The 144,179-nt window shown below is 37.7% G+C and overlaps 8 protein-coding genes, 1 long non-coding RNA gene, 3 other non-coding genes and 1 pseudogene across 26 annotated transcripts; 11 read left to right on the forward strand and 2 right to left on the reverse strand.

Annotated features, from left to right (window-relative positions):
- Positions 1–12,468: 12,468 nt before the first annotated feature.
- LOC107802924 (uncharacterized) lies at positions 12,469–14,688 on the reverse strand. Its single transcript, XR_001651921.2, has 2 exons — positions 14,246–14,688; positions 12,469–12,845 (listed from the first exon to the last, which is right to left on the reverse strand). It is a non-coding gene; the product is annotated as an uncharacterized LOC107802924 (long non-coding RNA).
- Positions 14,689–26,337: 11,649 nt separating this feature from the next.
- LOC107772958 (transcription initiation factor TFIID subunit 12b-like) lies at positions 26,338–34,420 on the forward strand. 6 transcript variants are annotated; one of them, XR_012708441.1, is made up of 9 exons: positions 26,338–27,298; positions 27,561–27,779; positions 29,871–30,353; positions 30,691–30,765; positions 31,854–31,932; positions 33,040–33,104; positions 33,374–33,409; positions 33,490–33,714; positions 34,048–34,420. XR_012708441.1 is itself a non-coding variant. In XM_075251245.1 (8 exons), exons 1-8 carry the CDS (start codon positions 26,543–26,545, stop codon positions 33,661–33,663), a joined length of 1,953 nt encoding a protein of 650 aa, XP_075107346.1. In that variant the 5' UTR covers positions 26,343–26,542; the 3' UTR covers positions 33,664–33,720. The 6 variants fall into 6 exon arrangements, 2 of the variants coding, with proteins under 2 accessions (XP_075107346.1, XP_075107347.1); XR_012708440.1 differs by having other exon boundaries at positions 26,343–27,298; positions 29,805–30,353; XR_012708442.1 differs by having other exon boundaries at positions 26,372–27,298; positions 29,895–30,353.
- Positions 34,421–36,873: 2,453 nt separating this feature from the next.
- Positions 36,874–36,946, forward strand: TRNAA-UGC (transfer RNA alanine (anticodon UGC)). The gene has a single exon. It is a non-coding gene; the product is annotated as a tRNA-Ala (tRNA).
- A 1,428-nt stretch (positions 36,947–38,374) lies between these two features.
- LOC107768462 (trihelix transcription factor ASIL2) lies at positions 38,375–40,072 on the forward strand. The gene has a single exon (XM_016587590.2). The coding sequence runs from the start codon at positions 38,752–38,754 to the stop codon at positions 39,886–39,888; it is 1,137 nt and encodes a 378-aa protein (XP_016443076.1). The 5' UTR covers positions 38,375–38,751; the 3' UTR covers positions 39,889–40,072.
- A 6,102-nt stretch (positions 40,073–46,174) lies between these two features.
- Positions 46,175–48,320, forward strand: LOC107768453 (uncharacterized). The gene is made up of 3 exons (XM_075252613.1): positions 46,175–46,428; positions 46,477–47,429; positions 47,665–48,320. Exons 1-3 carry the CDS (start codon positions 46,175–46,177, stop codon positions 48,318–48,320), a joined length of 1,863 nt encoding a protein of 620 aa, XP_075108714.1.
- A 1,427-nt stretch (positions 48,321–49,747) lies between these two features.
- Positions 49,748–56,584, forward strand: LOC142180250 (transcription initiation factor TFIID subunit 12b-like). 5 transcript variants are annotated; one of them, XR_012708444.1, is made up of 8 exons: positions 49,748–49,960; positions 51,969–52,517; positions 52,855–52,929; positions 54,018–54,096; positions 55,204–55,268; positions 55,538–55,573; positions 55,654–55,878; positions 56,212–56,584. XR_012708444.1 is itself a non-coding variant. In XM_075251247.1 (7 exons), exons 1-7 carry the CDS (start codon positions 49,763–49,765, stop codon positions 55,825–55,827), a joined length of 1,176 nt encoding a protein of 391 aa, XP_075107348.1. In that variant the 5' UTR covers positions 49,748–49,762; the 3' UTR covers positions 55,828–55,884. The 5 variants fall into 5 exon arrangements, 2 of the variants coding, with proteins under 2 accessions (XP_075107348.1, XP_075107349.1); XR_012708445.1 differs by having other exon boundaries at positions 52,035–52,517; XR_012708446.1 differs by having other exon boundaries at positions 52,059–52,517.
- A 2,455-nt stretch (positions 56,585–59,039) lies between these two features.
- TRNAA-UGC (transfer RNA alanine (anticodon UGC)) lies at positions 59,040–59,112 on the forward strand. Its single transcript has one exon. It is a non-coding gene; the product is annotated as a tRNA-Ala (tRNA).
- A 1,418-nt stretch (positions 59,113–60,530) lies between these two features.
- LOC107794636 (trihelix transcription factor ASIL2-like) lies at positions 60,531–65,206 on the forward strand (annotated as a pseudogene).
- Positions 65,207–66,089: 883 nt separating this feature from the next.
- On the forward strand, positions 66,090–67,646 carry LOC142180396 (uncharacterized). Its single transcript, XM_075252614.1, has 3 exons — positions 66,090–66,240; positions 66,358–66,613; positions 66,662–67,646. The coding sequence occupies exons 1-3, from the start codon at positions 66,090–66,092 to the stop codon at positions 67,644–67,646; spliced, it is 1,392 nt and encodes a 463-aa protein (XP_075108715.1).
- On the reverse strand, positions 66,471–66,577 carry LOC142180453 (small nucleolar RNA R71). Its single transcript, XR_012709077.1, has one exon. It is a non-coding gene; the product is annotated as a small nucleolar RNA R71 (small nucleolar RNA).
- Positions 67,647–68,088: 442 nt separating the features above from the next.
- Positions 68,089–70,827, forward strand: LOC142180397 (uncharacterized). The gene is made up of 5 exons (XM_075252615.1): positions 68,089–68,840; positions 69,131–69,262; positions 69,371–69,516; positions 69,845–70,323; positions 70,483–70,827. The coding sequence occupies exons 1-5, from the start codon at positions 68,089–68,091 to the stop codon at positions 70,825–70,827; spliced, it is 1,854 nt and encodes a 617-aa protein (XP_075108716.1).
- Positions 70,828–100,598: 29,771 nt separating this feature from the next.
- Positions 100,599–112,406, forward strand: LOC107830501 (uncharacterized). Of its 6 annotated transcripts, XM_075251254.1 has the most exons (13): positions 100,607–100,811; positions 100,928–101,019; positions 101,796–101,920; positions 102,007–102,189; positions 102,264–102,363; positions 102,454–102,481; positions 104,316–104,358; positions 104,470–104,622; positions 106,768–108,802; positions 108,944–110,354; positions 110,924–111,007; positions 111,432–111,521; positions 111,997–112,406. In XM_075251254.1, exons 3-12 carry the CDS (start codon positions 101,862–101,864, stop codon positions 111,476–111,478), a joined length of 4,143 nt encoding a protein of 1,380 aa, XP_075107355.1. In that variant the 5' UTR covers positions 100,607–100,811; positions 100,928–101,019; positions 101,796–101,861; the 3' UTR covers positions 111,479–111,521; positions 111,997–112,406. The 6 variants fall into 6 exon arrangements, with proteins under 6 accessions (XP_075107353.1, XP_075107355.1, XP_075107352.1 ...); XM_075251251.1 differs by lacking the exon at positions 111,432–111,521; XM_075251250.1 differs by lacking the exon at positions 111,432–111,521 and having other exon boundaries at positions 100,695–100,829.
- A 2,160-nt stretch (positions 112,407–114,566) lies between these two features.
- Positions 114,567–122,057, forward strand: LOC107830506 (ABC transporter B family member 19-like). Its single transcript, XM_016658097.2, has 11 exons — positions 114,567–115,002; positions 115,146–115,601; positions 116,044–116,491; positions 117,211–117,265; positions 117,361–117,536; positions 117,714–117,878; positions 118,209–118,504; positions 118,791–119,107; positions 119,198–119,421; positions 119,528–121,444; positions 121,529–122,057. The coding sequence occupies exons 1-11, from the start codon at positions 114,833–114,835 to the stop codon at positions 121,874–121,876; spliced, it is 4,572 nt and encodes a 1,523-aa protein (XP_016513583.2). The 5' UTR covers positions 114,567–114,832; the 3' UTR covers positions 121,877–122,057.
- Positions 122,058–144,179: the final 22,122 nt, after the last annotated feature.

Raw genomic sequence — 144,179 nt, forward strand, 5'->3', positions numbered from 1 at the left:
TCGCTTGAGTGAGTACCTGTTTAAAGAAGGGTACAAGAATGAATCAATTTGTCCTTGTGTCTTTATAAAAAGATCTGGATCTAAATTTGTTATAATCACCATGTATGTTGATGATTTAAATATCATTGGAACTCCTAGGGAGCTTCCTAAAGCAGTAGACTATTTAAAGAAAGGATTTGAAATGAAAGATCTTGGAAAGACAGAATTTTGTCTTGGTCTACAAATTGAGTATATGAAAGATGAAATTTTTGTCCATCAACCAGCATACACTAAAATGATTTTAAAGCGATTATATATGGATAAAGCACATCCATTCCGACATCATGAAAATAATGAAGAGCTTCTTAGTCCCGAAGTACCATATCTTAGTGCAATTGGTGCACTAATATATCTTTCTAACATTATAAGGTCTGACATAATTTTTCCAGTTAATGTCTTAACAAGATATAGCTCTGCTCCTACAAGGAGATATTAGAATGGAATCAAACACATATTGCGGTATCTAAAAGGGACTACCGATATGGGATTATTTTATGACAATGATTTCAGTCCCGATCTTGTTGGTTATGCCGATGCTGGGTATTTATATGACCCACACAAGGCTCAATCTCAAACATGCTATGTGTTTACATATGGAGACACTGCTATATCTTGGCGATCGACTAAGCAATCAATCGTGGCTACTTCATTTAATCATGCTGAGATAATTGCTATTCATGAAGCAAGTCGAGAATGTGTATGGTTGAGGTATATAATACATCTTATTCGAGACAAATGTGGTTTGAAGTGTGACAAACTACCCACAATTTTGTATGAAGACAATGCAGCATGCATAGCCCAATTGAAGGGAGGATTCATAAAGGGGATAGGACAAAGCAAATTTTACCAAAGTTATTTTTCACACATGATCTTCAAAAGAATGGTGATATCAATGTGCGACAGATCCGTTCAAGTGATAATATGGCTGATATGTTCATCAAATCTCTACCGACGTCAACCTTCAAGAAACTCGTGTACAAGATTGGGATGCGAAGGCTCAAGGATGTAAATTGATGCTCTCATCAGGGGGAGTTAATATGCGTTGTACTCTTTTTCCCTTAAAAGGTTTTGTTCCACTGGGTTTTCCTTGCAAGGTTTTTAACGAGGCAACCAAAAGGCGTATTTCTAAACATGTGTACTCTTTTTCCTTCACTAGAATTTTTTTCCCATAGGGTTTTTTCCTAATAACGTTTTAACGAAGCACATTATCTATGGACATCCAAGGGGGAGTGTTATAAGAAAAATCAAATTATGGTGGATGTCTACTCTTTCTCCATGATCTTCTCAAATGCTTAATGACATATTCAATGACATATTTCTATGCTTAATGGCATATTCAATGACATATTTTTCTTCACTTTTCATGCCTATATAAAGGCCTTGTAATAGATAAGAAAATACACACAATTTGAAGAAGAAAATCTCTTCCTTCTCTCTATCTCTATTTCTTGTTCATGTTTTACTAAATTGCTTTTATTTCATAACAACATGTCTTGTTCATGTTTTACTAAATTGCTTTTGTTTTATAACAGTAAGTATAATGTATGTCATGTTTTATTCTTCTTTTTCTTCTACGAGTTTCAATCTGAAATTCAGTCAAAATCAGGTCTAATCTTCACCAAAACACCCTCAAAATTGAGATATAAACTCCAAATAATATTCCCAATTGTTTGCAACAATACCCGGTCCAAATAAATAATGGTTTTTAAAAACCCAAATTCGAATTCAAAGCTTCAAAACTTTTTAATTGTTGTCAGTGGTGGAGAGTCAAACATCTCCAACATTTATTAATTGACAATTTCAATTTGAACACCAATTGTGCAGCATTAATGGAATTTGAACACCAATTGTGTAACACCTTCAGCTCTACATTACTGGAATTTCAATAAGTATGGAATTGCTGCTCTCGTTTCCTTTGCTCTTCAATGTGCTTGTGTATTCTTTCATAGTCAAAAATATTATAGGGTAGTGTCACGTCCTTAGTCGTTAACTAAGTACACGTGCAGCACTTGACAATTTGCTCACGTTCTTGCTATGCCAAGTCAACCTTACTACACTCAAGATCGCTAAGAGAATGGTAGAAAGAACACAAGAGAATTGTTAAAGGAAGCTTTGTATTAGAGAGAACTTGAATTGTTTGCTTGATGAATTACAAATAAATGGCCTCCTTTATATACTAGTCTCTTAGGGGCTAGTGTGTAAATAATAATTGTTACACAAGTCCTTAATATTTACAAGATAAGGGCTTTCTCTAGAATTCTCTACAAGCCTAGAAGATTCCAAGGACTTTCCTAGCAAATCCATAAACATCTAGGATCTTCCAAAGGAAATGTCCATACTTCTCTAGAATCTTCTCACAAATGCAAGCATTCCTCCTATGTAAGCTCCCACATGGCATTAATATATGCCAAATGGCGCTTATGTGGCATGATGACACGGCGAGTCATCACACTCTCCCCCACCTAATATTGCGACGACCGCGGCCCAATGTTGCTGCATAAACTCTCGGATCTTATCTTTGAATTGCCATAAATCTTCATAACATTCCTATGTGGCCTCCTCCGGTGATTTCCCCTTCCAATGGATGAGGAACATTGCGGTGGCTTTTTGCCCTTGTTTTCGCCTGGCCTGGTAATCAATAATAGACTCAATCTCCCGGTCGTGCGAGACGGTGATAGTAATAGGTGCTCGACTTGATTGGCCCCTACTTGGATCATCCTTGTCTTCATGATATAGCTTAAGCATGCTGGCATGGAAGACAGGTAGATCTTAAGATATGATGGCATGTCAAACTTGTATGAGATCTTGCCTACCTTGGCGACTATCTTAAATGGCCCCTCATACTTGCGAATCAGATTCTGATGCATGCCCCATAGTGCCTTAAAATGTCTTGGATTAAACTTCACCATGACCATGTCCCTAACTCTATAGTCCGTGGGATGCCGCTTACGATCTGCAAACTTCTTCATCTTCTTAGCTGCCTTATCTAAGTAGGACTTAGCAGTGTCAAGCTGCTCCTCCCATCCTTTGGCCATATGATAAGCCCCCAAACTCTTTCCCTCGAACGCGGTTGGTAATGAATGTGGAGTTTGTGGTTGTTGGCCTGTGGCTAGCTCAAATGGTGTCCGCCCCGTGGACTCAATCCGCTGCAAGTTATAAGAGAATTGGGCGATGTCTAGGAGCCTTGACCAATCTTTCTGATGTGCGCTTACATAATGCCTCAAGTAGCATTCTAGTAAGGCATTGACCCGTTCTGTTTGTCCATTTGTCTGTGGGTGGAAACTAGTGGAAAAGTTCAGTTCCGTGCCAAGTATGTCGAATAATTCTCTCCAAAAGTTTCCAGTAAAACGGGGGTCTCGATCACTGATAATATGCCTTGGTAAGCCCCAATACTTCACCACATTCTTAAAGAATAGCTTGGCGGCTTCCTTGGCAGTGCAACCTAGTGTGGCGGGCATGAAGGTGACATATTTGGAAAGTTTATCAACGACCACCATAATAGTACCATAACCATCAGACTTCGGTAGGCAAGTGATAAAGTCCATAGTCACGCTCTCCCATGGATGCTCTGTAACTCGTAGTGGCTCCAAAAGTCCTCCGGGTTTTTGTTGCTCAACCTTGTCCTGTTGACAGACAAGACAAGTCTACACATAACACTCTATGTCATCTCGCATGCGTGGCCAATAGTAGACTCACTCAACCAAGGCCCTAGTGCGACGTTGGCCTGGATGACCAACCCACATTCTGTCATGACTCTCCCTTATAATCCATCGTCTAATGTCTCCAAACTTAGGCACGCAGACCCGCCGACCTGTGGTAAGTAGTAGGCCGTCTTCGACCCAAAAATGTCTCGTATTGCCCTGGTTGGTTAACTCGATAAGTTGTTTGGTTGTTGGATCCTGTTGCATGCCTTCTTTTATAGCTTCACGAATGTCCCATCTTGTTTAAGTGATTACAACAAGCTCGGCTTTCCGGCTCAAGGCATCGGCTACAACATTACCTTTGCCCGGCTTATACTCCAGTACATAACCAAATTCGGCCAAGAAATCCTGCCACCGAGCCTGTTTTGGGGTGAGCTTCTTCTGCGTCTGAAAGTAGCTAGTAGCTACATTGTCGGTCTTGACCACGAACCTCTACCCAAGTAAATAGTGTCGCCATGTACGAAGGCAGTGCACAATAACAGTCATTTCCTTCTCTTGCACTGTGTAACGCCGCTCCGTCTCATTTAACTTGCGACTCTCAAATGCCATGGGATGCTTATCCTGCATCAAGACACCCCCAATGGCAAAATCTGAGGCATCTGTATGCACCTCAAATGTCTTGGCAAAGTCAGATAATGCCAAGACTGGCTCCTCTGTTACAACTTCCTTGAGGTTTTCAAATGCCCTTTGACAATGCTCTATCCAAACCCATGGCTTGTTCTTCTTTAGCAACTCAGTCAATGGTGCGGCCTTTGCTGAGTAGCCACAGATGAACCGACAATAGTAGTTAACAAGGCCAAGGAAGGATCTCAACTCAGTTACCTTTATAGGTGCCTCCCACTCCTGGATAGCACGTACCTTAGCCTCGTCCATGCGTAGCTCGCCATTGCTAATAACATGGCCTAAGAAGTGCACCTTTGATTGTGCAAACTCGCATTTCTCCCTCTTGATGTATAGCCCGTTCTCCCGCAAGACTTGGAAAACCTTCCTTAAGTGCTTCATGTGCTCTTCCAAGGTGTTGTTGTAGATGACTATGTCGTCTAGGTAGACTACCACGAACTGATCAAGGTAGGGATGGAAAATCTTATTCATAAGGGTGCAAAATGTGGTAGGTGCATTGGTTAAGCCGAAAGGCATCACCAACCACTCAAAGGCTCCATATCTCGTCACACATGTTGTCTTTGGCTCATCCCCCTCTGCAATGCGAACTTGGTAGTAGCCCTTGCGAAGATCCACCTTGGTAAAATACTTGGCTTGCCCAAGTCTATCGAATAAGTCAGCAATGAGCAGGATCGGGTACTTATTCTTCACCATGACCTTATTAAGTGCTCGGTAGTCTATGCACAAGCGTAGTGATCCATCTTTCTTCTTCTGGAACAATACGGGTGTGCCGAAAGGTGCATTTGATGGGCGAATATGACCAACATCTAGCAGCTCTTTCAATTGTTTCCTAAGCTCCTCTAGCTCGGGTGGTGCCGTACTATATGGGGCAAATGCGGGTGGCTTAGCCCCTGGCTCCAGCTCAATCTTGTGATCCACCTCTCGCCTAGGCGGCAAGTGGTTAGGCAACTCATCGGCCATGACATCTTTGTTTTCCTCAAGCAACTTCTCTTGAAAACTCTTGTCTTCCTCCAGACTTGTGATGGTTGCCACGAACGTCGGCTCCCCCTTCTTGATCCCCTTGACAACCTACATAGCTGAGAGTTGTGCTTGGCTCTGTCCGTGTGGCATAGACACTATAGGTACCATGAAAGCTCCTTCCCGCTCCATAACCAAGAGATGTTGGAGGTAGGGATCGATCAAAGTATGACAACGTCTAAAGAACTCTTATCCCAATATGATGTCAAAGATATCCATAGCGGTTACGGTAAAGTTTGGCATATCTTTCTAAGTTCCCAATTTGACAACAACTCCATTAGCTACCCCACGAGCATTTTTTACCTCGGCATTCACGGTCTTGACGCGGGAGTTGGTTGGAGCAAGCTTCAATTCTAGTCTTTTTGCGGCAGCCTCCGTCACGAAATTATGAGTTGCTCTAGTATCCACCATTGCACGAGCAGGCTTGTTGTTGATGGTAAGATCCACGTACTAGTTTCCATTCTCGGTAGGTTGGATAGATTACTTTGTGACAGCACTGCATAATCCGATCATACCTAACTGTGCGGTTCCCGAACTCTCTCCTTGCGGCTGCTCCTTCCGTTCACGGACCATGGCGCTAAGGCTCTTTAGGTCAGGACAATTCCTAAAGCTGTGCGGCCCTCCGCATATGTAACATCCCTTCTTCTCGGCCTGCGCCTTTTCTCGGCGTAGCCCTGACAGCCACTCAGTTTTTTGGAATCTTGAGTCTTGTAGTACTGTTGTTGTATCTCCTTGCCTTTGCCACGGTCTCCCCCACCTTTGACATTGTTAAACTTTGATTCTTTGACTTTCCCTTTGTCGTGCTTGTCATGCCTGAAATCCATCAATGATCCGGCCTCCACTATGGCTTGGTCTATATTTACGACTTGCCGGCGTTGTAACTCCTGCTTAGCCCAATTTTGCAACCCGCCCATGAAGTGGAACAACAAGTCATCATTGGTCAGGTTGGGGATTTGAAGCATAAGGGTAGTGAACTCCTTGACATAAACACGTATGCTCCATGTTTGCTTCAACTCCCTGAGTTTGCGCCTTGCCTCGTACAAGACATTGTTTGGAAAGAACTGTCGCTTGAACTCAGTTTTGAACTGATTTCACGTGCTAATAGTACATATACCTTTATCCACGTTAGCCATCTTCCTTCTCCACCATAGCATGGCAGTCTCTGAGAGGTACAACACCGCCGTGTTGATCATGGCCTTGTCGTCCTTCACTTTGCCGTGCTTGAAGTAGTTCTCCAAAGTGCCAAAGGAAATTTTCCACTTCTTGCGCATCACAAACACCTTTGAACACCGGGGGTTTGGGAGCCTCGATCTTGGCCTCCCTCATCACCACAACATTGTTAGCTGCCTCGGTCACGCCAGCACTAACATGCTCCTCGAGTGACTCTATCTTTGCCTTCATAGCATCGATAGTACTTATAGCCTCTATGAGTCTGCACTCTAAGGCAGTGATAGTTTGCCTTAGTTCCATCTCGGTCTGTGTACGTCCCTCCAAGTCATTTCGGATGCTCTCAATCTCTTCAAGAGCGTGCCCCTCAAGAACGCTAAGGGTGCCTTCCACCTTCCCCAAGCGTTGGCCAAAGATCTCCACGGCATCCATCCCTCCGTTCATCTTCATCACCCACTCTTTACCGAGCGAGACGTCCTCAAGCAGGACCTCCACTTCATCCTCGTTTGCCTCAGTGGCAGATGGTTCTTGGGATGTAAGCCCTTCGTTTGACACAACCTCGAGTGGTACCTCCTGGCCCTTATTGGTGGCATTTCTCTTTTTGTTACGGCCTTTCTTGCCAGAAACATCCTGGATGACGTTGGCTTGGGTGTTGGCAGCGTTAATTTCTCCGTCGTTTGCCATTCCCTTAGTCGCAACCTTTGCTCTGATACCACATTGTCACGTCCTTAGTCGTTAACTAAGTACACGTGCGACACTTGACAATTTGCTCACGTTCTTGCTATGCCAAGGCAGCCTTACTACACTCAAGATCACTAAGAGAATGGTAGAAAGAACACAAGAGAATTGTTAAAGGAAGCTTTGTATTAGAGAGAACTTGAATTGTTTGCTTGATGAATTACAAATGAATGGCCTATTTTATATACTAGTCTCTTGGGGGCTAGTGTGTAAATATTAGTTATTACACAAGTCCTTAATATTTACAAGATAAGGACTTTCTCTAGAATTCTCTACAAGCCTAGAATATTCCAAGGACTTTCCTAGCAAATCCATAAACATCTAGGATCTTCCAAAGGAAATGTCCATACTTCTCTAGAATCTTCTCACAAATGCAAGCATTCCTCCTATGTAAACTCCCACATGGCATTAATATATGCCAAATGGCGCTTATGTGGCATGATGACATGGCGAGTCATCATAGTAGAGTACAGAAGGGACTCACTATACTACAAGGAAAGACAATAGAATAAAGAAAGGACGAATCAAACCCAGTTCCATCAAGGCAACAACCCATAAGTTTCAACACGGGTCCCTTTTTGCAGAACTAAATTAAAATAATTGGTAAATTTGTATATAGGAGGGAGACAGAATAAGGATGCGAAATAATTGATTCATAATATAAAGGGGTACTCATTTAATTCCTAAAGTGTATATAACTTGTAAATTTGTATATAGAATGTAATTAAATTGAAACTTGAATAGGGAAGGTAATAAAGTTTCAAATAGTGTATAGGAATGTAAAAATTCCTATTTTTTACGTTTTGACAAAATTACTAAAGTTGCTATTTTCACTCTACAGGTTAAAAGCTTATGGAGTAATAATATTCTCATCTCACAAACTCACTCCAAAAACATATTACTAGTTGAAGTAGTGACTCATGGCGATAATTAAACAATATATTTAACTGAAGTTATTTTACTACATTATGTGGGATTATATTGGGTTTGTTAGAATTTTGACACAAATTATATATATGTATGTAACAATTGAACCTATTATTTTAAAGTGCAAGGAGTTTAATATTAGATCCTTACAAGTTGAAATATTCAAATTTAAATACTGAACACATCTTTGAGGCAGATAAAAATATCCAAAAAGGAGTGGAAATAGAAAAATGTAGTTAATTTTTTTTAACTAGGGTGCATCTAGTGGTTACGGAATTGAAAAGTTTGAAATTTGAAGGGGAAGAGTGGCCGTGTTTTTGGGCTAGCCCTTGTGATTGATTTTGGGCTGTTAATTGTATGATTTATTTTGTGGCTACCGATTGTCATTAGTTTTTCCCGGATGGCTATAAGTGATAGTTGCTCCATGATTAATGGATTATTTCACCGGGTCGAGTTTGGACTAAGGGGTTGTTTGGTACAATGAAGAGTATATTCCATGGGATTAGTTATCCCACCTTCAATACGAGATAGTTAATCTCGCCGTTTTAGTGTAAAAGTTATTCCGATATTAGCTAATACCCAAAATCAAATATGAAATAAAGTTAATCTCAAACTATATCCCAAGATTATTATCTTTATCCCATGTACCAAATGACCCCTAAGATATTCGGGTACTTGGCATTTGTCAAAGCTGATGTGGCGCTATCTATCAATACCTCGCATAACTTTCGAGGTACCTTAATTTAGAGTAGAAAATGTTATTACAATGTAATATGATTTAATATCGGATGCACCCTATGTATTTAAAATTAAAAATTCTACACTTACACTCCTACAAGAAAAGTCTTGACGTAATTGGTAAAGTTGCTCACATGTGACTAGAGGGTCATAGGTTCGAGCCATGTAAACAACCTCTTGCAGAATTGCATGGTAAGGTTGCGTACGATAGACCCTTATGGTCCGGCCATTCCCTGGACCCCGCGTATAGCAGGAGCTTAGTGTATCGGGCTTACCTTACACTTAGGGGTCGTTTGGTAGGGTGTATAAGAATAGTATTGAATAAGGTGTATTAGTAATGCAAGTATTAGTTATGCGAAGATTCTTTTTTATCCACTGTTTGGTATGGTGTATTAAAAATTAAAATGCATTGTATAATTTTTAAGAAAATTAGTTGTTTATAAAAATGCGCTCCATATTCTTTAGTTTGTTTGGTATGGTGTATTAAAAATTAAAATGTATTGCATAATTTTTAAGAAAATTAGTTGTTTACAAAAATGCCCTCCATATTCTTTAGTTAAGAGATTTTAAGGATAATTTTGTCTTTAACCATGCTAGTGCATTAATAGCCTTAGTACTGCTAATACCATGGTTTGCTGTATATTAGTCATACATAAGATAATACCAAATAAATTGTATAACTAATGAGTATTTGCATTAATAATACGTAGGTTGAAAAAGTATACCAAACAAGGGATTAGTAATACCAAAAGCTAATGTATCCTACCAAACGACTCTTTACTCTCCTGTAAGGTATATCTATAGCTAAATATATTAAAATTCATTTAACTTAAATTAATTTTAAAAAATAATATCCTATTTTCATTTTTCTTTGTTTATCTATATAATTCCTATAGTATATCTATAATTATAATTAACCCTATAAAATAATCAATCCTTGTTTGATAATTGACAAGAGGCATGAAATTTTTTGACAAAATAACCAGCTCACATATGCTCTTTCCAAAGAATTTAGCTCACTAAGCATCTCGTGAGTCGTGACAAAGGTTGTGAAGGATCATGTAAAGCAACGAGTCATATTTTCTTGTTTTAATTCAACTAAGGGTGGCAAGTGGGTAGGTCCGGGTCCGGGACCGGCCCGGACTTACAGACTAAGTGGGTCGGCATAGATAGGACCGCAAAAGGTGAGCTTGGGCCAGTCTCGTGAGCTGGTTTTTTCCTAAAAATCGTTAGGACCGGGCCCGTTTGGCCCATCAAGGGACCAGATCGGTCCCTTGACGGGCTAAACGGATTTTTTTTTTTAAAAAAAACTAGTCGTTTGGCTATTTAAAAAAAGAGCTGTTGTCTATTTTAAAAATAGTCATTTAACTCTCCCAACTTAGTTTTAACCCCAAACTTTTTATACTTACACATTTTCTCTATTTTCAACTATAAATTCCCCCCTCAATCTTTCATTTTCTTACAAAATCAATATCAATCTATCACAATCTCTCTCTAATTTTCTTCTATACTTGCTACTATTGCTTACTTTATTTCAAAAAATATTGAGGTTGTTACAATTTGTGAAAAAATTATGAAGTTCGTGAATTGAAGTCTTCAAATTTTCAACGATAATTAATTTTCAACAAGTTGTTCGTCAATTCGGTAACTCGTTCCAACTCTTAAGTCTTAATATTATAGTTATGTTTGTTTTATTTATTTGCAATTACTTGATTAGTTAAGATGTCTTCTTTAACAAAAAATTTGGGTAAAAATAAGAATAAGGGAAATTCCAAGATTTGCGAATCTAGTGGTACTGTTGTACCTCCTCCCCTGCCCCCGGCTCCCCGAACCAAACCCCATACCCGTACTACACATGCTATTCTTGATACCAATAATAGTTTATTATAATTTATCGAGACTGAATTTTGCCATAATATTGCACCGATGAACATTTAAACCATGAATTAATGAATGCTCTCTATTCTAATAATTATAATACTATTGATGAAAATGATGATGGAGAAATTGATCTTGATTAAACTCAACCGGATGATGATACACCCACTAGTAATATTTCTAATGTTAACCCAACTAGTGATAACGTTGCTAATCCAAATGATGACCCATCTAATACTCCCGTTACTGCCCCTACTTTTTTTAGACAACCTACCAAACGACAGGAAACATCTCATGTTTGGCCATGTTTTATTTAACTAGTTCCACAAATAAGGCTAAGTATAAAAATTGTGGTATGGAGTTAGTTTTAAAATATTTTGGATCGCGAGGCGGGACGGGATCTTTGGCTAGACACATAAAAAAATACTCTAATGATAACGTCAGATATCAACGTCTGAAAGCTTTGACCGATGGGAAAAGTGTACCTAGTCTTAGTCATGCTGTCCCTAGTACCGGTTCAAATCACTTTCAACCAGGAATTAACGCTGTTACCGATGGTATTTTATATTATGATCCAAAAAAAGATCGGGAAAAATTGGCAAAAATGGTAACTATTATGTGCTTACCCTATAATTTTTCTTCTAACCGTGCGTTTGCACATTATATTATATATTTTTTTAATTATACTTATAAAGATTTTCCTCGCACAACCGTAAATAGCGATATTTATAAATATAAGTATGAATATGAACAATATTTGCGTTATTAATATTCATATAAATTGTCATATTGCTATTACAACTGATATTGATGGAAGTAATTGTGATTACCTTACTGTTTGTTACATGTCATTGAATTGATGTAGATTGGATAATGCAAAAACACATAATTGTTTATAGAATAATTGCTTCACGTTACACATGGCAGTTTATTGCTAGCACAGTTACAGATATTTTTGCAATAGTGATAAAATAATGTCGGTTTCAATTGATAATGATACTAATAACACAAATATTTTAGAAAATATTTTAAAAGATGTAATGAATATTACATGTATGAAAGTTCGTTTGTTGCATATGAATAGGGATGTCAAGTGGGCCGGTCTCGTGAGCCGCGGTCCCGATACTTAAATAAACGGGCTTAGCGCTCCAGATCTAAACGGTCTTTTTGTAGGAATAGGTCAGAACTGGGCCCACAAACTCAAGGCCCCGGGCTAAATGGATCAGGCCCACATGCTAAGTGAGCCCGCATTGCTTTAAATATCTTTTTACAATATTTTTGTCTTTAAATTTGAATTAAAAAATTAGATCACAATTCGGGCCCACTGACCATGAGTACATGGGCCAAGTGCCGGGCAAGTTCCTACAAATTAACCATTTAGACCGGGACCGCTAAGCCTGTTTATTTAAGGGCTGGGACCGTGCCCATGAGACTAGCCCACTTGGCCAGCTTAGGACCCGACCCACTTGCCACCCCTAAATTCAACACAAGATAAAATACTACCTCACTTTAAATTTATATGAACCTATTAACTTTTTAGTCCGTGTTAAAAAATGACCAATTTACCTATTTGGAAACAATTTAGCTTTATACAATAACTTATAGCCACACAATATATATGCAACTCATTTCACACCACTGGTTCAAAATTATTCTCTCTTTTCTTAAATTACATGACCAGTCAAATAGGTTCATATAAATTGAAACGGAGGGAGTACTTAATTTCAGCACCACTAATATCACCAGGAGAATAGGAAAACGTTCTGAATCCATGTTTCCTATTTGCACTGTTCACTCTAATAAATGTAAAAACATAATTACAGAATAACCTTATACAGAAAGTATAGATGTAATGTACTACGCAATGGAGGTCTTGTGGAACACACTACACTTCCCAGCGTGAGTTGGTGCCATAAAGAATCTTCTATTCTACTATCCATAAATCATAGACATTTCTTGCTTCTAATGCAATCTACTCAGCGCCTGCCTTCGGATAGTGAATCATAATACAGAGTCAAGCTGAGACAGAGATAGAAACTCAATAACAGCCAGATCAAACAACAAACAAGCAAATATAGAAAGCAACAGATTATAACTAGCTCATTAGAGTGAACTAAGTTGAGCAACTACTGCATGTTACAACCAAACAGCTCAAAAGAATGACCAATACATTTTTCCTTCAAAATAAAATATTTCTATTTCTGTGGCAGTGAATCAAATGATAATAGGGAATTGATGCAAGTCACAGGGTCATTGTGGATACTTTGTAGGAGAAATTTTGAAAACCCCAAGCCGTAAAACAATTCAAGGGGCCAACCATTCTCAGAACTTCCATATATGCGTTGATTAGAGGCCTCTATACAACCATAGAGATGGGAAGAGCAAAAGAACAATCAATGCTGACCTATCACTACCAACAAGCATCGGCCACAATACAACTTATGCATAATAAGAAAGCGGATCCATCATTGTTTTTTATTAAAAGTGGTATTCAGAAAAGAATATAAAAGATTTCAGTTTAGAGAAAACATTTGTACATTTTGGTTTAGCAACATTACAGTTCATGATCATCTTATAAACTAGCGGATTAAAGTTGGCAAGTCAATAGAAGAAAAAAAGAATGTTATCTACTACTATAGCCTAAAAGGAAGTCAATTAGAGCCAAAAAGAAAAACATATATTTCATTGTCAGACACAACCATATACTAGTCTTTAACTAAGTCCTTCACTCACAAAAATATGCTCTTCTAATTTTCAAGATCCAAGTATCCCTTATAAGATTTCCCCAAAATACAGTCACATTTCAGTTTAATTTCTCATCAACCGAACAGCTTCAGCTCGATTGTCTACTACAAATACTCAGGTATATAAAAAAATGCTCACAGTTCCTGACATAATGATATATATGTAGGAGTATTTTCCAAACTCCTCTATCATAAAAAGTTTTCAAAGGAGCCTGACAAGCTTCAAATTTAATGTAAGCATCGATGAGTATCCTCTTCCATCCATATGTATAGGATGGAAAGAAATAAGCAATGCTAGAGTCATACCATTTCATATTAGCACTGCCGAGGTACAGCACTCACAAATGAAATGCAATGGAGTAAGTAGATTGCTAACTCTAGGGCATTTACGTAAGCTCGCTAAAATAAAAGGAATTGTGGCAATTGGAGCTTGATTACAATGGCCTCGTAAAGCTGCCTCGTAATGGATGGTTTGTAGGAGAAATTTTGAAAACCCCAACGGCATAAACAAATTCGAGGGGCCAACCATTCTCCAAACTTTCATATAAGCATTGATTAGAGACTTCTTTACACCCATAGTAATGGTGAAGAGGAATAGAACAATCAATGCTAACACAAGCCATGTTATGCATACATAAGAATGAACAAAATCACAATAAGGATATAATAGTTTACCAGTTCTGTTGGAGACATATGACGGCGCCGTATCCGTCCGATTCCGTGAGCTTCGTTGTAAACCAAACACATTATACAGAGACTCGAAGCTCCTCTATACCCCGCGCTAAACAACTAAGTTGGATTTAGTATTAGAGGATTCATCAGTTAGTATTTAGACAGTGATGAATCCTCTAAATATTGAATCCGCATAGAGGAAGATCTTCAAATGTAGGTTCAATTGAGAAAGAGATAAAGGAGTTTTCGCTCCTTACTCGTAACGCCTGCCATTGTCGAAAAAGGTAAGGAGGCTCCGCCAGAGCTGTAATACAGCTCATAGATGTACATGCGGCTGACTAGGGTTTTACGGGCAGAGCCGCCACTGATTAGGGTTTTGCACACCCAGTGCAGTAGTAATGCCTCTATTTATAGGAGTAGAAAAAAAGAATGAGCTCCCACTTTTACCAAACTATATGACGGTCCTTTGTGTTTGATGTATGTTCATATTAGTCCTTTAAATAAACTTTTGAGCAATTTTGATCATTTTTCCATTAAGTATTTATATCTATCTATCTATACTTATACTATATTAAAAGCACGAAGTTCTTTAGCGGAATATGGTTCGTCTTTTTTACCCTTTAAAAATAGTGGTAATACTGAATTAAATAGTAATTTAAATATTTTCCTAATATGTAAGAATTGTCATTTAATTATTTTTCTAATATCTGGGATATTGAAATCAACTATAATTTTGATTATTAAAATTTTCATAACTGAATTATGTAGAGAATCTTATATTTAGGATTCCAAAAGAAATTAAATTTTATTTTATATATTTTTCTTATTTCAATCCTATTAATATTAAAGTTGTTATAAACTATAATATTTTTTTATTATTCAAAACTTAGAAATTAAGTACTCATATTTGTACTATCTTTTTCCGTAGATTAGCACTATTTTAAACCTACTAAAAATAGGTAAACATAAGTAGAATACTCATTGTATTTGGCAAAATTAAAATTGAGTTTGAAATGTTTACTTTAGTTTCTTACAAGTTTTTTGGGGCAAGTTTTCGGGGCTAGTTTACTTGATACAGTTAATAGCCACTTGAAGTGTTTAAATGATAAAAGGGTCAATTGAGGTGTCTGGATGATCGTTGAGGACAACTTAAATGGACGGTTTATGTATTTCGCCTTTACAATATGACATATTTCAATGATTTAAATTCTTAATATATATTAGCACAGTAAAATCAGGGGTTTAAATTTTTATCATATATTCATAATTTTATAATATTAATAAATAGATTGAAAGATATAATTGAATAGAAAGAAAATTAACGTATCTCATTTCTAAAGACCAATATTCAGTTCAGGTAAATAAATATGCAACATAAAATATAGAATAGGTTAAATTCGAGCTTGAGATGAAAGAGTTCCAATCCCATCTATATCATTTTGGAAGTACAAATACTTTTATTTTATACTAATATAAAGAATTTTGTATTACTAAATTTAGTGTTTAATATCTAATGCCATTGAAGGACAATTTGGAATATTACATAGATGTTATTAGATTTTATCATGTGAAATTTATTTTATTATAAGAAATAAAAATAAGAGATATGAGTGTAATTCTCAAACCGTAATGGAAGTTTGTGTTATAAAGAGAATTTAAGAGGAAAGTTTTAGAATTTATCCCAAGTTGTAATTATAGCTAAATATTAAAATTTGGGATGAGTTAATATTAAGTTTTAAATTAATAAAAAAAAAATTAATGTGTAAAATAAATAATTAAATTGGTTAAGTAGCAAAAGAATGTGATTCAATTCCCCCCCCCCCCAAATTATCATATAAGTAAAAGTATTTTTCAAATGAAAAAAATCTTCTAGCATTCATATATTTGTTCCATAAGAAGTGCATTAACGGTGAAAGAATAAAAAATAAAGTAAGATCGGTTATTGTGAAATATTAAGAGTCAAATCGATAAAAATACAAACTTGAAACAATAAAGATGAAACAGTAGAAGAAAATTATAATGTCTGTGTCAATTATTATTATTATTATTATTATTATTATTATTATTATTATTATTATTATTTTGTAAATATTCTTACAAATTGAACTCCCTATATATTTTTAATATATTTAGTTATTTGTTGTAAAATATTAATTTAATATTAATCATTCTTAGACTTTATTCTAACGTACCTTTTTTCTAAGAGCTATAGGGCAAATCTATCACTCCCAAATCTCAAAAAGACCAAGAGATTATATTTTAAATTCGTGCTATTTGCCAAATCTTTGATCGGTTGTGGTAAGTAAGTTTTGTGTTACTTTTTTGTTTTTGATATTAGATACAGAATAATAATAATAATTTTTACAAGATATCTCACATAATTTTAAGGACTTCTATGATGCATATTTTCTTTTTTAATTGAATTAGTTAAAGTGAAATTAACATTCTATCAAGTTTAGGAACTCATTTTTTTTGTATCTCAAACACTTTGTTTAATGCTACTTATTTTAATTCTTTAAGACGGTATATTTATTGATATAGGAAACACGCACAAAGCGCGTACCCTAAGACTAGTTTAACAAAAAGTATGAAAGAAAAATTTAATGAGATCTTACAGGAAATCCCGTTAAACCGAAAAATTTTAGTGGTCTCGTTGGTTGGTTACAAACCTTTTACTTTGTTGGTGAGGGTTTGATCCCCATCTTATAGTCTCCATCAAATCTGAAAAATTGCACCACACTCCATGAGTAAATCAAAGTATGAGAAATTGCACTGACGCCAAAAATAAATCAAGAATAGCACAAAATTACAAATGCTACACCTCCAAGTCCGAGATGCCCGTAAATATTTTTCCTTTTATAATTTTCGTTAAAAATTAACATCCATAGTTTGCTACAAATTGACGCGGATCAAAAATATTGACTTTTACCAAATTTAAGGGACTAAAACTGCTCAAACGTATATTTAAAAAATTATTTTAAACCTACTTCCATACATGAAAGGACCATTTTTGGTTATTTGCTCCAAGCTATAGTCATGTTCTACTCTCTTTTTACTTCTTATTTTGGCTTCCCCTTATATAACAGTGAGTTTGTTTTAGAGGATTGAAATACAACTGCTAAAGATTTTTAAAAAAACAATCTAATTTGTAGACTTTTATTGGGCTAAAATTCATTTTACGTAGTACATATATTTTTTTACTACCTTAATGCAGTTAGGTAAGGTAAAGAAACGAAGAAAATTTTGCGTCAAACAATAACCAATTAGTTGAACTTATAGAACAAACCAAACAAATTGTATAAAATTTTATGTACTTTAGTACAGTGGACTAAGGTACACCTGTTGCATAATGCATATCTTTTCCCACTATATATTCACGTTTTTATGCAATAACTTCAGCCAGGTAATTTATATTTACTAATTGTGATTATGCAATTTTAAGAGAGTAAAAATCAAACGATGAAATGTACAAGATATGGGCAAGAACGAAATACATGTCAAACAATAGCTCATGAGCTGAACTTATAGAATATAGCGAACAACCTGTATAAAAATTTATGAACAAATTATTAGTAATGCATATGTTTTCTTACTGTATATTCGCATTTTAATGTAACTCTATACAAATTTTATGAACATATATATTTTAGCTCAATGGGCTAAAGTTTGTCTTTATAAATAGTTTGTCGGTTGATTTGTACAAATAGGATACTTTGGGTGTTTTTCTTGATTTTTTACTTTAAAAATTTGCACATGGGGCAAGCGTATATCAAAAAATTAAAACAATTCATTTTCAAGGTCATTGAGTATAATTTATTGCAGTTTGTCTCTAAATATTTCTGTTTCTCTTGCTTAGAGATGGCAAACGATGCGGGGTGGTGTAGGGCGTGTTGTCTTAACCCACAAAATTTCAATCTGCCCGCCCTTCATAGCATTTTCACCCGCATTCACCCGACCCTCATCCACACACATCTCGCCTGCCTCAGCACCGCAAAAGTTTCCTTTTTTTAATCAATTTGTCTTATTTAAATTTTTTTATTTTTGCTTTTTTAATTATATTTATATATATCATTGACAATCTATAAGTTTCCATTTGAATTTAATGGCAAACCAAGGAAGTTAAAGTTTATATACCATAACTAACGAATAACTATAAATCCTACCGAATACTATCAGTTTCAACAATGTTCGGTTTTAAGTTATTTACTTATTTCTGATCTCTACATGCATCAATATTAGAATTTAATTCGAAACATTAGTATGTCATTATAATGATTCAGATTTGTAAAGCCCGGGAAAAAAAAGCTTTGCTAAGAATTATGTTCTCGCTCAAGCTCCAAGTAGGATACAAAGATGCGTGGAAAGTTATGAAGGTATAAAATACATAAATCTTATGTTTAGAAGGTTGAATGTATGGCTATAAGAGGAGAGGAGTAAATCGGAATCCACCAAGAGTTATTTAAGGGATAAAAATGACCTTAATTAGCCGCACATGACCTAAGTTTCAATGAGCATATCTATCAACATATAATGAGTTGAGATTTGAACTATATACCAAAAGAAAGCCCTTGAAGTCTAGTTTCTAACACTTCAACCCGTTCATAATTTCAATATTCCTATAAAAAGTTATAGATGTTTTACTAAAGACTATCCTGTCAGAAAAATGGGCCGCACTTTGGGCGCCCAGGGGGGGCGCCAGGCACGAATCAAAATGCCAAAACCAGAAGTAAAAATTTTGGGGCATTTTGGGTGGTGCTGGGCACAAACCGTGACGTCGAAGGCGTGAAATTGAAATAAAAGGGACGGGGAGAGAGAGAATAGCCTCATTCTTTAAAGATTAAACCTCCCATCTCATCATCAAGTCATTCAAGGGTTCTCATACTACCTAAGGTGAGTTTTCAATGCGATTAACATTAGAATACTACTTCCAAACATCAATTCTAACAGTATCCAATCTCAAGATCGCTAGATTCTCAACAAGAACTCAAGAACAAGGTCTCTCCACTAACCTAAGGTTTCATAATTCAAGGTAAGTTTCATAACCTCTTTCAACCATGATTGTTAGAGAGGTTTATGGTTGATAATTGTTCCCATAAACTACTACAAGAACTTAGATTAACGATGAACCATAGAAGGAGAGAAGAATCAAACTTAGGGTTTCTATATTTTATAAATCTTGGAACTTCCGGTATTTGTTTTTTAAATTAACTAAGTATAGATTAATTTGGTAAGTTGATCCCATTGGATTTGAGCAAACGAAGGTATTCAAAAGCAAGGAATCAAGATGAGTAAAGACAATGCTTTTACTAAAGTTAATCTCACTAAGATCATGCCATAAGTTATTGTTAGACTGTATAGGAAGTCAGTATGGGCTCTGAATGTAACGAGCGGACTCATATTATCCATTAGAATTGTAGAAAAGAACTTAGATGATTATCGTGGTTAAAACTCGAGAATATTCTGTTATTTCATAAATCATATCTCGTGCATTCATGACTTGCATAAATTTCTTTAATGTATAGACTATAAAAATTTCTTTTACATGATTTTATGAAGTTGTTTTGATGAGAAATGTGAAGATATATCATTGTTTTAAATTTGGTGATGCAAGAATTACTCAAAAGAATATTTCGAGAGTTTCTGAAAAGGGTTCATAGCCTCTAGTAGTTTATGTTACCCCGAAACTACTCGTGCCAGAGTAGGAGATTAGTATACCATTGGTTCAGGCACTATGATGGAAGTGCTATGGTAAGGCACAAGAACGTGAGCATGCTAGAACCTTGAACTATGAGGCACCACAGGAATGAGGTCCAGGCGATCGGGCTGGGATCGTCCACCATACCGACTATATGGTGACATTTTTAGAATCAGAATCAGAAAGAACGTCAGAATCAATGGAACTCCCCATAAAAGAAAAGAAAAGAAAATACTTTGAAAAATTTACAAGGATTGTTTCAAGAAAGTTTATATATCTAGCTACTTGAATTTTCTTTTTTCTTTTTATTTTTTAAGAAAAGAAGAGATTTTTTATGAATGACATCAAGAAGAACTTTATACTAGATATATGAGTTGTTTGTTTCAACTCTTCATCAAAAGCTTTTAGAATTTTCTTATATTATGCATACATACTTCTTTTAGAGTCCCGTTCCAGCTTTAGTGGGAGGATTGATTTACTTACTGATTACCGTTGTGGTGTACTAACGTTCTCTTCATGGGAACCTACATTGACTTATGTCAATGTAGGCACATATTTTGCAGGTAAACAGGCTACGGGCTAGGATATTCTCCTCCCATTACCAGATGATTTGGTAAGATTCATTTTAGTTCGTGGAGTTCGTTGATTCCAGAATTTTGTCTTATTATTTCAGTATTTCTTAGAGGTTTCATAGACAGAATCAGAACAAAGTTATGGGTGTCCACTTTGTATTACATTTATCTTTAAATATGTTTAAGATAACAGAATGGAATTCTTTTCATAATATTATTCCATTTGAAGATCCATAAAAGTATTTACTTTGAATCATATCGAGTTGTGTTGAGATGCATTGCATAAAAGAAATAGAACTGAATAAAAAGGCCAAGATGGTTTGCTCGGTCAAATTAAAGCACCGAGTATCAGTTACGACTTGATTAGAAATCGGGTCGTGATAAGATCGTACAATGTAATAAGACCATATACATGGACTTTAAAACCAATAATTATTTACTTGACTCAAAACAAATTAACTATATAGTTAAAAAAAGAAACTTTGGAACAATAAATAAAATATAAAATAATATTTTCTTCCCATTAATACAATTAGCAAAAGTATTTGTATTTATAATCAACTGAATATACGTCCAATATGAATCAATTTAAAAAATATATATAAATCTATCTGAGACTATAATGATCGAATTCAAAGGAGAAAAGAATTACAAGTTCAAAATTGGAAAGCAAATATTTCTTGGTTGAATATTAGCGGTTCATAGCTGAAAAATTATAATTGTTTAAAAATTTTAAACCTTAACTCGCGCCCGCAAAGAATTAATTTTTGTTTTTGACCGGCCTCGCACATGCATATGTTTAATCCCACACCGTCCAATATCTGTATCGCCCCAGTACCATCCCTACTCATGCTCTTCAACAAACTATATTCTATGCAATTATTAAGAGTTCCCTACAATAACTATTTTTTTTTCATTTTTCTTCTAATCGTGTAGTTTTTTTTTCATTTTTATTACCCTGCTATGATTCATCATTTACATTTAAACTATCCCCACGTCCAAAATCCTCACTGACATGTGATGATACATTCGTCTAATTAGTCTAGAGGAGAGAGAGAAGAAATTGAGTTAAAGCGAAAGGCTACACTTATTAAATTTTTTTATTTAAAAAGAGAAGCAACATTTAAAGTGTGTTTCAAAAAAGAGTATTTTTGCAATTCAGCCCAAGTAGCCCGTTTGTGATTAGCTTATTTTAAGTGTTTTTAAACCAAAATAACTTTTAAGCCATTTTATAGTATTTGAGTAGAACAAAAAGGCACTTTTAAACATTTGTTTTTAAGCTAAAATGACAGAAACGAGCCAAAAGCCAAAAGCCAAAAGTTAGAATTCATAACTTATGGCTTAAAAGCTATTTTGTCTTAAAAATCACTTGAAATAAGCCCGTCCAAACGGGCTAATAATCAATGTATTACTCGAATATCCTTTTTTAACCCACTTCACCAACTGTTCTTACCAAACCACACATGGTCATTTGTTGGACCCGCAGAATTGCGAATTACTTGTGTGTTTTGCCTTTATTTGTTCGTCGACAAAGTCTCCGGCAGTCCCCAAATCCCCAAATGTGGAAATTCAGAGAAAATTCAAAGTTGCCGCAAAAATATTTATACATAAATAAATATTTTTATATAATTTAAATTTAATAAGAATAAATTTTAACCACTCGGATAAATGACAAATGGATTACTATGCGAATGAATATACATAAAGTATAACTCCCCCTCCCCCCCCTCCTCTCTCTATCTATCGATATATCTATCTATCTATATATATACCTTTCAAGTCATGCGCTTACATTTAAATTTAAACAATTTATAGAGATGATAGATAACAGTTTTAAAAAAAATCACTTGGTACTTTTAGGACAAAATCTAAAAATATTTAGACAAAATCTAATAAGAAGTAAGTCAAATCAGATTTGATCAAATTTAATTTAAAGATATAAATCAATTAATATTGACTCTTATTTTCATATTAAATAGATTCCAAAACTTTTCAAAATAAAAATTTCTATTTTAGTAATTATTTACTAACAACATGATCAGTTTTCTTCCATTTCATAATATATAATTTTTTTAGAAAAATTATGTAGAAAAAAAATGATAGAAAAATTATGTTCCCACAATCGTCTCCCAACAAAACGCTACCTTCATCACATTGGTATGAATATAGACACCATCTGCTCAATTTGTAAAGGGGCGGAGGAAATCATTACTCACATCTTCTTTGAGTGCCCTATAGCACAAATATTTTGGAATAAGGTTCACCGCGACATTCTCCTATTAAATTTTAACGCCGCTCACTAGCTCACTACTCTTTAAAAAACTAACATCACCACTGATCATATGGGTATATCATGGCTAGAGTTCTTTCCATTTGTTATTTGGCACCTGTGGCTAAATAGAAATCATAACTCCTTCGACAATCTTTGGAACAAACTTTTCGTTAATACTGTTTTGACGCATTTTATGGAATATAAGTACTGTACCAAATCTACACGTCAAAATCCTCTAACTTCCGCTATCATAGTCAAGTGGTACCCCCTCACACCACTTCCTTGAAACTCAACATTTATGGAATTTTTAAAGAAAAATACAAAAAAGGTGGTATTGGTGGTATTTTTCGAAACCATTAGGGAGACTAGAAACTAGGATACTATGGCGCAACTTTTGGTCTCACACAAACTTATATGGAATTACTTGCTCTCAAATCTGGTTTACAACTTGCGTGTGACACAAATCTCCCAAGTTTGAAAATCGAAACGGATGCCACTGATATACTTTACCTAATTGATCAAAATAATTGTTCCATTTATGCTAACATTATTAATGAGTGTAGGTCATTATTGAAAAGACTGGGGAATCCGATGATCCGGCATAACTTCCGTGAAGGTAACAAAGGGGCTCATTTTTTGGCGATTGAAGGATCAAAGCAAGCAAGCATCAACTCCTTGATAATCTTGCACCAACCACCTACAAAGTTTTTGAAGCTACTCCGTGATGACATAATCGGCCCAACTACTACTAGACTTGTTTCCACAAATATACTAAATAGACAAGCAGAACTTGGGAATCCTAATGTTAGTTGTTCTACTAGTACAAGTAGCTATGATAGCCATAATATTGGCAACCCCCGGGGAATATCTTTTTTTTTAAACCCACGTTGCCAACTGTTCTTACCAAGCTACAAGTGGGCATTTGTCGGACTTGCAGAACTGCGAATTACTTGTGTGTTTTGCCTTTCTTTGTTCGTCAACGGAGTCTCCCGCAGTCCCCAAATTTGGAATTCAGAGACAATTCAAAGTTGTCGCAAAAATATTTATACATAAATAAATATATTCATATAATTAACAAGAATTAATTTTTGGGGTAAGAACAAATCTTAACCACTCGGAAAAATGGCAAATGGATTACTATGCGAAAGAATATACATAAAGTATAACTAATTCCGCTTCTTATATATATGCTTAAATTTAAATTTAAATAGTGAGAGAATATAGATATCTATATCTATATTATATTAAAAAGAGGGTAGTCAATATTAAGCTAAGTGGCTTACTGAAAACAAATGACTTGGTACTTTTAGGACAAAATCTAAAAATATTTAGATAACAGTTTAAAAAAAAGTCACTTGGTACTTTTAGGACAAAATCTAAAAATATTTAGAAAAAATCTAATAAGAAGTAAGTCGAATCAGATTTGACCAAATTTAATTTAAAGATATAAATCAATTAAGATAACTCTTATTTTCACTGTAAATAGATTCCAAAACGTTTCAAAATAAAATTTTCTATTTTAGTAATTATTTACTAATAACATGATCAGTTTTCTTCCATTTCATTTTTATTTTATTTTTAGAAACATTATGTAGAAAAAAATGATAGTGAACCATTGTTGAAAAAAATTGAGATAAGATTTTTTTAATAAAAAAATACGACAAGAAAAATCATACTTTGAAATATGAGCAATAGAGTCAAAGTTACTATTGCAATATTTATTTATTTATTTGTATTGTATTAGAATGAGTACGGTAAAAATGGATACTAAATTTAAACAAGCTAATGAAAAGCCACAAGACAGTGTAATAATTTTAAGTATTGAATAATATAATAGCAAAACTAAGGAATAAATAGAGAAAAAAATCAAAAAAATTCATCATACAAAAGAAGTAGGGTAAAACTTATTTAAATTTGAGATGGAAAATTTCGTTTAAGTATGATAAGAAATGACATGCATGTGGATAAGGCCACATAACTAAAGTCTAATAGATAAAAGAAACAATTAAAAATATTGAATAATAAAAATAAATCAGAGATAATGTGAGGTTATTTATACTAAGAATTGCTTTAGAAAATAAAATGCAGTAAATATACAATACTTAAAAATATTATTCATAAATTTAAACAATTTAAGAATTTCAATCAATAGTTAAAAAATAAAAAAATTATTTAATTCAATATAAAAAAATGACATATCTATTTATATTATATTAAACATAAGAGTGGATAAAAATATTAAATAAAATGAAATTTAATAAAAATCACATGAAAACGTTCTAGCAAAAGTAAGTAAAACAATTAAAATTCAAAAATCTATATTGAAAATAAAAGAAAAAGACTATTTGAACATGAGATTAGAAAGTTCTTAAGGTTATGATGAGACTCAAAATACGGATATGACCATAAAATTGAAGTCTTTCTATAAAAAGAAAAAGTAAATTTGTATACTAAATTGAAAATTTAAACATACTAAATAAATATCTCATGTAGGTAATTTCACTAATGATAATTAAAAGCCAAATCTGTATCTTGAAACTAAAAGAGAAAATAAAATAAATGTACGTAATACAAAAAATAGTTATAAGAAAATCAATAGATTTGAAACAATATAAAAGAATTTATGTATTAATTTTTAGACTGATTCAAAGTTATATTTTAAAATAAAATGTGATATTATTTTGAGTGTAGGTAAAATATTTATGTAAAAAGTTAATTAAAATTTCTTAGTAGGGAAGAGAATGTATAAAGAGGAAAACAGAGATTGTGCAAGGATACTTATATTTTTAAATTTATTTAAAAATAAATAAACTAAATTATTAAATAATACTAAAAAAATATTATTAATAGATTCAAATGATGAAAGAGATCCGAGTAAGAGGATAATAATGTAAAAATATATTAAATTTCAAGAATAAAAAAATTACATTTATTGATGATTATTATAAGGGTAATAAGCAAGACATTAAGTCAATTTATAAGCTAATAAAAGATCACATTATATTATAACAACATTAAGTAATAAATAATGCAAAACCTATAAGCAAAGAACAAAAAAGAGAAAAAAATCTGTCGTAAAATATAGAAGGATAAGACTTATTTGAATTTGAGATAAAAAATAAAGTGTTAGTAAAACTTTTCTTAAAATAACGTTACATGTTTAGTATTATTTTATATTGACCGTAAAATATAACACTTAGTGTCAAATTCAAGGGGTTAGATTATTACGGATATGGAAAAAGAAAACAGGTCATTCACTATGAGATTTGAAAAATTGATTTCATGTTCTGCTTCTCATAATATCAAATAATTATTTATAATTTCTATATAGAAGGTTCAATTTTAAGGTTATTTGTACTTAATCCAAATAACACAAATACCAATACTAATTTTTATTTAAAAAGAGAAAAAAATTTAAAGTGTGTTTCAAAAAAGGCTATTTTTTCTAATTCAACCCCAGTAATTATCAATGTATTACTCGAATATCTGTGGGGAAAAAAAAAGTATTACTCGAATATCTTCTTTTTCTTTTACCCACTTGCCAACTGTTCTTACCAGGCTACACGTGGGCAATTGTGAGACCCGCAGAACTGCGAATTTCTTGTGTGTTTTGCCTTTCTTTGTTCGTCGACGGAGTCTCCCGCAGTCCCCAAATCCCCAAATGTGGAAATTCAGAGAAAATTCAAAGTGCCGATGACTATGTTCACCTGAATTTGAATTCCCCTCAATTGATACAAATTCACAATTCAAACCAATAAACAATGGCGGAAATTCCATCTTCTTCCCCCAAAACAATCGAATTACCTATGAACCGTATAATCAACCCTGCAAACCTAGTCGCCGCAGCAGCATCGTCGACGGCGTCGTCCGATCCCGGAATCACCATGACTTCTCCTTCTAACAACAACAATTCTATCTCACAATCTCCTTCGATTGAGATGCAGTCTCAACAAATGCAGCAACAGCAAATTCAGATGCAGCCTCAACAAATGCAGCAACAGCAATTGACACAATCTCAACAACAACAGCAGCAGCAACAGCAACAGCAACAAATGCAGCTTCAGCAGCAGAATAATAATAATTCTACTAGTCTTAACGGCAGTAATAATAACAACTTAATGGCCGCCGCCTCTAATTTTCAGATGCAGAGATCACCTTCCATGTCGAGGTTAAGTCAATTCCAAATGCAACAGCAGCAACAGCAATATGGTTTGATGAGGCAGCAATCAGGAGGAGGAGGGCTTTATGGTCAAATGAATTTTGGTTCCGGTGGTACTGCCCTCCAGCAACAGCAATTACAGCAACAACAATTGCAGCAGCAACAGCAGCAACAGCAACAGCAACAGCAACAACAGAATCAACAACAGCAGCAGCAAATAGGAGGCCAAATGGGTAGCGGAAATTTAACTAGGGCAGCCTTAATGGGACAGACTGGCCATCTTCCCATGTTGCCCGGACAGGCTGCTGCAGCTGCTGCTGTCGCTCAGTTCAATTTGCAATCTCAATTTTTGAATCCGGTACCACTTCAGCACTTATAGCTTTCAAATTTCAGTTTTATGTTTTGCTAATTCTATTCTTGAGCCATTAAATGCATGAATTTGGTTTGACCATGTACTTGTTGAAGACACAATTAAGTAAATAAAAGTGTGCTATCTCTAAAAGCTTAAGCTTTTAGATGAGATAGTCCATTCCAACATGGTGGTGTTATTTTCAAGACACAACTGCTATTTGTCATTGTTGCTTTATGTGTTTCTGAAAAGAGTTCTATTGTGGGTGCAGCCACGGCAGAAGGCAGGTCTAATGCAGGGGAATCAGTTTCACACAGGGAATTCCCATGGCCAGTCCTTGCAGGGTATACAGGCAATGGGAATGATGGGATCTCTCAACATGAGCTCTCAGTTAAGGGCAAATGGTGCCCTTGCATATGCACACCAAAGGGTCAATCAAAATCAGTTGAGGCAGCAGTTGTCCCAGCAAAATCCTCTCACCACTACTCAGGTGCCAATCTTCGAACATGCTAGTAACATGTCTTTAATGCTAAAAACTAACCCTCTCATCTATTCTGATGAGTTTTCCACTTGACACCGTGGTAAAAATTGGAGACGACTCTTTCAGAAATCTAGTTGCAAATTTTTCTCCAGGTTGTGTAACCCAAAAAAGTTGTCCACAGCATTTGTTCTTCAAATCATTCAGGTCATGAATTTGGTCATTAGTCATAGCAGCAAATCAAAGAGAATCTTTTGTGTTTTCATTCTCCTAGACATTTCCTATCACATGAGAGTTTGTTTCGAGATATTTCTGTAAAAGATTGCTCTGGGTAATTTCTAATGTATTTTGTTGACTAAAAGGTCTAAACTAGGATATGACTCTTGTTTATGAAATCTGATAGCCGGATACTTGGATTATGCAATCACAACAATGACACATATGCATAAGCGTGTAACGTCATTCAAAGTAACTTGGCATATAGTAAATAAATGCTGATTTTTGGCACAAGGTTCATGTTTAACTTAATTTTATCCAAAGGAAAAAAATGCTCATGTTTAACTTTGTGCTGGCATTTCATAGTATCAGGAGACAAAGAACATGAGGGCTATTGCAAGTTTTAACACATTGAGATTTATGGGATGCCCATGAATATTTTTAGTACTACTTTCTAGAGAGCCTTTAGCCTATGGTACTGTATTTTTCACTGTGCCTACCGCTTCACAAACTCTCACCCTGAGGTGGCACAAAACTTCAATGCGCGTTAAAGCTTTAGGTGGTATATGAGAATAACCTTGTAAAGACAAAAATTCCTTGTGGAAAGTTTGAATTTGATTCAAAGAAACATAGGTTTGCTGCTCTTACAGTTCTTTTGTACTACATTTCGAGCATGTGGTTCTTATCTGAACGAACAGTTTCTCATTGAGTATGCAGCTATTTCTCGGTTAGGTTTATACGCTGTAATAGCTATGTCTGGAGGTGCCAATTATGATCATTTAGTACTAGAGGAAGTATCATTAACACAGTTTGTCCCATTTTGCTTTCTGTAAAATACTTTGGGATTTGATGCATTTACATTTTATAACTTAAAAGCTCAATCTTTTTCTAATATTACGTTTTTAGTAGCAGCTTTTACGTTCGTTCTGTTATTCAAGTTCGACGAGTTTTTCTTTCCTAAAGTACATTCTAATACATGTGATTTGTTAGGTAATCCTATGTTTTCAACCCCTATACTAGTTGGATTAAATTTTGGGTAAAACAATCTTTGAGTTACTTGCTTCAATCACTTTATTCTCTACATAACAAATAACAATATCCATTAAGGTGGAAGATCTAACCTGTAGGCACCGAACTTGCGAGTTATAGTTATGTTCTGAGGCGCGGAAGAGAAGCTTGGTGTCTGTTTGAGAGGAATTGATGGTTCATAGATAAGCGATGCAAACAATCATATTGGGGTTTTTGCTTCTATACATTAATAATAATAAATTCATTACCTTATAAGAAAAAACGAACATTAGGCTTTTATATACCTCTTGTATCTACTTCAATAAAATCTTTATCTAATTTAAAAAAATAAATTGAAACTTTGCAGAGAACAGCAAGTGATATTTTTTTTCTGGAAAGAATGATCTTAGCCAATGGATATTGTTATCGACATTTTAGTTAGGTGCACGTGAGCTCCTTTTACTCGTCTTGTTAATTTTCAACTTGATATTAAGATAATGAAAATGTACCTCTGGCACAAAAATATCCTTGTCTAATTACAAGTTAATTGATTGCCAAGATGAAGTCTTGTTTATAAAGTGCTTTAGAGTTGTGGATGTCGTCATTTGCTAGTGATTTGAAGCTGATGGTCATTTAAGGCTGTCATAATTACATAATTATCTTCACTTCTTTAATTTTGGTTTCTCCTTTTGGTAAATCACATGTAATCCTCTTGTGGAATTTAATGTACATCTGATAGTCTCTTGTCAGATTCCTTATTACGTAGCAACGATTTGTTTTTAGTGCTCACTTTGATGTTACAATTTACTGTAGAAAATATCGGTTCAGAACCTTCCAAGGACGTCATTTATTAACCCTCAGTTACCTGGATTGACTCAGAATGGACAATCTACAATAATGCAGAACAATTCATCACAGCAGCAGTGGTTGAAGCAAATGCCTGCTATTTCTTCTCCTAATTCCCCCTCCTATCGTCTTCAATCGCAGAGGCAGCAGCAACCAATGCTTATGCAGCAACAATTAACTTCATCTCAACAGTTGCATCAAAATTTAATTGGTTTGAACCCACAGCAACTATCCCAAATTGTACAACAGCAACAACAGATTGGCCACCCTCAGATGCATCAGCAGCAGCAGCAGCAGCAGCAACAACAACAACAACAGCCACAGCAGCTTTTGCATCAGCAGCAGTCTTCTCCAAGGGTGGCTGCCCCAGCTGGCCAAAAATCTCTGAGTTTAACTGGGTCACAACCAGATGCTACTGGATCTGGTACAACTACTCCTGGGGGAAGTTCAAGTCAGGGGACTGAAGCAAGCAATCAGCTTCTTGGAAAGAGAAAGATACAGGATTTGGTTTCACAGGTCCTTCCTCCACTTCACTTTATTAATCTCTAAAATCCTGTTGTCGATGTTGGTTACTCCAAATAGAATTATGGATATCTTCTTTAGTTTTGAAGTGCCCAAAATCAACTTCTGAAATTTTGTGAAAAATTACATATACTGATAGTGATAACATTCCTGTCCTCCCTCCCAACTTCAAAAGACTCACTTTAAATTTCAATCACATCATATAGAATTTTTCTGAAGAGAGTGAGTCCGACTAACCTAATAGTATGGTCAACACTGTTACTATTGTAAAGTTTTCCACCAGTTGATTTTGCTCACTGATGTTTGAGCAATCACTATTGTAATTTTTCAGGTGGATTCACATGGAAAGCTTGATCCTGAAGTTGAAGATCTTCTTCTAGAGATTGCTGATGACTTCATTGATTCGGTAGGCTTGAATATGCTTTATTCATTGTTGTTGTCTTTCTTTTCTGGGTAGGGCAGTTACTGGGTTGGTTGTGGTTTGCTGTGTGTATCACATTTGGCTATCACTGATTTGGGTACCTTTCGGGTGAAATAATTGATGTGCTCGCTTGTTAGACTGTATAGTTGTTGAATAATATGCACTTAAAGGGATATTGCCATCCTGCTGATTTTGGTTTCCCTCCTCAGTCCTCTCTTTTTCCTTCTCTTTTTCTTGTTTGTTGTAAAATCTCTTGTTCATTACTTTTTCCTTATTCCATTCAATTTGGACTTCTAAACACAGTCAAAGGATGATAATGAATCTTCTTCGCGAGGTTCTGGTATAAGATCATCAAGTGAATCGACCTTGGATTGTAAATCAAGGACGTTGTTGTTTTCCTGCCTTGGCAGTTGTCTAAGAATATGTCTTTCATCAGAAAGTGGTTGACATTTTTATTTTAGTGCTTGGTTATTAAATGATATCAAAAGCTTATTTCTCTAATACCCTACATGTCCTGTATATTCCTAATGAAATGGTGATATGCTACAAGATGTGAGTCATACTTTTATTTGGTCAAAGGATGGAAAGATAACACAACCATATCCAATTGAATGTTCCCTGGTGTCCAATCTATCACCTTGCACACGGTAGCTTTCTAGCAATGTCTGCGCCTCAGAGCCATAAACATGATATCACCGTTAGGGTCATTTCCAGTCTGCAATAAACTGCTGCAGTCCTCAATTTAACTAGAGTTACATACTCCTATGACTTCAGGGTGTTGCTCCCCAGGTGCCCTTTTTCTTTTCTGGCTAATACTGAAATTTTTGGCTTGTAAATTATGTATTATGCAACCACGTCAGGTGATTGTTGCAATACTTTTATTTTTTTGTAAACTAAAATTTATTACTCTGGCACTTGTACCAGTTTGTTCTACCACCCTTTTGTATTTCACCAGCGTCATCTAAAATTCTTTGTGCAGATAATTGTTCATGAAAAACTGACATACATGAATTTGTTTTACATTGATTATTTATCATGCTTTTTACGTACTTATGTTCAACGCCTCATTGTAGGTTACTACATTTGCTTGCAATTTGGCGAAGCATCGAAAATCTTCGACTTTGGAGTCCAAGGATGTACTGTTACATCTAGGTTTGTGCCTGCAACTGGAAATAAAGGATCTATTCTTTATTTTGTTTCCATTATTTAGAAAGACCGTTTTTATCACTTGGTACAGTTTTTAATTGTAAAGATTGCATTATTAGGTACAAAGGTTGCATTTATATGGTGTATATTTGTTTTAGTATATTTCTATTTTCTTTTTGTTGATTAGTATGCTCTTTACAGGCTTATGTAGTGAGATAATCCTCGTTTAGGAAGAAAACAGCTATCCTGTGGACATAAAATGGGTAAAAGGGTATTATGGCCGTAGACAAATAGAATGCCTTCGGTTTAAGGCTCTCCCAGTAGTCCCCCCCCCCCAAATGTTCATTAGCTTCCAGGATACTAGGAAAGATCGTGGTCATGTTCAGAATTTATGGAGCTATATGCTGTACTGGATAATGGCAGTTTTATCTAGCATTTTCACTTTGATACCAACTTTTATCATATCATCTCCTTCACTTTCTTATGCATCTTAAGCTTTTCATCTGCTTATGGCACACACATGTCACCACTTTCATATTTATGAGTAGCTAGCAAAATTTTCAATGGACAGGTTATAGTTGAATACCAAGCTCTCTATTATCATTAGGAGTAGTTGAAGCTTAAGCTCCTGAACGTGAGTTCCAGGAACTTAAATATCATATGTCCCTAATGGTATAGCAATATGACCATGCATCTGAGAGATACAAATTGTAGCTGTTGTATATATATAGAGAGAGATCAAGTGGTTTTAAAAGTTTCCACACATTTCATGTTTTAACTACAGCAGGTAACATTTCTTGTTAAGGTACTAACTATCTCAGATATTTGGAATATGTAAACATCAATATCAGTAAGGACCAGCTTTTTTTGCCTAATGCACTCTATTTTATCGCGCATAGAGAGCTACTTTAGGATGTCTTCAAGTATTAGCGAGAATGTTAGAATGTTTGCAGTGGGCGCACTTGCATGTGCAAACACCCCCAGACATATTTAGGATAAGTTGTAATTGGTATATTAGGGAGATGTTTTATATCATCTAATGATGTTTTATATCATTTTCAAAGAAATATAGGAAACTGAGGTATTTTTCTAATCTAATTGTGATTTCTACAGAGAAAAACTGGCATTTGACTATTCCAGGCTTTTCAAGTGAGGAGAGGAAACACTATCCAGAACATGTATGTATCTCTGCCTCTCTTTCTTAGTTTTTACGTGGTGGTATAGTCCCTTTTTCTATCTGCACTAATGTAGAATAATGAGATAACATGAATTATGACTACTAGATGTACTCTGACAAAATATCTTTACCTCATCCTTGTTCATTGGTTTGGTTTCTGGTTGTAGTCCACCAGTTGCTGGTAATCTACTTATTTGTCATTGGTTGGAGTTATTAAAGCTGGGTGAAAATTAATGTTTTCTTTGACAATGTGTTTCTAACTCTGTGCAGTCACCAAGTGATCTCCACAAAAAGCGTTTGGATGTGGTGAGTGCAATTCTATATGATAATACAACCTGCCTCAATCTTGGTGGATAACTTTTAGAATCGTTGTTAATTTGACTTAGATACGTACGTTGATGGAGGCCTCACAAGCAGAAACAAGTACACATACTAGTGCTAAGGAGACCGTGAGACCAGGGGTGGGTGACTCAAATCACATGATCAGACCTCCAAGTTCAGAGAAATTGGTCTCACAGTCTAATGCTTCACAAATGCTGCATGAGATGACAAAGTTTTGATGTCCCAGGAGTTCTTGGTTATCTCCCGTGTTAACTGTACAGACCTGAATGGTAAATGTCACTTCTTCTAGGATGAATTCTGCTGTAATTTGGTTTACTGGAGAATCCAGCCTTTAGTGGCTCTTAATTTTCATGCCCCATCACTAGTTTGTATAAGCGATTGTTCTCTAGACCAACACCAGTTGCACATTGGATAAATGTGCTGTATGTAGTGTGGTGTTTTAAGTTATGTCTTAGCTGCTGCAATAATGCTGTTACTTTTTGGGCTTTCACTGCAAATCAGTAGTTACAAGTCATTTTGTCATGGTCATCTTTTACCTGTCATGCACTTGGATTATCATGTTTACACATACGAACGAGCTAATCATATTCTCCATGTTGCAGATCAATAATGATGGGAGGCATGAGTTATATAGGTGTAGTTTAATGGAAGTTTTTGAGACTTGAGGCGTGCGAAGAAAAAGTGCAGAATGAACCACCAATAGTTGAATGGTCTTAAAGGCCTGTAAAGTATGCAGTTTAGTTGACAGTAGCTAATTCAGCCTGTGACGATGAACTTGCTCAGATTTGGCTTCTCCACAGTAGTCCGCTGGATGACATGTTCACTAATATCCTGTAAATTATTCTGTTAGCCACCTCTTCGTTCTATATACCAACGAACGAGGTTAAATCTTTGGTTTACCCTTTATCACAGTTGAAACATTGTATCAAACAGGTTTTATGCCGTTAGAAATCACAAACAGATTTTTCTTTTCAAGGGTACCTTTCAGATTTCACTATGGCAGAGACATAATTTTTTTTAATAGAAAATCCTCTTGACATATTCATTGCAAGAGGTTCAGCTCAGAGGCGTATCCAGGATTTAAACTCTATGGTTTCAACTTTTAACATATTTAGCATTGAACTCATTATATTTTAAAGCTATGGGTTCTTTGTTGCAATTTTAGTAGATTTTTACACATAATTTTTTACTCCGTATCGAAAGTTATGGGTCCAATTGAACCTGCTTATTACTACCGGAATTTACCAATTACTCTGCTCCTATTTCATGTCAAAGTGCTCTGCGCAATTCAGGAGTACTTATAGCATAGGCTTTACGTCGAAAAGATTTCAAGAGTCCTAAACATTTCATAATTGCCTCCATCAACATAATTAGCAGAACTTTGGCCTGCAAATTATCATCAGATGCAAATATTGACAAATTAGGATGAATACCCTGCAATTCATTCTCTGGAAATGGTTGATTTATATATTCTGCCTCCATTAACATGCTTATGCAAGTGCCTACGATCCATACACGCTGTATTAAATATTTCTATCTTCTTTAAGGAAATTAGTAACTTAAAAGACACAAACAACACATTGAAATACACAAATGGCTGTTTAAAGTAGTGATCTAAACAAAATATTGAATTTTAAAGCAGGTCACCATTTGAAGAAGCGACCTATTGGAAAATAATCTTCATTACCTGATGTCTTTCACATATTAATGTTGGTCCGACCAGAAATTTGACAGTTCAATATATATATATATATATATATATATATATATATATATATATATATATATAAAGTTCTGTTTATAATGTCTTTAGTAAATATTTGTCTATAAAATCCAATTTTTTTTTCTTTGAGTACATTTTGGTTATTTTTCAAGTGTGGAATCCTTTTTTGTTTCTGGCAGTTTTTATTAATTGTGAATCATGTCTTGGTAAGCTTGGAGGCTAAGCTAAATGTATCAAATTTGTGCTTAGATGGATAAGATCTATCTTCTCTTAATTAAAGATCTCGAATTCGAGCATTAAATTGAAATCTTTTTTGGTATAAAGCGTTTTTCCCTTATAATGGTCTTACACAACGTGAGTCGGAATAAATCGGGGCCTCAACAGCTACCTGTTCATTAGGTAATATTCATTCATAAACTACCTCGGTAAGGAAAATGAGATGCTCAAAAACCCATCATTTACCAGTGGCTCTATTCTTGTTTGGATGGTTTAAATACGATGCTTATTTTATTGTTACTTAATATTTTATTATTTGTCATTGTTTAGTTTTAGAGTGTTATTATAATTAAAATAAATTAGCCAGTCAGCAACTATACGATTGTTAGACATGATTCATGATCATTTTAGGGAGTTTTGGCCTCATTTGTTTGCACTAAATGAAAGTCTGAATCTTAATCATTCAAATCTTAGACATTAAGTGCGTTTGTTTTTAAAGTCTGAATCTTAATTATTCAGATCTAAATCATTAAGTGATTTTTTTTTTTTACTTCACAACCACATAATAGGTCTAAATAGGTCTGTATGATTAAGATCCATAACAGAGATTTAATTTCATTAAGATGCTATCATCCATATTCATTTTAATTATCGCCACCGCCTACCATTATCAACTAACATCATGCCGCCACCACCACCACCATCATCCTCAATCATAACCGCCACCATAATCGACTACCACCACCCGCCATCCGCACCACTCCCACCACCATCATTCTCAACCACAAACACTCATCCACCTCAACTACCATAACTAACCACCCCATCACCATCAACAATCATAACCGGCGCTACCCATCATTATAAACTACCACCACACCACCACCACCACCCACCATTATTAACAATCACCACTCACCACCACCATCCTCAATCATAATCGCCACCACTACTAATCACCACTAGCTACTACCCTGAACCACCACCATCAACCAAACCTACCACCAACCACCGTCTCTAGTCGGTATTCACAAACACTACCATTGGCCATCACCACCAGCTACTATATTTTTAAAAAATAAATATTTTATTTGATAGAATATTAGATTAATTAGTATTTCATTTGAGTTTTATGTTTATTAATTTTCAAATAAAGATAAATTTTATACATTCAGATATTAAAAATCAAATAGTGTTAATCATTTAGTATTCAAATCTTAATATATATTTTAATTTTCAGATGTGTATTCAGATTCAGGCGTCTTAATCTTAAAAAAACAAATGAGGCCTTAGTAGACTTATCAATTAGTAAAATATAATACCGTTAAATTAAATAGTAAAAATACTATTAAACTAAATTAAAAAAAGGATACAATATATTCAAAAGACTCTTATCCACAAAACAAAACAGACAGATAGCCCTCTTTTTGGTTATGTTTCATATACTAGAAAGTCGGTGATATAAAATATTTGACAAGTTAGAACAACTGGGGATGTAGCTCAAATGGTAGAGCGCTCGCTTTGCATGCGAGAGGCACGGGGTTCGATCCCCCGCATCTCCACTAATAAATTTTTTTCCAATTTCTTATCATTCTATTTTCTAATAATCAATTTTCCTGCAAAACACAATGGATCTTTGAGGAAAACAGGAATACATCTCACAGTAATATCATCCAATTAGACACTTAAATGTTGTATTTTTGTTAATTCAGATTGAACCCAATTTTTAAGTCTTACTTTGATTTGCAGAACTTAAGGACCAGTTCAAATAATATTGATTAAAGTTGAAAGAGAGTCAACTCCATATAATTGAAGTTTGGGCATGAATTTCACCTCAACAAGGTTAAGGTTTTGTGAGTGGTATTAGTTATTTCACTTGAACTACTCCTCAAATCAAACTTTCAGCTTCAAATTCTTTTTCGAGTTAAAATAGAAATAATAGACAAAATTATAAAGATATTAATTTGCGAATAATATACTCATATTTTGCAAAATATAGAGTATGTGCAACAGTCCAAGAGCAGCTAAACTATGAATTACGTATTACCTTTTGAAAAAAGTTTTAGATTTTTTGCAAATATTTCTTGAAAAAGTTTGTGCAATAAAGAAGAACGTAACCAGATAATAGTAGTTTTTTCGTTTTTGAAAGTTCATGAGCACCGTCAAATAGTTAATTTTTAAAATTGAAAAAATATTTCTAAGAGAAAAAATTTAAACATTCAATTTGAGTCCATTTGCTTATTATTTTGTTACTTACTTCTTCTTCTTTTCTTCCTTTTATGGGACTCAAAAGGGAAGAAAGCTCATAATATTTCATTTTATGTCCAAATTTTTTCTCTGGATATGAGTTTAAGGAAAAACCGGAAGATTTTCTAACTAATCATTTTGAATAAGACATAACACTGTGGGACTTTAGCTTTGTGAACTTATAAAATTGAATTTAAATCCACATTAGTGTAGTTCATTTTGTAACTAAGATTAAAAAGAAATATGATCACATAAATTAAAAAAGATGGAGTGTTAATTATTCTAAAAGGATTATATATATTCTTATTTTCCTTTCATTTCCTCTGATTATGACTTAGTGGATGTTTGGACATAAGAATTGTAAAATTTTTAAAAAAAGTGAAATTTTTTTTAAGTGAAAATGATATTTGAAAATTAGAGTTGTGTTTGGACATGAATATAATTATGAGTTGTTTTTGAAGTTTTGTGAGCGATATGAGTGAAAATTCTGAAAAAAAGTTTTTTTGAGTTTTTTAAATTTTTAAAAAATTTCAAAATGCATATTCAAGTAAAAATTAAATTTTTTTTGACCAAACGCTGATTTCGAAAAAAAACAAAAATATTTCGAAAAAAAGTGAAATTTTTTTTATGTCCAAACGGGCTCTTAAACTTCAAATAATGTTGTGTGTCAATTATGCAATCATGCACACCATCTGTGAAAATAAAATATCTACTAGTATAAATTTAAAAAGAAAAATAAAGAAAAAAAACTTAAGCCGGCCTAATGAGTAATGAATTATCACGCCGGTGATGGATTTCCTCGTTACCAAACTCAATTGAACCCGTAAAAGTAGTCGGACCCAATTTCCCCCCTTTGCCTAGCCTCCACGTGTCCTATTCCCTTCAGTTCCCTAAGACCGACGCCGTCACACCCACCTCTGTTTTTTCCGTCCAACCGATAAAATGTCCAAAATAACTTTTAAAACTTTGCTTTTATCAAATTCAGTTTATACTAACCAAAAAACAATCATTAAATTCGGCCGGTCAACTGAAACCCTAATCGCACCTACCCCAAAACTTCCTCTCTCTTTCTCTCTCTACATTCCTCGTTACAATCTCTCAGATCGGCGCACCGGAATTTATGGAGCACGATGAAGAAACTCACTCTCATCAGTCCGGTGGCTCTGGATCTCGATCTCCAGAATCGCCGCGATCTAACGGCAGGATAACGGTGACGGTAGCATCAGCGCCGCCTCCTCAGAACACCTTGACTTTAGCTCTACCGATACAGCAACCGCAACCTCTTAGAACGTCCGGCGGAAGCGGTGGAGGTGGCGGTGGTGGAAGGGAGGATTGCTGGAGTGAAGGTGCTACGGGTGTACTGATCGACGCTTGGGGTGAGCGATACTTGGAGTTGAGCAGAGGTAATTTGAAACAAAAGCACTGGAAAGATGTAGCCGACATTGTTGGTAGTCGTGAAGATTATAGAAAAACACCTAAAACTAATATTCAGTGCAAAAATCGAATTGATACTGTGAAGAAGAAATACAAGCTGGAGAAGTCTAAGATCGCTTCGGGTCAAGGTCCGAGCAAGTGGCCTTTCTTTGAGAAACTGGATCAGTTGATTGGCGCGACGGCTAAGATCAATCCAACCATCGCCGCCGGAGGTGCTGGACCGTCTAATTTATATTCAAGTAATCAAAAACTGCAAGTGCCTATGGGTATTCCTATGGGAGTTAGGTCCCTTCCTCATCTTAGACCACATCAACAGCCGCAATCACAACAGAAGCAGAAGCAACCCTTTCGAAAAAGGCCTCACGTTGATTCAGACACGTCGGAATCGGAGTCGGAACCGGAGCTTTCGCCTGATTCAACTGACAGTTTCCCGCCGGGAACTTTTCAGAGAAAGAGGCCAAGGATTCAGAGGGAATTGATGAACTCAAGTGCAATGAGGCAGGGGACACGTGGAGGAAGTGGAGAAGCTAGTGGAAAGGGCAAAAACTGGGGGAATTCAGTGAGGGAGTTGACACGGGCGATTCTGAAATTTGGGGAAGCTTATGAACAAGCAGAGAGCGCAAAGATACAACAAATGGTGGAGATGGAGAAACAAAGGATGAAGTTTGCTAAAGAACTGGAGTTGCAGAGAATGCAGTTTTTTATGAATACACAATTGGAGCTTTCGCAGCTGAAGCAACATAGGAGGGTTGGGAACAGCAACCACCGTAGCAACAATCATACCACCACCGCCAACAACCACAATAATAGTGATAGCTCATAGCAGTATTTGAGGTCTAGTTTGTGACTGAAATTTGAAGGTTAAAGATCCACGGGCTTGGTGTCTGACATGAATTTGTATTTGTAATTTGGTAGTTTTATTGATAAACTATCTCTTCATTTCAAAGCCAAGTTGTAGAATATATATAGTTCATTAATTCTTAACTGAGGTATATTTAGCTGAACGAAGCTCCAGCCCCGTTCCATCTATCTTTCAACTTTTACAAAGGTGAACATGCGACAGATGTTGTTAATGGTGTTTATGTTAATTCAAGAAGTCAATCCTAGCTCCATCCACTGGATTTATGCAGCTGCAATTTCGTTTCTACATGGTATCTCCATGAGCTTTCTGGTGCTACTACTCTAATTTTCTTATGCCACGGTATTTATTTTAGACTGCACTGATCAATGAAGAACCTAGTCTAGTTAATTATCACCTCCAACATCAGTATTAAGTTGTGAACCGAGTAAAATGCATACTGTTTCAGTAATAGAAAGATAAAATCACTGTGTATGTATTGTAAAACTGCGGCAGATGTTCCCTTCTGCAATCTATACATCTAAAATCTGATCTTCATTTACTGATCCTCTCTTTACCGTCCTAACTTTTCCAAAGCATATCTGAAAGTTGGAAATAATCAGCACATCACTCTTAGCAACTATCAAGAGGAAATCCCCCTCAGGTTAGTTGGATCAGCAAATTAGTTTAGTGTATGTATTTGAGCAATGCCAGAAGACTGGACACGGTTGATAAATATCAGGTTAAGGTGGAGTTTGGTAAAATTTATTCTTGGTAAAATTTAGAAGAGGAGCCTTGGCGCGACTCGACTGGTAAAGTTGTTGCCATGTGACCAGGAGGTCACGAGTTCGAGTCGTGGAAACCACCTGTTTTTTAAGTTTAATTGTGTGATGAGCCAAAATATCATCTTTAAATTTAATGATTAATTATGTGATCTAAGCACTATTTACCATTACTCGACTTGCGTGTGCAGTCCGTAAAAATTTTCCGGAAAGTTTTCAGGCGAAAAATGGATTAAAATGTGAATTAGATGTTTAAAACACAACTGAGTTGACTTTGGTCAACATTTTGAGTAAACGGACTCGGATTAGTGTTTTGACAGTTCCGGTAGGTCCGTATCGTGAATTGGGACTTGGGCGTATGCCCGGAATCAAATTCCGAAGTCCCTAGCCCGAGATATGGAATTTTGATAAAAAATTTAAAGTTTAAGTTCAAATAGTAACCAGATGTCGAATTATGTGCAAATGACCCCGGAATAGAATTTTGATGATTCCAATAGCTCCGTATGGTGATTTTGGACTTAGGAGCGTGATCGGATTTTTTTTTTTTTGGAAGTCCGTAGTGGAATTAGGCTTGAAATGCCGAAAGTCGAATTTTTGGGAAGTTTGACCGAGGGGTTGACTTTTTGATATCGGGGTCGAAATCCGATTTTGAAAATTTTTATAGCTCCGTTATGTCATTTATGACTTACGTACAAAATTTGAGGTCAATCGGACTTGATTTGATAGGTTCCGGTGTTGTTTGTAGAAATTGGAAGTTTCAAAGTTCATTAGGCTTGAATCTATGTGTGATTCGTGATTTTAGCGTTGTTTGATGTGATTTGAGGTTTCAAATAAGTTCGTATGATGTTTTAGGACTGGTTGGTGTATTGGGTTGAGGTCCCGAGAGCCTCGGGTGAGTTTCGGATGGTTAACGGATCAAAAATGGGACTTAAACAACTGCTGCAAAAGCTGCTGCAAATTCTCTTCTAATGTGCAATCGAGCCCCCAGAAATCGAGCCGAGTATCGATGGCAGGCTCGAGATCCATGATCGAAGGCAAGCTCGAAGACCAGTGATCGAAGGCCCAAGATCGAGGGCTATGACTAAGGCTAGTGATCGAAGGCCATAAAGATCGAAGCCATGATCGATAGCCAGGATTGATGGCTGTGATCGAGCCCCAGGGTCGAGGGCCATGATCGAAGCTATGATCGAGGACCATGATCGGACCCCATGATCGGACTCCCCTTAATCGGACTCCCCATGATCGGACTCCCATGATCGAGTATCCAGGATCGGACCCTACGATCGAGGTCAGCCTGGTCAGATCCGTAAGTTATAAAAACAGGGGGGCTTCGCCCCATTCGTCATTTTTAACAACTTGGAGCTTGAGCAGAGGCGATTTTTGATATATCTTCAAGGAAAAACATTGGGGTAAATGTTCTTAACTCAATCTTGGTTAGATTACCCGAATCCAGCACGGTTTTTAACATTTAATTGGTGATTTAAGTTGGAAGAATTTGAAAACCCTCCTGGATAGATTAGTGGATTTGAGGGTCGAATCGTTATTGGAATTTAGTCATTTTGGTATGGCTAGACTCGTGGTGGAATGGGCGTTCATATTTCGTAACTTTCGACGGATTCCGAGATGTGGGCCCCACGGGCAAATTTTGAGTTAATTTCGGATTTTATTGAAAAAAATGTAATATTTTCTTATGAAATTGATTTCTATAATTTTTGTTGACTGTATCGAATTAATTATGACTAGATACGAGTCGATCGGAGTCGGAAAATCGAGGAAAAAGCATAATACTTGATTAAATTGGAGCAAGTCGAGGTAAGTGACTTGTCTAACCTTGTGTGGGGGAAATTTTCCCTAGAATTGATATTGATGTGATTATTGAAATGTGTTGAAAGTAGTGTACACGAGTGTGTACACGGGCTAAATGTGAAGGATTATATTTTTAAATTGTTTAGATCATTGTTGCGCATTTATTAAATTATTTTATCTTGTTATATTCTTCATCATTGATCTGTGATATATATTTTAAATTTGTTTGCCTTTTCCCTACTAATTGTTTTACCTGTTTAATTGAAACTTGGTTTCTTTCATACTGTGCATTATTTGAAGGTTGATTTTCTTTAAATTAAATATTATTAATATGAAGTATTTGACATTTTTAAATTTGATATTGAAGCAACGTATTAAAAATTTGAAATATTATTTTCCTGAATTATTTATTCTTGAATATTTTCGTAAGATATTTTTTTTGGATTATTCTGGCATAAGCCGTGAGCTCTTTATTATTGAAAAATATTGTTGTTGATTTTTTTTGTAGAAAATTTGAAATATTGGGCACTTGAGGTGCAAATTGTGATATATTGTGATATTGATACGCATGCGGTGGTATAAGGTCTGGGTGTTGAAACGCATGCGGTGAGATAAGGGTGACTTGATACGCGTGGCTAGTAGGGATGACTACTAGAAGTCATGCGGTGATAAGGGTGGCTAAAACGCGGGATGCTATTTCGGAAAAAAAAAATGTTTTCTTTAAATAAATTGTGAAGGCTCCCGCGGTGATATAAGAAAATGAGATATTGTGAAATTATTTATAATTTGGGACTACGAGACGGTACCTCGGTAGTGCCCTTGTTGATATTGATTTATGGCCATAGTTACTTTCGATTAATTGTTGTGATTTTCATAAAGTTGAAGGAAATTCTGTTTTGATTCCACGAGATATTATTTGCAATTATTTGGTGTCATTAAATGTGACATACTATTTGATTCATTTCCAATGTCATTCTATTTTACTATATTGATAAACATTTTACCATGCCATTATTATATTCCAGTAGGGCCTCACCTGACCTCGTCACTACTCTACCGAGGTTAGGCTTGACACTTACTGGGTACCGCTGTGGTGTACTCATACTACGTTTCTGCACATCTTTTTGTGCAGATCCAGGTATATTTTACCAGCCTAGACGTCAGTGAGTTACCTGCGCACGGAGACTTCGAGGTATATCTGCCAGCGTCCGCAGACTCCGGAGTCCCCTTCTATCATTTTATATTGCTTCCTTATATTTATTTTTAGACCTTGACATATAGAGACATTGAGAATAAATTCTTAGAAGTTTGTGATTTATATCTATCGGGTTTTGAGAGTTGTAATCATTTGAATTGTAGTTTATTTATTTTCAGATATTTATGATTATTCCGTATTGTTAGGCTTACCTAGTCTTAGAGACTAGGTGCCATCACGACCTCCTACAGAGGGAATTTGGGGTCGTGACAGCAGGGTAAGATTGCGTACAATAGACATAAACCCTTGTGGTCCGGCCCTTCCCTAGACCCCGCGCATAGCGAAAGCTTAGTGCACCGTGCTGACCTTTTGCCTATCAGATTCCACTCTTTCAGAACAAAACCAAGAATTGCAAAGACTAAGCCTTAAAACAAAGCCAAGGTGAGTTCAGGACACTAATTATATATTTCCAAAAGATAGAAAACCAAATGTTGCTTTACACTAAAGGTAATTGATTCTACCTTTGCCCTTTCTTGTTGGGTGTTTTGTTGATTGATGTTTGACTATAATTTCATATTTTTAGTGCATTACTTACCTTGCATTTTAGGTGCTTTAATGCTAAACTATACTATATTCGTACTAAATTAATTTTATTTTATGTGTAAGTACGTTAAAGACGAAATTGGGAGCAAAGTAGAGATTTTGTGTGTATTTTATACGCAACAAATGAAGTATGATTATTTAATTAGTTGGTATTTAATTATAAAAGAAGACAAAAGTGTAACAATTGAGAAAGAAGACAAAAATGTGAAAAGAGAATGTTAGGCAAAAGCAACAGAATTGATTGAAGCAGCGAAGAAGTCAGCGACGCGAGCCATCTTGCTCGCGACAGAGGTGGCAACGCGAGATGCCAAGCACGCTAGGCGAGGCCAGGTCTGAGGCGAGGTGGACTGTGCGTTTTGCGTCGCGAGGCGAGGTCCGTAGCGAGCGGGCTCAGGTTTTTAAAAGCCTATTTTGTCTCCTATTTGGTTTTGGACTTTATTATTTCGTTTAGTTCTCTTCCCTACCCATATAAATAGTCAAAACATACCATATTTAGGAGAGTTTTGCGACCGGAGGCAAGAACATCACGTGGAATCACTTTTGGAGGAGAAAATCATAGAGTTCTTCATCCCTTTATCTTTTCTTTGTAATTTGTTTATGCAAAATACTTGAAAATTTGTTGCTACGAACATGAGTGGCTAAGCACTCTACGGTCTAGGGTTGTGGTTGACATAATTATTAACGTTTAATAATTACATCTTCGTTAATTCGGATTATCATCTTGTGGTGGTTTCTTTAATTCTAGTTTTCACTTGTGAATTGTTGTAGCTACCAATTCACCCTACTATCTATGCTATGCTTGGGAAAGCCGTGTATAGATTAGAGTAGAATTAGAGAGAGTTTGTTTCTGAACCCGTGGCTCGGGGAAGATTTCGCGGTTAGGATAGGAATATACCTAACAGTCTTGCTTAATTAAATACCGTATTATATTCGTTCATGATAGACTCAATACCATAGGAATATAAGATTGATATATTGTGGGCATGCGAGTAATATTGTGGGAACATGCTATTCATATAAACGATCCGGTTAATTAACAACCATAGATAATCTGGATTAACGAGTGTAATTGATAAACCGACTACAACCCTAGAATTTTCATCTCCTCTGAAGTAAAATCTCATCATACGCATTTGCATTCTTGATAAATTAGTTGTTACTTGTTTAATTCCCGCAATAGTAGATTAATAGAAAAATGTGACTCTTAAATAGCTTGGACAATTAATTAATTTTAGTTTGCTTAGTTAACGATCAATCTAAGTCTCTGTGGGTTCGACATCCGCCTTTCGAGTCACTTTATTACTTGACAGCCACGTATACTTGCGTGTACTTGGGGAACCAACAAGTTTTTTGCGCCGTTGCCGGGGACTTAGTTATTGATTGTTTAGTTAAGTTAAGCTTTTATTCGTTATTTGTTCAAGTTTTAATTTTTAGTTTGCTTTATTTGTGTTAACGCAGGCTCTTCTCTTGAATGCGGAGGAGTAGAAGCACAAACAATCTCCTTCCTCTTGATCCTGAAATCGAACGAACACTTCATAGAGTGAGGAGGGAAGTCGAAGCTAGAACTAGAATTGAAAGAGAGTTAGACATCGTAGTTCAACCACATCCAATAGAGATGGCGGGTAATAAAGAGCGTCCGGTGATAGAGGCTGCAAGGCCCAATCTGGCTCTTATGACTCAGGCGATTGTAAAGCCTGATATCACGGGTCACTTTAAACTCAAACAGTACATGGTACAACTGATTCAATCCAAAGGGCAATATGTGGGTCTATCTCATGAAGACCTGCAGAGGCACATTCAGAACTTCCTGAAAATTACAGACACTTACAATTATCCGAACGTTTCCAAGGACTATGTCAGGCTGACATTGTTTCCCTTTTCACTGATGGGGGAAGCTAAGGAATGGTTACAAAAGGAGCCGGCGAACTCAATCCACAATTGGGATGATATAGCAAGGAAATTCTTAATCAAGTTTTTTCCCACAAAGAAGACAAAGTCACTGAGGAGCCAGATTCTTGGGTTTCAACAACGAAATGGTGAGACTCTTCAACAAGCTTGGGAAAGATACAAGAGGCTACTCAGAGACTTCCCACACCATTGTCAGACTGATGAAGTGTTGGATCACACTTTCGTTGATGGGTTGGATGAAGCATCAAAGATGAATCTTGACTCAGCATGTGGGGGTAGTTGCATGGCAAGACCGTATAGTGAGATCCAGATCCTACTAAACAATTTCATTGCTAATGATAATAATTGGCAAGGAGATGGGGAACCACGAAGAGCACTTAAACAAAAGGCAACATGTGTGATCGAGCTTGATGATTTCTCAGCAATGAGGGAAGATATAGCTAGATTAGCAAATCAGATGAATAAAATGACAATGCACCATGCACAAAAGATGCAACATGTGCAACAGATGTCTACTTGTTGCGAGTTATGTGGTGAAGGTCACACAAGTAACATATGCCCGGTGAATCCTGAATCCATCTACTACGTGGGGCAACAAGCTAGAGGGCCGATGAATCAAAATGCTCAATATGGTAACACATACAATCCGAACTGGAGGAATCATCTTAACTTCTCTTGGAGTGGAAATCAAAATATCATACCTCAAGTGAATTACAATCATCCACCTCAACCTCCACACCAAGCAGAAGAGATTCTGACTGACATGATAAAAAAGCTCTTGATAGACAATCAGAAAGTTATGGCTGAGAATCAACAAGTCAGGGCAGAGAGTCAACAAGTCAGGACTGAGAATCAACAATTGCGCACAGAGTTCAGAAAACTAGGGAGGCAGTTTGGGCAGATGGCTAACAATCAGAATACTAGACCTGCTGGAGCACTCCCAAGTGATACAGAGAAAAATCCTCAAGTCAATGCAGTGACGTTGAGAAATAGGAGAGAGTTGGTAGAAGTGCCTAAGAAGAAAAATGAGCAATCTAGGCTCGAAGAAGAAAGAGTGCCAAAACCTGTAGAGGTAGATGAGAGAAACAAAATAGAGCCTGAGCAAAAATCAGAGAGGGTGCCACCCCCTTTTCCTCAAAGATTGAGAAAGAAGAATGATGACCACATGTTTCACAAATTCCTAGATATGCTGAAGCAGATACATTTGAACATCCATTTGGTGGACATGCTCCGTGAGGTCCCCAAAATATGCAAAATATATTAAGGACATAGTGGCAAATAAAAGGAGGTTAACTGAGTTTGAGACCGTAGCACTTACTGAGGAGTGCACTTCCAGGATTCAACATAAGCTTCCACAAAAACTTAAGGATCCGGTTAGTTTTACCATCCCCGTGAGGATTGGTGAATTTGATGTGGGTAGAGCCTTGTGTGATTTGGGTGTAAGTATCAATTTGATGCTGTTGTCAGTGTTCAAACAACTGGGCTTAGGAGCTCCGAGACCCACCACGGTGATGCTACAGTTAGTTGATAGATCTTATGTTTATCCTGGGGGGCTAATTGAGGACGTCCTGCTGCAGATTGGGAAGTTTATTTTTTCTGCAGATTTTATCATCCTAGATTACGTGGCTGATGAGTTAGTTCCTATCATCTTGGGACGACCTCTTTTGGCCACTGGAGATGCAATTATCAAAGTCCGAGAAAGTAAGATGATCCTGAGGGTGGACAATGAAGAAGCAGCCTTCAATGTATATCGAGCCATTCAGTTGCCTCGTCATTACGAGGACCTGACCATGATTTCGGTGGTGGAGATAAATGAACTAGCCGTAGAGCCAAGGGCGTTTAAAGAAGATGCACTAGAAAAGGCATTGGCATTGTTCAATCACTTGGAACTTGAAGAAGAGGTTGAGGAGATGTTGCACATTCTGGATGCATCGTGCGAATACATAAGAGAAAGAACCCAATTTGAGCCTCTGGATAGGCCAATCGGCCCGCCTCCTAAACCCTCAGTTGAGGAGGCCCCAAAATTGGAACTTAAACCCTTACCATCTTATCTTCATTATGCATATTTAGGAAATTCTAACACTTTACCTGTGATTATTTCTTCTCATTTGTCTGAATTGTAGGAAGAAAAGCTCTGAAGGGTGCTGAGGGAGCACAAACATGCCATTGGTTGGACGATGTCTAACATAAAAGGTATTAGCCCTGCATTCTGCATACACAAAATACTCATGGAGAAGGCACACAAGCCTAGCGCGGAGCATCAATGCCGCCTCAATCCAATCATGAAAGAGGTGATAAGAAAAGAAGTAATTAAGTGGCTCGACGCAGGTATAGTATTTCCTATCTCCGATAGCAAGTGGATAAGCCATGTTCAATGTGTACCTGAAAAGGGGGTATGACTGATGTAGTAAATGAACAAAATGAATTAATCCCAACTAGGATTGTGACTGGTTGGTGAATATGCATAGAGTATAAGAAGTTGAATAATGCTACACGAAAAGATCACTTCCCTCTCCCCTTCATTGATCAAATGCTTGACAGGTTAGTCGGACAGGAATACTATTATTTTTTTGACGGCTATTCCGGGTATAATCAGATTGCTATTGCCCCGGAAGATCAAGAAAAGACCACTTTTACATGACCTTATGGTACTTATGCATTTAAGAGAATGTCATTCGAGTTGTGTAATGCACCTGCGACTTTTCAAAGATGTATGATGGCTATTTTCTACGATATGGTGGAACGATTTGTGGAGGTTTTTATGGATAATTTTTCTGTGTTTGGTCCGTCTTTTGATGAATGCTTAACCAATCTTGCTAAAGTGCTTGCCAGGTGCGAAGAGACTAATGTGGTACTGAATTGGGAAATGTACCGTTTTATGGTACATGAAGGTATAGTGCTGGGACACAAGGTGTCCAAAGATGGACTGGAAGTTGACAAGGCTAAGGTGGAAGCAATTGAAAAGTTGCCACCACCGATTTTAGTGAAATGAGTTAGGAGTTTTCTGGGACATGCAGTTTTTTATTGCCGATTTATAAAGGATTTCTCAAAATTTTCCTCTCCTTTGTGCAGGTTGTTAGAGAAGGATATGTCGTTCAAGTTTGACGATGCTTGTCTGAAAGCATTCGAGGAGCTGAAAAAGAAGTTAGTGAGTGCACCAATCATAGTGGCTCCTGACTGGAACGAGCCATTTGAGCTAGTGTGTGACGCCAATGATGGTGCAATTGGGGCCGTATTGGGCCAGAGGAGGAGAAAAATATTTCACTCTATTTACTATGCAAGCAAGACTCTCACTCCCGCTCAAATAAATTATATTGTGACAGAAAAGGAGTTGCTTGTTGTAGTGTGGGCGTTCGATAAATTTCGGGCCTATTTGGTTGGCACCAAAGTCATCGTCTACACATACCATGCAACCATCAGGTATTTGTTTGAAAAGAAAGATGCTAAACCAAGGCTAATTTGTTGGGTGTTATTTTCAAGACACAACTGCTATTTGTCATTGTTGCTTTATGTGTTTCTGAAAAGAGTTCTATTGTGGGTGCAGCCACGGCAGAAGGCAGGTCTAATGCAGGGGAATCAGTTTCATACAGGGAATTCCCATGGCCAGTCCTTGCAGGGTATACAGGCAATGGGAATGATGGGATCTCTCAATATGAGCTCTCAGTTAAGGGCAAATGGTGCCCTTGCATATGCACACCAAAGGGTCAATCAAAATCAGTTGAGGCAGCAGTTGTCCCAGCAAAATCCTCTCACCACTACTCAGGTGCCAATCTTCGAACATGCTAGTAACATGTCTTTAATGCTAAAAACTAACCCTCTCATCTATTCTGATGAGTTTTCCACTTGACACCGTGGTAAAAATTGGAGACGACTCTTTCAGAAATCTAGTTGCAAATTTTTCTCCAGGTTGTGTAACCCAAAAAAGTTGTCCACAGCAATTGTTCTTCAAATCATTCAGGTCATGAATTTGGTCATTAGTCATAGCAGCAAATCAAAGAGAATCTTTTGTGTTTTCATTCTCCTAGACATTTCCTATCACATGAGAGTTTGTTTCGAGATATTTCTGTAAAAGATTGCTCTGGGTAATTTCTAATGTATTTTGTTGACTAAAAGGTCAAAACTAGGATATGACTCTTGTTTATGAAATCTGATAGCCGGATACTTGGATTATGCAATCACAACAATGACACATATGCATAAGCGTGTAACGTCATTCAAAGTAACTTGGCATATAGTAAATAAATGCTGATTTTTGGCACAAGGTTCATGTTTAACTTAATTTTATCCAAAGGAAAAAAATGCTCATGTTTAACTTTGTGCTGGCATTTCATAGTATCAGGAGACAAAGAACATGAGGGCTATTGCAAGTTTTAACACATTGAGATTTATGGGATGCCCATGAATATTTTTAGTACTACTTTCTAGAGAGCCTTTAGCCTATGGTACTGTATTTTTCACTGTGCCTACCGCTTCACAAACTCTCACCCTGAGGTGGCACAAAACTTCAATGCGCGTTAAAGCTTTAGGTGGTATATATGAGAATAACTTTGTAAAGACAAAAATTCCTTGTGGAAAGTTTGAATTTGATTCAAAGAAACATAGGTTTGCTGCTCTTACAGTTCTTTTGTACTACATTTAGAGCATGTGGTTCTTATCTGAACGAACAGTTTCTCATTGAGTATGCAGCTATTTCTCGGTTAGGTTTATACGCTGTAATAGCTATGTCTGGAGGTGCCAATTATGATCATTTAGTACTAGAGGAAGTATCATTAACACAGTTTGTCCCATTTTGCTTTCTGTAAAATACTTTGGGATTTGATGCATTTACATTTTATAACTTAAAAGCTCAATCTTTTTCTAATATTACGTTTTTAGTAGCAGCTTTTACGTTCGTTCTGTTATTCAAGTTCGACGAGTTTTTCTTTCCTAAAGTACATTCTAATACATGTGATTTGTTAGGTAATCCTATGTTTTCAACCCCTATACTAGTTGGATTAAATTTTGGGTAAAACAATCTTTGAGTTACTTGCTTCAATCACTTTATTCTCTACATAACAAATAACAATATCCATTAAGGTGGAAGATCTAACCTGTAGGCACCGAACTTGCGAGTTATAGTTATGTTCTGAGGCGCGGAAGAGAAGCTTGGTGTCTGTTTGAGAGGAATTGATGGTTCATAGATAAGCGATGCAAACAATCATATTGGGGTTTTTGCTTCTATACATTAATAATAATAAATTCATTACCTTATAAGAAAAAACGAACATTAGGCTTTTATATACCTCTTGTATCTACTTCAATAAAATCTTTATCTAATTTAAAAAAATAAATTGAAACATTGCAGAGAACAGCAAGTGATATTTTTTTTTCTGGAAAGAATGATCTTAGCCAATGGATATTGTTATCGACATTTTAGTTAGGTGCACGTGAGCTCCTTTTACTCGTCTTGTTAATTTTCAACTTGATATTAAGATAATGAAAATGTACCTCTGGCACAAAAATTAATTGATTGCCAAGATGAAGTCTTGTTTATAAAGTGCTTTAGAGTTGTGGATGTCGTCATTTGCTAGTGATTTGAAGCTGATGGTCATTTAAGGCTGTCATAATTACATAATTATCTTCACTTCTTTAATTTTGGTTTCTCCTTTTGGTAAATCACATGTAATCCTCTTGTGGAATTTAATGTACATCTGATAGTCTCTTGTCAGATTCCTTATTACGTAGCAACGATTTGTTTTTAGTGCTCACTTTGATGTTACAATTTACTGTAGAAAATATCGGTTCAGAACCTTCCAAGGACGTCATTTATTAACCCTCAGTTACCTGGATTGACTCAGAATGGACAATCTACAATAATGCAGAACAATTCATCACAGCAGCAGTGGTTGAAGCAAATGCCTGCTATTTCTTCTCCTAATTCCCCCTCCTATCGTCTTCAATCGCAGAGGCAGCAGCAACCAATGCTTATGCAGCAACAATTAACTTCATCTCAACAGTTGCATCAAAATTTAATTGGTTTGAACCCACAGCAACTATCCCAAATTGTACAACAGCAACAACAGATTGGCCACCCTCAGATGCATCAGCAGCAGCAGCAGCAGCAGCAACAACAACAACAACAGCCACAGCAGCTTTTGCATCAGCAGCAGTCTTCTCCAAGGGTGGCTGCCCCAGCTGGCCAAAAATCTCTGAGTTTAACTGGGTCACAACCAGATGCTACTGGATCTGGTACAACTACTCCTGGGGGAAGTTCAAGTCAGGGGACTGAAGCAAGCAATCAGCTTCTTGGAAAGAGAAAGATACAGGATTTGGTTTCACAGGTCCTTCCTCCACTTCACTTTATTAATCTCTAAAATCCTGTTGTCGATGTTGGTTACTCCAAATAGAATTATGGATATCTTCTTTAGTTTTGAAGTGCCCAAAATCAACTTCTGAAATTTTGTGAAAAATTACATATACTGATAGTGATAACATTCCTGTCCTCCCTCCCAACTTCAAAAGACTCACTTTAAATTTCAATCACATCATATAGAATTTTTCTGAAGAGAGTGAGTCCGACTAACCTAATAGTATGGTCAACACTGTTACTATTGTAAAGTTTTCCACCAGTTGATTTTGCTCACTGATGTTTGAGCAATCACTATTGTAATTTTTCAGGTGGATTCACATGGAAAGCTTGATCCTGAAGTTGAAGATCTTCTTCTAGAGATTGCTGATGACTTCATTGATTCGGTAGGCTTGAATATGCTTTATTCATTGTTGTTGTCTTTCTTTTCTGGGTAGGGCAGTTACTGGGTTGGTTGTGGTTTGCTGTGTGTATCACATTTGGCTATCACTGATTTGGGTACCTTTCGGGTGAAATAATTGATGTGCTCGCTTGTTAGACTGTATAGTTGTTGAATAATATGCACTTAAAGGGATATTGCCATCCTGCTGATTTTGGTTTCCCTCCTCAGTCCTCTCTTTTTCCTTCTCTTTTTCTTGTTTGTTGTAAAATCTCTTGTTCATTACTTTTTCCTTATTCCATTCAATTTGGACTTCTAAACACAGTCAAAGGATGATAATGAATCTTCTTCGCGAGGTTCTGGTATAAGATCATCAAGTGAATCGACCTTGGATTGTAAATCAAGGACGTTGTTGTTTTCCTGCCTTGGCAGTTGTCTAAGAATATGTCTTTCATCAGAAAGTGGTTGACATTTTTATTTTAGTGCTTGGTTATTAAATGATATCAAAAGCTTATTTCTCTAATACCCTACATGTCCTGTATATTCCTAATGAAATGGTGATATGCTACAAGATGTGAGTCATACTTTTATTTGGTCAAAGGATGGAAAGATAACACAACCATATCCAATTGAATGTTCCCTGGTGTCCAATCTATCACCTTGCACACGGTAGCTTTCTAGCAATGTCTGCGCCTCAGAGCCATAAACATGATATCACCGTTAGGGTCATTTCCAGTCTGCAATAAACTGCTGCAGTCCTCAATTTAACTAGAGTTACATACTCCTATGACTTCAGGGTGTTGCTCCCCAGGTGCCCTTTTTCTTTTCTGGCTAATACTGAAATTTTTGGCTTGTAAATTATGTATTATGCAACCACGTCAGGTGATTGTTGCAATACTTTTATTTTTTTGTAAACTAAAATTTATTACTCTGGCACTTGTACCAGTTTGTTCTACCACCCTTTTGTATTTCACCAGCGTCATCTAAAATTCTTTGTGCAGATAATTGTTCATGAAAAACTGACATACATGAATTTGTTTTACATTGATTATTTATCATGCTTTTTACGTACTTATGTTCAACGCCTCATTGTAGGTTACTACATTTGCTTGCAATTTGGCGAAGCATCGAAAATCTTCGACTTTGGAGTCCAAGGATGTACTGTTACATCTAGGTTTGTGCCTGCAACTGGAAATAAAGGATCTATTCTTTATTTTGTTTCCATTATTTAGAAAGACCGTTTTTATCACTTGGTACAGTTTTTAATTGTAAAGATTGCATTATTAGGTACAAAGGTTGCATTTATATGGTGTATATTTGTTTTAGTATATTTCTATTTTCTTTTTGTTGATTAGTATGCTCTTTACAGGCTTATGTAGTGAGATAATCCTCGTTTAGGAAGAAAACAGCTATCCTGTGGACATAAAATGGGTAAAAGGGTATTATGGCCGTAGACAAATAGAATGCCTTCGGTTTAAGGCTCTCCCAGTAGTCCCCCCCCCCCAAATGTTCATTAGCTTCCAGGATACTAGGAAAGATCGTGGTCATGTTCAGAATTTATGGAGCTATATGCTGTACTGGATAATGGCAGTTTTATCTAGCATTTTCACTTTGATACCAACTTTTATCATATCATCTCCTTCACTTTCTTATGCATCTTAAGCTTTTCATCTGCTTATGGCACACACATGTCACCACTTTCATATTTATGAGTAGCTAGCAAAATTTTCAATGGACAGGTTATAGTTGAATACCAAGCTCTCTATTATCATTAGGAGTAGTTGAAGCTTAAGCTCCTGAATGTGAGTTCCAGGAACTTAAATATCATATGTCCCTAATGGTATAGCAATATGACCATGCATCTGAGAGATACAAATTGTAGCTGTTGTATATATATAGAGAGAGATCAAGTGGTTTTAAAAGCTTCCACACATTTCATGTTTTAACTACAGCAGGTAACATTTCTTGTTAAGGTACTAACTATCTCAGATATTTGGAATATGTAAACATCAATATCAGTAAGGACCAGCTTTTTTTGCCTAATGCACTCTATTTTATCGCGCATAGAGAGCTACTTTAGGATGTCTTCAAGTATTAGCGAGAATGTTAGAATGTTTGCAGTGGGCGCACTTGCATGTGCAAACACCCCCAGACATATTTAGGATAAGTTGTAATTGGTATATTAGGGAGATGTTTTATATCATCTAATGATGTTTTATATCATTTTCAAAGAAATATAGGAAACTGAGGTATTTTTCTAATCTAATTGTGATTTCTACAGAGAAAAACTGGCATTTGACTATTCCAGGCTTTTCAAGTGAGGAGAGGAAACACTATCCAGAACATGTATGTATCTCTGCCTCTCTTTCTTAGTTTTTACGTGGTGGTATAGTCCCTTTTTCTATCTGCACTAATGTAGAATAATGAGATAACATGAATTATGACTACTAGATGTACTCTGACAAAATATCTTTACCTCATCCTTGTTCATTGGTTTGGTTTCTGGTTGTAGTCCACCAGTTGCTGGTAATCTACTTATTTGTCATTGGTTGGAGTTATTAAAGCTGGGTGAAAATTAATGTTTTCTTTGACAATGTGTTTCTAACTCTGTGCAGTCACCAAGTGATCTCCACAAAAAGCGTTTGGATGTGGTGAGTGCAATTCTATATGATAATACAACCTGCCTCAATCTTGGTGGATAACTTTTAGAATCGTTGTTAATTTGACTTAGATACGTACGTTGATGGAGGCCTCACAAGCAGAAACAAGTACACATACTAGTGCTAAGGAGACCGTGAGACCAGGGGTGGGTGACTCAAATCACATGATCAGACCTCCAAGTTCAGAGAAATTGGTCTCACAGTCTAATGCTTCACAAATGCTGCATGAGATGACAAAGTTTTGATGTCCCAGGAGTTCTTGGTTATCTCCCGTGTTAACTGTACAGACCTGAATGGTAAATGTCACTTCTTCTAGGATGAATTCTGCTGTAATTTGGTTTACTGGAGAATCCAGCCTTTAGTGGCTCTTAATTTTCATGCCCCATCACTAGTTTGTATAAGCGATTGTTCTCTAGACCAACACCAGTTGCACATTGGATAAATGTGCTGTATGTAGTGTGGTGTTTTAAGTTATGTCTTAGCTGCTGCAATAATGCTGTTACTTTTTGGGCTTTCACTGCAAATCAGTAGTTACAAGTCATTTTGTCATGGTCATCTTTTACCTGTCATGCACTTGGATTATCATGTTTACACATACGAACGAGCTAATCATATTCTCCATGTTGCAGATCAATAATGATGGGAGGCATGAGTTATATAGGTGTAGTTTAATGGAAGTTTTTGAGACTTGAGGCGTGCGAAGAAAAAGTGCAGAATGAACCACCAATAGTTGAATGGTCTTAAAGGCCTGTAAAGTATGCAGTTTAGTTGACAGTAGCTAATTCAGCCTGTGACGATGAACTTGCTCAGATTTGGCTTCTCCACAGTAGTCCGCTGGATGACATGTTCACTAATATCCTGTAAATTATTCTGTTAGCCACCTCTTCGTTCTATATACCAACGAACGAGGTTAAATCTTTGGTTTACCCTTTATCACAGTTGAAACATTGTATCAAACAGGTTTTATGCCGTTAGAAATCACAAACAGATTTTTCTTTTCAAGGGTACCTTTCAGATTTCACTATGGCAGAGACATAATTTTTTTTAATAGAAAATCCTCTTGACATATTCATTGCAAGAGGTTCAGCTCAGAGGCGTATCCAGGATTTAAACTCTATGGTTTCAACTTTTAACATATTTAGCATTGAACTCATTATATTTTAAAGCTATGGGTTCTTTGTTGCAATTTTAGTAGATTTTTACACATAATTTTTTACTCCGTATCGAAAGTTATGGGTCCAATTGAACCTGCTTATTACTACCGGAATTTACCAATTACTCTGCTCCTATTTCATGTCAAAGTGCTCTGCGCAATTCAGGAGTACTTATAGCATAGGCTTTACGTCGAAAAGATTTCAAGAGTCCTAAACATTTCATAATTGCCTCCATCAACATAATTAGCAGAACTTTGGCCTGCAAATTATCATCAGATGCAAATATTGACAAATTAGGATGAATACCCTGCAATTCATTCTCTGGAAATGGTTGATTTATATATTCTGCCTCCATTAACATGCTTATGCAAGTGCCTACGATCCATACACGCTGTATTAAATATTTCTATCTTCTTTAAGGAAATTAGTAACTTAAAAGACACAAACAACACATTGAAATACACAAATGGCTGTTTAAAGTAGTGATCTAAACAAAATATTGAATTTTAAAGCAGGTCACCATTTGAAGAAGCGACCTATTGGAAAATAATCTTCATTACCTGATGTCTTTCACATATTAATGTTGGTCCGACCAGAAATTTGACAGTTCAATATATATATATATATATATATATATATATATATATATATATATATATATATAAAGTTCTGTTTATAATGTCTTTAGTAAATATTTGTCTATAAAATCCAATTTTTTTTTCTTTGAGTACATTTTGGTTATTTTTCAAGTGTGGAATCCTTTTTTGTTTCTGGCAGTTTTTATTAATTGTGAATCATGTCTTGGTAAGCTTGGAGGCTAAGCTAAATGTATCAAATTTGTGCTTAGATGGATAAGATCTATCTTCTCTTAATTAAAGATCTCGAATTCGAGCATTAAATTGAAATCTTTTTTGGTATAAAGCGTTTTTCCCTTATAATGGTCTTACACAACGTGAGTCGGAATAAATCGGGGCCTCAACAGCTACCTGTTCATTAGGTAATATTCATTCATAAACTACCTCGGTAAGGAAAATGAGATGCTCAAAAACCCATCATTTACCAGTGGCTCTATTCTTGTTTGGATGGTTTAAATACGATGCTTATTTTATTGTTACTTAATATTTTATTATTTGTCATTGTTTAGTTTTAGAGTGTTATTATAATTAAAATAAATTAGCCAGTCAGCAACTATACGATTGTTAGACATGATTCATGATCATTTTAGGGAGTTTTGGCCTCATTTGTTTGCACTAAATGAAAGTCTGAATCTTAATCATTCAAATCTTAGACATTAAGTGCGTTTGTTTTTAAAGTCTGAATCTTAATTATTCAGATCTAAATCATTAAGTGATTTTTTTTTTTTACTTCACAACCACATAATAGGTCTAAATAGGTCTGTATGATTAAGATCCATAACAGAGATTTAATTTCATTAAGATGCTATCATCCATATTCATTTTAATTATCGCCACCGCCTACCATTATCAACTAACATCATGCCGCCACCACCACCACCATCATCCTCAATCATAACCGCCACCATAATCGACTACCACCACCCGCCATCCGCACCACTCCCACCACCATCATTCTCAACCACAAACACTCATCCACCTCAACTACCATAACTAACCACCCCATCACCATCAACAATCATAACCGGCGCTACCCATCATTATAAACTACCACCACACCACCACCACCACCCACCATTATTAACAATCACCACTCACCACCACCATCCTCAATCATAATCGCCACCACTACTAATCACCACTAGCTACTACCCTGAACCACCACCATCAACCAAACCTACCACCAACCACCGTCTCTAGTCGGTATTCACAAACACTACCATTGGCCATCACCACCAGCTACTATATTTTTAAAAAATAAATATTTTATTTGATAGAATATTAGATTAATTAGTATTTCATTTGAGTTTTATGTTTATTAATTTTCAAATAAAGATAAATTTTATACATTCAGATATTAAAAATCAAATAGTGTTAATCATTTAGTATTCAAATCTTAATATATATTTTAATTTTCAGATGTGTATTCAGATTCAGGCGTCTTAATCTTAAAAAAACAAATGAGGCCTTAGTAGACTTATCAATTAGTAAAATATAATACCGTTAAATTAAATAGTAAAAATACTATTAAACTAAATTAAAAAAAGGATACAATATATTCAAAAGACTCTTATCCACAAAACAAAACAGACAGATAGCCCTCTTTTTGGTTATGTTTCATATACTAGAAAGTCGGTGATATAAAATATTTGACAAGTTAGAACAACTGGGGATGTAGCTCAAATGGTAGAGCGCTCGCTTTGCATGCGAGAGGCACGGGGTTCGATCCCCCGCATCTCCACTAATAAATTTTTTTCCAATTTCTTATCATTCTATTTTCTAATAATCAATTTTCCTGCAAAACACAATGGATCTTTGAGGAAAACAGGAATACATCTCACAGTAATATCATCCAATTAGACACTTAAATGTTGTATTTTTGTTAATTCAGATTGAACCCAATTTTTAAGTCTTACTTTGATTTGCAGAACTTAAGGACCAGTTCAAATAATATTGATTAAAGTTGAAAGAGAGTCAACTCCATATAATTGAAGTTTGGGCATGAATTTCACCTCAACAAGGTTAAGGTTTTGTGAGTGGTATTAGTTATTTCACTTGAACTACTCCTCAAATCAAACTTTCAGCTTCAAATTCTTTTTCGAGTTAAAATAGAAATAATAGACAAAATTATAAAGATATTAATTTGCGAATAATATACTCATATTTTGCAAAATATAGAGTATGTGCAACAGTCCAAGAGCAGCTAAACTATGAATTACGTATTACCTTTTGAAAAAAGTTTTAGATTTTTTGCAAATATTTCTTGAAAAAGTTTGTGCAATAAAGAAGAACGTAACCAGATAATAGTAGTTTTTTCGTTTTTGAAAGTTCATGAGCACCGTCAAATAGTTAATTTTTAAAATTGAAAAAATATTTCTAAGAGAAAAAATTTAAACATTCAATTTGAGTCCATTTGCTTATTATTTTGTTACTTACTTCTTCTTCTTTTCTTCCTTTTATGGGACTCAAAAGGGAAGAAAGCTCATAATATTTCATTTTATGTCCAAATTTTTTCTCTGGATATGAGTTTAAGGAAAAACCGGAAGATTTTCTAACTAATCATTTTGAATAAGACATAACACTGTGGGACTTTAGCTTTGTGAACTTATAAAATTGAATTTAAATCCACATTAGTGTAGTTCATTTTGTAACTAAGATTAAAAAGAAATATGATCACATAAATTAAAAAAGATGGAGTGTTAATTATTCTAAAAGGATTATATATATTCTTATTTTCCTTTCATTTCCTCTGATTATGACTTAGTGGATGTTTGGACATAAGAATTGTAAAATTTTTAAAAAAAGTGAAATTTTTTTTAAGTGAAAATGATATTTGAAAATTAGAGTTGTGTTTGGACATGAATATAATTATGAGTTGTTTTTGAAGTTTTGTAAGCGATCTGAGTGAAAATTCTGAAAAAAGTTTTTTTGAGTTTTCAAATTTTTGAAAAATTTCAAAATGCATATTCAAGTAAAAATTAAAATTTTTTTGACCAAACGCTGATTTCGAAAAAAAACAAAAAAATTTCAAAAAAAAGTGAAAAATTTCTTATGTCCAAACGGGCTCTTAAACTTCAAATAATGTTGTGTGTCAATTATGCAATCATGCACACCATCTGTGAAAATAAAATATCTACTAGTATAAATTTAAAAAGAAAAATAAAGAAAAAAAACTTAAGCCGGCCTAATGAGTAATGAATTATCACGCCGGTGATGGATTTCCTCGTTACCAAACTCAATTGAACCCGTAAAAGTAGTCGGACCCAATTTCCCCCCTTTGCCTAGCCTCCACGTGTCCTATTCCCTTCAGTTCCCTAAGACCGACGCCGTCACACCCACCTCTGTTTTTTCCGTCCAACCGATAAAATGTCCAAAATAACTTTTAAAACTTTGCTTTTATCAAATTCAGTTTATACTAACCAAAAAACAATCATTAAATTCGGCCGGTCAACTGAAACCCTAATCGCACCTACCCCAAAACTTCCTCTCTCTTTCTCTCTCTACATTCCTCGTTACAATCTCTCAGATCGGCGCACCGGAATTTATGGAGCACGATGAAGAAACTCACTCTCATCAGTCCGGTGGCTCTGGATCTCGATCTCCAGAATCGCCGCGATCTAACGGCAGGATAACGGTGACGGTAGCATCAGCGCCGCCTCCTCAGAACACCTTGACTTTAGCTCTACCGATACAGCAACCGCAACCTCTTAGAACGTCCGGCGGAAGCGGTGGAGGTGGCGGTGGTGGAAGGGAGGATTGCTGGAGTGAAGGTGCTACGGGTGTACTGATCGACGCTTGGGGTGAGCGATACTTGGAGTTGAGCAGAGGTAATTTGAAACAAAAGCACTGGAAAGATGTAGCCGACATTGTTGGTAGTCGTGAAGATTATAGAAAAACACCTAAAACTAATATTCAGTGCAAAAATCGAATTGATACTGTGAAGAAGAAATACAAGCTGGAGAAGTCTAAGATCGCTTCGGGTCAAGGTCCGAGCAAGTGGCCTTTCTTTGAGAAACTGGATCAGTTGATTGGCGCGACGGCTAAGATCAATCCAACCATCGCCGCCGGAGGTGCTGAACCGTCTAATTTATATTTAAGTAATCAAAAACTGCAAGTGCCTGTGGGTATTCCTATGGGAGTTAGGTCCCTTCCTCATCTTAGACCACATCAACATCCGCAATCACAACAATAGAAGCAGAAGCAACCCTTTCGAAAAAGGCCTCACGTTGATTCAGACACGTCGGAATCGGAGTCGGAACCGGAGCTTTCGCCTAATTCAACTGACAGTTTCCCGCCGGGAACTTTTCAGAGAAAGAGGCCAAGGATTCAGAGGGAATTGATGAACTCAAGTGCAATGAGGCAGGGGACACGTGGAGGAAGTGGAGAAGCTAGTGGAAAGGGCAAAAACTGGGGGAATTCAGTGAGGGAGTTGACACGGGCGATTCTGAAATTTGGGGAAGCTTATGAACAAGCAGAGAGCGCAAAGATACAACAAATGGTGGAGATGGAGAAATAAAGGATGAAGTTTGCTAAAGAACTGGAGTTGCAGAGAATGCAGTTTTTTATGAATACACAATTGGAGCTTTCGCAGCTGAAGCAACATCGGAGGGTTGGGAATAGCAACCACCGTAGCAACAATCATACCACCACCGCCAACAACCACAATAATAGTGATAGCTCATAGCAGTATTTGAGGTCTAGTTAATCGGACTCCCCATGATCGGAATCCCCTTAATCGGACTTTCCATGATCGGACTCCCATGATCGAGTATCCAGGATCGGACCCCACGATCGAGGTCAGCCTGGTCAGATCCGTAAGTTATAAAAACAGGGGGCCTTCGTCCCATTCGTCATTTTTAACAACTTGGAGCTTGAGTAGAGGCGATTTTTGATATATCTTCAAGGAAAAACATTGGGGTAAATGTTCTTAACTCAATCTTGGTTAGATTACCCGAATCCAGCATGGTTTTTAACATTTAATTGGTGATTTAAGTTGGAAGAATTTGAAAATCCTCCTGGATAGATTAGTGGATTTGAGGGTCGAATCGTTATTGGAATTTAGTCATTTTGGTATGGCTAGACTCGTGTTGGAATGGGCGTTCATATTTCGTAACTTTCGCCGGATTCTGAGATGTGGGCCCCACGGGCAAATTTTGAGTTAATTTCGGATTTTATTAAAAAAAATATAATATTTTCTTATGAAATTGATTTCTATAATTTTTGTTGACTATATCGAATTAATTATGACTAGATACGAGTCGATCGGAGTCGAAAAATCGAGGAAAAAGCATAATACTTGATTAAATTGGAGCAAGTCGAGGTAAGTGACTTGTCTAACCTTGTGTGGGGGAAATTTTCCCTAGGATTGATATTAATGTGATTATTGAAATGTGTTGAAAGTCATGTACACGAGGTGACGAGTGTGTACACGGGCTAAATGTGAAGGATTATATTTTTAAATTGTGTAGATCATTGTTGCGCATTTATTAAATTATTTTATCTTGTTATATTCTTCATCATTGATCTGTGATATATATTTTAAATTTGTTTGCCTTTTCCCTGCTAATTGTTTTACCTGTTTAATTGAAACTTGGTTTCTTTTATACTGTGCATTATTTGAAGGTTGATTTTCTTTAAATTAAATATTATTAATATGAAGTATTTGACATTTTTAAATTTGATATTGAAGCAACGTATTAAAAATTTGAAATATTATTTTTCTGAATTATTTATTCTTGAATATTTTCGTAAGATTTTTTTTTGATTATTCTGGCATGAGCCGTGAGCTCTTTATTATTGAAAAATATTGTTGTTGATTTTTTTGTAGAAAAATTGAAATATTGGGCACTTGAGGTGCAAATTGTGATATATTGTGATATTGATACGCATGCGGTGGTATAAGGTCTGGGTGTTGAAACGCATGCGGTGAGATAAGGGTGGCTTGATACGCGTGGCTAGTAGGGATGACTACTAGAAGTCATGCGGTGTGATAAGGGTGGTTAAAACGCGGGATGTTATTTCGGGAAAAAAAATATTTTCTTTAAATAAATTGTGAAGGCTCCCGCGGTGATATAAGAAAATGAGATATTGTGAAATTATTTATAATTTGGGACTACGAGGCGGTACCTCGGTAGTGCCCTTGTTGATATTGATTTATGGCCATAGTTACTTTCGATTAATTGTTGTGATTTTCATAAAGTTGAAGGAAATTCTGTTTTGATTCCACGAGATATTATTTGCAATTATTTGGTGTCATTAAATGTGACATACTATTTGATTCATTTCCAATGTCATTGTATTTTACTACATTGATAAATATTTTACCATGCCATTATTATATTCTAATAGGGCCTCACCTGACCTCGTCACTACTCTACCGAGGTTAGGCTTGACACTTACTGGGTACCGCTGTGGTGTACTCATACTACGTTTCTGCACATCTTTTTGTGCATATCCAGGTACATTTTACCAGCTTAGACGTCAGTGAGTTACCTGCGCACGGAGACTTCGAGGTATATCTGCCAGCGTCCGCAGACTCCGAAGTCCCCTTCTATCATTTTATGTTGCTTCCTTATATTTATTTTTAGACCTTGACATATAGAGACATTGAGAATAAATTCTTAGAAGCTTGTGATTTATATCTACCGGGTTTTGGGAGTTGTAATCATTTGAATTGTAGTTTATTTATTTTCAGATATTTATGATTATTCCGTATTGTTAGGCTTACCTAGTCTTAGAGACTAGGTGCCATCACGACCTCCTACGGAGGGAATTTGGGGTCGTGACAGCAGGGTAAGACTGCGTACAATAGACATAGACCCTTGTGGTCCGGCCTTTCTCTAGACCCCGCGCATAGCGGGAGCTTAGTGCACCGTGCTGACCTTTTGCCCATCAGATTCCACTCTTTCAGAACAAAACCAAGAATTGCAAAGACTAAGCCTTAAAACAAAGCCAAGGTGAGTTCAGGACACTAATTATATATTTCCAAAAGATAGGAAACCAAATGTTGCTTTACACTAAAGGTAATTGATTCTACCTTTGCCCTTTCTTGTTGGGTGTTTTGTTGATTGATGTTTGGCTATAATTTCATATTTTTAGTGCATTACTTAACCTTGCATTTTAGGTGCTTTAATGCAAAACTATACTATATTCGTACTAAATTGAGTTTATTTTTATGTGTAGGTACGTTGAAGACGAAATTGAGAGCAAAGTAGAGATTTTGTGTGTATTTTATACGCAATAAATGAAGTATGATTATTTAATTAGTTGGTATTTAATTATAAAAGAAGACAAAAGTGTAACAATTGAGAAAGAAGACAAAAACGTGAAAAGAGAATGTTAGGCAAAAGCAACAGAATTGATTGAAGCACCGAAGAAGTCAGTGACACGAGCCATCTTGCTCACGACAGAGGTGGCAACGCGAGATGCCAAGCGCGCTAGGCGAGGCCAGTCTGAGGCGAGGTGGACTGTGCATTTTGCGTCGCGAGGCGAGGTCCGTAGCGAGCGGGCTCAGGTTTTTAAAAGCCTATTTTGTCTCCTATTTGGTTTTGGACTTTGTTATTTCGTTTAGGTCTCTTCCCTACACATATAAATAGTCAAAACATACCATCTTTAGGAGAGTTTTGCGACTGGAGGCAAGAACATCACATGGAATCACTTTTGGAGGAGAAAATCATAGAGTTCTTCATCCCTCTATCTTTTCTTTGTAATTGTTTTATGCAAAATACTTGGAAATTTGTTGCTACGAACATGAGTGGCTAAGCACTCTACGGTCTAGGGTTGTGGTTGACATGATTATTAACGTTTAATAATTGCATCTTCGTTAATTCGGATTATCATCTTGTGGTGGTTTCTTTAATTCTAGTTTCCACTTGTGAATTGTTGTAGCTACCAATTCACACTACTATCTATGCTATACTTGGGAAAGCCGTGTATAGATTAGAGTAGAATTAGAGAGAGCTTGTTTCTGAACCCGTGGCTCGGGGGAAGATTTCGCGGTTAGGATAGGAATATATTCGTTCATGATAGACTCAATACCATAGGAATATAAGATTGATAAATTGTGGGCATGCGAGTAATATTGAGGGAACATGCTATTCATATAAATGATCCGATTAATTAACAACCATAGATAATCTGGATTAACGAGTGTAATTATTGAACTTAATAGGATTGATAAACCGACCACAACCCTGGAATTTTCATCTCCTCTGAAGTAAAATCTCATCATACGCATTTGCATTCTTGATAAATTAGTTGTTACTTGTTTAATTCCCGCAATAGTAGATTAATAGAAAAATGTGACTCTTAAATAGCTTGGACAATTAATTGATTTTAGTTTGCTTAGTTAACGATCAATCTAAGTCTCTGTGGGTTCGACATCCGCCTTTCGAGTCACTTTATTACTTGACAGCCACGTATACTTGCGTGTACTTGGAGAATCAACAAGTGTTTTGCGCCGTTGCCGGGGACTTAGTTATTGATTATTTAGTTAAGTTAAGCTTTTATTCGTTATTTGTTCAAGTTTTAACTTTTAGTTTGCTTTATTTGTGTTAACGCAGGCTCTTCTCTTGAATGTGGAGGAGTAGAAGCACAAACAATCTCCTTCCTCTTGATCCTGAAATCGAACGAACACTTCATAGAGTGAGGAGGGAAGTCGAAGCTAGAACTAGAATTGAAAGAGAGTTAGACATCGTAGTTCAACCACATCCAATAGAGATGGCGGGTAATGAAGAGCGTCCGGTGATAGAGGCTGCAAGGCCCAATCTGGCTCTTATGACTCAGGCGATTGTAAAGCCTGATATCACGGGTCACTTTAAACTCAAACAGTACATGGTACAACTGATTCAATCCAAAGGGCAATATGTGGGTCTATCTCATGAAGACCTGCAGAGGCACATTCAGAACTTCCTGGAAATTACAGACACTTACAATTATCCGAACGTTTCCAAGGACTATGTCAGGCTGACACTGTTTCCCTTTTCAGTGATGGGGGAAGCTAAGGAATGGTTACAAAAGGAGCCGGCGAACTCAATCCACAATTGGGATGATATAGCAAGGAAATTCTTAATCAAGTTTTTTCCTACAAAGAAGACAAAGTCACTAAGGAGCCAGATTCTTGGGTTTCAACAACGAAATGGTGAGACTCTTCAACAAGCTTGGGAAAGATACAAGAGGCTACTCAGAGACTTCCCACACCATTGTCAGACTGATGAAGTGTTGGGTCACACTTTCGTTGATGGGTTGGACGAAGCATCAAAGATGAATCTTGACTCAGCATGTGGGGGTAGTTGCATGGCAAGACCGTATAGTGAGATCCAGATCCTACTAAACAATTTCATTGCTAATGATAATAATTGGCAAGAAGATGGGGAACCACGAAGAGCATTTAAACAAAAGGCAGCATGTGTGATCGAGCTTGATGATTTCTCAGCAATGAGGGAAGATATAGCTAGATTAGCAAATCAAATGAATAAAATGACAATGCACCATGCACAAAAGATGCAACATGTGCAACAAATGTCTACTTGTTGCGAGTTATATGGTGAAGGTCACACAAGTAACATATGCCCCGTGAATCCTGAATCCATCTACTACGTGGGGCAACAAGCTAGAGGGCCGATGAATCAAAATGCTCAATATGGTAACACATACAATCTGAACTGGAGGAATCATCTTAACTTCTCTTGGGGTGGAAATCAGAATATCATGCATCAAGCGAATTACAATCATCCACCTCAACCTCCACACCAAGCAGAGGAGATTCTGACTGACATGATAAAAAAGCTCTTGATAGACAATCAGAAAGTTATGGCTGAGAATCAACAAGTCAGGGCAGAGACTCAACAAGTCAGGACTCAGAATCAACAATTGCGCACAGAGTTCAGAAAACTAGGGAGGCAGTTTGGGCAGATGGCTAACAATCAGAATACTAGACCTGCTGGAGCACTCCTAAGTGATACAAAGAAAAATCCTCAAGTCAATGCAGTGACGTTGAGAAATGGGAGAGAGTTGGTAGAAGTGCCTAAGAAGAAAAATGAGCAATCTAGGATCGAAGAAGAAAGAGTGCCAAAACACGTAGAGGTAGATGAAAGAAACAAAACAGAGCCTGAGCAAAAATCAGAGAGGGTGCCACCCCCTTTTCCTCAAAGATTGAGAAAGAAGAATGATGACCACATGTTTCACAAATTCCTAGATATGCTGAAGCAGATACATTTGAATATACCTTTGGTGGACATGCTCCGTCAGGTCCCCAAAATATGCAAAATATATTAAGGACATAGTGGCAAATAAAAGGAGCTTAACTGAGTTTGAGACCGTAGCACTTACTGAGGAGTGCACTTCTAGGATTCAACATAAGCTTCCACAAAAGCTTAAGGATCCGGTTAGTTTTACCATCCCCGTGAGGATTGGTGAATTTGATGTGGGTAGAGCCTTATGTGATTTGGGTGTAAGTATCAATTTGATGCTGTTGTCAGTGTTCAAACAACTGGGCTTAGGAGCTCCGAGACCCACCACGGTGATGCTACAGTTAGTTGATAGATCTTATGTTTATCCTGAGGGGGTAATGGAGGACGTCCTGCTGCAGATTGGGAAGTTTATTTTTTCTGCAGATTTTATCATCCTAGATTACGTGGTTGATGAGTTAGTTCCTATCATCTTGGGATGACCTCTTTTGGCCACTGGAGATGCAATTATCAAAGTCCGAGAAAGTAAGATGATCCTGAGGGTGGACAATGAAGAAGCAGTCTTAGAGCCAAGGGCGTTTAAAGAAGATGCACTAGAAAAGGCATTGACATTGTTCAATCACTTGGAACTTGAAGAAGAGGTTGAGGAGATGTTGCACATTCTGGATGCATCGTGCGAATACATAAGAGAAAGAACCCAATTTGAGCCTCTGGATAGGCCAATCGTCCCGCCTCCTAAACCCTCAGTTGAGGAGGCCCCAAAATTGGAACTTAAACCCTTACCATCTTATCTTCATTATGCATATTTAGGAAATTCTAACACTTTACCTGTGATTATTTCTTCTCATTTGTCTGAATTGCAGGAAGAAAAGCTCTTAAGGGTGCTGAGGGAGCACAAACATGCCATTGGTTGGACGATGTCTGACATAAAAGGTATTAGCCCTGCATTCTACGTGCACAAAATACTCATGGAGGAGGCACACAAGCCTAGCGCGGAGCATCAACGCCGCCTCAATCCAATCATGAAAAAGGTGATAAGAAAAGAAGTAATTAAGTTGCTCGACGCAGGTATAGTATTTCCTATCTCCGATAGCAAGTGGGTAAGCCATGTTCAATGTGTACCTAAAAAGGGGGGTATGACTGTTGTAGTAAATGAACAAAATAAATTAATCCCAACTAGGATTGTGACTGGTTGGCGAATATGCATAGACTATAGGAAGTTCAATAATGCTACACGAAAAGATCACTTCCCTCTCCCCTTCATTGATCAAATGCTTGACAGGTTAGCCGGACAGGAATACTATTGTTTTTTTACGGCTATTTGGGGTATAATCAGATTGTTATTTCCCCGGAAGATCAAGAAAAGACCACTTTTACATGACCTTATTGCACTTATGCATTTAAGAGAATGTCATTCGAGTTGTGTAATGCACCTGCGACTTTTCAAAGATGTATGATGGCTATTTTCTACGATATGGTGGAACGATTTGTGGAGGTTTTTATGGATGATTTTTCTGTGTTTGGTCCGTCTTTTGATGAATGCTTAACCAATCTTGCTAAAGTGTTTTCCAGGTGCGAAGAGACTAATGTGGTACTGAATTGGGAAATGTACCGTTTTATGGTACATGAAGGTATAGCGCTGGGACACAAGGTGTCCAAAGATGGACTGGAAGTTGACAAGGCTAAGGTGGAAGCAATTGAAAAGTTGCCACCACCGATTTTAGTGAAATGAGTTAGGAGTTTTCTGGGACATGCAATTTTTTATCGCCGATTTATAAAGGATTTCTCAAAATTTTCCTCTCCTTTGTGCAGGTTGTTAGAGAAGGATATGTCGTTCAAGTTTGACGATGCTTGTCTGAAAGCATTCGAGGAGCTGAAAAAGAAGTTAGTGAGTGCACCAATCATAGTGGCTCCTGACTGGAGCGAGCCATTTGAGCTGGTGTGTGACGCCAATGATGGTGCAATTGGGGCCGTATTGGGCCAGAGGAGGAGAAAAATATTTCACTCTATTTACTACGCAAGCAAGACTCTCACTCCCGCTCAAATAAATTATACTGTGACAGAAAATGAGTTGCTTGTTGTAGTGTGGGCGTTCGATAAATTTCGGGCCTATTTGGTTGGCACCTAAGTCATCGTCTACACATACCATGCAGCCATCAGGTATTTGTTTGAAAAGAAAGATGTTAAACCAAGGCTAATTTGTTGGGTTTTACTCTTGTAGGAATTTGACTTAGAGATCCGAGACCGTAAAGGAATAGAGAATCAAGTGGCTGATCACTTGTCCAGGTTTGAACTATTTGGCAAGTGGAGAGATGCCGCCCGATCTTGAACCTTATGCTAAAAAGAAGTTCTTGCGAGATGTGAGGTCATATGTGTGGGATGAGCCATTCCTGTTCAAATCGTGTATTGATCAGCTAATGAGAAGATGTGTGCCCGAATCTGAAATAAATGTTATCTTACATGAATGCCATGCATCGCCTTATGGTGGTCATCATGCGGGTGACAAAACATCAGCTAAGGTATTGCAATCGGGTTTCTATTGGCCTAGGGTTTTTAAAGACGCCATTGCACGGTATTATGAAACAATTACAAAAAAGCATGAGATGCCATTGCACGGTATTATGGAGGCTAAAATTTTAGATGTTTGGGGAATTGATTTTATGAGTCTGTTTCCCTCGTCTAAGGGGTGCAAGTATATTTTGGTGGCCGTTGATTATGTGTCAAAGTGGATGGAGGCCATAGCTCTTCCTACCAATGATGTCAAGGTTGTGGTTAAGTTTGTAAAAAAGCATATCTTTACAAGATTTGGCACTCCGAGAGTGATGATAAGTGATGGGGGCACCCATTTCTATAACAAGCTCTTGGACAATATCTTAGCGCAATATGGGGTCAAATATAAAGTTGCAATCGCTTACCATCCTTAGACTAGTGGGCAAGTTGAAGTCTCAAATAGAGAGATAAAGCAGATCCTGGAGAAGACGGTTAGTGCAAGTAGGAAAGATTGGGATGCAAAGCTTGATGATGCTCTATGGGCATATCGGACTGCCTACAAAACTCCCATCGGAACCTCCCCTTACAAGATGGTTTATGGGAAAGCATTCCATTTACCGGTGGATCTTGAGCACAAGGCTTATTGGGCAATAAAGAAGCTGAACTTTGATGTAGACTTAGCGGGTAAAAAGCGGTTGATGCAATTGAACGAGCTTGATGAGTTTCGCTTGCATGCGTATGAGAATGCCAAGTTATATAAAGAAAAAACCAAGCGTTAGCATGATAAGCATATTCAACATCGCGAGTTCGAACCGGGCCAATTGGTTCTCTTGTTCAATTCGAGGTTGAGACTCTTTCCGGGGAAGCTCAAATCGAGATGGTCGGGTCCGTTTGAGGTAGTAAGAGTCACTCCACATGGTGCAATTGAGCTGCGCGTCTTAGGTGGTGAGAGAATGTTCTTAGTGAACGGACAAAGAGTAAAGCACTATTATGGAGGTGATTTTGATTGTCAGAAGTCGAAGGTTTTGCTTGCCAATGATTAGAAGAGATTCTGTGTCATGCTGCGACGTTAAATTAGGCACTTGTTGGGAGGCAACCCATCTTTACTGCTTTCTTTTATTTTTATTTTTATTTTTTTATCTTATTATTGTTGTAAGGTTGTTTTTGTTTTGTAGGATTATAAGAATAGGAAGAATAGCCATTGGAAGAACGCAAAAGCAAGCTAGATGGTGAGAACTAACTGTGGGGTGCCCACATAAAGGATCATGCTTGGGGAAAGTCTGAGTACCCCGTGAGCCGCTATTGCTTCGACCTTTGGCCTTTCAGGGAGTTTCTTGTCCACCCTTGTTATTGTTTTGCTTTATTTGTGCATTGGGGACACTGCACTCTTTTAAGTGTGGGGTGGGAGAAGTCTCTAGATAATTAGTAGTAGGATGTAGAAAAATGTTAACTTCTTATTTTTATTTTCGTAGTTGTGTAATATTTTAGTAGCTAAAAAAAAAATTGAAAAAAGGTAGAAACATTGGACTCTTCCCAACGATGGATCTCCTAGACAGTTTTTTTGAGAGATTTAGTCTAAAGAAAAAGGACAAAAAGATTTTCTTTATAGGTAGTGTAGTAATTCCCCCTTGGTTTTTCTTTGTGCAGTGGTTCTTTTCCAAGGTTTTTGTTTGAACCAGGTGTAGGTAGTTTTTTTTAGGAGTAGGATCCATTGTGATATGAATTGAATTGAAGCAATATCTCTTGACTTTGTTATGCCTTGAGAATAGTGAGTACTTTGGTTGTGACACTTAGGCTCAGTTTTTGACTCTAGCATAAGTACCTTAAATTGTATAATCTTAAATTTGCTTAACTGCTTTGGCTAGAGTGTCTTGATGAAACCAATCCTGAGTGAGTTATGTGCCATGTGTGTGTGAGGTTTGTGTGTTATTCTGTGCATTGCATTTTATGTCTAGAAGTTGCCCCGTGTGTTTGCAAAGCAAAATAATAGTGTTGTTCAGTTTTGGAAGTGATATAGGCGTATCTTTGTTTAGCCAGTTATATGCTTTTACCCGCCTAATTGTTATGTATCGTAGTTAACCCCTTTTGAGTTTGTAATCCTATTTCTTTGGCAACCACACTACAAGCCTTACCCACTTGTTTGAATTAACCATCTATTTGAACCTTTTCACCTCTCATGAGCACTTGAATTAAAATGAACTTTGTAAAAGTTAAAGAGTGGGGTGGTTGGTTTGGGTTTTGAGTGGAACTAAAGAAATAAAGAGGAAGGTGCACTATTTTGAAAAAAAATAAGAGCCACTTGAAGTGAAAAAAAAAAAGAGGAAAAAATAGTTGTATTATTGTGGAAAATATTCCTTAATCGTGGTGACTCTTGATGTAATTGTGCTTAAAAGAAGTATGGAGTTAATATACATTGATGTGAAGGTGGAGTATGGTTTGACATAAGTAGTGGGTTTGAACGTTAAAGTATATGTATTAAAGTGCTTTGGGAGGTGTAGTCACTCATATATCCAAATGTATCCTACTCGACCCGTATCCTACATTATAACCAATTAAAGTCCTGCTTGATCCTAGACTGAATGAGCTTGATTAGTAGAGTAGTACACTACGGACAAGCCTATGGTGCATCTTTTGCAGCATATGAATGTTATTTCTGAGAGTGAGTGAATTCTTTCTATCTTGAGATCCTAATTGTTCTTAAAATTTTATTGTGTGGAGGACTACTCTCTTTTGTTGTGTGAGGGCACTTGATTCATGAAGGAAAGGTAATGTCATTGACCTCTATATTAGAGTAAGTGAGTGAGTTATGAATAATGTGTGGTACTTGTGAGTCAAATCTTGAGGTGAAGATATTACACCCTCGTGCTTAATCTATTTTAAAGATTCTTGGTGTGATAATTTAGGAGAATTGTTTAAAGAGGTCATGTCTATATAAAGTGTAGTTTGATTGCTCGAGGACGAGCAACGTTTAAGTGTGGGGTAGTGATGTTTGGCTATAATTTTATATTTTTAGTGCATTACTTACCTTGTATTTTAGGTGCTTTAATACTAAACTATACTATATTCGTGCTTAATTGAGTTTATTTTATGTGTAGGTACGTTGAAGACGAAATTGGGAGCAAAGTAGAGATTTTGTGTGTATTTTATACGCAACAAATAAAGTATGATTATTTAATTAGTTGGTATTTAATTATAAAAGAAGACAAAAGTGTAACAATTGAGAAAGAAGACAAAAACGTGAAAAGAGAATGTTAGGCAAAAGCAACAGAATTGATTGAAGCAGCGAAGAAGTCAGCGACGTGAGCCATCTTGCTCGCGACAGAGGTGGCGACGTGAGATGCCAAGCACGCTAGGCGAGGCCAGGTCTGAGGCGAGGTGGACTATGCATTTTGCCTCGCGAGACGAGGTCCGTAGCGAGCGGGTTTCGGATTCTTAAAGCCTATTTTGTCTCCTATTTGGTTTTGGACTTTGTTATTTCGTTTAGGTCTCTTCCCTACACATATAAATAGTCAAAAAATACCATCTTTAGGAGAGTTTTGCGACCGGAGGCAAGAACATCACGTGGAACCACTTTTGGAGGAGAAAATCATAGAGTTTTTCATCCCTTTATCTTTTCTTTGTAATTTGTTTATGCAAAATACTTGGAAATTTGTTGCTACGAACATAAGTGGCTAAGCACTCTACGGTCTAGGGTTGTGGTTGACATGATTTTTAACGTTTAATAATTACATCTTCGTTAATTCGGATTATCATCTTGTGGTGGTTTCTTTAATTCTAGTTTTCACTTGTGAATTGTTGTAGCTACCAATTCACCATACTATCTATGCTATGCTTGGGAAAGTCATGTATAGATTAGAGTAGAATTAGAGAGAGCTTGTTTCTGAACCCGTGACTCGGGAAAAGATTTCGCGGTTAGGATAGGAATATACCTAACACTCTTGCTTAATTAAATACCATATTATATTCGTTCATGATAGATTCAATACCATAGGAATATAGGATTGATATATTGTGGGCATGCGAGTAATATTGTGGGAACATACTATTCATATAAACGATCTAGTTAATTAACAACCATAGATAATCTGGATTAACGAGTGTAATTATTGAACTTAATAGGATTGATAAACCGACCACAACCCTGAAATTTTCATCTCCTCTTAAGTAAATCTCATCATACGCATTTGCATTCTTGATAAATTAGTTGTTACTTGTTTAATTTCCGCAATAGTAGATTAATATAAAGACGTGACTCTTAAATAGCTTGGACAATTAATTGATTTTAGTTTGCTTAGTTAACGATCAATCTAAGTCTCTGTGGGTTCGACATCCGACTTTCGAGTCACTTTATTAGTTGACAACCACGTATACTTGCGTGTACTTGGGAACCAATATTGATCTTGTGCAATGCCTACACCAATTACAGTACTCAAGTTAGAGACCTCAATTCACTAGTTGCTAAAATAAGAAACAGATGATGCTACCATATATACGTAATTAAAAAAAGTGAAATAAACATAAATTCAAAGCCTTCTAGAGGATCAGTGATGTGATCATACAAAACTGAATCACTGGGCAAATGCATACTCAGCGCAATTATGTTAGTGATATTACAACATCAATTGCCATTTTGAATGGACTCTTTTCACATTTGAAGTTATTCATTTTCTTACAACTTTGAGAGAGACATTTTGGTTATACATAATAGAAAGTCTCAAAACGGTGATTGATTTTTTTATGATTATCTTTGTTTACAACGTTAGCATTAGAAATAGAAAATAGGGAGTCTACAATTCCTTTAGGTTGTATAATACTCAAGAGATGTGCATTCACTTCTTATATTTCAATGGGCACAAAGGACGTCAAAGTTGTCCTTGTTTGAAATAGTATAAAATTAACTTCTAGAAACTATTTAAGATGTATTGTTTCGAATTAATAACAATAGCTGAAAATTGAAACCCACAGGTGACTATCATCAAGGGAGGATTAGACATATAAGTTACTGGTTCGTCAAAACTCAATAGTTTTAACTAACACCTTATATTTGTGTTAAGAAGTTCACTTATAAAAAATCTATCCCCAATTAGTAAGCAAAAATTATTGTGATTCAGAACCCTTTAACTTAAAATTCCGGATCTGACTTTGACTACATTTGCCTTAGTGAAACGTCATTGCTTCAAATCCTTAAAATTAAAGTTATTCAATGGGGAAAAAAAATACTGGCATGTATTTGCACGACTTTTTATTAGTAAATAACAGTATTAAGTTAATTGCATATCATGAAAAATTAGTTATGTATACGATCAAAACCGGTTAGTCCTTCGTACGAACTGGACGAAATGGTAATGCATTGGATCGAAGAGCGTCTTCATAATATCAGATTGAGATCCGAAGTCAGTCATCAAGCTTCGAGCCCTAGGGACCGATCAATGTCGAGCTCGATATCCTTATCAAGCTCGAATCCAAATAGAACTATGATGCGAAGTGAAGTTATCAAGCTTATGAGGCAGAGACCGACCAACATTGATCCCGAATCAATACAAGGCTCCGAGTCAGAATCAAGCTCGAGTCAAGATTGAGAGCTCGAGTCAATATCGAGCTCGAGTCAAGATTGAGAGCTCAAGTCAATATCGAGCTCGAGTCAATATCGGGCTCATAGACAAGAGTCGTTGCAACCGCACTAGAGGAGAGAATCCTGGCAGAAATTATAGAAAAGTTAGTTTATCATGGGTCTCCCACTATATATTTTTAATTATATCTAAAATAAGATCCCTCCAATATAAAGGGGATAGTTATTTTTTCTGTCAGGGCATCAAGTTTTGGGCATACATTGTAACTGAAACATATACATTCATATATTGAAGAGTTATCCTTTTTAGCTTGATAGATTGATTCATCTTGCCTAATCCATAAATCATCTTTTTTCTAACCTTGTTTATTTTTCATTTTCTACAGTCACCACTCGATATTCCTATTTACTCTTACGATTTGTGTCAAGTTATACCATTTACCTTTAGAACTACGTACAAATTCAACTCTATCCATTTTTTGGGTAAACAGTTTGGCGCCCATCGTGGGGATAAGGATAATAGTGATTATTTAATACGAATCTGCAAAAACACACCATTTTGCGCTTATTTTCGGAAGTGCCTTTGATTTCGGATTAGCAACGACAAACTCTCAAATTAAATGATATTACCTATCGACAACGAAGTTGGATTTCAAGGTGAGAACAACAACTTGACGCCCAGGTCCGAAATGCCACTTATCGACGCCGTTGGAGCTCGAGTCGAAGTACCATTAGATGTTAATTCGCATATGGCCATTGATACAAACCAACGTTCTGAATCTGAAAATAGCGTTCATGGTGGTACTCAATCTGTAGCTCGAGAAACCCATAACGTTGAGAAAAATGGAATTAGCTTGCGTATGATTTTTGAAATATTGCGAGCTCAACAGGTAGCGATAGCTCAGTTGCAGAGTCAAACTCAGGTACCGAGCAGGCCGGAGCCTAGTCCACCCCGAGGAGTTACCCACAAAACGAAACTAGCTATAGTAAAGTCAAATGAGCAAGAGTCGGGGACTAATCCCGAAATTGCTAAGATGTTCGAAGAACTGACCAAACGAATAGAATCAGGAAAAAGGAGGATCGAGGCAAACGACAAAAATGTGGAAACATATAACTCCAGGGTTGATCAGATTCCGGAGACACCACCGATATTGAAGGGCTTAGATTCTAAAAGATTTATACAAAAGCCTTTCCCCCCAAGTGCGACTCCTAAACCGATCCCAAAGAAGTTTCGCATGCCCGAGATTCCTATATATAATGAAACGACTGACCCCAACGAACATGTCACCTCTTACAAATATGCCATCAAAGGGAACGATCTAGAGGATGATGAGATCGAATCTGTATTATTGAAAAAATTTGGTGAAACCATGACAAAGGGAGCAATGATATGGTATCATAATTTACCATCTAACTCTATTGATTCTTTTGCTTTGCTTGCAGATTCTTTCGTAAAAGCACACGTTGGGGCCATAAAGGTCAAGACCAGGAAGTAGGACCTATTCAAGGTAAGACAAAAGGATAACGAGATGATAAGAGAATTTGTATCTCGTTTCCAAATGGAACGAATGGATCTACCACCAGTCACAGACGATTGGGATGTTCAAGCTTTCACTCAAGGTCTAAACGAACAAAGCTCGATGACTTCACGACGGCTGAAGCGTAACCTGATCGAGTACCCAGCTATTACTTGGGCCGATATGCATAATCGATATCAATCCAAAATAAGAGTTGAAGACGACCAGTTGGGTTATGGATCCGTTATTAAAAGGGTTGCCAACCGAGAACAAAGGTCGATCAAAGACCGATACCAGCCGTATAATGGAAATCCTACAAGCTCGGTGTGATAAATGGCTAAAATGATACTACTACTAAGGTACGACCCCCTCCCCTTGTTCAATTATATTTCAAAAACTAAACCTTGCAGGTGTTCGACCAAAGACGAGGATTAATGAATTCGATCAGGAACAAAGATGGATTATTCAACACGAAGCCTTAGGTCTGAAAGCACGCATTGCACTATTTTTCCCTTAGACCGGTTTTGTCCCAAAATGAGTTTTTCGGCAAGGTTTTTTAATGAGGCAACCATTGATCGTGCTAACTTGGAACAACTCAACAGTATTCGAGGCCTCCTTACAATCAACCTCGAATACTGGGGGAATACCATTGTCATTGAACATATTAACCGATGATTATCAAGTACGATGCAAAGAAAGTTACTTCATTATTTCATGGCAACAGGATCTCGATGGGAAAAATTGTAAGGGCCAAATGGTCAAACGAACCATGCCCATGTAGTTGGCCCGAGCCGTGGCACAAAACATGAACACATGTATAATGACTTACAAAGATTTTTTTTCTTTACCGATATCCAAGAAACATTCCTCTATTTCGAGATCTATTATGCAAACAAGCTTAAGGGCCGACCATTACCCCATAAATCGGGGACTGTCAACCAAAAAATCAACGAGTTCGAGCAATACTCACTCGACCATTAAGCCTACGGGCTACTTTACTTCGAGTTCGAATCACTCACTCGACTAATAAGCCTACGGGCTACATTACTTCGAGTTCGAATCACTCACTCGACTAATAAGCCTACGAGCTACATCACTTCGAGTTCGAGCAAGTACTCACTCGACTACTAATCCTACGGGCTACTCTTACTTTCGAGTTTGAGCAATCACTCACTCGACCATTAAGCCTACGGGTTACATCACTTCAAGTTCGAGCAAGCACTCACTCGACTACTAAGCCTACGAGCTACTCTTATTTTCGAGTTCGAGCAATCACTCACTCGACCATTAAGCTTACGGGCTACATTACTTCGAGTTCGAATCACTCACTCGACTAATAAAGCCTACGGGCTATATCACTTCAAGTTCGAGCAAGCACTCACTCGACTACTAAGCCTACGGGCTACTCTTATTTCGAGTGCGAGCAAGCACTCACTCGACTACTAAGACTACGGGCTACTCTTATTTCGAGTGCGATCAATCACTCACTCGACCATTAAGCCTACGGTCTATATTCTTTCTAGTTCGAGCAATTCACTTGATTAATAAAGCCTACGGGCTACATCACTTCGAGTTCGAGCAAGCACTCACTCGACTACTAAGCCTACGGGCTACTCTTACTTCGAGTTCGAGCAAATACTCACTTGACCATTAAGCCTGCGGGCTACATTACTTCGAGTTTGAATCACTCACTCGACTAATAAAGCCTACAGGCTACATCACTTCGAGTTCAAGCAAGCACTCACTCGACTACTAAGCCTACGGGCTACTCTTATTTTGAGTTCGAGCAAATACTCACTCGACCATTAAGCCTACGGGCTACATTACTTCGAGTTTGAATCACTCACTCGATCATTAAGCCTACGGGCTATATTACTTCGAGTTTGAATCACTCACTCGATCATTAAGCCTATGGGCTACATTACTTCAAGTTCGAACCACTCACTCGATCATTAAGCCTCAAGCTATATTACTTCGAGTTCGAATCACTCACTTGACTAATAAGCCTACGGGCTATATTACTTTAAGTTCGAACAATCACCCACTCGACTACTAAGCCTATGGGCTACCTTATTTTGAGTTTGAGCAAGAACTCACTCAGTTGTAAAGGCTACAAGGTCCAAATATGATCAAATTGCCTAAAGCCTTATGAAAAATTTTCATAAGGCATGAATGAAACAAAATCTTCACGAGGCAGAGAATAAAACAGAGGAAAGTCGGGAAAAGAAAAGATCTTTATAAATATATACAAGAATGTTTACAATGTCCGAACAGGACCCTACACAAAAAACCAAAATGAAAACTAAGGGCTAAGTTTCTTGGTTATCTACGGGGGCAGTCTCTTCTCCATCGGGCTCCTCCCCGCTCTCGGACCCACTCTTGCTCCCATCATCGCCATCATCATCACCATCACCATCATCATCATCAGAAGTCAAGGCTTCAACATCGGCTTCGAGCTCTTTAGCCCTTTTTATCGCTTTAGTGAGATCGAAACCTCGAGTGTTGGCGCTGCCTCTCTTTCTTGTAGTTGAGCAGCTTCAACATCGGCCCGATAGACGACCACGAATGCATCCGCATCGGCCTTTGCCTTTTCGGCATCATATTCAGCCTTGGCAAGTTCGGAGGCCAACCTAGCCTCAAGCTCCTCTATTTTTCTTTCCTGAACCAAGCTTTTCTCCTTCATACTTTGAAGTTGGTTTTCAGCCGATGATAATTGGGCTCGAGCAGCCTCTTTCTCTACAGCAAAGCGGTCCATACTTTCTTTCCACTTCAAGGACTCTGCCTTTATCACATCGACCTCCTCATGGAGTTTCCCGATCATCTCAAGTTTTTGCTGCAGCTGTGAGACTGAAAAATTAGCCATTATTCCGGTATCGAGCCCATAGGCTTTTAATAGTATCATTACTTGCTCGGACAGATCGGTCTGATCTTAGTGAGCCTTGGCTAACTCAGCTCGGAGATCTTTGATTTCCTCTCCCCTTTGCCCTAAGAGGGGTTTAAGGGCGTTTTTCTCCTCCGTGACTCATTGAAGGTCGGCCTCGTATCGACACAGCTCGGTTCGAGACCGAAAACATGCTTCTTGATGAACTGTTGTGGCCTGCAAAGAAAGAAGAAACGAAGTTAGAAAAGAAAAACAAGCATAAAGGCAATACCAACGAAGTAAGTTAAAGCTTACCCGATTCAAAGCCTGCTGCACTCCGAGGAAAAGATCTGATACATCACTAGTGCCGGCAACGTCCTCGACACCGGTAAACAAATCACAAAAACGATCCTCTCCCTCATGAGATCCATCTACTTCGAGGGCCCCCAAAGCTTGGGCTTCCCGAATCGCCCCTTCGAAAAAAGCAGGGAAAGTGGGCGAGTCTTCGATTACTACTGCCCCAAGTGAGTTTCTTGGGGCGTTCTCTTCGGTTCGAAGAGATTCAGGGATGGCCCCTTCAGACATATCCACCATCAATTGACTTTGATGGGAGATATCCTCGTTCTACAACGGCTCGGGGACTTTGCCATGATTTTCTCCGATATACCCTCAGTTCGAGGCGGAGTCTTGTAAACCACCATCGATCCAGCTGTATGTGGGGCATCAATGGTTTTCTTCACTCGGGCCACCAGTACTGACCCATCATCTTTTTCTTATTCTTCGTCTTCATCCCTTAGACGCCGAACTGATTCTAAGGTTAAAGGGATGACATTCTTCCTCGACTTACGAGCCTTCAATTTTGGATTTTCGGAAGTAAAGGCCCTTTTTCTCTTATTGTCCTTCGCCGTTTTAGAAATCGAGGCCAAAGTTTCCTCCTCGCCAGACAGAGGTCTCAAAACCGCATCCTTGCCCAGACCTACATACAAGAAAATTGATTTGAGTGTATGGAATACAGTTCGAACTATCGATGATGCAAGAAAGGAGATTACCATGATTTTTGGCCTCCCATCGGCCCTTTGACAAATCGCGCCATGAGTGCTCGGCGTATGTAGAAGTCGAAGCCAGGGCCCGTACCCAGTCCTTGAGGTCGGGAACCGCACCGGGCATCCAAGGAGCTGTTGCACCACAAAAGGGGATATCAATAAGAAATGAAACGAATGGGCAAAATAATGGGATATAACAGCAGAGTTACACTTACGCTTTATGTTCCATTCTTCGGGAAATCGCATCTTCTCGGCCGGTATTAGGTCCGACGTCTTCACTCGAACGAACCTTCCCATCCATCCTCGATCCTTGCCCTCATCTATGCTCGAGAACAAAACCTTGGTAGCCCAGCGCTATAGCTTTATTAACCCGCCTTAAAAGAGGCGGGGCTGTATAATCTAATGAGGTGGTCGAGGGTTAAAGGCATCCCCTCGACTTTGTTCACAAAGAAATGGATCAGAATAACGATCCGCCAAAAAGAAGGATGGATTTGGCCTAAGGTTATTTGGTATTTATGGAAAAAATCAATGATAACAGGGTCGAGGGGGCCTAATGAGAAAGGATAAATGTACACACTTAAAAACCCTTTCACATGAGTAGTAATATCCTCTTCGGGAGACGGGACTACCACTTCTTTGTTCTCCCAGTTACAATCTTTTCTTATCTGTTCGAGATATCCCCCGGTTATCGAACACATATACCTCGATACTGGCTTACATCAGCCCGGAACCGACGAGCCTTTGTCGACCTTAAAATTGGAGGTAAGAACACACGCCACGGGAACGCACTCCTCAGGTCGTGGATCCACCGGTGTTTTGTCGGTGGCAGATTGGGAAGAAGTTTTTTCTTTTTGGGGACAATTTTTGATGTTTTCACCATTTTTGGATTTAAATAAGGAGATAACAAAGATATGGTGTTTTAAATAAAGATTTTGCAGTAGAAAACGCAGAAGGTAAATTTTGCAGACTTACAGATGAATTCAGAAGGTACGAGAAAGGGTTATTTATAGGTTGAGTAATGGCGGTTCAATTTCGATAATGGCCGACCATCGTCTGACACGCATTAAATGCCTCGATAAACTGAACTGACGGGACAACTATCACGCACGTCATGATCGGACTTGATGCAAACGTCAGTATATATCTAGTCGTATAGTTGAAAAATCATGTAGTTTCTCGCTACATCCTTCCCGAGAAACGAGGGGACTATCTGTATACGGTCAAAACTGGTTAGTCCTTTGTATGAAGTGGCCGAAATAGTAATGCATTGGATCGAAGAGCATCTTCATAATATCAGGTTGAGATCCGAAGTCAGGTCATCAAGCTTCGAGCCCTAGGGCCGATCAATGTCGAACTTGATATCCTTATCGAGCTCGAATCCAAATCAAACTATGATGCGAAGTGAAGTTATCGAGCTTATGAGGCAGAAACCGACCAACACTTACCTCGAATCAATACAAGGCTCCGAGTCAGAATCGAGCTCGAGTCAAGATTGAGAGCTCGGGTCAAAATTGAGCTCGAGTCAATATCATGCTCATAGACAAGAGCCATTGTAACCGCACTAGAGGAGAGAATCCTGGCAGGAATTATGGAAAAGCTGATTTATCATGGGTCTCCCATTTTTTATAACCTTGTTTATTTTTTATTTTCTACAGTCACCACTTGATATTCCTATTTACTCTTACGATTTGTGTCAAGTTATACCACATACCCTTAGAACTACGTACAAATTCAACTCTATCCGTTTTTCGGGTAAACATTGATATTATAATTTCTAAACCTTATCATACTGAAAATCAGATAATGTGTTGGATCCAGTTCGAATGTCCATGCTCACTTCATTTTTTCCAGTAGTACACTAATTTCCTAACATCGCAACACACACACACACAAAATTTCAACAAATATTATATTTAAACGTCATAATTTTAATAGTATGATTAGTTTAGTGCAAAGTTATACTCATTAAGTTCCAATCTTGAATCCGTCTTTATGCGCAAGATATGGAACAATAGATCCATAGTCAATGCAAAAGTCAAACTGAAAAACCCTCAAGTTGCAACTGATCATAAGCTTTAGTCTCGAAATGCGACTTAAAACACGCATTGAAAATGTTTCCTTAAACTGCTCTTCCGTTAAAATAGAGAATCAATGACATGCATGTGCGACGACGATGAATATCAGCAAATGCCAGAGGCAGAGCCAATATAGATGACCAATGATTCGATGAACATAATTCGTGCAAGATTTGCGAACTTATAGCTTGTCTTAGTTACTGATTTATAATTAAATATTTATGCATATTTAACGAATGTCCAAATACAAATATAATGTTTTAGCAAAATTGACAAAGTTCGACTAAATCTGCACTTTGTTTACCCTCAAAATCAGATAATAATTAAATTTGTAAGTGGTTTTGAGGATACGCGAATTTGTAAATAAAGACAAATTAAATAAATAAGGATAAAGTAAGCTTAAACCACACGATGATGACGAATTAAGCCTTAGTGAAGTATTTGCCCTCGATCTGGGCTCGTAACAACAAGCACTAACGAACGAAAGCAGGAGAATTAATAACATAAAAAGTAATGATATATTGCCTTGGAATGCGTGTTACAATGTATTTTATGAATTATCAGACCCCCTTTATATAGTAGAGGAGTCCTATTTTAGGTATAATTCTATGAAAGGTAAAAAATCTTTTAATTACTGATTGCCAGTTCTTTATTGGTACGTGCCGAGATTCCATCATAATATTCGGTCGGTCATGGATATTTCGATTTTCTGTTGGCTATGCTAACAATGTTTCCTCAAAGTCATTTGAGGCTGGTACCGGTACCGGGATCATGGCCTCGATATTCTCGAAGACATGCATCTTGTCTCCGGGTTCTAACCTGGTGGGACTTGGAGTCGATCTTTAGTCTTTTATTGTCATGTCTCGAGCCTGGCTTACCATGTCGGAGGCTGGGATAGCTCGAATTCGACTGTATACATATAGTCCCCTCATTTTTCAGAGAGTAGACGGCAAGAACCAACATGAGATTCTAATTCTCACTTCGATATACGACAAAATAACTGAAATGTCTCGTTAGTCAAGTCCCGATGGCATTAAATGCATGTCAGCCGCCGATCGACCATTCCTGGATGCGAACCGTCACGGAAACACCATAAATACCTCTTCCTTTGTTCATTTTAACTTTACATTCACACCTTCTACCCTAGTACCCTTAAGATTTCAATACTTTTTAACACTTTCACTCTAATTATCTCAGATCCTTTGCAAGAACTCTTGTTTGTCTTTATCTCAAGCCAACAATTACAATCCTTCAACTTCCTTTCTTTCTCCACTTTTCCTCCATCTTTTAAAGAAATGCCAAACACTTCCAAAATCGTCCCCCCAGAAAGAAACCCCTTCTACTTCCCGGTCGACTACTGAGATCGAGGAGACTGTTCCTCGTACTACCGTCGATGAACCAGTACCGGAACTCCCTTTAAAAATGTTCATCCCCAGAGGATGCTCGGCCAACGACGACTTCAAGGTTGAAAAGCCTTCCTCCGTACAAGGCCGGTGTGAGGAGGTCTCGAGATACATATGCTCGATCATGGAAGAAGTCATACATACGGTCTGAAAAGACTGCAATTGGGCAGGTAAGGGCATAGTGATCCCTTACCCCAATGAAGCCATCACCACCCATGTCGAGGGATACCAAGATGTTTACACTCATCCTTTTACATTGGGCCCGATATACCCGGTCATCATTAATTTCTGTAAGAGATACGAGATGTGCCTCGGTCAGATTCATCCTTCGCTGTAAAGGATCGTGATACTCCTCCGGTTCTTCATGAGCAGAATTGATGGATGCTCGTTCACCGTCGACCATCTTCTACGCTTGTACAGTCCCAAAATCTTTTTTTGGGAGGGGGGACTGATAAAGCTCGTGCGCCGGGCGAGCAAAGCCCCATTATCGAGTATTGATGAAGACCGAGATCGGGGCTGGCAAAGCCGTTTTGTCCGAGTGAGAACTTTGGACCTGATTCCAGTTGAGTGCATGTCATTCCCCTAGAAGTGGAATATATCACGTAAGTACAATTTTATTTTCGAAAGTCAATTTTATACTTACTTCATTCTTCCTTATCAGTGTTTTGTGGATGTGCAACCATCGCTCGGGTACCGAATGCTGTCCCTCGACTCAAGGAGTGGGTTGAAGGTATCGTATCATAGATGCCCTACTCTGAGCGCTCATGGCACAAGCTCTCGAAGGGCCGTTGGGAGGCTCATTCCTATGGTGAGACTCCTTTCCTGAGTAGGTAATATTTGGATTCCTTTTTTATCATTAAGTATTTATTCCCTTTACTTCTTTTTGCAGGTTTGTCCAAGAATGCCGAACATAGGTCTCCAGCCGGTAGTGAGGACTTACCTACCGAGTCCCTTGATCCGAGACGGGCCAAATAGAAGAAAACAAAAGAAAAAGGGCTCTGAGTTCCCTGAGCTTGGGGAAGAAGATAACAAAAATAAGGCTAGTGCGCAAGCCAAAAGATAGCACCAGTGCCCTAGAACCACTTTCAGATTCGCTTTACTGGCTGAGAGACAAGTCCAAAGAAGAAGAAAAAACCTTTATCCCGATAGCCCGTGTGCCGTCACAGCTCGAAGGGCAAGGGGCCTCCGAACCAGAGAATCTCGAGACCGAACTGCCTCAAACTAAGGAGGTCGATGAGGAGGTTGGGGCCGAGGCTTCCCGGGATGCGGGCAGTGTCCCAAAGGAAGCACTCGGTGTGATAGACATCATTGAATCACCCTCGTTTACTGAGTCCATGTATAACGAGGACCAAACAGTGAAAGAGCATCCCGACGAGGGGGCCCGTGGAGCAGACGACCCCTTCCGCAACTTTTTTGATGGCGTGGACTCCACCGCCACGGAGGACGTCACCGAATTGGGTGACTTAGAGGTACCGAAGAAGAGTCCTTCTTCGGGATAAAGCGGGCCTTCCTCAAGCTTGAAACTGATCAACGGGTTCCAGCTCCGAGTGTGGATCCTGACCGAAAGTGGTCCATCATCATCTCCATTCCGGAGGATGCCCGGGTCCTTTCTGCCCCCGTAGAGGTAGCCAGTTACCTTCAGTGTCTGGTGACCGAGGTAGACCAACTCAAGATGAACGAGGTAGATGCGCCCTGCCTCTTCAACAAAGCACAATATGCGCTAAACTGGGTAACTTTAGATATCTCTTGATGACTTTAGTTCGTACTTAGACTAATTCATAGATAACCCTAACATTCTTCTTTTGTGTTTATAGGCCTCGGTGCTTCACCATGAAAATTTCCTTCGATATCCGGACGAGCTAAACCAACTTGAAGCCTAGGTCCGAGGGCTCACTGAGAAGAGAGATACTTACAAACTCCTCAGTGAGCAGCGTGAAGGTGAGGCTAAGAGCCTCCGAGCTGAGCTGAGCTGGAGGTGGCTCAGAAGGAGCATGCTGACCTGGTCGAACAGGTAAAAATATTTGAAGTTAGTGACGATGAGATAGACACAGTGACTAATGGTTGGAATCTGCAGGTCCAACAGAAGATCGATTGGATCGACTAACTCCGAGCTAAGATGGATGCAGTTAAAGCCGAGGCCGAAGAATGGAAAGGTATGAGGGACCCCCTGGCCTCGAAAACTCTTGCCAATGAGCTCGAAATGGCCAAGTCGGTGGTTGCTGTGGTCAAAGCTGATGCCAACGAGATGGTGGCTCAATATAAGGCCGATGCTTAGGCGGTCCAGGATCGACTCAAAGATGTCGTCGAGTACGCGAAGCGAAAATCTAGAAGGCAGGCCCTTGAGAAAATTCATGCTCGGGGTTTCGACTTATCGGCTAAGATTGAGAGTGCTAAGGGACTCAAAGCCGAGGCCAAGAAGTTGGTGTATCCCGAGGATGAAGAAGACTCCAAGGGTTCGAGCGGATCCGAAGGTGGAGGGGACTCCGAAGACCCTAGCGACGAGGCGGGCTCCGGTGAAGACCAGGCCGTTTAAGTGCCTTGTACATTTTCCTTTGTTTTTTTGTTTTTGTACTTTTTGTTAAGGCAGTTTGGCCTTTGAAAAGACTATATATATATATATATATAAGGCTTCTTTTTTCCCTTTGACAGTTTCTAAGTTTGTTTTTCTTTGCTTTATTTTTTATGTTTGCAAAGATCGAAATGCCTTAGCATGTAATAGTTAGGTCTTGTTCGGAGGTTCGAACAGGCCTTTCTTTCGATAATATTTCATTTACGATTCGTGAGGCTCGGTATGATCGGAAGCTTTCCCCAAAATACTTCGAACGTTTTAGATGATAATTTTGCCGATGGTAGCCTTTCAAACCAGTTTAGAAATTTTGAAGTCCTTATTTTTTATTACGGGTCTCAGACGTCTCCTAGCCATTTAAATATGATCGTAGACTTTTTAGTTTGGGTGTTTCCTAGTGGGATTGTTACCCCGAGTTATCCAGGCTTGCCCAAGATAACAGTCCCCGAATGGGGATGGCCGTAGCCTTTAAGGTTCGGGCACTGCCTAATAGGTCTTGTTCCCCCGGGCTCTGATATCCCATACCGTCCGAGTTTGTCTTTGGATGGCAGTCCCCGAGTGAGAGCAATCCGTTGGACCCAGATAAATCGGCCCTTGGGCTCGATATCTTTAGGGGATCGAATGTAGGAAATTCCTTAAGAGAAAAGAAAGAAAAGAAAAAAATTTAAGGGACGCGATATTTATCCGCAAGGTAGGAACTCCTTTTATTTCTGTGTGTAATATATATGGTTGCACATGTGTATAAGCTTTGTGTCAGGGCTCGAGCAGTGTATGTGGGCACAGTTCATTTGACTGTTTGGCCCTTACAACAAATCATGTCGATCGAGCCGAGACCATTCAATCACAATGTTTCTTTCCTTGCTAAAGTCATTATCCGAGAGTGATGCCCACCCTCCCCCTCAAGTGTTCAAGGCCAATCATAGAGAAGCCTCGAATTCTGTTGTCATGATCTTCGATACCGATTCGTAACCGGTCTTCAATTCCAAGTTAGCACAATTTACTGTTGTCTTGTTAAAAACCTTGTCGGAAAACCCATTTGGGACAAACCCGATTCAAGGGAAAAAGAGTGAAACGCGTGCTTTCAGGCCTAAAAATTGTGTCGTTCTTCAACGGTCGCCTGCAAGTGTTAGTTCAAAATGTAAATAAGTAAAAGGAATGATTGGGGTCGTACCTTAACAGTAGTATCGCTTCAAGTGAGTTATGTTCCATTTGTTTGGTAGTTGCTCACCGTTCATTGTTCCGAGTTTATATGATCCCTTTTCGGTGATCTCGATTATATGATAAGGACCTTCCCAGTTCAGCCCTAACTTTCCTTTGCTCGGGTTTCGAGTGCTTAGCATGACCTTCTTTAACACTAAGTCCCCGATATTGGACTGTCGAAGGTTGGCTCTTCGATTGTAATACCTCTCAAACAAGGGCGGCTTCACGCCTTTCATCTATCAGGTCCAGGCTCGTATTCATGGCTTCGTCGTTTGATTATTTTATTGCATATCAGAATCTGAGACTCGGTTCTCTAACTTTGACCGGTATTAGAGCTTCGACGCTGTAAATCAGCAAGAAAGGGGTGGCCCTAGTACTGGAATGTGAAGACGTACGGTACACCCATAGGACTTCGGGCATGGTCTACCTCTTTTTGAGGTCTTGGAGTATGGTTTTTTTAGTGGACCCTGCTTGTCCGTTCCCACTAGGGTGCTAGGGTGTTGATAGGATCCTTTTGATCTTATGGTCTTCGAGAAACTTGCTTACTTTGTTGTCGATGAACTGTTTCCCATTGCCAACATGATCTCGGCCGACATTCCGAACCGACATATGATGTGGTCCCAAATAAAATCGATGACTTCCTTCTCCCTCACCTTCTCATATACCTGGGCTTCCACCCACTTAGAAAAATAATGCGTCATAAATAATATAAATTGAGACTTACTGGGTGCCCATGGAAGGGGGGCAACGATATCCATCCCCCATTACATGAATGGCCAGGGTGATAAGACCGAATGTAGTAGCTCCCTGGCTCGATGAATCATCGGATCATGCCTTTGACATTCATCACATTTTCCTACGAACTCCTTCACATCCTTTTCCATGTCGATCCAGTAGTAGTCGTCTCTAATTATTTTTCAAACCAATGATTCGGCGCATGAATGATTTCTGCATGTGCCTTCGTGAATTTCCCTCAGAACGTACTCGGTATCTCCCGGTCCTAGTCATATCGCGAGCGGGCTATCGAATGTTCTTTTGAACAGTGTTCCATCTTCGCACAAACTAAATCAGGTTTCCTTCATACATAGGGCCCTCGATTCCTTTGGATCCGAGGGCAATTTTTCGATCCTTGGATATTCTATATATTTGTTTCCACAGTCTCAAGTTAGGCTCGTTGAGTTTATCTCGGCGTGGACTTCTTCCACCACCGATCTCATAAGTTGCACGACTTTCCCTGAGTTGAACTCATCGCCTTTTACCGAAAGTAAGGGCATCGGCCTCACTGTTTTGATCCCGAGATACGTGTTGTGGAGTCTACTCCTTGAACCAGTGTAATGTTACCTGCAACTTATCCAGGTGCCTTTGCATTCATTCCTCTCTGACCTCGAACGTCCTATTAACTTGGTTTTACCACAAAAAAGGGAGTCACACTTTGCTTAGATTACCTCCGCCCCCAAGCTTTTGGCTAGTTCGAGAATTGCAATCATGGCCTCATATTCGGCCTCGTTGTTAGTCAATTTTACAGTCCTAATAGATTATCTAACTACATTGCATATTGGTGGCTTTAATACGATGCCAAGTTCGGACCCTTTTGCATTCTAGGCGTCGTCCGTAAAGAGGGTCTAGATCCCTGAAGAAGTCCCCGAGTTCAACAATAACTCTCTTTCGACCTCAAGTATCAGGGCCGGCGTAAAGTAGGGCATAAAGTCTACCAAAATTTGAGACTTAATGACGGTCTGGGGCAGATATTCAATATCGTACAAGCTGATCTCCATGGCCCATTTGGCCAACCGTCCCGAGAGATTGGGTTTATGCATTACATTCCTCAATGGGTAAGTAGTCACAAAGCATAAGGGGTGACATTGAAAATACGGTTTCAGCTTCCTGGAGGCGCTTAGCAAAGCGAGCGCCAATTTTTTGAGGTGAGGGTATCTAGTTTCGGCATTGCTAAAGTCCTGCTAATATAGTAAATTGGAAATTGCGTACCTTTCTCTTCCCGGACTAGGACTCCGCTTACCGCTATCTCTGATACTTCCAGGTACAGGTATAACTGCTCGTATGTCTTCGGCGTGTGGAGTAGCGGCGGGCTCGATAGATATTGCTTGAGCTCCTCCAAGACCCGTTAGCACTCCGGGGTCCACGAGAAGTTATTCTTCTTTTTCAACAATGAGAAGAACCGGTGGTTCTTGTCAGAAGACCTCGAGATGAATTGCCCAGGGCGGCTATGCGTCCAGTTAATCTTTGTACGGCCTTCACGTTGTCCACAACAGTGATATCTTCGATGGCTTTGATCTTATTGGGGTTGATATTGATTCCCCAGTTGGATACCATGAATCCGAGGAATTTACCGGATCTGACTCCAAATGCACATTTCTCCGTATTCGGCTTCATATTGTATTTCTTCAATATGCCGAAGGTTTCCTGCAAATATTTCAAATGGTCCTCTACTCATAGGGACTTAACCCACATATCATCAATGTAAGCCTCCATTGATTTTCCTATTTGTTCCTCGAACATCCGGTTTACTAGGCGTTGGTAGGTCGCACCGGCAGTTTTAGTCCAAATGCCATCACGTTATAGCAGTAAGTGTCGTACTTAGTGATGAATGAGGCTTTTTACTGATCGCCCCGGATCATCCTTATTTGGTTGTACCTGGAATAGGCGTCGAGTAAACTAAGGATCTCGTGGCCAACTGTTGCACCGATCATGTGATCGATGTTGGGCAAAGGGAAGAGTCTTTGGGACATGCCTTATTCAAGTCTTTATAATCTACACACATTTTTAATTTATTCCCCTTTTAGGGACTACCACTACGTTTGCTAACTAATTCAGGTATTTAAACTCCCGAATGGACCCTATTTTAAGGAGTTTAGATACCTCATCCTTGATGAAAGCATGCTTGACCTCGGACTGGGGTCTCCTCTTCTGCTTGGCCGGGTAGAACTTCGAGTCCATGCTTAGCTTGTGAGAGGTTATTTCTGACGGGATCCTTATCATATAAATATGGGACCAAGCAAAACAATCTTCATTAGATATAAGAAATTAAATGAGTTTTTCCTGAGCTTAGGGCTTAACCCCGTGCCCAGGTATACCTTTCGATCGGGCAAGTGATCAGTTAGTACGACTTGCTTCAGTTCCTCAGTCATTGATTTGGTAGCGTCTGAATCGTCAAGGGCTATGAAAGATTTGGGAACTCCATAGTCATCATCCTCGTCTACCCCTTGGCAGCCGGTTGCTCTCCGTACACTATCTTGATTTCCTCCGGGCGTCGGAAATTTCAGCACCCGGTGTAGTGTTGAGGGTATTGCTCTCATGTTGTGAATCCATGGCCTCCCGAACAAAGCGTTGTATCTCATATCTCCTTCGATATCATAGAAGTTGGCTTCCTTAATGGTTCCGGTGACATTCACTCGTAATGTTATATCCCCTTTAGTGGTCTCACATACCATGTTGAACCTGTTCCGGACTCGTACCGCATGTACGATCTGATCTTGTAGGCCGAGTTATTCCACGACCCTCGATCTTATGATGTTGGTTGAGCTACCTAGATCAATTAATACACGCTTAACTCGAGATTTATTTATGAGGACCGATATTATCAGTGCATCGTTATGGGGCTACACGATCCCCTCAGCGTCTTCGTCGTTGAAAGATAATGTTCCTTCCGGTACGTAATCCCGAGTCCGTTTTTCCTTGTGATGGATACTTTTGTGTGCTTCAGCATCGGCCCCACTAATGATCATGTTAATGATGTGCTGAGGTTCCTTCTGCTCAGTCTATTTACTAGAATCCATGTTCCTGAAGTGGTTCTTGGCCCGATCACTCAGGAACTCTCGGATATGTCCGTTGTTGAACAGCCGAGCCATCTCCTCTCTTAGTTGCCGTCACTCTTCGGTTCTGTGGCCATGAGTGTCGTGATATTTGCACATTAGGTTAGGAACCCTTTGGACTGGATCAGACTGTAGAGGTCGAGGCCAATTGGTATCTTTGATACGTCTGATGGCAGATACGATAGTGGCAGCATCAACGTTGAAGTTGTACTTTTGATAATCTTGGCGCTTCTTTAGGCCCGACGGGCCTGTCAAAGCTATTTTTGCTCATGAGTCCCCAGTTGTTTTGACCTCGGTCATTCTTCCTTTCATTTCTCATAGGATTTCGCCCAAAACCACCATTTATTCGGTCTCTATTGTACGACTGATATCGATCCCTGATTGATCTTGGTTCACGAGTGATATCTCTCTTGACTTTGTCGATGGTTCTGACGGGATACACGGACCCGGAAGGGGCCCCAAGCTGATCATCTTCGACTCTGATTTTCGATTGATACCGGTTATGGACATCGGCCCAAGTGACAGGCGGATATTCTACCAAGTTTTGTTTCAACTGTTGTGAAGCCAACGAGCTCCAAATGTTGAGTCCTTAGATGAAAGCCTGAACAGCCCAATCATTTGTGACCGGTGGCAGGGCCATCCGTTCCATTTGAAACCGTGACATGAACTCTTTAAGCATCTCATTATCCTTTTGTTTTACTTTGAAAAGGTCTGACTTTCTAGTCTCGACCTTGATAGCCCCGGCGTGTGCCTTTATGAAGGAATATGCAAGCATAGCAAACGAGTCAATTGAATTAGGAGGTAAGTTGTGATACCATATCATATCTCCTTTTGACAGGGTCTCCCCAAAATTTTTCAATAAGACATACTCGATCTCATTATCCTTCAAGTTGTTCCCTTTGATGGCACATGTATAGGAGGTCACATGCTCATTTGGATCGGTCGTTCCATTGTACTTAGGAATCTCGGGCATGCAAAACTTCTTAGGGATCGGCTTAGGAGCCGCGCTCGGAGGGAAAGGTTTTTGAATGAAATTCTTGGAATCCAAGCCTTTTACTATCGGTGGTGCTCCTAGGATTTGGTCGACCCTGGAGTTGTAGGTTTTCACCTTTTTGTCATTAGCTTCGATTTTCTTCTCCCATGATTCTACCTGTGTCGTTAGTTCCTCCAGCATCTTTATGATCTCGGGGTTGGTCCCCGATTCATTTTCATTCGGCCTCTCTACGACCGGTTCATTTCTGCGGGTCACTTCCCGGGATGGATCGAGTTCAATTCTGCTTGATGCGTTGCTTTGGTTCTATAGCTGGGCTATCGCTACCTGTTAAGCGTGTAACATTTCGAAGATTACCCGTAAATTGATCCCGTCCCCTCCATTGTCTTGTGTATTTTGGACTGTTGATCGGGCTTCACCACAGACGCTATTCTCGGGGTCGGTAGGCAGATTTGCGTTGATGGCCATATGCGAGTTGGCGTCAATCGGGTCAGCGACCGGAATTCCAACGGGATCAACGGGTAGTGTCCCGCCACTGGGCACTATGTTATTTTCGTTGTGATGACCGGACTCATTGCCAATATGTAGAGGTGTTGACTGAGAGTTTGACATTTTGAGCTTTAACCTGAAATTAGAGACACTCAAAAGAATAAGTGTAAAGTAGTATGCGTAATAGAACTTTGTATCAAACAACCACTATTATCCTTAGCCCTACGGTGGGCGCTAAATTGTTTACCCTCAAAATCAGATAACAATTAAATTTGTAAGTGGTTTTGAGGATACACGAATTTGTTTGACACGAAGCAACAAATAAAGATAAATTAAATAAATAAGGATAAAGTAAGCTCAAACCACACGAGAGTGACGATTTAATCCTTAGTGAAGTATTTGCCCTCGATCTGGGCTCCTAACAACAAGCAATGACGAACGAAAGCAGAAGAATTTATAAGATAAAAAGTAATGATATATTGCCTTGGAATGCATGTTACAATATGTTTTATGAGTTATCAGACTCCTTTATATAGTAGATGAATCCTATTTTAGGTACAATTCTATAAAAAGTAAAAAAATCTTCTGATTTATTGATTGCCGGTTCTTTATCGGCACGTGCCGAGATTCCCGCCGTAATATCTGGTCGGTCATGGATATTTCGATTTTCCGTTGGTTATGCTGACAATGTTTTCTCAAAGTCGTATGAGGCTGGGACCGGTATTGGGATCATGGCCTCGATATTCTCGAAGACAGGCATCATGTCTTCGGGTTCTAATTGAAGTCGATCTTCACTCCTTTATTGTCATGTCTCGAGCCTGGCTTACCATGTCGGAGTCTGGGATGCACCACGAGCTCGACTTCGACTGTATACACACTTAATAGACTAATTCCGCTTCTGGTGAAAGCAATAGCCATCAATAGCATTTATTTTCCCGGTACCTTACAGTGGTGGAGCCAGAATTTTTATTAAGGGGTGTCAAAATATATAAAAGTAAACATACCAAAAAATTAAGGGGAGTCAATACATAGTATATATACATATAATTTATTTTTTACCTACCTACATACTATATTTTTCTATATATATATATATATATATATATATATATATAAATCTTTACCTAACTATACAGTGTATTTTTTCACGCGAAGGGGTGTCATTTGACACAACTTCCTGTAAGGTGGCTCCGCCACTGGGGCCATAGACGTGAGAAACAAGCTAAGCTCGTCCATTAATATGTAGCTCGATATCTTTGATGGGTTTTACACATGAGAATGTACAGAAGGGGGGCCATACTTCTCTCAAAAGGGGATTTACAAAAAAAAGAGAGGAAAAAAGAAGAAGAGATGAAGGAGACCCTTACTATTCACAATACACGCTCACGCACGCATACGCACACAGACAATTAGTAGAAGATGAAAAGGTGAGAAAAATTTAAGCAAGATTCTTTAATGACTTGAATGTTATCTCTAATTTTTTCGTTTTTAATACTATTTTTTATATATGTGAAAGTGAAACATTTTGGTAAAAACGGGATTCTATTGCAACTTTTCAATGAGTAGGTGGTCGCTGGTCAGAATTGACACAAGTTGAAAGCGAAATCTCATAAATTTTGCGGGGAGCAAATTCAAATGCTAATCGACGTAGCTCTCTAATACCTGTTATTTACCTTGATCGTTGCCGTTAATGCATTTCTATCATCTCAACATCACTGAATGTCATTGTTAATTCAATAAAATATGACTTTTTTTTTGTTAGTTAACTAAAAGTTGTGTCTTATCTAAGTCTATATAGTCTAGCCTGTTTGGCGCAAAAATCAGCTTATATTTTTTAGATTTTTTTTCTTCTTAAAAATACTTTTGGCGAGAACCAGTTTGTGTTTGACTAATTAATTTGAAAAGTACTTCTGAGCAACAATTAGTGTTTGGCCAAACTTTTAAAAACTGTTTCTAAGTGTATTTTTCTCAAAAGTGCTTCTCAAAAAAATTCTTTTGGAGAGAAATTACTTTTTCTGCTTCTCCGAAACTGCTTTTGCTTCTCTTCAAAATTATTTTTTTTCCTTCTAAAAGCTTAGCCAAACACCTCAAATTTTGGAAAAAAAAATATTTTTAGCTAAAAAAGAAGTTTGACCAAACATGCTATTAATGTAATATTCTGATTCAGAGGTAAATTTCTTGTATATGAATATATTGTTATTTTTTTATTTTAAGAATAAGAAAAAGTCTTTTTTTACTCAATCATCTGGGCCAGTGTATTTGGAATGCATTGGCCCGATTATTTAAATTCACGCAATATATAGTTCATTTAAGGGAAAATTAAAGCTCTTCCTACTATAAAAGAAATTTTATTAATGTGTGAAAATCGGTCAAATATTCTTATCCAAAACTTAATTCTTGATATAAATAATTATTTTTTGGGGTGGTAGTGGTGGTGGTGGGGGTGGGGGATGTGGAGAATATCTTGCTACCCATTTTTTTCTTCTTTTTTCTCCATATTAAAGGTCTTCAGATAGCTTTTACTAATAAATTAAGTTTCTTTAGTTCGTGGGTTAATTAAGGTAATGAGAAGAACATGATCTTTAATTAATAAAGTCAAAGAAAGAACATCTCCTTTGCTAGTATGTCAGAGAACTAAAGCAGATACAATTAGTTGATACTGCTAGAAACATACCATTGCACGTTAATATAGAGATTTTTAATGTCTGTAATACATTTATCTTATATTAATAAAAACTAGTATTAGTACCGGCGCGATGCGCGGACAAATATCAAATTATGATTTGGATTATTTGAATTATATGCAAATTACGTTAAAATTTTAAAAAATTACATATAATTATTAAATATCAGTTAAGAAGCAAGACATTAAACTGTTTATCATATTTCGTACTAGGTAGTATTTTATTTTATTTTATTATATATGTAGCAACCCAACCCCTTAATCTTAGTACTTGTATTTTATTCTGTGGTCAATAATAATAAATACTAAATATATCATGTTGTAATATGTCTTGTTTGAGAATATTGTTTTAACAAAATTCTTACTACCACTTTATGTTTTACCTCAAAGTCAAATAAGTCTTGTCATTCTACATTTTCACCTAAAAGAATTTTCTTTAATCTTTGCTTATAGTTGCTGCATTATTCACTGCTTAATATTGTTATATTTTTATATGATCTTTTATTAGCTTACCAATTGATTTAATATCTTTCTTATTACCCTTCTGATAATCATATATAAATATAAATTTTTATTCCTAAAATGTAATATATTTTTATTTTTTAATCCTCTTACTCAGAGCTCTTCCGTTATTTAAATCTATCAATAATATTTTTTAGTATTATTTAATTATTTAATATACTTATCCTTAAATTAAATCAAATTATAAATATTCTCTCTCTATATCTCTATTTCTCTTTATATATTTTTACCCCTATTATGAAATTTAATTAGATTTTTATATTAATATTTTATTGTATAATCAAAACATGTAGTATCACATTTTATTTTAAGTTATAACTCCCAATTAGTCTAAAATATTAATACATGTATTTTTAATTATTATATTTTAAATCTATTGTATTTTCTTATAATTATTTTTATATCACGTCCAATTAAATTTTCTTTCTCTTTTAGTTTCAGGATACAAATTTAACTTTTAATTTCGTTACTAAATTACGTACATGAGACATTTAATTTGTATTCTTAAAATTTTAATTTGTTATCCAATTATTATTTTTATTTATCTAGTAAAATTTTAATTTTGTAGCCCTATCCATAGTTTGAGCTTTTTTACCATAATTTTAATCTAATCTCAAGTTCAAATCATCTTTTCTTTCTATTTCTAATAATAAATATTTTTGAATTTTAATTATTGCTATTATGTTATATAATATATAGTATTTCATGTTTTCATGTGGCATTCATTAAATTTCCTCTTTATTTCATATTATTTAATATAATTTAGATAATGAGTAATTTTTTAATATTGATATACATATTTATATTATTTTAAATTAATACTCGAAATTATTAAATTATTTACATTTATTAATATTTTTTTAAGATTATATAGTAATATTTCCTATATTTTGATTTAGTTATTTATTATTAATAATTTAGAAATAAGTTATATGTGGCTTTTTTGATTATGCCATATGCTGAATTAGTTATTAGTTAATAGTAGTTAAGTGTTATTATATTATATGTGGCTAATATTAAGGTTGCCACTTGACTTAAGTGAATGACTTTTTCCTCTCCTTTTAATAATAAATCTCCTTTTAATAGTAAATAGATGTCATGAACAGTTACCAGTAACCATCTAATGCATACATGACGTAATTTAATGAAGCATGATTTATTTTCTAGAGTTATGCTTAAATTCCGGTAACATTTTTGCTTAAGAAGCAAGTTATAAATGTTTGTGGTATGTGGGTAATGGATATTCATTATTAGGCTATTAGCAATTTAATTAGTAAACAACTGCAGATTAACTAGATTTTCAATATAATTATTCATGAAGGGAAAGTACAGCGTGTCTGTTTCAAACCCGATTAGAAGTCTATAAAGTAGTTATTTTATATTAGCTAGCCGTTAATTGGTAATTTTTTATTACTTGGTTTTGCATTCTTATTTTGGCCGATTAAATTATGTTTTGTGATAAAAATAGCAAGGGGCTGAGGCAATTGGATGCTTGAGTACGCGACGCGTAATTAGTCCCTGTTGCTAAATGCTACCATTGCTCTTTCTTTCCATCTTAAAATTAAACTACTAATTATTATTCATCTACTTCTCAATCCTGAATTAATGATTACGTAAAAAGAAAAAAAATAGTGACTACGTCATTGTTGGGTGTGTTTGTGACATCTTAATTCTAAGTATGTATTTAAGTATATTTTAAAAAAAAAAAACTTCTTCGGTATCAAAATTTTTTACTGTATTGCACGAGGTGATTCTTTTTAAAGATCAAATGTGTAATGTTTGAAAAATATTGTTATTTAACCTAAACTACATAGAATACTATAAATATTTTTTTTAATTTAAAATATAAAAAATGATTGCAAAAATATAATCAAAGAAAAATATACTTGATTCTCCATAATAACACATTTTTTAAATTGTGACACAACTAATTTGAAATTTGTTGGCTTAATTTTCCTTTTTTATTATCATGTTTTATCGCTCATTTCATTGCAAAACTTTTTTTTTATGAAACATAGTATAAGAAAATGGTTCACATATGATTAACAATGTTTTTAATATATACCCAAATAAATAGTTTCTTCCATCTCAAAGAGAGGAAAAGAGTACAACAATAATCCAGTAGAATCCCACTAATGGGGTCTGGGGAGGGTAGTGTGTACGCAGACCTTACCCCTACTCTAAAGGAGTAAAGCGCCTGTTTCCGAAAGACCCTCGGCTCAAGAAAATAAAAAGACAAAACGACAAGAGGAGACAACATTAGTATCACCACAATAATCATAGAAAAAATAGGAACACCATGAAATGCATAAGAAAGATGCAAAGCAAAAACGATAGCTAGTAAATAGGACATGCACTGAAAAGCGAAGTAGTAAAATACAACATTGTCACTAGCTACCCTAGACAAAAACCCTACGTGGCCAGTCCCACAATGGTACGAAGTAAGTCAAGACTCAACTACATCCTAACCTACAACTTTAATACTCGACCTCCACATCTTCCTATCAAGTGTCATATCCTCGGAAATCTGGAGCCTCGCCATATCCTGTATTATCACCTCTCCCCAATACTTCTTAGGCCGCCCTCTACCTCTTCTCATGCCCTCTACAACCAGCCGCTCACACCTCCGTACCAGAGCATCTGGGCTTCTCCTTTGAACATGTCCGAACCATCTAAGCCTCGCTTCCCGCATCTTGGTCATCAATGGGAGCCACGTGCACCTTCTCCCCAATAACATCATTCCTAATCTTATCTATCCTAGTGTGCCCGCACATCCACCTCAACATCCTCATTTCTGCTACTTTCATCTTCTGGATATGTGAGTTCTTAACGGGTTAATACTCAGTCCCATACAACATGGCTGGTCTAACCACCGCTTTATAGAACTTACCTTTGAGTATTGGTGGCACTCTCTTGTCACACAAGACTCCAGATACTAACCTCCACTTTATCCATCCTACCCCAATACGGTGTGTGACATCCTCGTCGATCTCCCTTCCCCCTGGATAACCGAACCAAGGTACTTGAAGCTGCCTCTACTCGGGATGACCTGTGATTCAATTCTCACATCCACGCCCACTTCCCCTGGCTCAACGCTGAATTTACATTCCAGGTATTCCGTCTTCGTCCTGCTCAACTCGAAACCCTTAGACTCAAGAGCCTGTCTTTAAACCTCTAGCCTCTCGTTAACACCGGCTCGCGACTCATCAATCAGAACTATGTCATCGGCAAATAGCATGCACCATGGCACCTCCCTTTGAATATGGTGTGTTAACGCATCGATCACGAGGGCGAATAAGAACGGACTGAGCGCAGAACTTTGGTGTAACTCCATTACAACCGGAAACTGCTCAAGGTCGCCTCCTACTGTCCTAACCCGAGTCTTAACCCCATCATACATGTCCTTAATCGCTATAATGTAAGGAACCGATACACCTTTTTGCCTCTAGGCATCTCCAGAGAACTTCTCCAAAGGAAAAGAGTATGATAGGAAATGTAATAATTAACTATACGTCCAACTTATTTTAATTAGGAAATCAAATGCAACAACAATAAAACTTTGAAAGAAAAAGGAGCCAAAAGGAGTAATTCAAAAATTGTTGGTGCTAATTTTCTTTCCAAAAGGGGATATAACTTAAACCTTAAATAAAAAACTCTACACAGCTTGCGAATAAAAATATGGGCGACAAATGACAGATGGCAATCGATCATTAGCTAATTTGAAAACATCTACCCGCAAAAGACTTTTCTCTTTTGTCTTTCATCTTAGTTAAAGATTACAAAATACTGTAAAGATTGCTTATTTTGTCCGAAGCACTGCACTCTACGCCTCCACTCAAACTATTTCTTCTCTCTCTACTGTATCTACTCTTCACTCTCCATTTTTTCCTCTGTAACTGTGTGACTGTGTGTACATACATATAAATAAAGGGGGAGAGAGAGAGAGAGAGAGAGACAGAGAAAGAAGATCATTTGAGAAAGGAGTAAAGCGAAATCCATTTGACGACAGCTAGAAGTTAGTCCACTGTACATTGTAGGGTTTTCTTTGAAATTGGGGAAAACCCTTAAAAACACAATCCTTAGAAAAAAATTTAAAAGGGGTTTTAATTGTTTTTTCTAACTGACATTCAGCTTAAAGAAAATCAAAATGTCGGTTCGGATATGAACCGGATATCCGCCGATCTAGCTCGGTAATTCAAGATCTCCGCCTTCACATTGCTTAGGTGGGTTTTGATTTCTATGATCCTGTATCATTTCTCGCTATTCCTAATTGTTAGGGTTTTTGTGTTCAATGAATAATTTGTTTCATTTGTGCTCGGTTTGACTTGTGAAGACTTCAATGTTTTACTTTCTATATTTACAATGTCGTACATTGCCTTTTTGGCATTTGAAATTATATTTTGCCTGTAACTGGATCTGAAGAAAATGTGCTTTTGAGCAATGCATATTCGGTTATCACCCATTTTCAGATAAGATCTATCTATTAAATTGTCCCACATTGGTTGAGGGAGTGGGATGTTGCCTATTATATGGTATTGGGAAACCGCCGCTTCATGAGCTAGCATTTGGGATTAAGTTAGGCCCAAAATCCATTTTCCTGACATGGTTTTAGAGCTAGACCCATCCATATTCTCGGTTTACTCAATGCTGGCCCCTTATATTATGCTTTCCACGCCCAATTAACTAAGGCCTGGGCATGCAAAGGGTGTTAGATCGTCCCGCACTGGTTAAGGGATTCAGCTGTTATCTCCTTATATGATCTTAGGCAATCTCCCTCATGAACTAGTTTTTGGGCAAAGGTCCATATTATTGACACTATTATCTTTTAAAAGCATGTCTCATTTCCTTCTTTTGTTATGCTTATGAAACTGCTGAATACTACTGATTCTGAACATAGACTTAATTTTCTTTCTATTATATACCTGTGGAACAGTTGCGTGCTTTAGATTTGGAAGTGGCTTATGCTCATCGTTGACTATATTTTTCTGAAATTTAAAAGGCGGGGAGGTTATATGAAAGAAGCTAAAGGGAACATTGTGCTGATTTAGTGAGGGTGAGGGCAAAGATGGAATCTGATTCACTCCTTGATTATGCGGTCTTCCAGCTGTCACCAAAGCGCTCTCGGTGAGTGGTAGATATGCTTTTGTTTATGTATGAAAAGGTATATGAATTCGCTAATATTTCTTGTATTGTTGGAATTGCTTGGGCAGATGCGAATTGTTTGTTTCTCGTGGTGGAAACACAGAGAAACTGGCATCGGGATTGGTAAAGCCCTTTGTGACTCATTTAAAAATTGCAGAAGAGCAAGTTGCATTGGCAGTTCAGTCTATCAAGCTTGAAGTTGAAAGGCGCAGAAAGGCTGAATCATGGTTCACAAAAGGAACCCTGGAGAGGTAATGGCTTTTGTAGCTTGCCCGAAAAAAGATGGGAAAATGAAGAATGATTTGATTTTGTTTCTTCTTTGCAGGTTTGTGAGGTTTGTCAGCACGCCAGAAGTTCTGGAGCTTGTCAACACATTAGATGCGGAAATGTCTCAGCTTGAGGCAGCCCGAAAATTATATTCGCAGGTGGCAAACGCTATCATGAACTCACTGTAACCTTCATTTAGAAATGACTAAAATTATCAGATAATAATAGAATCTGTTCCTTTATTTCAGGGAACGGGCGACCAGTTTAATGGGATTGGTAAGATTACCTCATAACCAAATTTGGCTTTCACATTTTATTAAGTACTTCATGCCTGTAACCTCAGAAGAACACGACTGCCTGTGTCACCTCAAAGTGATCTTCTGTGCTGGCTAAGCTACCTCCCTTCTCGTCTAATTAGTCATCTCGTCTAATTAGTCATCTCCTTAAATTTCTGTGCATTCTCTCTTGGTGGTTGTTGCTGTTTCCCTTTTAGTATCACATCATGCTATTCATAATTTTCACCAGAAAGCATATGTAAATACTGAAATTATCTCTAGATTTTGGTTTTCCATCTTACTAGGGTCTACATTGTAAGCCAAGGTTAGGATTGTCAGTCGTGGGAGATATGATGGTGTCTGCATGGTTTATATGTCTGTTATCTGCTGAGATATGTTGAGATAAGACCATAAAACCTAAATAAACTACCAAATCAATTTTCATAAAGAAATATCTTTTACTTTTAGTTTGATAGAGAAGACATGAAAAAATTACTGACAAATATAATTGTGTTTTATACCTCTAACTGATTTGTTCTCAAAAAAAAAAAAGGGAAGGATGAGGAGAGACCTAGTCCTCTTCTATTTATTCGTCCTCATTAAGAATAAAAGTGGCATAACTTATTTTTGGTTGAATAAATTTTTTTACTTTTACCAAAAAAAGGTGGCATAACTTATAGGGGTCATCTATTGCCTACTTTTTGTTAGTTCAAATTTTCAATTGAACAATAAGAAGAATGAAAACACAAGGAGTTGTTGCTGGGGGATGGAGTTGTTGCTGGGGGATTCTCTCCTGAAATACCTGAACTAGGTATCTTCCTTTAGTAAACTAGGTATTTTCCTAAAGCATCTATCCTTTAGGAGTGATTATTAGGTATAATGCAATCTGCCATAACATAATTGCATCCATGGAGGACTAGAATACTCTGTCCCTCTACCTGTGCCAATCTTGTTGAGCAAACTGCAACCTGCTCCTCATGGATTGACAAACTCATTAATTACCCTATTGGTAGAGAAGAGGTTCACTATCTCCAATACTTTAGCATTTTTTGCTGTTCTTATATGTTAGCTGCATATCTGTTAGCTCATGCATCCCGTGCATTGTCTTCACGACCAGGATTCTTAATACCTAGGAGCTGCGTAAGTTTGGGGCTTAATTACTCTTCTCTTCCATAGAGACCAAAGGTTAACCTTTGTCTATAAATGGATTAGCCATCACCATCCATGATTACTTTGATGACCAAAGATGCCACGGGAACTAGCACTTTCTTCTATTTCTTGTTGTTCCCTGTGGACAATAAACAGTATTGTATAATTGAACTGTAAAGATCAGCTTACAAAATGAATAATCCTTGTATCACACTGGTAATTAAAGGTTAGAAATAGATTGCATGTTGTTAGATCCTGTGATCAAGATGATAAAGCTTACAAAATGAATAGACTGCTTTTGACGTATTTGGGTAGTCATCAACGTCTTTTATAAACATCCAACAAACGTTAGTTTTGATAAGTCTTTGTTTTCTTTAATACTGTTGTAGCAAATCGTGAAGTCTAAATTTGAAAGGAAAGTTTTTTCTTTATGTAGCTGTACCAACTCTATTGATTCCATTTTTCATGTGGAAGTGATCAAGAAAGAAAAAATTTCATGCCTCATGTGGAAGCTTTGCTGCCTGGCCCCCGAATTAATTCTTTCATCTTATATATCGCTTTTGTTAAATTTGGGCATGAGAAGTGAAGACTGAATTTATTAAGAATTATCTTGTTTAAACATCACTGATTCTACGGCCCTATAGTGGTCTTTATCTGACAACCTTTTTGCTTTATTACTTATCCAGGTAGTGGTGGATCCGGGGTTACAATAGCAGCTGATGCGACAAAGTAACTTCCTCACTCTGCTTCTTCACGCATCGATTGCTTGTTACTGTTGGTTTTTTAGTTTGCTGCCCAGTAAAGCATCTTCATTTCATGTTCACTACTACCTATTTACAGGAAGGAGCTACTGCGAGCCATTGATTTGAGGCTTACTACAGTTCAGCAGGACTTATCTACTGCTTGTTCTCGTGCAGCAGCTGCTGGTTTCAATCAGGAGACTGTATCTGAACTTCAAACTTTTGCAGAACGGTTTGGTGCCCCTAGATTGAAGTAAGATTCTGGTGCTTTGACTTTGTTCATAGATTTCTCAGCCCCTCCATCCCTCCCTGCGTATCTGCTCGCAGAAGAATTATGGCTCGTCAAAATATTCTAGTTTTTGTAGTTCACGTAGGAGGGCATTGCTGTTCGGATTCTGTGTTTCTGCCAAATGACAGCCAGCTGACCATTGTGTTTAATTTAGCTGGTTAACAAAGAAAGGGGAACAATGTTTAGTTCAGGGTATTCCTATGAGATGCAATTTTGGTGGTTAGGTGACTGAGAAAGCAAATAACTGACCAAGCGCAGTTGCTTCCGAGGCGCATTAAAGCTTCTTTTTTTCTTAAGGATCCTTGACCTAGTCCAAATGAAACTTGACTCGTTGAAGCCCAAAATTGACTATAGTGATGGCTCAATAAATAGCAAAGTGATACCAATATTGTGTCCTTTTATCGCGTGGTAAGAGTAGATAAAAGTTCTCGTGCTTGGTTTCAGAGTGATAATATTTTCTAAGATCAACGGGAGTAATTGATTGATCTAGTAAAATGGAGAACTGTATACCTCTCTTGTCCAGATGGTAGTGAAGTATTTAGATTCTCAGCACCTAGATAAAGGCGGGCCAAAACCTGGGAGAAGCTGGAAGGGGTCACTGAAGCAAACCGTGTTTCCAGAAACTCCAACTGAGCTATCTCCAAGGTCCAGGGTAAAGCACACCGACAAGACCTGAGAGACCTTAATCAACACATCAAAGATAAAAGACACCTATCTGATTATGAATGTTAGAACAAGACTGAGGAAATAAAGTGAAATTAAGAAAAAGGAGATCTGCTGTATTGTGGGCCTAGCTGGCAAATGTGCGTTGGGGAATTTTATTCAAGGTCATATAGCTCTTAATATTCTACTTCTTTTACATTAATATAATTTGTGCCACATTCTGATTTTGAAGTATGATGCTGATACGGTGATACCAACCACTTTAATCATTTGATGAGTGGGTTTAGCTTCTTAGATGACCCACAAACTAGTGTCCATGACTATTTTGGATTTAAAACATCCGTTGCGAAGTACGGTGAATTTAAAATGAAAGGGCGCAATTAAGATTCTTTCTCTGACGTCGGGAGTGCAGAAGGTGTATCCGATTTTCTCTTTGTTCTTGCAGTTTTCCCCACGTAAAATTGGAAGAGTGATTCTGACATGTCTATAAGGACATCCACTGCACAGTTGAATTTAACCATGAACACCAGGTCCTTTCTTTACTTGCACAAAAAAGTTTGGTCGTAGCAATAGGATAATCTTTCTTGCTCTGCTGTTTATGTCAGCGGGATTGTCATCTAGAGTTGACTGCTGAGATCTAAAGAAATGAAATCTTCTTGAGCTACTTTATGTATCACTTTTGTGTCAACGCCCTTTGGTTGAAACAACTGATTGCACTGGTTAAACTAGTGAGAGGCTATACTCCTTTAGTTTTTATTTCTGAGTATTTAGTTTATCAATAGGCAGCCTATGAAGTACTAGTACATTCCTTCTGTTTGACCAATTCTAGGAATGGTGTCAGGAAAAGATAGTGGAGAGAGGAAAGAAAACTTTTATGTTGTTTTCTTCCTGGTCACTTAAATAACTGGAGAATAAGAGAGTGATTTAATGCAACTTTCCTGTCTATTTGGCAAATTGATAGGAAATAAATGGATGAAAATTAAATGGAGCTAAAATTGAAGAAATTATATCTTGTTTGACAAGGGGGAATTGAAACAAATAGCTTCTTTTTAATTAAGCCTGCTATATGTGCTTTATGAGATCACACTGTGGTTAATAGAAATATGCTGTGCTTGTTTAAAAAAAAAGAAGAGATTATTGCTTGCAAATTGTAGCTTAGTTTTTTTATATTACAAACGTCAATTAAGAATCATAAAATGTTTTGACTTATATAATATTTTTCTCACAATTAAATTAAGATATCAATTAATTTAGCTAATTAAATTACACCTATATTTGTTTGTCCCATTTTTTGTTTTTTCACAACAGGGTTAACAATAAAACACACTAGGGGCGTCTATATTTTTTATCCGTATTATATTTCTGGTGATTGCAAAATAATTTTTGCACTGATTAAAAAAGTAGATTTGCGTTGACGACTGATAAGGTTCTATTGTTTTTTTTCAGGGAAGCCTGCAACAAATTTTTAACATTAAGGGAGAGGCGACCAGAATTGATCAAGTCACGAAAGGTGTCTGAAAGAGATGACGGAGCCGTACGTTGCTCGTATGGATCCGACATGTCTATCGACGAGGACCCCACTACTCCAGACCAACTACTTTCTGGGTCCCACTCCGCCGGCCCCCAGAAGTCCTCAACGTGTCAGCAACCAAAACCCCTTTTCGTTGCCTCCACTTCTCAATGTAACAGCAGAGAGTCCAGCGTGGAACCATTCGAGAACAGCAACGAAAAAAATTCCACAGCTGAAAAAGGGAAGGAGGACGTGAAAGAGGAAGAGAAATCCTCTGATCAACCTCAAGGTCCTCAACTGAAAAGGAGGCTAAGCGTGCAGGAACGAATCAACTTATTCGAGAACAAGCAAAAGGAGAATTCTGGGGGAAGTGGGAAAGCTGCTGTGGCAAAAGCCCCAGAGCTTCGTAGGTTGTCATCTGATGTGTCAGCCCCACCGGTGTTGAGAAGATGGAGCGGCGCCAGTGACATGAGCATTGATTTGGGTGGTGACAGGAAGGATATAGAGAGTCCTCTATGCACCCCATCTTCTGCCTCTGTTTCTCAGTCTAAGTCCAATGAGCAGAAGTCAATGAGTTTGGCTGATGCAGCAAGTCTAGAGACTAACTCTAATCTGCAGGTTCCATATACAAATGGGAAGGAGGAAGCTGATGGGGCGAAGCTTTTGACTGATTCTTCGAGGAGTATTCAAGATTCTACCAAGCTCATATCAAACTCAAATTCGGGCATCTTTGATAGTGATAAGGGTCGTGGGAAGATCAGGTCAAGCTCACATATCAGCGGGGCTGAGGATAAGAGTGTGAAATATCAACTGGATTCTGGAGGGCCATTTGCTGAGGTTGGTTTGACTAGTAACGCAAACTTCAAAGTTTCTCAAGGCGGTAAGGAGCTTGGGTGGAGCAAAGGACAAACTAGTCATCAGGTTATTGGCCTGAAAGATCAGAGTAGTCTACTAGGAGCTGCGCAGGCTGAGATTTGGCATCAGAAGGAGGATACTGTATCAACTGATCACTTGGTTTCTAAGCGCGATAAAGCTCCTCAAAGGACTGCGGTGGCCTCTGCCCAGTTGGTTAGTGGTTCAAGCTCAACAGTTACAGAAACTCCCGCTGCTCAAGTCCTTGAAGGTAATACACCGTATCTGCAGTCAAGGCGGCAATCACTTCCAGAATCTGAGGAAGTTGAAAAAAATAAGTTACCCCCAACTGAGAAATTAGCTAGTGCTTCTCAATCAAAGGTCAAAGAGCTTGGACATGTACCAATGAAATTTAAGAAGCAAGGGGGTGCTACTGAATTGGTTAAGAAGACTCAAGATAGGATGGACGAGATCATGATTGGAACTAGCAAAACACCGCTGTCAAGTAAAATGGTTTTGGAGCCTGAGGGGCTTGACTCATTTTTGACACCTCCTATTGAGCAAGTTCAGAGGGTACGGCAGCCCAAAGCAAACCAGGAAATGAATGATGAGTTGAAATTGAAAGCTAATGAGCTAGAAAAGCTTTTCGCTGAGCACAAATTACGTGCTCCTGGCGATAAATCTAATTCTACCAAGAGAAGCAGGCCAGGTGACGTGCAAAGCCGTCCAGTTGCTAGTTCATCCTACAGGAAATCTGTGATAGATAATTCTAATGTTGGAATTTCTGACAATTACACGTCCAATGAACCTGCCTCAAGTTTCAATGATGTTTTAAATAGGAGTTTCTCTGAACTAAGTTTTTCGGATGGTTCTCGAGGGAAATTCTATGAGAGCTATATGCAGAAAAGGGATACCAAACTCCGGGAAGAATGGAATTCTAAGAGAGCAGAGAAGGAAGCCAAACAGAAGGCTATGGAGGATAGCCTTGAGAGGAGTAGAGCTGAGATGAAGGCCAAGTTTGCTGGATCTGCTGATAAAGACAGTATGGTTTCTAGTTCTCGTCGGCGTGCTGAGAGACTCAGATCATTTAATTCGAGGTCTATTCTGAGAAGAGAGCAGGTATAGTTCTTTTTCTATTCTGTAATAGATGCAGCAATACTTACTCATACATAACGTAGCCATTTCTATTTCTTGTTCTGTCTGTTGGTTTGGTTCTCTTGCATTACATGTAACTGACCTTGAAACAATTTGTTTTGGCAGCAACAGTTAGTTTTTGAGCAAAGTGATGACGAAGAAGATATGTCTGAATTATCAAAGCAGAAAAAATACGGTGAAGACAGGTCTTTCGACGAAACATCTTTTGGGGATGATGTTCGTAAGAACACTCGGAGTAAGAAGCCTTTACCTGTCAAAGGTTTGTCTTCATCAACACCTCGCACCACAGTAGCACCTGTTTCGAGGTCTTCTGGGAAAGCTTCTAGTAATACATCAGGTAGGCGAAGAATTCAATCTGAAAATCCTCTGGCGCAGTCTGTCCCAAACTTCTCTGATCTGAGAAAGGAGAACACCAAGCCTTCTTCCACAGCTGGTAAGACAACTCGTTCACAATCTAGAAACTACACCCGTAGCAAAAGCACAACTGAAGAGATACCCCTTGTCAGGGAGGACAAATCACGAAGATCACAATCCTTGAGAAAAAGCACTGCCAATATGGTGGAATTTAGGGAGACATCCGCTTTCGATTCTGAGGGTGTTGTTCTGACACCTCTCAAATATGACAAAGATGAGATGGAGCGGGGTATCATTGAAAAATTTCCAAAGAGTTCAGGTTCAAAGACTTTACTAAAGAAGGGCAAGAATACTGACTTCAGCTCTAGAGGTGGTCTGACTAAGACAAGACCTTCTGCTGCATCTAAGATTGTGGATGACGATGACGAGTACAATGATATGGTATATGAGCCGGAAAACTCAGAAAGCAGGGGCCAGGATGAAGAAGAGGATGAATTTGAGAACATGACAGCTGATATTCAGGAAAACTTTGACAACGGGGAACCAAGACTGAGCCATGATTCAGAGAAATTGGAAAACTCCGGATCAGAAAACGATGGTGTTCTGAGATCATTTTCTCAAGTGAACTCTGCTTCAGAAGCTGTATTGACTTCTGTTGTGACTTCCAAGTTGTTATCTGGTGGACTTGTACAAGATTCACCGGGAGAAAGTCCTGTCTCATGGAATACACATGCTCATCATCCATTTTCGTATCCTCATGAGATGTCTGATGTTGATGCATCCGTGGACTCTCCTGTGGGAAGTCCTGCGTCCTGGAATTCACATTCTCTAAGTCAAACGGAGAGTGATGCAGCTAGAATGAGGAAGAAATGGGGAATGGCTCAGAAACCTATGCTCGTGGCAAATTCTTCTCAAAATCAATCGCGCAAGGATACAGCCAGAGGATTTAAACGGTTTTTGAAATTTGGGAGGAAAAATCGTGGCACAGATAGTCTAGTTGACTGGATTTCTGCTACCACTTCTGAAGGAGATGATGATACAGAAGATGGACGTGACCCTTCTAATCGATCTTCAGAAGATCTGAGAAAGTCAAGAATGGGCTTCTCACAGGAGCATCCATCTGATGATAGCTTTTATGAGAATGAGTTTTTCAGTGAACAAGGTTAAATAATATGCTTCACTCCCTAAAACAAAACATCTAGTTTCTGTATGGTGGATATTTATTGTTGCCTCAAGAATAGCTTCTGATGCTTGATTCTGTTTCTTGAGTTTAACAGTTCTTATTTCTCTTTTTGTGGGTACATTAATACCCGGAAAAGTTAACTGCCAGCACCTGACAGTAGTACGATCATTGTGCTGTTTTCTTGTTTATTAAGTGAAGATCCAGGGAGGATATCAAAATTCTTTTACATAATAGAAAAATAATAGGAAATGTCGGGAAGCAAAGGCGAGCCTCAATTCTAGCTTTATCTGTTATTGGTGGTAGTTTTGCAAATGGTCTTTGTGTAGAGAATGAAGCATATTAAAGGAACTTAGCAATGGGGTTTGAAGTTTAGTTCATACCTTAAACTAGGATAACTGGAATTCAGATTGCTTGGGAATTGCTCAGCTGGTGCTCTTGCTTGTTCACTTTGCTTTTGATTCCATCTTTTTTGTTTGTTGTTCTTCAGTCTTTCAACTTCAGTATAGAGCTTCTTCAAGTCACTAACCAATGATCCTTTCTTCTGGCAGTTCAATCCTTGCGCAGCTCAATCCCGGCACCTCCAACTAACTTCAAATTGCGGGAGGATCATTTATCAGGGAGCTCAATAAAAGGTGACCAGCTAGTATAAGAAGTTTGTCCTTCCTGTCTTATTGCTTGTGTTTTGTGCATGATAAAATTTCATTATGTGAAGAAGTCATCTTGGCTGAAGGAGAAAAACTAAATATAAAAAGTTTAGAAAGCCTCTTGTATTTGGTCTATTTGCAACTTAGCTCCATGAAATTGTAACCATAAAGGTCATTTTCAATTTATGCATTAAAGTCACAATCCTGACTTACATTAGGAGGTTGAACATGGCCTTACATTAAGAGATTAAACATGGAGGAAAAATAAAGCTTTGTTTTGTTTGGGTTGGGCAAAGAGCACTCCTTACTAACTTCATCTGACAGAGTTGGTTTTGACACTTCTTTTTGGTCTTGTCAGACATATTTTGTTGAGGTTTGCTCTTTTAATGGAAACTAATGTGTTTTTAAACAGATATCCTTGTTTATGTCACCAGCTTAAATTATATGGAGTCTATCTAGCTCTAGTTCTGGTGGGAGTATGGCAAAATTTGGATTCTAAAAGGTAATGATCATACCATCGCGAACTGATCACAAGAAGCAAAACTTGTCCAACAACCTAAACCTTGCAATATTCTGCTTAGAACTCAAGAATACAGTTGTACGAGCCTATAGAGCAGATCCTGTTCTACTAAGGTCGTAACCTTGCAAAAGTTCTGCTTACTACCAAAAATATTCTCTTTAGGACTTTCTTCTTATTAGCAACACACAGCACTCTATCATCTGTGTAATGTTAGCATAGACACGCAGAAAGTTGGACATAAACTTGTGTGAATCAGACTTGGTTATTCTCTTCCCCATGAGTTCTTATGTAGAACTGATCCAATCTAAGGTGATTATCAAAATATATAATACACAGAATATATAACTAACTTAATGATCACACTAGTTCTGATTTAGAATTTATAAATAAATCTTAATGCTTCCGTAATTTGAGGATATGCGCTCTTAACTTTTGTCACTTCCTAATTATTTTACAGCTCCAAGATCATTCTTCTCCTTATCGACATTCAGAAGCAAGGGAAGTGACTCAAAGCCAAAGTGACTATCCGAAGCCAAAGATAACTATTTTAAAGGATAAAGTTCCACTAATGCTTGGAATTGCCTTGTGATTGTACCAAACTTCAGACAATATTTCGCAGCAAGAGGTTGAGGTAGATGAGCTACAATCATCGAAATATGATGTATACTTGTACTTAGTAATCACGGGGCTTGTGAAGCCTTTCTTGTGCTTAGCTGTTTCTAGTAGTTGTCTCAGAATATATGTTGTATATTGTCTTGAGAGGACACTGGCGGAATATTAATGTGATTTTGGTAGTCATAGCATTCTTTCTTATGTTGTTATTTACTCTTGATTTATGGTAAATATCAGAAGTTAAATTTTGTTCAATCAAGTATTGACAGTTTAGAAAGGTCCAGGGTTGAACTATTTGATTATGCTACCTTTACCTTTGTATGATACATACTATGACAGATTTGATGACCTTGTTATCTGGTTGCACAATTATTTGTTGCCTAGACGGCTAGACCCCTCTGGATATTTTACAATGACACATAAAAAAAACACATTTGTCTTCATGCTAAGTACAGCATGCTGTCCAAATTTGCATATATTGTTGAAGGAATATCATAAAATTATCTTTTTTTTTTAAAATCACAATTATAGGATGTTGTCCAAATTTGCATAGAAATTGTTGAAGGAATATCTTAAAATTATGTTTGTTTTCATACCAAGTATAGCATGCTGCCAAATTTGCATAGAAGTTGTTGAAGGAATGTCTAAATCATCCAGTCAGAGCCTTACTCATGTTAGGGAAATTTCTTTAATCCTTGTTGCATAAATTAATTAGAGCTGATTCTAAAGCATCTCCACGGAGTTATTGAAGGGTGCTTTATAAGGATTAATTATTTTTGCGGTTTGTTAATTTCTACGTAGAATAATTTATTTACGTTTAGCTCTTGAATTTGAAATATGTTGAGTGTCAACGCCAGAAAATTGCCAGATTTAATGCTAAGTGCAGAATTAGAAATGTTTAAATGGATCACCGAAATGTAGTGTCGTGGAATGATTGGAATTCTTTTAATTTTATGCTAAAGTGCAGAACTAGAAATGTATAAATCGACCACCAAACTGTAGTACTTTTTTTTATCCTTAACTAGAGGTCTTGAGTTTGAGCTCTGACTTGACAATCTTTCGGTAGGAAATTTGAATATGACGGGCGAACTAACAAAATAACAGTCCATTCAAAATGTATGGGAGAGATCTCCTTGTGACATTTGGATACATGATGTTTGATTTGCCCGAAAGGACACAGAATTACATCAATTTCCGGGGATCACTTTCGCTTGTTTCGTTGTCGGAGAGCATATTGTTTTATCGTTTAATTGACTTCTTCTAGAGGGAGGAACATGAGATTAATTAGTTTAGTAACAAAGTCATGATTTACCTCTTTCTATAATTAAGTTTTATGCCAAGAAGGGAATCACAGAAGAGAAACAATGTCCTCTTTCAAGTGGCATTATAGGCAATTGTCACTTCAAAGGACAAGATACAGACATGACCAAAGGTAAACAAATAAAAGATAAGAAACAAACAACTACGTAAAAGCCGTTAATTCACTAATTCCTACGTTTTTGCATGGAAATCTGACCCCCTCATTAGCCGAAGGCCGACTTCAAGAGGGACAACTTTCTTCATAAAAGATTTTTCTTAATAAAACAGCTGGAGTTGAATGCTACTTTAACCAAAACGACCATGCGACCAAATCACAGATTGTCAAAATTAATAGTTCCCACTACTATGTGATTAAGAGTTTGAACTTAACATAAATCTAAAAATTGTTTAGTTTACTAACCTCTCTTTATATGCGGAGTCTAGAGAAAGGCCGGACCACATTAGGTCCACTGTATGCAGTCTTACCTCGCATTTCTGCAAGAGGCCATTTCCATGGCTTAAATCCAGAACTATTTATGTAGCCTTATCTTGCAATTTCTGCAAGAGCTTGTTTTCACGTCTTGAACGCGTGACTTCATCCGGAACGAAGCTAGAGTGTCGGCTACGGGTACGGCTGAACCCAATAACTTTGGTTCAAACCCTATATTTATCTTAAAAAATTCATCCGGGATGAAGCTAGAGTGTCGGCTACGGGTACGGCTGAACCCAATAACTTTGGTTCAAACCCTATATTTGTCTTAAAAAATTTATTGAATATATACAAATTATTAATTTAAAAACCCGTAACTTAAAATAATTACAACCTGACGTCCATGAGCTTCAAATCCGGCTTTGTACTTTATTGTTATATGGCGACTAACTCTTAGCTCCGTGCCAACTGCCTAGGCTCCCCCTCTGCCCAATGTCTAGACCACAAATCATTCTCGCGCCGGCTGGTCAGCATATCCTATAAACTAAAAGCCGGCCTACCAAAGTCACTAATTAAAACTAAGTGACCTAAGATAAATCTTTTTTCTTTTTCTTTTTCTCTATAGATTACGAGAGCAGTCGACAGTCATCAGCTTTATTTATAGAAAATGATGATTGGTCAATCATATATTGTCCTGAAATACTTAAAAACTTTACAAAGTTTGAAAAACACAAATGCAAAACCACTTATTTTTGGTCTTCGAGAAGTCAGAAGGCATCTTAATAAGGCGGATTGATCAAAGGCATTTTGTTGTTCAAAAACATTCATCCTAGGAAAATTTTGCTAAGAGAGAGCTGTAAATATACCTTTTTATGTTCATATTTGTCTACTACCATTCTATAACTTGAAAAGAGACAATCAGAATTCTTCACCATCAACAGCATTAATCCAAATGGCTCATTCTGAGTTTTCATCTTCCACTAGGCAGAGACGCCATACTACACCTGTGGTGTCACAGCAACCTTCCACATCATTCTCAATGTCAATGTCTACCTCCTACAACAACTTTAGTCGTGCGCGCAATCCCACGCCTGCTAGTCCTTTTGCCTCCGATGATGACAGGTCAGTCGCGTAGTTAAATGTATTGAAAGAGGTTCAACTGAATCCCCATTGTCGGAAAGTCTTGTTGGACAAATAGGCTAAAACAATTTTTTTTTTGTACATATAAAAATTGTTGAAGTAAACGTGACACAATATTTTGACAGGTCATGGCAAGGCGAGCTCTCTTGGCAATTTGAGCCAACAGGGTGGCGCGATAATCGCAACCTTAGTGCAGCACTAAGTCCGTGGACAGCTTCTGATGCTTCTTTCACTTCAGCAGCACATGGGAGTAGGATTTTCAGGAAATCAGCTAATGATTATTACTTATCGCGGACGACTAATGGTGTTTTCCATAGCTTCATTAATCCATCATATGATCATTCTTATTCTGGCCTCCAGCCTTCTGGAAGGCTTGAGCTTCAAAGTTTTGATTCCAGGGCCAGTGGGAATTCCTATGCCTCTCGTGATTATAAGGGCAAGCCCCACAAATCTTCAAAATTGGCAACTATTACAGAAGGGACCAGTGCTGGGAAAAGTGGTCCTTTGGCTGTGAAAGACGAGCTCCAGTCGATAGAGTTTGACAGAATAGAAGATCTTGAAAGGCAAATCCAGATTGACGGGTCAGATACCAACCTATATCATTAGTAACAATGTTAAATTGTGTGACTATATCATCTAAAAGCTAAAACTGTTATAAAGAGCACACATTTTTTTTACGTGCATGTCTGATTCTTTTTACATGGGCTAAGCATGTGGAAGAGCACACTTTTAATCACCCCTTACTTAATGAAGACTTAACCTAAATAGCCACCCGCCTAACCGCGTAAATTAGGAATAGCCGACGAATGTATAATCCATGTATAATATGTGTATAACTATGTATAATCAGTGTATAATCTATATATACTGGGGCTAGGAAAAGTAAACAGTGAATCCAGTCGACTATTTGTGTAAAGATCCACTTAATTATATTATGTATTCAACAAACACAATGACTCAAAATGGTTTCAGTATCAAAAGCTTATACACAGGCAATACTAATCATGCTAAACTACGTTGCAGGTCAAATGCTCATAATCATGGCATCGTTAGAGATCATCATGGACACCTTGATCAGATGGAACATAGCTTCAATATTAATGATACCTCTGATTGTGACGTGAAATGTGTTGATCATGTTTACGACGAACACAGCCACCATGTTCAATATTCTAAACAATCAAATTTCCAGCAGTATGGAAATGATTTGTACAATGATATTGACAAGAATCCTATAATACACGATGAAGAAAATGATGCAGAGGATGAGGCAGCAGCTCCTAAGCCAGTAGGGTTGTTGAGCTTGTTCAAATACTCCAGCAAGTTGGATATACTATTACTGCTGTTGGGTTGTATGGGGGCTCTAATAAATGGAGGATCTCTTCCTTGGTATTCTTATCTTTTTGGTAATTTCGTAAACAAAATTGCCCTGGACAAAGACAAAGATCGGATGATGAAGGATGTGGAAATGGTAATATATACTTACTATTTCATTGTATGCTCCTCCTTCCCTGCAATTTTTTATCCGTAGAAAAGTTGACATAGAAGAATTTGGTAGAGGTGTAGGTGGCAAAAGGGCGGGTTGGGTCAACGGGTCAAATCAATAAGCTAGTCATAACTCAACCTGCTGAAAGTTTGCTTGGGTCAAAATGGGTTAAGTAACAAGTCATAACCCAACTTGTCTAAGATGACCCAACTTTCCCTCCTTTTTTATTTTGTTTTTTTAAGAAAAAATGCGAAGCTAATGTATTTTTATTAAATTATTAGCTTCAGTTCTTTCAAATTTACATAATTACCGATCTCCAAATTATATTGTATATTTGGGTTTGAGTTGCATTTTGACCCGTCAGTTACATTGTTTTGACCCATTTTGGATCAATAGTTTGATCAGCCATTTCGGGTTCAACCCGTTCAGTCTAGTTAACAAACGAGTCAGAAGTAAACCGCTTAAACTTGGGCGGGTTACTAAAAATGGGTTGATCTTGAGACCTCTGTATGGAGGATTTGAATAGAGTTAGAGTAAGAATGAAGAATCTGTCAAGGATCTCAGTTAATAACTCCTTTCTCTCCTGCTAGCGGTTAAAAGAGAAAAATGAATGAATACTATTAATCCTAAATAGAGCAACTAATTGCCTATACACTCATTATCTAAATCTCAAGAGATCTTATAATAATTGATACAATCTTCAGGTGTGTGTGCTTATGACAGGGCTAACAGCAGTAGTCGTGGTTGGAGCATACTTAGGTAATTTAGACATTTGTATTCTCATATATACTATTCTGGATTTTAGAGTTTAAAGGAGAGTAATCACAGTTGACACTTTAATCATCTTATGCCAGAGACAACTTGCTGGAGATTGGTGGGAGAAAGATCAGCTCATAGAATAAGAACAAAGTACCTAAGAGCTGTTTTACGACAGGACATTGGATTTTTTGATACAGAACTGAATACTGGTGAAATCATGCATGGAATTTCAAGTGATGTGGCACAAATCCAAGAAGTGATGGGAGAAAAGGTACTTCTTTTTGCCCATTGATACTCTAAACTGATAAGTTTTCACTTCTTAATAGTGAAATAAGCTGTGTGTTAACCTTTACCACACTTATACAATGGCTAAACTAATCCAAAGAGAACTCACACCAAATGCATACAACAGCCTCTCTGATCCCGTGTAGTTTTGTACTTCATGCAGATGGCACATTTTGTTCACCATATCTTCACTTTCATCAACGGCTACGCAGTTGGTTTTAGAAGATCGTGGAAGGTTTCCCTGGCAGTTTTTGCAGTCACACCACTGTCTATGTTCTGTGGCCTTGCTTATAAAGCCATCTATGTTGGCCTCACACAGAAAGAAGAGGTGAGAGGCATGCAATGCAATTCAGCGTAACTCCTCCTCTCCCAATTTATATGACACTCTTTCTGTTTGGACCGTCCAAAATTGTTTCCCAGCATTCCTAAAACCTTCACAAGTTCCAAAATCAGCTACAATATTGAAGTGGCATTTTCTCCATCAAACTAACAGTTTCCTTGTTATTTTAATACTTTCGCCTACTATTATTTCTGTAACAAATGCATCAAAATGCCGTTCCTATTCAAATAGTTTAAACTGCACACTGAGTTCACTTTAATATTTCTCTGTTTAGTTCACTTTAAACTGCACACTGAGTTTTGTTGTTCTTTTGTAAAGGAATCTTATAGAAAAGCTGGCAGCATTGCAGAGCAAGCAATGAGTTCAATTAGGACCGTTACTGCTTTTGTAGCAGAGGACTTTTTAGATGCAAAATATGTGGAATCTCTGGAGAATTCGGGGCGTTTGGGGGCAAAGGTTGGTTTTGCTAAAGGAGCAGGAATTGGAGTTATTTATTTAGTTACTTATGCGACATGGGCATTGGCTTTCTGGTACGGTTCAATCCTTGTAGCAAAGGGAGAGCTTTCAGGTGGTGAAGCCATTGCTTGTTTCTTTGGGGTTAACGTCGGGGGCAGGTAAATAATTCTGTCATTTTTCTCTCTATCTTCCCTCCACCAGAAGAAGATTTAATAAGCTAATCAACTTAAATTAATAAATGAAATTTGAGGAAGTCTCAAACTTTAAAGGAAGCAAACATTTAACAATCATCAATGTATTGCAGAAGAATTCAGCTTATTGACAACTATTCCATAATAGGGAAATCATAATAATTTACCAATTGATGTAAACAGAACTACTAAATTTTTGCCATTGGCAGCATATCTGGTCTGGCTTAAGTAAACCATATGTCTATTTGTGCAGGGGCTTGGCTCTATCCTTATCTTACTTTGCTCAGTTTGCACAAGGAACAGTTGCAGCTACTAGGGTATTTGAAGTTATAGACAGGATTCCAGAGATAGATCCCTACAGTCCAGAGGGAAGGAGGTTGTCAACTGTAAGAGGGAAAATTGAATTTAAATGTGTTACCTTTGCATATCCGGCTCGTCCAACTGTCCAGATTCTCCAGTCTCTTAACTTAGTCATTCCAGCTTCTAGGACATTAGCATTAGTAGGCACCAGTGGAGGGGGAAAGTCAACGATCTTTGCTCTTATAGAAAGGTTTTATGATCCTGTTCAGGGTAAGCATATGAATCTTTCTTATATAGCAAGTATAACTGTTTGTGGATATTTTTCATGTCTGATTAAGGAAATTACAAATATCTGGGCAGGTCTAATTACCTTGGATGGTCATGATATAAGAACATTGCAAGTGAAGTGGCTGAGAAGTCAGATAGGTATGGTTGGTCAAGAACCGGTACTATTTGGGACAAGCATACTTGAAAATGTGATGATGGGAAAAGAAAATGCTACCAAGAAAGAGGCTATGGCTGCTTGCGTTGCGGCAAATGCTCACAGTTTTATCTCAAGACTTCCAGAAGGCTATGATACACAGGTGCAGTATATGGATTATCAGTTCATATTCCACATTCCACAATAATCTAACAAGATAACGATATGCATATTAAAAGGGTACTTCTAAACTTAATGTACCTGTACAGGTTGGAGACCGAGGAACCCAACTCTCTGGAGGACAAAAGCAGCGGATTGCTCTTGCTCGAGCAATGGTTAAAGACCCAAAAATTCTTCTGTTAGACGAACCAACAAGTGCCTTAGACCCCGAGTCTGAGGCCATTGTACAACGCGCCATTGACAAGATCTCCAAGGGCAGAACCACGTTAGTGATTGCCCATAGGTTAGCTACCGTAAGAAATGCTCACACTATAGTCGTTCTTGATCGTGGTTCAGTTGTTGAGACAGGTAACCATGATCAGCTAATGGAAAAGGCTGGGGTCTACTTTGGCCTCATCAAGCTTGCTTCAGAAGCAGTCCCAAAACCTATGTCAAAAGAGGGAGATGTTCCAAAGGAAATGGAATTCTCTGCCTATGAGAAATCAATTTATGATGTCTCGAGAGTAAAAAGTGTATATGAAATCTCAAAATCAAAGTACCTAGAATCTATGCAAGAAGGAAGCCACAGAAAAGAAGAAGGAAAGATCAACAGCTATCGTCTCTCAGAATTATGGAACCTGCAGCGACCCGAGCTGATAATGCTATTAGTTGGGCTAATATTGGGTATGCTTGCAGGTGCAATTCTCTCCCTCTATCCCTTAGTTCTAGGGCAAGCACTTAAAGTCTACTTTTATACAGACATGTCAAGATTGAAAAGGGAAGTTGGATACCTCTGCTTGATACTAGTTGGTCTTGGATTTGGGTGTATATTCACTATGGTAGGCCAACAAGGCTTCTGTGGTTGGGCTGGTACCAGGCTAACCATGAGAGTTAGAAGTTTATTGTTTAAAGCTATACTCAAACAAGAACCTGGTTGGTTTGATCTTGACGAGAATTCCACTGGAGTTCTAGTGTCAAGGCTTTCTGTTGATTGTGTCAGTGTCAGGTCTGTTGTTGGTGATAGGTTTTCTGTACTGCTAATGGGCCTGAGCTCAGCAGCTGTTGGACTTGGTGTGTCATTCAAACTTGAATGGAGATTAGCTCTTTTGGCCACTGCTCTCACACCATTTACTCTAGGAGCAAGCTACCTCACTTTGATTATAAATGTAGGAGGAAAACTAGACAACAGCTCTTATGCGAAAGCTAGCAGTATAGCTGCAGGGGCTGTGTCAAATATAAGAACTGTGGCAACATTCTCAACTCAGGAGCAAATAGTTAAATCATTTGAACAGGCTTTATCTGAGCCCAAGCGAACATCAGTCAGAAGGTCACAAATGCTTGGTCTAGCACTAGGCCTTTCTCAAGGTGCAATGTATGGAGCATATACCCTGACTCTCTGGTTTGGTGCTTACTTGGTAAAGCAAGGCTATACCAATTTCGGTGACGTATATAAGATTTTCCTAATACTTGTGCTGAGCTCATTTGCTGTTGGACAACTTGCTGGCCTTGCCCCAGATACTTCTATGGCTTCAACCGCAATACCCGCTGTTCTTGCTATCATTAACCGTAGGCCTACAATAGGCAATGAGCGTGTGAAAGGAAAAAAGATTGAAATATCAAAGCCATTTGATATAGAGTTTAAGATGGTCACATTTGCATATCCGTCAAGGCCGGACGTCATAGTGATGAGAAACTTTACTCTTAAGATCAGAGGTGGGACAATGGTAGCATTGGTTGGAGCAAGTGGATCTGGAAAGTCAACAGCGATATGGTTGATACAGAGGTTTTACGACCCAACACAAGGAAGAGTACTAATGGAAGGGGTTGATCTGAGGGAGCTGAATTTGAAGTGGTTGAGAAGGCAGACAGCTCTGGTCAGTCAAGAACCAGCCTTATTTGCTGGCACCATTAGAGAGAATATTGCATTTGGCAAGCCTAATGCTTCATGGGCTGAAATTGAAGATGCAGCAAAGGAAGCTCACATTCATAAATTTATCAGTGGGCTTCCTCAAGGTTATGAAACAGAGGTAAGCCTCACATATGTTTTTGATTTTAAGAGTAAGGTGGGCATGACTTGACTAATCTCTAGAGTTTGGCATGCTATTTTACAGGTTGGTCAGAGTGGCGTTCAGTTATCAGGTGGACAGAAACAGAGGATAGCAATTGCAAGAGCCATACTAAAGAAATCAAAGGTGCTCTTACTGGATGAAGCTAGCAGTGCATTGGACTTAGAATCAGAGAAGCATGTTCAAGATGCACTCAGGAAGATTTCCAAGAGGGCTACCACAGTTGTGGTAGCTCATCGCCTTTCTACAATTAGAGAAGCCAGTGTGATTGCTGTTGTGAAGGAGGGCACAATAGCAGAATATGGAAGCCATGACAAACTCATGGCTTCCCACCTTGATGGTCTATATGCTAGCTTAGTTTGGGCAGAAACAGAAGCCTTGGCGTTTTCTTGATCTTGATTATGAAATATTTGGAAGCTCATCAAAACATTGTCCTTAGGAATTACTTCATCATATATATTAAAAAATCCATAGCTTATTCAGTAATCTCGGGAAATAATGTAAAAGTTTACGATGAACAAGTATCATTTTTGGCTTTAAGGATGTTCTTGATTCTTGAACAGATTAAATCGAACACACTGTACTCAGGCGGATAAGCTTTAGTATATGGGTTGTGGAACCTAGTAGTTTTGGCTCAAACCATATATTAAGAAATTCCACTAAATATGTAAAAATTTAAATTCATAACCCAATTAATTACTAGCACTCGAAGTCGAGTCCGTAAATTCAGAACCCAAAAAGTTCAAATCTTGGATCCACCTCTGACTGTACTTAGTATCAAGTATGCAAAACAGATCAATGCTTTGAAGAAATAAGCTCGGAAGACTCTATAAGCTGAAGCTCAGATATGAAAGTACATTACATGTCATTTTCAATAGTCCTACATACAACTGCAAAGTCAAAATCCAATACTTTTCTTACCTCTCGAAATAGTTACACCTCCTCTTCCGGGAAGTGACCCTGCGACCAGCACAACATTCAAGAGAAAAGTGACCGGATTACCCTCAAAGTTCCAACACATCATATTCAGGATTTGGACAAAAAGGGTCATCTGAAATCAAACTAGATAATGGAATGGCCCGGCGTCTTGGCTTAGAAGCTAAGGAAAGTTTGAAGCCTTGCAATGGAAAAATATAAAATTTGCTTCTTGGCTTGGTTTCCACATCGTTCCGGCTCTGGGATTCCCCTCCGTCTTCAGTTTTTGTTTTTTCTTGGCCCACTATATACTTGATCGTAAGCTTTAGTGCCTCCTCCCATTCACACTGGCAAAATCACAAACAGGTAAACTACATTCTTGGTCATAACTGGAGTACTTGAAAACTAAGAGTAGAGGTCTTATATGCCATCGGAATATAATTTGCGTAATGTATAGGTCTTATATGCCGTCGGAAATATAATATGCGTAATGTATAGGTCTTATATGCCACCGGAAATGTCATTTTCCTCATACTTTTCACCATTGTCTGATGCTCTGCTTCCTGTGAAAAAGGATTTGCTGTTTTAGTTAGAAGCATAAATGAGTTTTGGTGGCGGCCAATGAGTTATGCAGGATTATTGCACTTTGGAGTAATAATAAATTTGACAAAACACATGGGTAGTTTAAATGGTTTAACAATAAAAAAATTATTAAATTTGTCAAGATTCACGAGCAGCAGGATAAAACTGCACATTTCAATTATTTGAACCTTAAATATATTGACTAAATATCAGAGGACCAGATTCGACATTTATTAATATTTCAGGGACTAAACATGCAAATTTGTATAGTTATGTTCTTTTGCAGTACGTACGCATGAACTCCACTTCCATAGACTACTTGGAAAGAACATAGTGCAGTTTATGATCAAAGAAATATGACAATTAAATATGTAAGGATTCGTTATGCTGAGATTAATTTTACTGTGATTAGTTATCATCATATTATTTATTATTGATTATTTAGTATGTTGTATTAATTCTAGGGTTGTTGAATTTACTGTTTTATCCTGGGATAACTTATCCTGGATTATTATTTCACTATCTGGCAGGTATAATTTATTCTGGTACTATTTTTAATCCTGGAATAACTTATGTCATGATTAGTGACCAAACAAGGAATAAAATATTATTAAGTTTTTATTCCATGATTATTTTTGCTTATCCATAGTTAGTGGTTTAGTTGTATGGAAATGCAGTAATGCCTATCTCGTTTTTCTTAGGTTCTTCTTGATTTGGATTTCCTTTGATGTTATCGTTCCACTGTGCCATTGTTACTGTTTATTGTTACTGCTCCACCGTCCTTTACCATCGTCGTGAGCCTAGGGTCTATCAGAAACATCCTCTCTACTCCTCCGTAGTCCAAACTCCACTTGTGGATTCTACAGGGTCATTGTTGTTGTTGTCTTCTTGATTTGGATTAGTTTTATTTAATTCATTTAACATGCATATATTTGGCATAACCAGGAGCAAAACAAGATGGAATCCCTCGTACAAGTACTTATTAAGCTTCTTCACAGTATGAATACCAATAAGAAAGTTCGTGGGGAATATATATAGATCAATCCATTTACAAGTAATCAGCATTGTCCCTGCCTTAAATGGATATGAACTCTGGCCAAACCACGGCTTCGTTGTTAAAGTCTCAGATTCTTCTCATTCACATGCATTACACTATCTAAAGAGGAGAACGAGCTCATTTAGAACTACAAATTGCAACTTGGGCAGCCTGGTGCACAAAGCATCCCGCGATCACGCAGGGTCCAGAGAAGGACCGCACCCCAAGGGTGTGATGTAGGAAACAAGAAACTGTTGGAGAAAACAATCAATCCTCAGAACATTATTCATGCCCTGGTCTTGGCTACCAGTAGTGACAGGGGCGGAGCTACCGTATATATAGTTTATAGATTCGGCTGAACCCAATATCTTTGGTCCAAATAACCTTGTATTTATTTTAAGAAATCTATTGAATATGTTAGGATCGGGAACCCGAGTAGTGCGGAATTTAGCCAAACAACGGTATAGTGACAATAACAAAGACAATGAAAGTTGATAACAACGACAATTAAAGCATATAAAGAAGACACAAATTTAACGTGGTTCGGTCAAAGTGACCTACGTCTACAAGCGGAAAGGAGCAATTTTACTATGCCAATAAGAGTACAAAAGAGAATACAAAATTAGAGTAAACACTCTAATTAATCCCAAAAACCCTAAGAGAATAACCTCACAAGATCACTCCAAAGAAAAGGTTCATACAAGTGCTTCCCAATACTTAACTTTCATACAAAATACTCTTAATAAAGAAAGAAAAGAATAAACAAGAAATGAAGACTCAAATCTTGTTGGTGTGTCTAAAATGAACTAATGACCTTCCCTTTTATAGGCAAAAAAGTCTTGACTTTTTAGGTGTAAAAGAAGAGATACAACTTGTGCACATGATGTCCATCACACAATGTAGTATTTTGGGTCCTAAAGAATATTGCCAACAAAGTCTACACTTTACAAAGATGCTTATACTTATGTGAGATTGACTCCATTAGCCAAAATATTGGCCATAATTATAGAATATGTACAAAAGCAAGTGCTTAGCGCCAAACGGAACCAAAATACCAAATAGCTCTTACATTATCACAGCTTAAGCTTGCATTTAAATGGTTGGACAAGCTAAGAAGTACCTTAAGCTCAGAAAAAAAAAACAGTGTGGTTGAGAAAGTTGATAGATTGAAGCTAAAACTCTACACTTGCTTACTGCTTTACGTGGATTCAGCCGCTTCAGCTCTTGGAAAGCCAACCTCATTGTGAATGATTTAATTGACGTGTTCTTCATATTCTATTTAGATAAACATTATGCAATAAGCTATATATTTAAAGGTGGTCAATGTTAATAATTCTATATGCAATTATTTCATGTATTTAAAAAAGAATGGTGGCTATAGTAAATTAATGAGGACTTACCTGCATTGCTCACTGTCTAATCTTTTTGGTAGCCATAAACTCGGGGTTAAGACCCGAGTGTCATTATTGGCGGGGGTTTAAGCTGGAGGGCGAGGGCACATGCAAAATTCTCAAAGGATAGAAATCCGAGTAATCTAGCATGTGCCCTGCTTCTCCAGCTTAAATAATCCGTCATCTACAAATCATTACCTCGACTAATTAACCAGATACCTACTATATTCTTTGGTTAACGTAAGCCGTTTGCCCAAGGAATGTGGATGATCAAGCAACCTTTGATGTCTTTAATTTTGCTTTTAGTAAGCTTGAATAATTTTTCCTTTTTTTGCTGGAAAGAGTACATGTTGCTTGTATATATATAACACTAAGAATACGTGGTAGCACTTTTCAGGTTAGATTGGTAGTTGATCTTGTGTTTCTTCTTTACAAATTATTTGTTCTTTTTTTAATACAGTAAATGCCAAGCAATAAAAACCATTTTTGCTTTGCGACTGTTGAAGTTTGGCAGCCAAAAAGGAAATGCATAAAACCGGACGTCCACTAATTCAGGGAAGAAGGAGATACTCTACCAAATGCAACCTAAATATACAAAGACAGGCCACCCACCCTTATGGCCTATTAAAACTTCAAAACTTAAAAAAACTGAGGTATAGGAAAAACATTCACCAATTCCTAAGGCTTTATTCAGTTACTTTCAGCTCTAATTAGGTCTGCCAATTTGCTTATTAAATTGAAAGAATGAAACTAAATAACTATTAGACTAGAAGAAACGATTTCTTTGTAACAAAGTGCATGCTTCTATGTATTTTCTACAAAAGTTAATGTTGTTAGTTAATTACAGGTTAGACATGAACAAAAAATTAGACATTACATGCCCTTCCATGCCCTTGTAGAGTACTTTGTCGTGCTCAGGGGCGGATCTATAACCCCAATTATGGGGCACGTGAATCCATGGTCTCATCGCCAAACTAGGTATTTTATGTATGTATTTTCTAGAATTAGTCAGTCTCTACAACATCATATGAGATATGGAAAGGACGTAAGCCTAACCTTAAACATATTAAAGTTTGGGGTTGTCTAGCTTATGTTAAGAGACTGCAGTCTGATAAACTTGATTCAAGATCTGATAAGTGTAGGCTCATTGGGTATCTCAAAGAAATAATAGGATATTATTTCTATCACCCTTCTGACCATAAAGTGTTTGTGGTTAGAAGAGCAACCTTTTTGGAAAAGTAATTTCGTTTGGAAAGAAATTATAGTGGAGAAATAGAACTTGATGAAGTTCAAGAAATTAATGAATCAACACAAAATCAAGATCACGAGACACAAGTTGAAGAACCTTTATTCGATATTTTGAAGTTGACAAAGAAGTTTCCATCTTCAACGGTTGAAGTTCAAGAACTAAATGTAGTTCAAGAACAGGTTAATGAACCAGTTCCAATACAAATTGAATAACAACCAAATTCAACACAAGGTGAGCAAATTGTACAAGAGCCTCTTAGAAGGTCTACATAAGAATGTCACGTACCAACTAGATTGAATCTAATGGTACAAGATGATGTATCAAATGAGGTTGATCATAATGATGATGGCCCTAAGACCTATGAAGAGGTGATACAAGGTTCTGACTATAAGAAATGGCAAAAAGCCATGAAATCCGAAATGGAATCCATGAAGGAAAATTAAGTATGGATTTTAGTTGAATCTTCAAAGGATATAAAACCTATAGTGGAATATTCGCTTTAACAAGACAATTGAAAGTTTCAATTTTGTTAGATGCGAAAAAGAACCTTGTGTGTACAGAAGGGTTAGTGGGAGCACAATTATATTCTTAGTAGTGTATGCTGATGATATATTACTCATAGGGAATGATATACCGGCATTGCAAAGTACCAAGATTTGGCTAACTGAACAATTTTCCATGAAAGACTTGGGAGAAACAACTTATATATTAGGAATAAAGATCTATAGAGATAGATCGAGGAAGCTGCTTGGACTTTTCCAATTTTTGTATATTGGTACCATTTTGAAAAGGTATAACATGGATAATTCCAAAAGAGGCTATCTATCGATAGGCACTGGAATTACTCTCAGTAGGGAGGATTGTCCTAAAACACCTGAAGAGAGAGAATTCATGAGTAGTATCCCATACGCTAGTGCAATGGGAGTTATCATGTATACCATGACATGTACACGTCCTGATATGGCTTATTGTAACGACCCGACCGGTCGTTTTGAGAGTTATAACCCCATTTTCCCCATTCCTACTTCTTTTATGTTATTCAGCTATATTATGTTATATCGGGTTAGTTGGTTCGAGTCCGGAAGGAACTCGGAGTGAAATGAGATACTTAGTCTCATAATTAAAAATTTTAAGTTAGAAAAGTGGACCGGATATAGACCTATGTGTAAACGACCTCGGATTTGAATTTTGATGATTCCAATAGCTTCGTATGGTGAATTTGGGCTTAGGAGCGTGTCCGGAATATTATTTGGAAGTCCGTAGAGGAATTAGGCTTGAAATGCCGAAAGTTTTATTTTTGAGAAGTTTGACCGGGGGGTTGACTTTTTGATATCGGGGTCGGAATCCGATTCTGAAAAATGGAATACCTCTGTTATGTCATTTAGGACTTGTGTGCAAAATTTGAGGTCAATCGGACGTGATTTGATTGGTTCTGGAGTTGTTTGTAGAAATTAGAAATTTCAAAATTCATTAGGCTTGAATTAGGGTGTAATTCATGATTTTACCGTTGTTTGAGGTGATTTGAGGATTCGACTAAGTTCATATGATGTTTTAGGACTTGTTGGTATATTTGGTTGAGGTCCCGAGGGCCTCAGGTGAGTTTCAAATGGTTAACGAATCAAATATTGAACTAGAACAACTGCTGCAATTTCCTTATGTTGGAAATTGCTTCTGCCCAGAAATCGAGCCCAGATGTGAGCCCAGATCGAGCTCAGGGTTGAGGGCCACGATCAAAGCCAGATCGAGCTCCGGGTCGAGGGCCACGATCGAAGCCATGATCGAGCCCAGAGTCGAGGGCCACGATCGAAGGCATGATCGAGCCCAGGGTCGAGGGTCACAGTCGTAGGCCGGTCGAAGACATAATCGAGGGCCAGGATCGAGAACCAGGATCGAGGGGCAGGACCGAGGACCTCGATCGAAGGCCAAGATCGAGGCAGAACCGAGGATGTCTGGGCAGAATTATAAAAACAGGGACTTCGTCCCATTTGCCATTTTTGACAAATTGGAGCTTGAGGAGAGGCGATTTTTGATATATTTTCAAGGAAAACTTGAGGTAAGTCCCTTGTGATCATTTCTACTCCATAATATTGAATTATCATCGAATAATCTGACTAGATTACATGATTTTGAGGTGTAAATCGGAGATTGAAACTTAGAAATTTGGAAATAAGATTTATAGATTTGAGGGTCGAGTTGAGGTCGGATTTTGGTAAAATTGGTATGGGTAGACTCGTGGTTGAATGGGCTTTCGGATTTTGTAATTTTTGTCGGGTTCCGAGACGTGGGCCCCACGGGCAATTTTTGAGCTAATTTTTGGAATTTATGGAAAAATCATTAATATCTTGTGAAATTAATTCCAATGAATTTTATTGACTGAAACGAATTATTTGTGACTAGATTCGAGGCATTCGGAGGCCGATTTGCGAGGCAAAGGCATAGCAGAGTAAAAAGTTTCACGTTTTGAGGTAAGTAACGATTGTAAATCTAGTCCTGAGGGTATGAAACCCCGGATTTTGTATCATTCTGCTATTTTTAGTGACGCACATGCTAGGTGACGGGCGTGTGGGCATGCACTGTTGGGGATTTATGACTTGGTCCGCCCCGTAGCAACTGTAAAGTTGCATACTTTGTTGAAACCATTGATACTTATATGTTTTAGAAAGATTTTCTGTAAATTGGGCTGAATGCCATGTTTGGGCCTTGCGCCAATGCTGTTTGGACCCTTAGGGGTTGTTTCTTACCATCCTCTCACTGTTTTCGATTGAAAATCTATACTCAGTCATGTTTATACTTGTTTACCGCATAACCCAGTTTTATGACTCTATTTTGATGCATATAAATGTTTTGGGCCGAATGCCCTGTTTTACTGAAATGCCAGAGTGGCCTGATTTGTGAGGATGAGTGTGGATCGGGGCTGCCCGCCTGCAACATACTTTATGACTGAGTGAGGCCGAGGGCCTGATTTGTGAGGATGAGTGTGGATCGGGGCTGCCCGCCTGCAGCATACTTTATTATTATCGCACGTGAGTTGTCCGTGCAGATTATAGCGCTTGGGCTGAAGGAACCCCTCCGGAGTTTGTACACACCCCCAGTGAGCGCAGGTACCTACTGAGTGCGAGTGCCGAGTGCCGTGTGCTGAGTGACTGGGAGGCATGAGCGATTGTGAGGTATGCCCGAGTGGCAAAAGTGATTATGAGGTATGCCCGAGTGGCACGAGTGACTGTGAGGTTTGTCCGAGGGGCTGTATATGAGTGATGTTTTGCCCGAGGGGCTATTTATGATTTCATCATTTTTGCTCACCTTTGCATTGAGACTTTGTTTGAAAAATTGTTGGAAAAATGTCTTAAAATGATTTTTACTGGAACTGGGTTTAAACGAGATGTTTGATTCAAATCCTGATTTTTAAAAGCATGTGGTATTTTACTGAGATTTCATGATATGAGCGTTATATGCTTTAGTGCTCGTCACTACTGCTCAGTCTTTATTTATTGTTGTTACTTACTGAGTTAGCGTACTCACGTTACTCCCTGCACCTTGTGTGCAGATTCAGGTGTAGCTGGACACGGTAGCGGTTATTGAGTGTTCTGGTTGCAGATTTTCTTGGAGATAGCAAGGTAGCTGTTTGGCGATCGCAGCCCCTGCTCTTCTCCCTCTTATCTTCCTCTAGTTGTATTTAGCTATTTTTCGGGCTGAGTTAGCCTTGATATTGTTAGACAGATTGTAGTATATGCTCATGATTAGTGACATCCCAATGTCGGGCTTTTCTTTTCCGCACTTCTATTTTTCTTTGATTTGAACTCTTTAAATGGAGGTTTTATGTTAAATAACCTTGAAATTATCTTTGAAATAAAAATATTATTTTGTTTTGGAAATGAGTCGGCTTGCCTAGTTCTACGATAGGCGCCATCACGACATGGGTTAGTTTTGGGTCGTGACAATATAGCAGCCAGTGAAGCTGCTAATTGTTCTTAAGTGAACTAGGTGTGGTTCCTTCAATAAAAGGTGCGGTTCCATTGTTGTGTGACAATACTGGAGCCATTGCTCAAGCAAAAGAACCAAGATCACACCAAAAATCCAAACACATTTTGCGAAGGTATCACTTAATAAGAAAATCATTGAACGTGGAGACGTCGTGATTCAAAAGGTTGATGTAAAGGAAAATGATGCACACCCATTCACTAAAATTCTTGGCACAAAAGAGTTTGACAAGAACAAGTGGAAATTGGGAATGAAGTAGAAGAATGATTGGCTCTAGTGCAAGTGGGAGATTGTTAGGGATATAGTAGATATGCCCTAGATCCAATCTCATATGTGATGATTTGAACATATTTTTGTGAACGTTATTTGATATAAAGATATATGAAATTTGATATTCGTTTATCATAGTTATTATTAATTAATTGATTAATTTAACAAGGTCCTTGATTAAATTTTGAGACTTGTCATCGTGATGGAGATCATGATAATGAAAATAAAGTTTCTTATAATTTAATCTAAATTTTATTCTTGATCATAGGATTATTAATTTGGACATTAGTAATCCGGTTAGATCAATATTTATGTGATCGTCTTTATGTGATAAAGATTAGTTGATATCATTAACTAAATTACATGGATAGATGATGCATATAGAGATATGATCATTGAACCGACTCATTGGATAATTCCTAATGGTTAGAATTACCATAAACTGTCAATAGAATATTCTCTTGAAGAATGTGGTGTAAGAGTTTCCTTTGACCTAAGATCATCATAGTAATTGACAAGTTATTTATTGTGCTTTGATATTAGACACCTATGGCCCTACGACGATAGTTGAAAGGATATTGGGTACGATTAAATACTTGTAAAATTAGTGATTGATCAAGATGGAATCTGTTGACTCTTGGTAATGAGTTTAAACTCCATGTTGTCATGAATTATAAACGACCAAATTAAGACCTTGGCCAGGGTAATTGAATGAAAAGAAGAAAAGAGTTTCTTAGGTCATTCAATGGCCGATTATATTTAACATGAACACATAGTTCATCGCCTATTACGATTTGACAGTTGAACCATATCCTATGGTGATCTAGAGCTATAAGGACAGAAGAAATTACTACATTATTCTTCTACTGGTTCTTGAGAGTAAATTGTATACTTCATTCTATCCGGTCGTTAAGGAGTGTTGCTAGATGCCACTCTTGATTAGTATATTGATATGATTAGTTTACTACCGGTTTAGTATTGAACCTATGGGGTCGCACACTAACGAGTGTTCTGCTCTTTGCTAAAGGATTAATTATTTTATTGTTTGTTAATTAAATTATAAAATTTAATTAGTCAAATAATTTAAATTATTAGTCTAAATAAAATATTATTATATTCTTTGCTAGCACAGAGGATATAGTTAATATTGTGAACAAATTAAAGTTTTTTATTTGGAATAGAAAATTAAATTATATCTCTTGGTTGTAATATATATGTGATATATTTAATTAATATTTATTTATATAATAGTATATATATAATATTAATATAAAAGGTTTATAAGTTAGAATCCAAATTTGAATTGGATAACTAACATGTAAAGTCCACAAAGGGACTTGTAGGCAGTTTCATCCCAATTGAAATGTGATTAATATTTTCCTTAATATGAAAAGTTCATAAATAAGAGAATCCAACTTTGAGTTGGAGGAATCACGTGAAGGACTCGGCAGTCACGTTTTTATTAGTTACGTGATTTTCTAATTTTTCATAAAATTCCATGAAGTTTATTTTGGAATAAACTTTTACCCTAAGTAAATCATTACCTCAACCAAATAGAAAAAGGGTTTAAAGGTGATGTTATATAAAGGGTGATGGAAAACATTTGCCGTAGCAATTCTTGAGAAGGAAAATCACTTTGTGAAAGTGAGAGTGCAACACAAGCCAAGAGAGAGAATATCATTACAAGAAAAGTATTTCTTGTTCTTCTAACATTGAGTTGGGATTTTTGAGAAACATTTCAGCACAATATTTTGTTCAATTTGTTCGCTGGTTTCATTGATCAAAGAGTTGATAGCAAGAACCGGTCTCGGTGTGGATACGCATAGAGTCTCCGCACTATCGAAGAATTTTTGAAACGAGACTCTCTTCACCAGATACGTCTTAGATCCGATCTTTGACATGTAAATAAATTTTAAACACGAAAAGATCTTCCTGGGATTGTTATTGTCTTTTACTGCGTGTTACGAACACCTATACGTAATCCTTCAGTGGTATCAGAGCCGTGGTTTATTATGTCTAAATTTATTTACGAAATATTTTAAGATAATATTTGAAGTGTTCAAATCTGTCACGACCTGAAATCCACCTAGTCGGGATGGAACCTAACCCAACCCGTTAGGTAAGCCAATTAACCACTAATCAATTCTAATAACAATTAATAAAGCAATTAAGTAAAGAAATATCTGAATCTGATACATTCCCCAAGGACTGGTAGTACAAATCATGAACTTCTAAGAATATAGTTTACAAAGCTGAAATGAAGTAAATACATCATATGTTTGAAGAGTACATAAACATAGTTTTATAGATCTAAGGATACCATGAACAAGAGGCAGCTACAACCGGAACGCAGGTACATCTTCAATTCCGGCTCCCGTCGATCACAGCAACGTCAGCAGTCAATATCTGCACGCAAGGTGCAGAAGTGTAGTATGAGTACAACCGACCCCATGTACTCAATAAGTAACAAACCTAACCTTAGGTTGAAAGTAGTGACGAGCTAGAACAAAGGTCGGGTTCAATACCAATATCCCACAACAATTCATAACAGCATAGTACAAGTAATAAAAGGAGTATCTCAGAAATAAAATGCTTAGTTCGTTCACAGTTCCAGAAAATAGGCATGCTTTTCAAGTATCTCAGTGAAAACCCAGATCTTTTACCGAAATTGCCAAAAATATGAGTAAGTTTGAAAACTGTGATTTTTCCCAAAAATTCTTTCAACAATCAATAAGATGTTTTATTTTCCTTTCAAATAGCAAGTGTAAGACGTCTCTCTATGCCCATATGTCAAAATGTATGAGAAATCATAAATGACGTGATACTATACAACATGAGGAAAAATGCATCTCTATGTTTGTATGTCAAGTGTGCATGCCAAATGCGATGCAAATCAGTGATAAAGACCATATGCATACTCTCAGAGTACCAATTCACTCAGTCCTCCCAGTCACTCAGTCCTCCCAATCACTCGGCACTCGCACTCAATAGGTACCTGCGCTCACTGGGGGTGTGTACAAACTCCGGAGGGGCTCCTACATCCCAAGCGCTATAATCCGCACGGACAACTCATGTGCTGCACGGACAACTCACGGGCTATAATATCAATATCTGGATCCGCACAGACAACTCACGTGCTATAATATAGTATCTCACAATCAGGCTCTCGGCCTCACTCAGTCATCAATCTCTTCAGTCTCTCGGGCTCTCAATGTCATGAAATATCAGCCCAAAATAATGATGTGATGTATCAATATGTAGCAACAGAGACTGAGGTATGATATGAAATGAATGAACATGACTGCGTATGAAATTTCAATGTAAGCAAATAACTCAACAGCAGTAACGACCTCAATGGGTCCCAACAGAGTAAGCACGTAGCCTAGATATGGTTTCTAACATGAATCATAGCTCAATAGCTCTGGTACGTGGATTTCATAGTTACATATATGATCAGGTAGCTACACAGTACCACAGAAATAATGGAATTATAACTTACACGGTGCACGCTCACACGCCTGTCACCTAGTATATGCGTCACCTCAACACCAATCATATAACACGTAATTCGGGGTTTTATACCCTCAACACAAAGTTTAGAAGTGTTACTTACCTTGAACAAGCCAATTCCAATACTGAGCAAGCCAAGCGATGCTCCAAAAATATCATCTAGCGCGTAGCGACCTCCGAACGGGTCAAAACTAGCTAAAAGCAACTCAAATACATCAAATAAAGCCCAAGGAAACAATTCCAAATGAAAAAGGTCGAATCTTTAATCAAAAGCTCAAAATCGGCCAAAAGTCCTCCAGGCCCGCACCTTGAAACCAGAGAAAATTTACAAAATCCAATAACCCATTCAATTACGAGTCCAACCATACTAGTTTCACTAAAATCCGACTCCAAATCAATGTTCAAAACTCAAAAATTAACTTTATGAAACTTTAGGCTAAAACCCCCAAATTTCTCTTTTGGAACCCTCAATCAAATGCCGAAAACGAAGATAGATTCATGATATAAAATCAAAAATGAGTAGAGAACACTTACCCCAGTCCACATGGTGAAAATTGCCTCAAGAATTGCCTCAATCAGAGCTCCATAGCTCCAAAAATACAAAAATGGCCGTAACCCCCGAAATAGAGTACTTTATACTTCTGCCCAGGCATCCTCTTATGCGAAAGCGGGAAGTCCATCGTGTTCGCGATGAAAAAAATTACACTGCCACCAAAAGCACTACGTGTTCGCTATACACCCCACGCGAATGCGATGACCACTAATGCAAAGCTTCGCGAACGCGACTCACCTTTCGCGATCGCGTTGAAGAATTCTCCAACTCCCAGCTGCCAAACCTCAACACTACGCGAACGCATAGCAATGGACGCGGATGCGAAGACAAAAATCTTCAACCCAGTGCGAACGCGACCTCATAAGCGCGAACGCTAAGAACAAATAGCTCCACTGACCAAACACCTTTCGTGATCGCGGCTACACCTTCGCGATTGCGAAGAACGCCAGAAGTAACATGTAACAACAGAAAAACCAGCAATGCAAAGCCATTTGAAATGATCTGAACTACGTCCGAAATTCCACCGAGCCCCTCGGGACCCCGTCTGAACATACCAACAAGTTTCATAACACAATACGGACCTACCTATGGCCTCAAAACACACATAACAACATCAAAACGATGAATCACACCTCAAATCAAAATCTATGAACTTTGAACTTTTCAATTTCAATAACCCGTGGCGAAACATAGCAAATCAACCCGTAATGAACCCAAATTTTGCACACAAGTCCCAAATGACATAATGAAACTATTCTAACTCTCAGAACCACAATCTGAATCCGATATCAAAAAGTTCACTCCCGGTCAAATTTTCCAAAAATCTAACTTCTGCTCAAACCAAATTCCACTACGGACCTTCAAATCACAATCCGAATGCTCTCCTAAGTCTAAAATCACCCAATGGACCTAACAGAACCATCAAAACTCCGTTCCGGGTTCAAATTCATAAAAAATCAAACTTGATCAACTCTCCCAATTTAAAACTTCAACAATGAAATCCATTCTTCCAATTCGATTCCGAATAACCTAAAAATCAAAACCCGACGACTCACATAAGTAATAATACATCATACGGAGCTACTCATGCATGTAAACTACCGAGCGAAGTACAAATGCTTAAAATGACCGGTTTGGTCGTTACAAAATCATAATACATGTTTCTTATGCAATAGTTAAATTATTTGAATGCATATTAGATTGATATTATTTTATTGTGAATAAATATGTATACATATAAGTTAAACTATTGAAATAGGTCGTAACTTAAATTTAAAATTTTGTATTAGATACGACAGTAATCTATAATATGTTATTGGATTATACTGTTATTTTAATTGTTATTAGTTCATGAGATGTTAATTAATAATAATATTCTGGCATGCATTATTTTTATGGGATATATAAAGTAAACATGTTAGAAGAATGTTGAATTTTATTTTTATGTCGCGTGCTCGTTCGTTACATAATTTTGAATTATTTGTTACATGTGATGTAAATTAATTTAAGACTAAGCATATAGACAACTTGAACTAAATTCACATGCTATAAAAGATTTGATCTTCATGTTATTAAAAGTTATTTTAGTAACAATTCCCTCTTACTAAAATTTGAGTTCTTAAATAATAAAATATAAGATATTTTATTGTAAAGCTATCCATCAAAATAAATAATTTTATTTATTTCTTGTTTATAAGGAGCGGCCTGACAACCAAGAGACTTATAGTTCGAGAATATGTTAAAATTATTTATTGCATTAGATGTATGGATTGGAAGAATTATTTCATTTTACACTAGACGCCTGGACTACCCGGGGAGTATAAAATTTAATAAGTTCTTTGCTTTCATGATAGTTGAACTCAACTATGCCAATAGGATCGACCTAGCTACCAGGGGACTATTTGACATAGAGCTATTTAAGGAAATTGTATGGGGATACAATTGGTAAGAGTACCTACCTTTAAAATATATGTGAGAAACGACTTGACTTCCAAGGGGATCATACATATTGTTAAAGGATTCCTTTACTCCACTAACAGAAATAATGATTTCTTAAACTATAATGAGAGTAAATAGTTTAAAATAATTAGTGGAAATATCATTTAAATAAAAGTCCATGTCTTTATGATATATATAAATATGTTCTTATATTATTGCCTTTTCTTTTCTATATTTAGATTTCTCAATATGTCTGTTATATCACTGCATGAAATACTTGAGACCAACAGGTTGGTAGGACCAAATTTTGATGACTGGTATAGAAATTTGAGAATTGTTCTCATGCATGAAAAGCTCATTGATATGATCGATAAGCCTGCAAAGATAATCCCACCAGAGAATGATTTTCAAGGCACCAAGGTTTATTAGAAACACGTGGAAGAATGCCTTGCTATTAAACGCATCATTCTCGCTTATATGAGTTCTGAATTTCAGAGAAAACATCAGAATATGGATTCAACTGCAATCACTGAATATATTAAGAAGATGGTTTATCTCGCCCAAGTCACACTTCAAATTGGGGTTGTGAAGCTGTTGATTGCAATAATAATACCCAACTAGGAGTCGGGATCGAATCCATAGGGAGCGTAGATGGGATTAGTGGTATGTATTTGGTCTAAGCACATGAATTGTCTAAGTTTCACTTCCACAAACTTTGTTTTGATTTTACTTCTAAAATTAAACTAAGGATTGCAATTGAAAAATATGAAACAAGAGAAGAATATTTTTATTTTTTTTCAAATATGTAAAAGTTCTAGGACTGTGACTTCCACCTAGGTGTTTGCCTAATGGGTTGTGGGCTTTAGAGTGAGTTTTGTTGGCCGGGATTTATTATAGCAATCAACATTCAAATACCCACTCAATACCTCTCGGTAAGAGTGGTTTTGCCTAATTTTCCTTTCTCAAGTCCAAATGGGTATTGGACTAAACAGTTGACAAATTGCTCAAGTCGAGTTTTACTATCTCTAGGTTCAACCCTTTAATTGGGACTATCAATCTATTGATTTCATCCCAAACTCTTGTTATCCAAGTTTTCCTAGACTAAGTCTATCTTTCTCAAGTAGAGACCAAGTCAAATAGGATTGAACCAATATTTGCAACCATTAATTCTACAATTATAGCAAGAACTAGGCTAAATAATACACACCCAACCATAAACAAACCCTAAATCAAACACCTATTAGGTTCCCACACTAGGGTTGGGTCACAACACTAGCTAGAAATTTAGCTACTCATAGTGGATATTGAAGGAAATAAAGAAGAAAAGATGATAAAACTCATATTGAATGATTAATAGATGAAAATCCAATGTAAAATCAACAACATAAACTAAAGTTTCCTAAAAGAGTAAAGAAAAATGGCTACAGACTTTCTGGTATTCAAAACTTAACCTAATTTCGTCAAAAAAGTCTATTTATACACGACTAAAGTTTTCGGACAAAATTGCCTTTTCGAAGGTTATGCGGCCGCACAATTCTGTGTGTGGTCCGCACAATTTTGTGTGCGATCTTTGCTTCAGCTCTTGATAAGAGTTGGATATGCGACCGCACAATTCTACACTGCGGCCACGTCTCTTGAGTTCTGCGGACCGCACAATTCTGGGTGCGGCCGCACATTTGATTTCTGCGGCTACACAATTATAGTGCGGTCCGCAGTTCTTGCTGGCCTTGGAGTTGGAACTCTCTGAACCTTGACTTCTACGGCCGCACAATTATTGTGCGGTCCGCACCTTATATTGCAGCTCTGTTAATTCTTTTTCATGTTCTGCGGCCGCACACAAAATTCTGCGGTCCACATTTTAGCTTTTTATGCTTGATTTTTGTCCTTGTTCAAAAGAACTCCTCTTGAGTTTGATTTCATTGTAATGGCTCATTTTCTAATACTCCTGCAAGTAAGCATATTTCATCAGTTTTCGGGAATACCTTTAAATATTTTTTAACTAAAACAAAAGTCAAAAGGCGCAAATAAGTAGTCAAAATCCCCACTTATCAACTCCCCCAAACTTAAGCTTTTGCTTGTCCTCAAGCAAATAAGGTAATTCCCACCTCCACAAGAAAAGAGCTATTCTAGCTAATCTAAGGTGAAGCAAACACACATCAATTGGGACCAACAATTACCCACAATACTTATGAATTATCAACAAGGCAATGATTTGAAGTTTTAAGCACAAATAGTTCTAATGTGACACTAGAGCATCAAGAGTTGACTTACTCATCAAGGAAGTTCTCTCTTTTATGTAGGTCACTGTGGATCTAAACTCCTCCTCCTCTACTCTCCATTAGCTTATCTCACTTAAGAATGAAGCACTCAATTCAAGGATTTGTTAAACGTTCGCCCATCTCTCTCAAAAGAATGTCACAAGTACGACTCTAAGTACCATATGCTTGACCCTCATGTAAATCACCACTAATGTAAGCTCACTCGGCTTGAAATCATGTAGGGATTTTTCGGCATGTAATGAAGGTTTTTGGACTATGGTAGGAAATGTTAGAGTAGAATGGGTTCATCTTTCCTTAAGCACTCCATTTTTTCTTTTTGGCTTATGCTTTGCTGACTCTTTGAGTCATTTTCTTGTTCCTTAGGGGAACTAGAGAGACTTGACATCACTCTTTCTTGGTCATGATATTAATTTTTTCCTTCTTTGTTTCCTCCATGCTTTGCACTTTTGCTTTTCTTTGAATCCCTTCAATTCTTCAATTTATTCACTTTCTTTTTGTATTTTTCTTTTGTTCTTTCTTTCTTTTTCTTTGCCTTGCCTTTTCTTCATTTAGGTCCTCTTATTCATTATTACTATTGTTCTTACCTAAACATATAAAACAAACTCAATCCCTTAAGAAAGTTGTCACGCCATTCATCGTTGGGAAGAGTCACCCGGTTCACACAAAAACCACCTTTGGAAAGAACCGTGGCATTAAGAAAACCAAAGGTTTATTGATCACTTAAACATGAAAAGAAACTACTAAATTAAAAATTAGCTATTAAAGTAAATAAGAAGCTATTAGACTAAACATTGACTAATGAGAAAACAAAATAAAGAAGCTATGAAGTAAAGTGCTGAAAGCATAAATGAATATACAAACTGAGAAAGGGAAAGAGAATATATACATCAATATAGAGAAGAATATGTACATAATGAAAGTAAAAATAAAAAGAGAATGTTATCAGTTATTACAGGCCATTGTCAAATGTCATATCAAATCAAAATAGACCACCCCCTGAATAAGAATAAGCATTGTCCTCAATGCTTAACAAAACTCAAAATAAGGAAGGGAAAGAGTAGAGAGGACTCCCTATATGGTCTCAGTGTCCATAGTAGCATCACCTCCCTCAGGCTCCTCCAACTGGATCTCATCATCCTTTGCTCAGGGAGTAGCTGGGTTGGTGAACATCTGTAGTACCACCTCAGCCATGTGGACAGCGAGGTCTGACTCCTCAGACTGGCCAGCTGGTGCCACTAGTACTGGTGGTGTTGCTGGGTCTGCTGGTACTGATGGATATGTCTCCATCAGTAAGTCAAAGGGAAGATCACCAGCTGCTGCTATCTTGGTCACTTCACGTCTCAACTTGTCCACTAATTTTCTCGAGGCCTGGGATTTTCTCATCTTCTTCACCTATTTACCTAGCTCCTCAATTGCTCCCCCAATGTGCCACCAAGGTATCCATGATGGTCTTCTGATTATCCAATATCTTCTTTAATGTTTCCTCCACTAACGGAGGAACCTGGGGTGCTGGGTCAGAAGACTGTGTTGCAACAACACTGGATAGGTCAGACAGCTTTGCAGTAGCTGTCTGCCTCCAGTTGTTGAAACTCGCCAGTGTCTGGGAGACTCGCAACACAATGAGTGGATAAGTGGAGGAGGAAGGCACTGATACTGATGCCGATGGACCTGAAGATGGAGGTGGTGGCATGGCAGTTGTCTCGGTGGAAGGACCGGCTGCTGTGGAAGGCATGGAAGCTGTAGAAGGCATAGCAGCAGAATCTGCAACTACCACCGACGGCTCATCAGAATGGCCTACGGTAGTGGTCGACTTACCCTTGTTCTTACGGTGCCTTGGGTCCTTCAGAGAGTACAAGGAGAAGGGCTGCTTAGCCCTAAACTTCGTATCAAAGCTCTTGGGTTCCACCCCCGCATTCGTGAGATACTCCGTGATAGTGTTGGGATACAGATAGGAGCTTTCACCCTGCCTGACAACCAGAGACATGTTGGCCGACATGATGGAACCCACATTAATTGGGTACCCGGCCATGATAGATGCAACTAAGACTGCCCGGGGGATTGAAAGATTATTTTCATTCCGGCTTGGGTCTATGCGACTGCATACAAATGTTTGCCACCCTTTTGCTTCAAAGTTGAGGGTATTCCGCAGAATGGGAACCCTTGCTGTGATCCATGGTGGCAGTGGTCCTGGAGCTGCTAGTATCTTAGCTAGCCAAGGACGAGCATCACCCAGTGCGAACTTCTCTAAATACTACACCGACTCCATATCCTCGAGCCCTAAATAAGTGTTCAGGGTGCTCTGATCAAATCGTACTTTCAATTTCCGCACCTTAGTCACCTTAGTCCACTTCTTGATGTGCACCACATTAGCGTAGAACTCCCAGACTAAGTGCTCCTTGGCATCCAATATGCTTTTCGTAAACCACTTCCACCCCTTTCTTTCCCGAAATTGTCTTAACACATTTGGATTGTACCTATCCAAGTCTTTCAACAGGAACTAACGCTCAAGTGTGAGCGATCTCTGGGGCCACCACTCTCAGAACCTATTGAATGCAGTCAGGCTCGCAAACCTATCTTCCCAAACTTCTTTCTTCTTTGACCTCTCCAGGCTTGCAACTCTGGTGTCACCCCCCCTCGTCCGTCATCTAAAATATGATCATCATCACCAACTGTGACTGGTGTGGCGGGGCATGAGTAGATGAGGGCTCAGAAGCCTTTCTGTTCCCTTCTGATCCCTCAGAAGTACTCTCAGAAGAGGCAGGCTCATCTCTCAGTCAGTATCTGTTCTGGGGAAGCTGTGGTTGTGATTGCACAGCAGGTTGCCTTTGCACTGAGTCGCCCTCCGATGCTTTCCTAGATGGGGCATTTGAATTGACTCAGAGGGCTCTATAGCTCTACCTCGCTCTGCAGTTGCCTTTTTATATAACACTCTTTGTACGGAAAGTGGTAGGGTACCCCTGCCTCGGCCTTGAGAGGGTTCACCCCTCCCTTTGGAAGTAGCACCACATCTTCTTGATCTAACCATTTTCTGCAATACATAGCAACATGAGTTAGTTAAAGTTCAAACATAGACTATAAAATAGTTGCAGACAAAACAGTGGACAGGAGGGGGAAGTGCAGTCCGCACAATTCTGAGTGCGGCCGCAGAATGGCTTGTGCGGATCGCACAATTTTGGAAGTGCGGCCGCACAATTCTGAGTGCGACCGCACAATTCAAGACCTAGAAATACCAAATCTCTGAAGTTTTGATCTGCGGCCGCAGTTCAGCTTCTACGGACCACACAATTTTGAGTGTGGTCCGCACAATCAATGCACATACTTTGCCCTCGCCTAAGGATCTGCGGACCGCACAATTTCTTGTGTGGCCGTACAATTTAAACACCAACGGCAGTGAACTTAGGGCTTTTCAATTTAGCACAATTTAGACATGGTAGTGGCAATTTAGACACGATACACAGTTTATCCATCCCCCAATTAGCAACTAGGAAGTTACCCACACAGTTTTAAGCACACATGATGATTAATTTAACTCTAAACACTTCATCACAACCTCAAACGGGCCACTCCATTTAGACTTCAACTTTCCCAAAAACATCCGTAACCGAAAATTGAACAATAACACAAGATCACCTTCTTTGAACTCCTTGTTCTTAATGTACTTGTCATGGAGGTACTTCATCTTCTCCTTGTATAAGGAAGAACTTGTATATGCATGGTACCGGAATTCATCAAGCTCATTCAATTGTGCCACCCTTAAGTTGGCGGCGACATCCCACTCAAGATTTAGCTTCTTCAATGACAACGTAGCCTTGTGCTCAAGTTCCACCGGAAGGTGACAAGCTTTCTCGAACATCAACCGGTATGGAGACATCCCAATCGGTGTTTTATAAGCAGTCCTACAGGCCCATATAGCATCATCAAGTTTCTTCGACCAATTCGTCCGGTTGGCATTCACTGTCTTTGACAAAATACTCTTGATCTCCCGGTTGGAGACTTCCACTTGTCCGCTTGCTTGAGGGTGATAGGGGGTCGTGACTTTGTGAGTGACACCATACTTGGTGAATAAGGTATCAAAAGCTTTGTTGCAAAAGTGCGATCCCCCATCACTTATAATGGCCCTTGGAGTACCAAACCTTGTGAAGATGTTCTTTTTCAAAAATGCCACCACACTTCTACCTTCGTTGTTGGGTTCAACAACGGCCTCAACCCATTTTGACACATAATCCACAGCTACCAAAATGTAGGTGTTCCCACAAGATTTTACGAACGGTCCCATGAAATCAATACTCCACACATTAAAAATATCAATTTCCAAGATGGTGGTGAGGGGCATCTCATTTTTCTTAGAAATCCCACCGGCCCTTTGACATTCATCACAACGCTTGACTAGATCACTTGCGTCCTTATAGAGAGTAGGCCAATAGAATCCATAACTCAACACTTTCGTCGCCGTTCTCGCTCCACCATGGTGACCACCATATGGTGAAGAGTAGCAAGCATCAAGAATTTCCACTTATTCCTCCTCCGGCACACATCTTCAAATCACACCATCGGTATAAATTCAGAAGAGGTACGGTTCATCCCAATAGTAGTCAAGGCAATCCCGTTTGAGTTTCTTCCTTTGGTTTGAAGAGAACTCATTTGGTACAATACCACTCACAAGATAATTTGCTAAGTCGGCGAACCATGGCATCTTGGTCATTGAAATGGCTAAAAGTTGCTCGTGGGGGAAGGAGTCATTGATTTCAAGGTCGTCATGTGGCCTCCCCTCCTCCTCTAAGCGAGACAAGTGGTCCGCCACTTAGGTTTCACTGCCTTTGCGGTCTTGGATTTCTAGATAGAACTCTTGCAATAAAAGCACCCATCTCATTAACCGCGCCTTTGAATCTTTCTTGATCATTAGGTACCGAAACGCCGCATGATCCATGTGGACAATCACCTTTGTACCCATCAAGTACGGACATAACTTCTCTATAGCAAAAATAATAGCAAGGA

Source organism: Nicotiana tabacum, chromosome 4 (assembly GCF_000715075.1).
Source record: "Nicotiana tabacum cultivar K326 chromosome 4, ASM71507v2, whole genome shotgun sequence".
In the NCBI taxonomy this organism is placed as follows: domain Eukaryota; kingdom Viridiplantae; phylum Streptophyta; class Magnoliopsida; order Solanales; family Solanaceae; genus Nicotiana; species Nicotiana tabacum.

What these genes read in the sequence shown, in the direction of transcription:
- LOC107772958 (XM_075251245.1), top strand. Translation starts at nt 26,543, where the DNA reads ATGGCGGAAATTCCATCTTCTTCCCCCAAAACAATCGAATTACCTATG. An exon ending in ATCCTCTCACCACTACTCAG is followed by an intron (nt 27,780 to 29,804) that starts GTGCCAATCTTC and finishes AATTTACTGTAG; the next exon opens with AAAATATCGGTTCAGAACCT. An exon ending in ACAAAAAGCGTTTGGATGTG is followed by an intron (nt 33,410 to 33,489) that starts GTGAGTGCAATT and finishes AATTTGACTTAG; the next exon opens with ATACGTACGTTGATGGAGGC.
- LOC107768462 (XM_016587590.2), top strand. Translation starts at nt 38,752, where the DNA reads ATGGAGCACGATGAAGAAACTCACTCTCATCAGTCCGGTGGCTCTGGA.
- LOC107768453 (XM_075252613.1), top strand. Translation starts at nt 46,175, where the DNA reads ATGGGGGAAGCTAAGGAATGGTTACAAAAGGAGCCGGCGAACTCAATC. An exon ending in GATCACACTTTCGTTGATGG is followed by an intron (nt 46,429 to 46,476) that starts GTTGGATGAAGC and finishes ATGTGGGGGTAG; the next exon opens with TTGCATGGCAAGACCGTATA. An exon ending in CCATTTGGTGGACATGCTCC is followed by an intron (nt 47,430 to 47,664) that starts GTGAGGTCCCCA and finishes TGCTGTTGTCAG; the next exon opens with TGTTCAAACAACTGGGCTTA.
- LOC142180250 (XM_075251247.1), top strand. Translation starts at nt 49,763, where the DNA reads ATGCAGGGGAATCAGTTTCATACAGGGAATTCCCATGGCCAGTCCTTG. An exon ending in ATCCTCTCACCACTACTCAG is followed by an intron (nt 49,961 to 51,968) that starts GTGCCAATCTTC and finishes AATTTACTGTAG; the next exon opens with AAAATATCGGTTCAGAACCT. An exon ending in GGAAACACTATCCAGAACAT is followed by an intron (nt 55,269 to 55,537) that starts GTATGTATCTCT and finishes AACTCTGTGCAG; the next exon opens with TCACCAAGTGATCTCCACAA.
- LOC142180396 (XM_075252614.1), top strand. Translation starts at nt 66,090, where the DNA reads ATGGCGGGTAATGAAGAGCGTCCGGTGATAGAGGCTGCAAGGCCCAAT. An exon ending in ATCCAAAGGGCAATATGTGG is followed by an intron (nt 66,241 to 66,357) that starts GTCTATCTCATG and finishes TTCCCTTTTCAG; the next exon opens with TGATGGGGGAAGCTAAGGAA. An exon ending in GGTCACACTTTCGTTGATGG is followed by an intron (nt 66,614 to 66,661) that starts GTTGGACGAAGC and finishes ATGTGGGGGTAG; the next exon opens with TTGCATGGCAAGACCGTATA.
- LOC142180397 (XM_075252615.1), top strand. Translation starts at nt 68,089, where the DNA reads ATGATCCTGAGGGTGGACAATGAAGAAGCAGTCTTAGAGCCAAGGGCG. An exon ending in GGTGTGTGACGCCAATGATG is followed by an intron (nt 69,517 to 69,844) that starts GTGCAATTGGGG and finishes TCACTTGTCCAG; the next exon opens with GTTTGAACTATTTGGCAAGT. An exon ending in TTCCTACCAATGATGTCAAG is followed by an intron (nt 70,324 to 70,482) that starts GTTGTGGTTAAG and finishes TACCATCCTTAG; the next exon opens with ACTAGTGGGCAAGTTGAAGT.
- LOC107830501 (XM_075251251.1), top strand. Translation starts at nt 101,862, where the DNA reads ATGGAATCTGATTCACTCCTTGATTATGCGGTCTTCCAGCTGTCACCA. An exon ending in CGACCAGTTTAATGGGATTG is followed by an intron (nt 102,482 to 104,315) that starts GTAAGATTACCT and finishes TTACTTATCCAG; the next exon opens with GTAGTGGTGGATCCGGGGTT. An exon ending in ATAGCAGCTGATGCGACAAA is followed by an intron (nt 104,359 to 104,469) that starts GTAACTTCCTCA and finishes ACCTATTTACAG; the next exon opens with GAAGGAGCTACTGCGAGCCA.
- LOC107830506 (XM_016658097.2), top strand. Translation starts at nt 114,833, where the DNA reads ATGGCTCATTCTGAGTTTTCATCTTCCACTAGGCAGAGACGCCATACT. An exon ending in AAGAAGTGATGGGAGAAAAG is followed by an intron (nt 117,537 to 117,713) that starts GTACTTCTTTTT and finishes TACTTCATGCAG; the next exon opens with ATGGCACATTTTGTTCACCA. An exon ending in GGGGTTAACGTCGGGGGCAG is followed by an intron (nt 118,505 to 118,790) that starts GTAAATAATTCT and finishes CTATTTGTGCAG; the next exon opens with GGGCTTGGCTCTATCCTTAT.